We start from the raw sequence: 141,802 nt of genomic DNA, 5'->3' as shown, positions 1-141,802 counted from the left end.
GTAAGCTGGGGGTGCCACCTTGATATCAACCTTACAGATTTTTATCACAGTTTATCCTCAGCCACTGCTTCCCTAATCCCGAAATCACAGTCCCTGGGCGGAATTGGGTGCAGAGGCATACACCACACAAACACCAGCCCTTGGGGCCGGCGCTGTGGGCATAGCTGATAAGCCACCGCCTGCAGTGCCGGCATCCCATATGGGCACTGGTTTGAGTCCCGGCTGCTGCACTTCCGCACTTCTCTGCTATGGCCTGGGATAGCAGTAGAAGATGGCCCAAGTCCTTGGGCCCCTGCAGATGCGTGGGAGATCCGGAGGAGGCTCCTGGCTCCTAGCTTCCTATCGGCTCAGATCCAGCCATTGCTGCCAACTGGGGAGTGAACCAGCAAATGGAAGACCTCTCTCTCTCTCTCTCTCTTTCTTTCTGTGTAACTCTGACTTTCAAATAAATAAATAAATCTTTAAAAAAAAAAAAAAACGAAAGAAAGAACAATACCCAGAACAAATGGCTCCCTTGCCTGTGTGGAGCGGGAACCATTGTGGAAATTCTGTAGACCTCAGTACCACTTTAGTTGGTAATATTCTATGTATGCATTTATCCACACCCTAGCTAAGCCAGAGGTAGGTAAACATTTTCTATGGAAGGCTAGATAAAAATAAAAATGCTTTAAGCTCTGCCAGCCACTTCATATGTTTGCCCTGGGTTTTTTGTTTTGTTTTGTTTGTTTTGTTTTCTGTTTGTTGGTTTCATTCACAATGGTTTAAAAAACCATTCTTGGGACCAGTGCTGTGGCGCAGTAGGTTAATCCTCCACCTGTGGCGCCAGCATCCCATATGGGTGCCGGTTCTAGTCCCAGCTGCTCCTCTTCTGATCCAGCTCTCTGCTATGGCCTGGGAAAGCAGCAAAGAGTGGCCCAAGTGCTTGGGCCTCTGCACCCACGTGGGAGACCAGGAAGAAGCGCCTGGCTCCTGGCTTCAGATAGGCACAGCTCTGGCTATTGTGGCCATCTGGGGAGTGAACCACAGGATGGAAGACCTTTCTCTCTGTCTCTCCCTCTCACTGTCTGTAGCCCTACCTCTCAAATAAATAAATAACATCTTTAAAAAAAAAAACAAAAACCTTTTTTGGGGTCAGCACTGTGGCACAGCAGGTAAAGAGATAAAGCTGCAGCCTGCAGTGCCAGCATCCCATACAGGCGCCAGTTTGAGTCCCGGCTACTCCACTTCCAAACCGGCTTCCCTGCTGATGTACCTGGGAAAGCAAGGGAGGATGATCCAAGTCCTTGGGCCCCTACACCTAATGTGGGAGACCCTGAAGAAGCTCCTGGCTCCTGACTTTGGATCAGCTCAGCTCCGGCTGTTGTGGCCATCTGGGGAGTGAACAAACAGATGGAACATCTCCTCTCTATCTCTCCTTCCCATGTGCACTCTCTCTCTCTCTCTCTCTCTCTGCAACGCTATCTTTCAAATAAATAAAATAAATCCTTTAAAAAAAAACACCATTCTTCACCATAAGCTATAAAATAAATAAGACCCAGGAACTACCGTTTGCCAAGAATTTAACAGCCTCACCAGGTAATGAGGGAAGGACACCAGTTTTGAAAAACAGAGCACTAGGCCAAACCCCACCCGACTGGATCAGAATCTTTGGGGTAAATCCTTTACGTGCCAGATGGTGACAATGGGCAGACCACAAAGGACCGTCTGGAAGACCTGCCACGTTCCTTCCTCTGCAGCCTCTGCCTCTCCATTTTCATTCCCCAAGCATGATTCCCGTACCTGCTTTCATGTGATTGTTGAGCAATTTCCACCACGCCATAACCTCGGCTCTCCATGCAAATTCTTGTGCATCTGCCAACAAGTTAATCACGTGTGCTTTGTTTTTTTTAAAATAATCTTTAGCAATTTTATTAATAGCTTTTTCCCTATACTGCTTGCTGGAAAGAGTAGTGTTCCCCCCTCCTCTATCCCCCATTAAAAGAAAAACTTTAGAAAAATTAACTGCAGTGGAGTTGGGGCAGGCATTTAGGATAGCAGTTAAGACCTGCTTGAGACGTTCACACCCATATTGGAGTGTTTAGGTTTGAATCCTGGCTTCCCTCCCAATCCCAGCTTCCTGCTCATGTGCATTGTGGGAGGTAGCAGGTGATGGCTCAAGTCATTGGTCCCTGCCACCCATCTGGGAGACCTGGTTGGAGTTCCAGCTATGGTGGGCTTTAGGAGAGTGAACCAGCAGATGGGAGCTCTCTGTCTCTCTTTTACCTCCAACTTTCAAATAAATAGAAAGCTTAAACAGCATAAAATTAAAACATCAAAGTTAAAAATAAATATAAGTGAATGGAGCAGAGTTTATTTGAGCAAGGAATAACCAATGAATTGGGCAGCACTCTGATTGGTAAAGTCTCTAGTTAGAGGTTATTTGGTGGTTTCTCGGGGTACAGGCTTGTTGGCAATTTCTGTCTGGTAAATTCCATTTTACTGTTCACAGTGGGTATCCATGGTGCCAGTGCCATCTTTCTCCAATGGCCTCCTGTTGTTCCCACCCCATTACTGCCCCATCTTGGCTGACACCATAATTCCTCTTCAACCCCAACCTTCAGGCCAAGCACGCTCTAGCTTCTTCCACAGTCACGGTCACCGGTTAGCGGCTCTCAAACCTTCAGAAGGGAGAACTTCCTGTTCTTCAGGAGTTTTTCCATGGCTTCACTAATAGGTTTCTGGCTCCTCGAGGTTGTATTATATACCCGGGCGATGTATCCACAAGAGCCAAAGTTAAACCTTTGGAATTTTAAGCACATAACAAAAGCAAAGCCAAAAATGAAGAGAATTGGGAAGGAAAGCCAACATTTCTTGGGCTTATGTAGTCAGCACAGGATTTTGAAAGATATCGACATCCCTAGATGCGAACCGGATCCAAATGATGCTGAAGTCACTCAGGCTTAACTCATAATCTTAACGCAGGTGCAGGAGGATGGGAGGTTTTCATGTAACTATCGTCGCTTTCAGCTTCTCTACAGTTTTGCACTGGGACTAATACAACAGTCAGCTCAACGGCTGTCATTTCCAGACTTTGCCAATATTTTTAGACAAAGTTGCCTTGATTTTTGACAAAGAAGTGTTGGCCAAAATCACTCAAAAGCCAGCTCCATCTCAGTTTATATCTGACTCTGACGAGAGAGAAGGTGTGAGTGAGGTTAGGGTGGGAAGGGGTGTGGGTGGCAGACACAGTAATATTGAAAGCTGAGGCCACTCAAGAGAAGGTACACAGATATGAGTAAAGCAATCATTGAAATAAGCCCCGGCCCATTGGCCTGGGCCTCTCAGAATCTTCCAGAAGACTTAATTAGAGTGAAATGCTCTCTCTTTACATCTGTGATGTTTCAGGAAAGCGCAGGATATGAGAACCAGCTGCCAAAGTCAGAGGTGTCACAAGATTGAAGAGAGAGGACAAATCCAAGGTTATACAGAGTATAATTTATTGGGGGGACTTGTGGACAGTAGCGTGGTCTCAGCAACCCCAAGACCTGCGGATCTCCACATTGTACGGTGGCAGAAAGAGTTTTATGGACAAAGGGCCCACAGAGAAGCTAAGTGCATCTGGACTTGCTGAAGAAATATTAATCGGGGGGAGTGAGTGGTGCGGCAGCTACCGCGCTCTTCGGCTTGTTCTCATCCCGTGTCAGAGTGCCCGGGTGTGCGTCCAGGCTGTGCTCCCAATTCCAGCTCCCTGCTAAAGTGCATCCTGGGAGGCAGCAGGTGGGGGCTCAAGTGGTTGGGGTCCTGCCACCCATGTGGGAGACCTGGATGGAGTTCCTGGCTTCTGGCTGTAGCCTGGCCCCGTCCTAGATGTTGCAAGCCTTTGGTGAGTGAACCAGCAGATGAGATCTTTCTCTCTCTCTCTCTCTCTCTCTCTCTCTCTCTGTGTCTCATTCTCTCTTTGCATTCCAAATAAAGTGAAAATAGATTAATTTTTAAAAATAAATATTAACATTCCAGGTACTAGATAAGAGATATTCTAGAGTCTGGACTGGCAAGACAAGCCCGGCAGGTTATCTTAATGACATTGTTTATCCCACAAGGCTTGGCATGACCGTCAGAGTTACCTAGAGGACAAGATGGCCGGATGACCAAGATGGCTGTGGCCATGTCAAGTTGAGTCCCTACAATTGTGATAACAATTTACAGTGGCTGGGAGTTGTGACATAATCTGTGCTTTTTACCTGAATGAGACAGGAGATTAAAGAAGAGGTGAGAAGTGAGGACCTTGGGAAAAGTGAATAGGGAGTTTCAGAAGTGGTAGAAAGCTTTTAAATTGTACTAACCAAAAATAAATCAACTGCATTGACCAAATGGGAAACTATAAAACTCCTAAAATATAACAAAGGAGAAAATCCAGTTGACCTCGGGCTTAGCAATGACTTTTAAATATAACACCAAAGACACAACCCATGAAAGAATGGATAAGCTACACTTCATAAAAATTAAAAGCTTCTGCTCATTAGCTGGTGGTGTGGCACAGAGGGCTAAGCCACCACCTGTGACACCAGTATCCCAAACTGGGACCCCAGTTCAAGTCCCGGCTGCTCCAATTCCAATCCAGCTCCCCGCTAACGAGTCTGGAAAAGCAGCAGATGTCCAACTATTTGGGCCCCTGCCACCCACATGGGAGACCTGGATGGAGTTCCTGGCTCCTGGATTTGACCTGGCCCAGCTCCAGCCACTGTGGTGATTTGGGGAGTGAACCAGCAGATGGAAAAATCTTTATCTTTCTGTCTCTCCTCTGTACCATTCTGCCTTTATTTGAAAAACAGAGTTACAGAGAGAGGCAGAGCCAGAGAGAGAGAGGGGTCTTCCATCCGCTGGTTCACTCCCCAGATGAACACAATGGCCAGAGCTGAGCTGACCAAAGCCAGGAGCCAGGAGCTTCTTCCGGGTCTCCCACGTGTGTGCAGGGCCCAAGGACTTGGGCCATCTTCTACTGCTTTCCCAGGCCACAGCAGAGAGCTGGATCAGAAGAGGAGCAGCCAGAACTCAAACCGGTGCCCATATGGGATGCTGACGCTGCAGACCATGGCTTTAACCCACTGCACCACATCGCTGGCCCCAGTTAAATAAATCTTTAAAAAAGAAAAACAACTCTACAAAAGAAAGAGAAGACAGGGCCAGCGCTATGGTGCTAAGCAGTAGACTAAACCTCTGCCTGCAGCGCCAGCATCCCATATGGGCGCCAGTTTGAGCCCTAGTTGCACCTCTTCTGATCCAGCTCTCTGCTATGGCCTGAGAAATCAGTGGAAGATGGCCCAAGTCCTTGGGACCCTGCACTTACATGGGAGATCCGGAAGAAGCTCCTGGCTCCTGACTTCAGATCAGCCCAGCTCTGGCCATTATGGCCATTTGGGGAGTGAAGCAGTGGGTGGAAGACTTCTCTCTCTGTCTCTCCCTCTCTCTGTCTATAACTCTACCTTTCAAATAAATAAGAAAATCATCTTTTAAAAAAAAGAAGAAAAAGAAAAGACTGGGAGAAAATATTTCTAAAAGATATATCTGTTACCCCACATATATAAAGAAGTCTTACATCTCAACAATAAGAAATTACACAACCCAACTAAAAATGGGCAAAAGAGCCAAATAGCCATCTCACCAAAGAATGTATATAAATGTCAAATAAATATATAAGAAGATGCTTAATGTTGTATCAAAGAATTGCAAATTAAGAGTGAGATACTGCTGCACACCGTTAGCAGTGGTGGGAAACTGGGAACCCTGACAATGTTAAATGCTATCAAGGTGTGAAACAAAAGACTCTTATTTGGTGCTGGCAGGAACGTCAAATGGTACAGCTGCCTTGGAAGGAAGTTGGCAGTTTCTTTAAAAAATTAACATGGTTTTACCATACAATCCAGCAGTCACAATGCTTGGGATTTACCCCCACCGAGTTGAAAATTTAGACCCAAACAGAAACCTGCACAAGATGTTTATAGCAACTGTGTTGCCAAAACTTGGAGGCAACCAACACGTCTTTCAGTATTCACACAGATACTCTATCTGAGGTCCATTCAGACAATGGAAGATTATTCAGCACTAAAATAAATGAGCAATCAAGCCATGAAAAGACACAGAGGAACCTCATTGCCAAGTGCAAGAAGCCAGTCTGGAAAGGGTACACACAGTACGATCCCAACTCTATGACATTCTGGAAAAAACAAAACTATGGAGACAGTGAAAAGATCAGCGGCTTCCAAGCTTACAGGGAGGAAGAGACGAGGGAGGGAGGAGTGGACAAAGCTAAAAGGACTTCTAAGGGAGTAAAATTTAATGATGTCAGTGGTACTCTATGGTGGGGACGCATCATTACACATTTGTCCAAAGCCATCAAATGCACAAACCCAAGACTGAACCCCAGTTGGCCATGAACTTCGGGTGATAGGATGAATCGGTGCAGGCCCTTCAACTGTAAGAAATGGGTCCCTCTGGTGAGGAACGCCATGCTTGTGTGAGGACCAGAAATACACAGAAAATGTCTGTAACCACTTGTCAATTTTTCTATGAACCTAAAATTGCCCTGAAACATAAAAGTCTCTTTAAAAAGGACTGTCCACCAAATCAGATATTTTTTTTAAACTCAGAATGAGTTCAGGTTTCAATGCAATAAAAGAGGCAAAAATTCTAAAACAGCAGCTAGAACCATGCCAGTACCAGAAGCTCTATGAATGCCTGTAAAAGGAATAAATCATTCACCGTGAGTCTGCCACCAGTCCACTCTTGTCTGGACCTATGGCAAATGTTGTCCACCAGCGTGCAGGTGTGCGTCATTCCAGACGTGAGGCTTAGGCTCATTTGAGGGCCTTCCTTGTTCAGCAACTTGTCTCTAGTCATAAAAACTCAACTTACACACACACCTTTTGCAAAGGCCAACGATCTAGAGTCACCCCTAAATCCCCGACTTCTGTCATTCCTCAGAGCAAGCCATGGGTGCATACCGTCAGCTCCATCTTCCAGAAAGATCCAGAATCCGACCACTCCTTCCCTGTCATCCACTACCACCCCAACACCTGTTCCCACCTCAACCGTGACAATGGCTTTTGTCTGTGCTCCACTCAGAAGCTCACACGTCTCCCAGAATAGAATCCCATGTGCTTATGTGCCATGGCTGCAAGAAGCTATAAACCAGTCTCTGGTTCCCTCTAGGTTCTCCTCTGCCCCTCCTGACCCCATCCCAGCCCACCAGCCTCCTCCGTTCTCCAAGCACCTGGCCAACCTGTCTCCTCTGGCTCTTACTGCTCCCTACGTCTGCAACTCCTCCACTGGAGAGTTTACCATGTCATTCGGGTCTCTACTTGAACAACTCTAACACTTAAAACACTGCTCCTTGCATCTTGTCCAACAAGAGCCTCCCCTGTACACCACAGACACAGCCTTAGCGTCCCTCCTGCACTTCCCCTTACAGTGTGGGCTGCCGGCTGGAACAGTGTGTACATCTTCATTTTGTCTCCCACCAACATATAAGCTTCACCAGAGCTTGGCTGTGGGTTTACGGCTCGTCTCCAGGGCTAGCACACAGTGCATGGCACACAGGTAAGCATTCAATTAGCATGAGGAAGGAGAGAGGGCTGGAGGTGGTCTGGCTGGTTTTCCTCTCTGGAGTCCGTATTTGCCCACTGCCATTTGCCACCCCCTGTGAGACTGTGAATAATACCAGAATAATAATAAAAATAATCCAATGTGCTCTCTGCTCCCTAGAAACCTCACATTCTCACGAGGAGTGAGAAAACACACTGGAAACCACTAGTGAGTAATAGAAACAATTCGGCATGCTGAATCATATCATGTGCTAGCTGTATTCAAAAACAGACAAGTGTTGTGGGAACCAACAAGGAGAGAGAGCTGCATGGAAACCGGAGATGGCTGCCCAGGCTCAGCGGGGCCGATTCCTCCGGTCCTGCAGAGCGGTCCCTCCGCGAGGAGCTAACACACACTGTATCATGTTCTCCGGATTGGTTCGGCGGAAATTTGCCCAAATCTTTCTGAAATACACATTATCCACAGCTTCAGGGGTGTCCAATGACCTAAAAATCCCTGAGCTCCTCTCTCATTCTTGCTGTTGTTTCTTCCATGGACCTACAAATCCAATCTCCCTGTGAAACGCTCGCCCATCTTCCTCCTGCTTCTGGGTGGGGCGGGAAGCCTGCCTCACCCCTCAGACTCTGTCTCTCCTCTCCCCTCCCCCCATCTCAGCACCCCTTGGTTCTTCTCTTCACCTATTTCCAGGATTTTCTGTCTTGTTGTCCTGACTTTTTCCTCCAGGATTTGCCTATGGTGGTTTGCATGTATAGCTCACCTCGTTGCCCTGTTTTTAATAACTGGGAAGTGTCTTGCCAAAAGCATCCTGTTACAGAAGAAAAGTGCTTAGCCTCGTCCTGGTGCACTACCCGTTCAAGGTGAAGGCAACACCTAGCAAATCATTTCTGCACATTCTCCGGTGGCCAGCTGTACTTTCTGCGGGCCTGCTCTCGGCTCAGCCAGCTGCCAGCGCTCCTGCCCATCAGCCTCCAGGCTCCAGGAAGGATTTAGCTCAGTGCCACTCCTCGAGAAAATGCCACAGGAGATAGATGCCCTAACGGAATGGCGTGTGAGAAGACACGTTCTCCCCACGGCCAAGGCAACGTGCCCAGGTGGGACCTGGGCTGGGAGTTGTGTGCAGCAGTCGGAGGAGCCGGCTCTCAGCGCAGGCTCAAAGCCAGTAAGACTACACTTCTCAGGAGGGTATCCACCATGTGTGAGCAGGGGGGAGGTCCCACGTCTGCCCTTGCCCAGCAAAAAGTGCCGACAGGTGCCACAAACGAGGGAGCCTAGGCTTCGGTGAATCCAGGATCAAGGGCTGAAGGGCTGTTGTGCAACACAACGAGGGTGAACTAGGAAGAGCCAAAGCACGGGAAACCCCTGTCCCGTTAGTCTGCCTATGAGGCTTTCGATGGGAAAAGTCGTACACTGGTTGCAGAGGCAGCTGGTTTTCATTACAGCCAAAAGGAGTTTTAAAAATACCTCCAGCCCCCTGATACCCACCCCAAATCCAGCGCACATTCAATGCAAGCAAAACGGACACCCAGATTCAAAAGTCAAACCATCTGAAAGCCACACCACGGAGAATCCTTGCTATCGTTGCCGCGCTCCAGTGGTTTATTCCTTTGGAGGTCACGGACTAAAACAATGACACCTTTCATGCCAAGTCCCGGGCAAGCAAGGATAGACAATAAGGAGAGAGCTTTTATTATTATTATTATTATTATTATTCCAAATACATACAAATGAATTCGTGTTGAAGGGCTGAAGGGAACCGGAACAAATTAGGGCTGAGGGCTTCCCCCAGCCCGCCTACCCCCTCTGAACAGCCTCCTGGGTGCATTCTCTGAGCACAGTGCAGGAGTGCTTTGCACTGGAGGACAACTATGGAAGAAAAGACGCAGGCCCACCCAGAAGACATGGGAGTCTGCTATGGGGATTATAAACACTGGCGCATAGCCAAGAACTGCGTCGCTTCCCCCTGCCACGGAGCGGGGGCAAGGTGGCCAAGGCGGACCTCGTGAACCAGTTCCTCCGCAGTTGAGAACGGTTTTGCATGCCAGAAGAATGCCTGGCATTGTGCCCTCCCCCCCCTCCCCCTGAACCGTAGGTTGCTCACCGCATTTTAAACTCATTTCATTTTCAAGCCTACCCTCCATTAGCATATCAGATCATCTCAATCAGTTAGAGCATTGCCTGGCTGTGTGATGTACCGTAAATATTTGTCGTTAGAATTAATTAATGTGCCACAGAGGCTCCCCCCACCCTGGCCCTATGCAGACACACACACACACACACACACCCAGGCCAGGGATCATCATAGCACAAGCCTTTTGGTTTCCCACAGAGAAAAAGGAAAAGTTTGTGCCTAAACCGCAGTCCTCACTCACCTCCACCCCAACCCAGAGTCTGAAAAAGTCCCACGCGCGTTCTGGAGAGACAGGTGGGAAAGCAGGTGGTGCAAGCAAACACGAGCATCTTCAGAGGGCGCACACCTTCCAGAGCCGTCTGTAAGGAAGCAGCCACTGGCAATCCGCGGTGCTCAGTGACTGTCCTAGACTGCACAGGCACGTGGGATGATCCATGAAGTCCCCTTAGGTGGTTCAATTACGAAAATCACAGTCACAGTTGAAAGCCTCAGGACTCAGTGGCCAACAGCTGGAACCGAATGTGCACCTCAGCTTCCGCTTTGTGGAATCCCACTGCTTTCCTGGAAATCTCCTCCCTGTGCCTGACCCGGGATCGTTCAGGAAACCCCGCTCTCCTCCTACAAACAGAGCCACTGAGCAAAGAGAAGGAGGCCAGCTGTGGGGTGGGGGGAGCCAGCCCGCAGTTCATGGCGGTGGGGTCTGCACTGCCTGCCTGCAGCAGGTGCGCCCTATGGGGATGACAGAATGAGCCAGGGCAGGAGTTAGTGATGGAATGGACAGATGGCTAACTTGTGCCAGCAAATGTGCTTCTGAGGGTTATCACCTGCCCCTCTGAACAGACCCCTGAGACACCTTTCCTGGGGATACACAAGAGCTCCCTCTAGCCTGGTACAGGGCCTGTGTCTGACCTGACTTCTCGGTTTTCTTTCCATTGGTGCACTCTCCCTTTCTCACAGTGCGCTTCCCCATAGACAGGTGCCCATCATCTGATGACCCTCAACAGCGCGGCCAGTCTGCCCCCTGTGCTTCTTAAGGGCTACAGCTAAGCTCCTTGATTAGAAATGCAACTTGGGGGCCGGTGCTGTGGTGTAGCGGGTAAAGCCACTGCCTGCAGTACCAGCATCACATATGGGCGCCAGTTCGAGTCCTGACTGTTCCACTTCCAATCCAGCTCTCTGCTGTGGCCTGGGAAAGCAGTAGAAGGTGGTCCAAGTCCTTGGGCCCCTGCACCCATGTGGGAGACCCGGAAGAAGCTTCTGGCTCCTGGCTTCAGATTGGCGCACCTCTAACCATTGTGGCCGTCTGGGGAGTGAACCAGCAGTTGGAAGACCTCCCTCTCTCTGCCTCTCTATAATTCTGACTTTCAAGGAAACAAATAAAATCTTAAAAAAAAAAAAAAGAGAGAGAAAGAAGTGCAGCTTCACGGTCTCTCTAAAACACTCTTCCATGCCGTCTGTATAGAGTTGTTCCACCCTGCCAAAGCACAGAAGCCACCCTGGAGGAAGTGAGATGTTGGGACTCCACTGACACGTCACCTTGCACATACAAACCTATTTTGTCCAGAGCAATGGTTTCCATCCTGTGTCTCCTGACGTCCTAAAGTTGCCTGAAAGTATCTCCGAAGACTGAGGAAAGCCCAGCTCACAGAGCCTTGAACCCCTCTACTCTTTCTTCAACCTGACCTATTCTGGCTGGGACAATTTTCTGTATTTTATTAGTCATAAATATGTTATTGTATAGAACATATGTATTATATTATACATGATATATGTATAAGTGCATTTAACACCACAAGGAAGTTATAAAGAAAAATAATTTCATTGATAAATAAAAACCATGACATAAAATAAAGTCTACATGCATCAGTGACTATGGTTTGTAAAAATTCTACCAGACAGTTGTAACATGAACAGCCAGTCACAGAGGAGCAGCTCCAATTTGAGGCAAGGATGGTGGCACCCAAAGACTCACTTAACCCCACTCCCTTTCCCTTGCCTCTCTCTTTCTCTCCTCATTCATGTGTTTGCATTCTCTCTCTCTCTCTGACTCTCTCTCTAAGAGGTGACAAGGCCACAAGGGCTCTAACCTCATGAATGGACTAATTCTGTTACCTTGGGCAAGAGGGTTCCTTTTTTTTTTAAGAATTATTTTATTTATTTGAAAGTCAGAGTTACTGAGAGAGGTAGAGCCAGAGAGAGAGAGAGAGAGAGAGAGAGGTCTTCTATCCGCTGGTTCACCCCCACTGCGCCACAGTGCTGGCTCCAAGAGTGGGTTCCTTATAAAAGGGTGAGCCTGGGGCCAGCAATGTGGCACAGCAGGTTAGGCCACAGCCTGTGACTCCAGCATCCCATAGGAGCACCAGTTCAAGCCCCAGCTGCTCCACCTCTGATCCAGCTCCCAGCTAATGCACCCAGGAAAGCAGTAGAAGATGGCCCAAGTCCTTGCTTGCCTGCCACCCATATAGGAGCCCTGGAGTTCCATGTTTCTGGCTTTGACCTTGCCAAACCCCAGCCATTTTGGCTATTTGGGGAGTGAACCAGCAGGTGGAAGATCTCGATCTCTCTCTTGTCACTCCTTCTCTGTGTGTAACTCTGACTTTCAAATAAATAAATAAATCTTTCTTTTGTAAATAAAAGTGGGGGGAGGGTGAATGTCCTCTGCTCTGTCTTGCCACTCTCGCCCTGTCTTTGCCCTTCTGCCATGTGGCACCTCCACTGTGTTATGGCCCAAAAAGGCCCTCATCGGGTGCTGCCTTTTGATCTTGGATTTCCCAGCCTCCAGAACCGTGAGCCAATGCACTTGTGTTCCTGATAAATTACCCGGTCTGTGGTATTCTGGGATAGCAGGACAAATGGCCTAAGACGGAATTGGAGGAAAGCAGAATAGACAGGTGGAAGATGAATGGAATGGTGATTTTGCACTCCAAGAGATCTACAATTTAAAGGATACTTTTTAAAAAAAAAAAGATTTATTTATTTTTTACTTGAAAGTCAGAGTTACACAGAGAAAGGAGAGGCAGAGAGAGAGAGAGAGAGAGAGAGAGAGGTCTTCCATCCAATGGTTCACTCCCTAATTTGGCCTGGACTTTGCAGATCCAAAGCCAGGAGCCAGGAGTTTCTTCCAGGTCTCCCATGTGGGTGCAGGGGCCCAAGGACTTGGGCCATCTTCTACTGCTTTCCCAGGCTATAGCAGGGAGCTGGATCGGAAGTGGAGCAGCCGGGACTAGAACCAGCGCCCATATAGGATGCTGGCACTTCAGGCCAGAGCGTTAACCCACTGCACACCAGCGCCGGCCCCTAAAGGATTCTGAATGATTGTTTCAAGCCGTCTCTGAGCAAGGGACTATTTGGGCCAATCTAAGATGCTTGGTAAATGTGTTCACGGAATAGTGGCACAAATGAGCTTCAAGTTGGATTTTCTGACTTTGATTTTGTTTTAATTATGGCTCTCCAGGCCTTTGGAGGCCAACTAAGATCTGTCAGCTTAGCATTGGAGCAAGCAAAGAATTTTCAACAGAAGAGTACCAATGGTGGAAACACACACCGAATTCTTCTTTCACACATTTTTCCAACACCTGTGTCTAACCTGGAGGAAGTCTAATCAGCAGCTGTCACACTGATATCATGTCCCGTCACTGTGTCACCCGCCACGTGGCGCTCATATACAGTGACATTAATCTTCCCCCATCTTTTCAGAAGTGCTCTTATTAAAAACTTCAGAAGGTTCCCTCCAAGGTTATGGAAAGCGTTTCCAATTCTTGTCTTGATAAATGTCACTTAAACATGAAAGTATGGGGGCTTTGTTTGATGTGGACTTTTTAAGTATTGGATTATTACTGTCAGATGAGTGGAGTTCATGGCTGAAGGCATTTGCTTTCCTTTCCCTCCCTTGCCTAGCTCTTTTTACTCACCTATTAAATGTGGAAGGAGGGGCCGGCACTGTGGTGCAGTGGGTTGAAGCCCCAGTCTGCAGTGCTGGCATCCCATCTGGGCGCCGGTTCAAGTCCCTGCTATTCTACTTCTGATACAGCTTTCTGCTGTGGCCTGAGAAAGAAGGGAAAGATGGCCCAAGTTCTTGGTTCCCTGCATCCATGTGGAATACCTGGAAGAACTCCTGGCTCCTGGCTTTGGATCAGCACAGCTCTAGCTGTTGCTGATATTTGGAGAGTGAACCAGCGGATGGAAGACCTCTCTCTCTCTCTCTCTCTCTCTGCCTCTACTCTCGCTCTCTGTGTAACTCTGACTTTCAAATAAATAAAGTAAACCTTTAAAAAGAAAATGTGGAAGGTGCAGGAAATACACCAGAGGGGTCCCTGACTTGCAGTCACTATAATTGAAGTGCAGAACTTCCGAGGGGGCTCCCCCCTGGCCATGCTTGAGACCCCTGAATGCAAGTGTTCTTTAGGGATCCCTCTAGCTCTAAAGGTTTTCGATTCAACTGCTCACTGGGTGGCTAAAATTGGGTAAGAAAAAGAAATAAGGATTCAAAGAATCAAACGAGAACTCAAACAGCCACATTCGTTACGGGTTTGTTAAAGCCCCGGTACAAGCGGCTTCCTCGCCCAGTAACTCAGGGTCTGCAAACTGCAGGACACATGAGGACAAACGGGGATCTGGTTGGCAAAGGTGCTGCTGAGACTGTGTCAGTCATGCTGTTCCATCCCTCACACAGTGCCAGCCACACCAACGCCAAAGCAGTGGGCAGAGTGACCCTCACACAGTCAAAGGACCATAAGGCATGATGTCGGTCGAGGCAGGGTGACTTGGGGACAGAAGACAGGAAGGGACAGTATGCAGGAATCCTGGGATTAGGTAGGCAGAAGTAACAGGATGGTGCAACCTGTCCTCACAAGCCTCAGATGTGCCAACTCCATCAGACACAATTAAAAAGGAAGAAAATGGAAAAAAAAAATAGATGAAGAAAAGAGCAGCTTCTCCAAATGAGTGGGCAGGGGCAGAGGCAGGCCACTGGGGAGCGAGGTCCCAGCACCAGCCCACACCGCTCTCCATAGCCGGCCTCCCCACAGAGCCTGCTGTGCGTCCCGCACCTTGAACCCATTTAAGGAGTTGTTTTGTTGTTGTTGTAATAGAGGAAATTTGGAAAAAATGTTATATAAAAAGAATAAGAAAAAAGAGAAGGGGAAAAATAAAATTATTTCTTCAGCATTAAAACATTTTGTTTTCATCCTTTTCATTTAGCCTGACAATGAATTGTCAAACTTCATTCAGCCATAAAAAAGCAGCTCTCCTGCCACCCACATCCCCAAGACCTCCCCCAGGCCCGCTGAAGCCACTGCACCCCCCAGTCCCTCCCTACCCACCCTTCCACCAGCCTCAAACTCAAGTGTCCACCTGGAACAACCATAGGAACACAACAAATGCACACTTAGGTGCCCTCACGCACATCTGTGTGTGTGTCCACATACAGTTGGCTCTACCGCTTACTAAACTTTCTCACATCTAACAGGGATGCCAGCCATATTACCCATTTTACCCAACACCCTCTTCCAGTAAAACCACTCTGCACCCAACCACTGTTCAGGGGGTGGCGATAGGTGACCATTATGCTGCCTGGTAGAGCCCCCATCAGAGCCACAGCCAGTTGGGCTGTAAGAAATGACCCTGAATGTGCCTCAGTGAGAGGTCAGCTGGACATAGTCCTTTATCTCTTAGAAATCACGGGTGACACTCAGCCTTCATCTCTCCCTCCTGCTAGCTAGTCTCTGGGGCAGGCTGGGAGTCTCCATTCCACTGACTCCGTCTCCCGCACACCAGGATTGCTGTGTTTGTCCTCCTGCCTCTCTCTCTTTCTCTCTCTCTCGGGAAGAGCAAGCATCAGAAGATAAACTCTGGAACCAGTCCGATTCCATCTGAGAGCCACGTTGCCACCAGCCGGGTGAGCTTTCACACAGCCCAGCGTCCTGTGTGGGGGCCTTGCAGGCTAGGGAAGGAGTGTGATAATGAAGGAATGTGATTCTGGGTCGCTGTGCCCCAGGAGGAGGAGAGGAAGAGAAAGGAGGAACACTGGACTTAGGGATTATGAATAATTACTCAGTGATGCCATCTGCTTGAACATGCAGGCCACATGTGGCCGTAGGCCTTGGACCATTGGCTCTACAGAACCCACCAAGCCTTGGCCTGAAGTTTAGCTACAGTTTGGTTTTCAGTGTCCTGTAGTGTGATATCCTAGTGATCAAGGAACTTAAGCCATGCTGCCCAAATTCTTTTTTTTTTTATTAAACTTTTATTTAATGAATATAAATTTCCAAAGTACAGCTTATGGGTTACAATGGCTTCCCCCCTCCCAAAACTTCCCTCCCACCCACAACCCTCCCCTTTCCCGCTCCCTCTCCCCTTCCAATCACATCATGATTCATTTTCAATTCTCTTTATATACAGAAGATTAGTTTAGTATATATTAGGTAACGATTTCAACAGTTTGCCCCCATATAGCAACACAAAGTGAAAAAAAATACTGTTGGAGTACTAGTTATAGCATTAAATAAGAGTGTACAGCACATTAAAGACAGAGATCCTACATAATATTTTTTTTTAAATTAATTAATTTTCTATGCCATTTCCAATTTAACACTAGGTTTTTTTTTTTTTTCATTTCCAATTATCTTTATATACAAAATTCTACTCCGCCAGATGGACTCACCCCAGGAAAGGGATTTGCAAAAGTGCTACCCCTCCCTCCTCTTCCAACCCCTATGAGGTACATGGACTCCATGAAGATCCTGGGAGTCAGAGTCTTCACTTTGACTTTTGGAGAAATTTGGCCCACCTGAGGAATGGCCTCCTGTCTGGTTTTGGAAGTCATAGGTTCTGTTGAAGAAGCCTCCGGTCTATGGGGTTTCCTGGAGATCCCAAGCTCATGCAGGCTTTGCCAAGGTTCCTAAATCTCAAAAAAGCATCACACGGAGAAGAAGAAAAAAATAGCTTTTTTAAAAAGATTTATTTATTTATTTGAAAGTCAGAGTTACACAGAGAGAGAAGGAGAGGCAGAGACAGAGAGAGGTCTTCCACCTGATGGTTCACTCCCCAGTTGGCCGCAATGGCCAGAGCTGTGCCAATCCGAAGCCAGGAAGCCAGGAGCTTCTTCCAGGTCTCCCACATGGGTGCAGGGGCCCAAAGACTTGGGACATCTTCCACTGCTTTCTCAGGCCATAGCAGAGAGCTGGATTGGAAGTGGAGAAGCCAGGACTTGAGCCAGTGCTCATATAGGATGCCTGCACTGCAGGCAGTGACTTTACCCAGTATTTCACAGCACCGGCCCCTCATTTTGTCTTGACTTGCCACATCTTCAGCCACACCCATGAAAACTTTTCCTGGAGAACTCGGAAAGATGGAAAGGCAGTGGAAGGACTCTTGCTCCCTCTTCCTTCTCTTACCCTCCAGTGGCAGGATTAGGAAGCAATGCACAGGCCAAAGATCCAAGAGCAAGAATGAGAAGCAATCAAAGCAAATGGGGTGAGCCATCCCTTCCTTGGACCCTCGAGTGCTTTAATCCCAAACTTGTCCTTTCCTTAGCCTGAATCGGGGCCAGAGCCACATTTTCTTCTTCCATCCATACAAGCATTGATTGAATCCCAAAGAGGCTCAAAACCTATCCAGCTTCACCACCCAGGGCCCCAGTCATCCACTCCGACTCTCTAGGGTAGCTGCATACACAGGCATCCATAGGCACTGAAGGACCAAGAAAAGAATGACCTATTTTTAATTTGCAATCCTACTTCTTGATCTAGAGCCAAAAGAAGAGAAAAGAGGATCTTGAAAAGATAACTGCTCTACCATGCTCACTGCAGCACTACTAAGAATAGCAACTCAAATGTCCATCAGCAGATGAATGGATAAAAAAAGGTGGTGCGTATATAGATACATACGTATGTACATATGAAATTTTAGATATTTCCTTTTAAAAAGGAAATCCTACCATTTGCAACCACACGGATGAACCTGGGGGACAGTATGCAAGTGAAATAAGATGAGTATTTCTGGGGCCAGTGCTGTGGCACAGCAGGTTAAGCTGCCCTCTGCAGTACCGGCATCCAGTATGGGCAACCGGTTCAAGTCCCGGCTGCTCCACTTCCAATCCAGCTCCATGCTAATGTGCCTGGGAGGGCAAAAGAGGATGGCTCGAGTGCTTGGCCCCTGCACTCAAGTGGGAGACCCAGATGAAGCTCCTGGTTACTAGCTTTGGCCTGCCCCAGCCCTGGTCATTTTGGTCATTCGGGGAGTAAACCAGCAGATGGATGCTCTCTCTCTCTCTCTCTCTCTCTCTGTGTGTGTGTGTGTGTGTCTCCCTCAGTCTCTGTAATTCTGACTTTGAAAAAAAAAAAAAAGATGAATACATCTTCATTCTACTTATACCAGGGATCAAAAATCATCAAACTTTTAGAAGCAAAGAATAGTGGTGGTCACTAGGGCCCAAGGAGGAATCAGACATGCCACCCTAGTGAACATAAAGTTACAGTTATACAAGGTTAATTAGTTCTAGAGGTCTGCTGGATAGCACAGCACTCATAGTCGACAATATTGTATTATGCTCTTAACATTTTGTTATGAGTGGGAGTGAGCATTGTGGCACAGTGAGTTGAGCTGGCCACTTGAGATACCTGCAATCCATATTAGAGTGCCACTTAGAGTCCTAGCTCCTCCGCGGTCAATCCTACTTCCCATTACTGCACTTGGGAGGCATCAAACGATGGCTCAAGTTGGTCCCCTGACACCCATGTGGGAGACTCGATGGAGTTCCATGCTCCTGTCTTCAGCCGGACAAGCCCTGGCTGTTCAGGGGAGTGAATCAGCAGATGAAAGATCGTTCACTCTTTCTCTCTCTTTGCATGAGTATGTGTAAGTGTGTTGTCTGTGTCTTCCTCTCTCACACACAGGAAGTCCTTTTAATTTTAATTTAAATTTTTTTAAAATTTTTAAAAAACAATTTTAAAAAATTTGTTTAAAGGGCAGATCTCATGCTAAGTGTTGTTACTCACTAAGGGGGGGGGGGCGAGAGGGGTAAGAGGGGAGGACACAAGAAAACTTTGTGAGGTGATGGATACATCTATTACCATGACTGTGGTAATGGCAGAAACACAAGCTCATCAAGTTGTACCCATTCAGTATGTGCAATTTATCATATGCACATCAATTTGTCTTAGTGTGTTTTCTGTTGCTATCACAGAATATCTGAGGTGGAAACTTTATGAAGAAAAGACATTTGGCTCATTGATTTGGAGGCTGACAGTCCAAGATCGGGTGGCCACACCTGCTCAGCCAACAATGGATGGCGTCACAAGGGCAGGAGTTATGTCTGGAAGAGATCACGTAGTGAGACAGGAAGCCAGAGAGAAATTTGGAGGCCAGGATCACTCTTTTTCCAACATCTCATCCTTGTGAGAACCAAGCAGGATCCTGTGAGAACTATATTAATCCCTTCCAAAGACACGCCCTCCAGATAACCTGACAACCTGCCCTAGGCTCCGCCTCTTAAAGGCTCCACTGCTTCTCGCACCACCACACTGGGGCCCAGACTCCCAGCACATGAACGTTTAAAGGGAAATGCACTCAAACCATACCCGAACCACAGCACAGTCCACTTCCATAAAACTATTTCTAAGGTGCACATTAAAAGGAGAAAAGAGGAAAGAGTGGTCTAAATGGCCATGAGTGTTTGAACTTAACCTTACCCATGAAAGAATAGGACTAATTCCTTTTGAAAGCAAGTGGGATGCTGGACAAGAGGTAGACAACGGGCCATTGTCCCTCCTGCCCACGTCACTGCATCTGATGTGCACAACACAGGACAAGAAGAGGCTGATGGCAGAAACCCCTCAGAGGAAGTGCGGACTCTGTTTACAGATAAACAGTTCTATCTCTTTTCACTCAAAAAGAAATGCTACTGGTTTTCAGGAAAGGAGGTGGAAGATACTGAAAAAGAGGCTAGAAGATGGCTGCTCCTTTATCTCTTAGGTCTCAGAATTGCTACAAAACCAAAGATGAGCAGCTTTGAGGAGCAGATGTCTTTGAGAACTGAGACTGGAAGATCAATCCACGTGGTAGTCATTGGCCATTGGAGGCCACTCAGTCTTTCAACTCTCTTATGCTGGGGGAGGAAACCCCGAATAGGTGGGAGGCAGGCTCCCTTTCTTAGGGAAACCAAAGGAAACACATTGGTTCTCTTCTCTCCTTCCTTGGCAGCCAGAGTAGGGGACAGGACCTAGTGTGCCACATCCCAGGCTCCCACAGCAAAGCCAGGGCTCAGGCAGAGGCATCCCCAGGCCACCCCCAGGAGTACATGTTTCTAAGGGCAGGAACCTCTAAGAAGCAACATCTCAAGTCTGCAATGCCATGGGTAGGATCTGGGCTGAGCCTTCTCTTCCTTGGTTTCTACCCAAGCCTGGGGCACTCATCTTCTATAGTCTGCAAGAGCTCCCAAAGACTTTTTCCAGTAATTTCCTGCTGAAGTTAATCAAGCTGGTTTCTTTTATTTATAAACAATAACTGGAAATGCATCAGAAAAAACTCTGCCTGCTGTGATGTGACCATGTAACCCCTGAAGTGCCAAGAACCCCTTTCCTCGGGACTTGCCGTGTGCTCTCGGGGCAGTGACTGGGAAAACGATGACATTTGCATTGACCGCACAGGCCCCAGGGGACTCTGCTCATGTCAGCATCCTGTCCTCTGGGAGATGACACACACTCAGGGATGACCTAGTTCTGCTCCGTGTCCTGCTTCCTGACTGCCTTCATCCTAATACTTTTTCAGCAAATGTTCACAGCTGTGTGGGAGATGCAAGGGCTCTCTTATACCCCCACAGGGCAGGAGCTGAAAAAGGCAGGAGCTTCCAACGCTTCCTTGCAGTCTCCACTCCCCCATCCATTCCCTGTGCCCCAGATATGAGGATACTTCCAAAAGCTCATGGAAAATGGAATTAAATAAATTTATGTTCCTGCAAAAAAATGTAATACTTGCATCCAAGAAACCTTCAAAAAGTTTAGGGAAAGTACATATTATGAGATTTCATTCTACCAATTAATTTTTCCTGCTTTTTTTTTTTTTTAATTATCTGAAAGGCAGAGCAACAGAGATACACACACATGACAGGGTTGGGGGTTGACATCCATCTGCTTGCTCACTCTTCAATGACCACAACAGCCAGGTCTGGGCCAGGCCACCACCAGGAGCCTGGAACTCCACCTTGGTTTCCCACATGGGTGGTAGGTGTCCGAGTACGTGGACCATCTTCTGCTGCCTTCTCAGGTGCATGATCAGGAAGCTGGATCAGAAGCAGAGCACAAGACTCCAACCAGCTTGGCCGGCGCCGTGGCTCACTAGGCTAATCCTCCGCCTTGCGGCGCCGGCACACCGGGTTCTAGACCCAGTCGGGGCACCAATCCTGTCCCGGTTGCCCCTCTTCCAGGCCAGCTCTCTGCTGTGGCCAGGGAGTGCAGTGGAGGATGGCCCAAGTCTTTGGGCCCTGCACCCCATGGGAGACCAGGAAAAGCACCTGGCTCCTGCCATCGGATCAGCGCGGTGCGCCGGCCGCAGCACGCTACCGCGGCGGCCATTGGAGGGTGAACCAACGGCAAAAGGAAGACCTTTCTCTCTGTCTCTCTCTCACTGTCCACTCTGCCTGTCAAAAATAAAAATAAAATAAAATAAAAAAAAAACTCCAACCAGCACCCTGATATGGGATGTGGGTGTCGCAACCAGTGGCTTAACCAGTTGCGCCACACCAGCCCTAATGTTTCTTGCTTGTTCTAAACTCTGGATCTACTGCTATGGAATCTAAGTGCAGGAGTTAGAAGTTGCTTAGTTCTCTGAATACACCATGTGGTTTGTCACAAATAGCTGAGCTATCCACCACGGCTCCATACCCAACAAGCTCCACTTCTTCACCTCTTTTAGCATAGCTCAAGCACCACCAATTTCAGGAAGCACTCAATGACCCTTTAAGAGCATATCAGAGGTTCCTGCTCTACACCTCCAATGCCCCGTGCGTCCTTCTCTGATTGCACCTGCTCTCAAGACAGTGTGACACTGTCTCCCCGAACAGATCACAAGCTCTGTAACGGTGCGCTCTGTGTCCTTCTCATCTTCATATACCAACACTTGATGTAATATTACTTTGCACATAGTAAGCACTCACCACAGCTCTGCAAAACCAATAGATCCGTTGGTGCTAGGATCTACTCCCAGATCTGAACTTCCCGCACCTCTGGCCTCTTCCTCCAAAAGAGGAAATGGAGAACACTGGTTATAAAGGTCCCTTTCAGCTTTAAGATTTCGTGAATCCTTTATGTTATGAAGTCCACTTTGCAACAATGGTCACAGCTAACACTTGCTAAACAGGTCAGCAAGCCAGACGCTCTGCTGAGCTCTGCACAAGAATTATCTCATTCAACCCCTTCGAACACTTACCAGCATGTGCAGGAGGGACTTGTGCAGTAGCCAAGTGCCCAGTCTCCTAGGGGACTGGTTGGGAATTTGAATTATTTGGAAAAGAGGCAACCATTAATGGGAGAAGAAAGGGGTCAACTGGATGAGGTTTTCCCACCAGAGGAGACTCAAGGAAGAAGCACAGGGAAGACAGGCTACAGTGGTTGAAGGCTCACCCACCCGTGCGTCCTCACAACACTTGAAGAGCCTACTAGGTGTGGGATTCCAGACCACCGGGAGGGAAGCTAAGGCTCAGAGTAGGTAGGAAAACACTCTGAGGATCTACCAGTGGGGGCAGTGTTCAGAAACCCAGGTCTGTTTGATTCCCGAGCCCAGCTCATCCCCACCCCAAGCATAGTAAAGGAGCAGTTCCCCAGGCCCCCCCGCCCCTGACCGCAGAATTGTGTCCAACAGCTTCAAGTCTTTTCTCCTATGGGAAGTAAGCCATAGAATCACAGAATCAGTTCAACCTCAGCCTGCCCTGTCTGAGTGGACTTGTTAAGCTGGACCAACCTAGCGCAATTGTGAATCCAACACGGTGAGGGGTTGGGAGTAACTCTTCATTGGAAAGTCATTCGACAAACAACAGAGATGGTCCTCAGGGGTGAGCTGCGAATCCCGGCCTTCACGCACAGTCAGATATAGGACCGGCCCACGCGTGGATCCCCTTAAGCACATCCACACTTTCAGGAAGGTCAGCATGTCTCAACCGAGCCTGCCACAACCTCTTCCAGACTTGCTGCTCTGTTTATTTGTCCTAAGCATCTGTTTGGCTGGAGAAGCAAGAGCAGATCTGCAAGACCATCATCCCTCTGCCTGCACACCGCCCACGAGCCGCAGAGATGGACAGAGAGCGGGGCTCACAGGAGGAGGACGCTAAATAAGCCAGAGGGAGCCGCTGACCCAGGCCCCAAACCCCACGTGCCGGAGGTTAAGCAATATCGCAGGCACTCCCCGCTCTCCCCTCTCCATGGCTGTGCTGACCCTGCTGGCAGACAGCTTGACCGCTGGGACCGTATCACTGCTGGGAAGTAGACTGGCTCCCATCCCCTGCCCTCTCCCACTCCGCCCTGCCTCCCGCCCTCCCTCCCCCCACTCACTGGATTCCGTGCTACTGTCATCAGGAGTGCCTGGAGCCTGGACTGCCCGTGTCGGGGCCTTGACACCTCCCTTGTGTTGTGGGATGGGAAGGATGAGGTCGCCCAGCAGGCGCTACAGCTTCTGCCACCTGCTCTGAGCTAAGCTCAAATGAGGTGTCTTGTGCTCCTTGACATCGGTGCCCTGGGTGGTTCCAACTCCTCACTTGGGACAGCTGCCACCCCACCCAGACGCAGCCCACACTCTGTGAGGCTGCTGCTTCTGACTCCTTGGCACAGGGCTAACTATTCATATACTTCTAGTCTCCTCTTGCACCATGTAGCTACCTCTACCGAGAGGGTGCATGGTGGGGTATTTAAGAGAGGCTCTGGAGGAAGCTGCCTGGGTTCCAGTCCACTGATGCTCTTTCCTGAAAGCGAGTTAGTACAAGGATGAGCTGAGTCAGCAGAGGTTAAGTATTGTGGCAAAGTACCTGGAGAGGAACAGAGATAGGTGGAAATATTGTGCTATTGTGGAATTTCAAAGGTATTTATGTGTTATTATCTATCTCCAAGTAGTCTCTGCTTACATATAGTTATAGTATATGAATAATGTTTTTCAGCATGAATAACATCACATCACTTCTGTTTATTTATCTGTATTCACCACTAGGCTGAGAGCCCCTCTATTTCCCATATCCTGGCTTACCCAGGATTGGGGACACAACAGGCACTCGATAACTAACTAGTGAACAAATACCTAAGTGCCACGTTGCCCAACCCAGCACCTACAAGGGTAGTTCAACAAGTTCATGGAAAAATGGAATTGAAAGTTAAGTCTATTTTGCCACACCCACACATAAAACATGAGATCTATGCACACAGAGAGTCCTCTGTCAACTGAGGCAGAGAAGTGCGACTCACCACCCACGCCCACCAGTCTTTTCAATTTCCCAGCAGACTCCCAAGTGGAACGTTCCAGGAGAGGCCTGGCTTTAATTTTCAGAGATAACGAGAGCCAAGTGCTGGAGACATGCCTTATCCCAGTGTTCAAACCCTCCTCCCGGCTCCCCCAAGACTCCCAAGTCCGCCTGCCTCCCTGGCCCCTCCCAGGCTACACCCCTGGCGGCCTTCCTTTCCCACACAGCCCACTGTCCACTCCCAGGCCAGGCAGGCTGGTGCCATTCCCACAGCCGTCACCTGCACCAGCTCGGCTGGAAGCTGCCAAGAGCTGAGTGACTCTAAACCCGAGCCTGCTGTGGACTGCAAGGCCAGAGAGACCACACAGAAAAGCAATGGGCACAGCCCCCACCCAGGCCCCCACACAGCCATACCTCACGGACCCCGAACACACAACAGCCCCTCTCGGGGTATCCTGCTGCCTCTTCCATGTGTGGACAAAACCAATGCAACTAAGTACCCAGCAGTACTTAACACAGTCGCTTCCCCTGTGTGCAGAACCTCCAAGCTGCCAGGCAGCTTTGTGCTACAGTAGAGGAGAGAGAATGAGCCAAAAGCCAGAATTATGGCCTTGGGGTTACATAACCACATAGAAAGATGCAAAATTCCACCTGCACCAAGTGCCAGGTCCCGTGCAAGGTAGGTACTTTCTTCTAGAGCCGGGGGTTGGTGGAGAGGACAAAACTACTACTTCTCTTTGTTGGTCAAGGAATATGGGGTATGAGCTACTAGGACATGATGGGGTTTCCATGGGCCTCTCCTCTCCCAACCTCCAGTTCACCCAAACAAGCTCCACTTTGGTTTATTATTTTTATACAAACTTGCAAGTAAACTTTAGTTGGAAGGAGAAGAATGTCAGAGCTGGAAATGAATGTTCCCCCAGCTCCACTTCCATTAAAAAACCAAACTTAAGTGGGTGAAGTTTGGGCCCCACTTGCTTCCACACCACCCCCACCCCTCTCCACACACTCACACTCATGCACCCCCTCACAAAGGCTGTTCCTCCCAGGTCGTGGCTTGCTGTTCCTGGCTGGAAAGAAGCCCCCAGGCCAAGGTGAAAGGCAGACGTGGTCAGGGCGGCCTGCCGGTCTTTGCTCTGGGGCAAACGTTGTGTCTGGCATGGTTGTCGGCACGTGCAGCGTCCAGTTCCTAAACGCTGCCTTGCAGATGTCTTCTGTCCCCTCAGACCCTGGGGTCACTTTCTCCTTTTGGGTTTTCAGCAACCCCAGAACTCCACGTTGAGAAATGAGGGTGGAGGGTAGGACAGACGCAATCTTGCGTAGATTGTTGGGAAATCGAGGGAAGCTGTGGAATAAACACTCGGCTGCCCCCAGGCTTCCCGCAAAAGCTCTGTGCTAAGGCAGAGGCTGCGTGTGACATTCTGCCAGATGCCACTGGACGTCACCGCATGCGCGACCCACCCTACCGGGGACCAGAAGGGCTTGGAAAGAAAAGCTGTCCACGAGCTTCTGCCATGTGCCCTCAGGAAAGCCCAGGGTTAATCCTGATCAGGGAAGAAAGGAGAACAAACTCTCTGGAGTCATGGTGGGGAACTAGGACTCCAACAGGACCCGAAAGTGTTGGGACAGGACGGCCTGAGGACAAGAGGCGTGGCAGGGGACAGAGCGCTACCTAGAGCAGACCCGACCTGCAAACGAGCAAGAAATGCTCACTGGATGCCAAGGAACAGCAGTGTGTGGCTGGGAACAGAGGCCAGCACAGCCACTGAATGATTGACGTCAGGCACCTCGCCCGCTGATTTATTTCAACAGTGCCTCAAAGCATGCTGGGAGGCAGGCAGTGTCAGCCCAGTGACACAGAGGAGGAAGGGGGGGCTCAGAGAGCTCCACTCACCCGCCTAAGGCTCTGTCCCCACCTCCATCCCCAAACACAGCCTTGCATTCCCCTTAACCCCGGGCTTTTATGTGGGCCCAACCTTTGTCGTTTCTATAGGACGAGTAACGACATTCACCTTGATGGTTTCCCCAATGGCATATAGCACTTTTAACAATGCCTCTTCCTTCACTCATTCATGTTCAGAAAGAAAGCAATGTTAAAAGTCTTGACTTTGCGGCTGGTGCTGTGTCATAGCAGGTAAAGCCACCGCCTCATCGCCTGCAGTGCCAGCATCCCATGTGGGCGCCGGTTCGAGACCTGGTTGCTCCACTTCCGATCCAGCTTTCTGCTATGGCCTGGGAAAGCAGTGGAGGATGGCCCAAGTGCTTGGGCCCCTGCACCTGCATGGAGACCTGGAAGAAGCTCCTGGCTTCTGGCTTTGGATCAGCACAGCTTGGCCATTGCAGCCATCTGGGGAGTGAACCAGCAGATGGAAGACCTCTCTCTCTCTCTCTCTCTCTCTCTCTCTGCCTCTCCTTTCTCTGTGTATCTGTGACTTTCTAGTAAAATAAAATAAATCTTAAAAAAAAAGTCTTGACTTTTAATTAACCACTGACTCCCACAGACCATGGTTCTCCAAGAAAATGTTGGGTGACACTCCGCCCGGCTGCTAAGCCAAAGCTGAGTTAAGCAATGGCCTTGAGCTGCAAGGAGGCGAGGGTAAGTGAGCCGTGTGTACAGCTGTCTGCAGGGAGTTAGCTAACTTCCGCCTCGAGTCAGTCTGCAGGGTGATTATGAGGCCCATTTTATGCAGAGGAGCCGCGCCTGTCTCCGGGAAGCCACAACGGGGTGATCTCAAGTCACACAGCTGGGGAAAGGAGGCCAGAGCTCAGCCTGGGGGCCACAACCCCTGCAGAAGGAGGTCCACCACGGAAAGCCCGCGTGGAAAAGAGGCACTGTCCACCGAGAAGCCACCATTCTCCAACACTTAGCTCATCCCCCTCCAGATCAGCCGGTGGCCTTGCCCGGCCCCTCACCCCCCACCCCCAAGAAGAGCCAACTGACATCTCTGCACCCTGCGGGACTGGGGCATTGCAGAGGACTCAGAGGGTGGCCTCCTGCTGGAAGGAGTTTAACCCACTGTAGACTGGGATTCCTTGAGACACCACGCCCCACCCCGGCCCCTTCTCCCCGCCCCCACTGCAATACACTGCGAAATGGACTGGAGGAGCCCTCAGCCTGTAAGCCGTGGGGAAATTGAGCTGCTGGCAGGCTCTGAGCCACGTGAGCCACAGCCAGCACCTCCCTCAGCAGATCAGACAGCAAACCTGAGCACCAGGGGACCTTGGAAGGACACACACAGGACAGGCATCCTCCTGAAATTCCTGGGAGGCTAAGGCGCACCAGGAGAGCAGAAGTGATTCTGCTTCTCTCCCCACTCTGGGCTTGATCACCTCATGCCCGCAGTAGTCCCTGGTGTGACAGCAGCAGGGTGGGGGCGGGGCTGCAGTTCCTCTGCCCTCGGCTCTGCCACCCTCATCGGCCCTCAAGTGCAAGCCCAAGGTTGAGCTGAAGCTCAAGTGGCTGTGTGACCTTGATCATCCAAATCAGCAAACTCCTAAGAAGGAGGCAAGTGAGTACCTGTGTTTGGGCAGCAGACACGAGCTGGAGCTGGCAGCCAAGGGCTCAGGGCAAAGTCTTTGCAGGGCTACACATGAGGGCCTTTTATTGGGGATGGAGGGGGCAGAGAGAGAGAACGTCCACCTACTGGTTCACTCCCCAAATGCCCACAACAGCCAGGGCGCTGCAGCTGGGAGCCAGGAACTCAAGGCCTGTCTCCCATGTGGCAGGCAGGAACCCAATGACTTGAGCTAACAATTGCTTCCTCCCACGGTCTGCACTGCGGGACGCTGGAATTAGGGAGCCAGGAATTGAACCCAGGTACTGCAACGAGGGACAGAGTTCTTAACTAGTGTCCCGGCTGCTGGGCTAAATGGCCGCTCTAAGACCTTGCCTTTTAAGGGAAAATCAGCTGATTTCAGTTATAGGTAGAGAAATTCTCCCAGAGATTTTTTTTCTTTTTAGGAGCCCCAGGGAGTTCCTTTCTTTCTCTTCCCTGGTGTAACCATAGCCAATGAAGGCAGGGAGGAGAGAACTGCAAACGCTGGCTACTAACCTAGCAATGAAAAGCTTGTTACAGTTGTCCTACTGACAGCTTGGCTACACGCCAAGTCTCCCAGAGTCCCCTTCCCTGCGTAGTTCCGGGTTAGAGTTGGCCGGAAGTCAGACTTGCAAGCTTCGGAAGAGGAAGTGGAGCTGAGGCTCCACCAAGATCGGAGATTCTATGCAGTCACTGGCAGATCCAGAGGTGCCCAGCGGATCCCAGCCGGTCCTCTTCCTCCTCACCTCTACCTCCACCCTGTTAGGAGGAAAAATCCTTACAAACTTGGTAGGGTTTATTTGAGCAAAAACAAAGATGGTTCTCGAGTCGGGCAGCATCTAGAGTGACAGGAGGTTCTGAGAGCTCCAACCAACAATGCCATCTGACAGAAAACCACTTAATTACCTACAGCTTAGTCAACCAACCAGTCAATTACTTACAGCTTAACTGGTTAACTGTTTGAAGCTTCATTCCCTAACTGGCTCCAGAACCTTCTGCAACTGTTACTGTCATTAAATCCTATATTGGTTTGGTCTGTTGGGCTCGGAGCAGGTACCCACCCAAATCCATAAGCTCACAGACTTTGTTTAACAAGCTCTTCTCTGGAATGCTGGCCTGCCCTCCAGCAGGGACCCCAGATTCTTGGCAGGCATCACCTGTTCCCTTCTACCAGTTTCCCCTTCGTGGGACCACTTCAGGGACTGAATTTCTCCACTTGAATACTCACCCCCATGCCCAATTTTCCGCACAGTGCATAAGAATTCATTCTTACCCCTATCATGCATAGTTAAATCTGGACCTGCACGTGTGTAGAGGGCTGATTCTAAACATCTGGACAGGTGCAGGCAAATTGTATACAAAGGCACAATGGGGCCGGCGCCATGGCTCACTAGGCTAATCCTCCACCTGCAGCACCGGCACCCCAGGTTCTAGTCCCGATCGGGGCACCGGATTCTGTCCCCGTTGCCCCTCTTCCAGGCTAGCTCTCAGCTGTGGCCCGAGAGTGTAGTGGAGGATGGCCCAGGTCCTCGGGCCCTGCACCCACGTGGGAGACCATTAGGAAGCACCTGGCTCCTGGCTTCGGATCAGTGCGGTGTGCCAGCTGCAACGCACTGGCCGTAGCGGCCATTTGCGGGGTGAACCAACGGAAAAGGAAGACCTTTCTCTCTGTGTTTCTCTCTCTCACTGTCTAACTCTGCCTGTCAAAAAAAAAAAAAAAAAAGGCACAGTGGTCCTCCTGAAACCCTGCACATTTTGCTAACTCTAAGGCAGCTCAGAGGAGGAGATTCTGTGAGGCAGCAGAGATAATGGAGTCTACACCCCAGAGCCAGAGGTTCCTGGAATCGAATCCCAGTCCTGCCAGCTAGCAGCTGCCTGGGCAAGTGGAGAGCTTTGCTGAGCCATGGATTTCTCCTCTGTCATTTCTTTTGCTCTGTAATACCCAAAGGCAACTACACAGAACTGGACTTTGTCCATTTCCCTGCCCTCCACCCACAAAAAAAAAAAAAAAAAAAAAAAAAAAAAACTCATGAACCTCCATGCTGGCCATAAATGCCACATCCTGGGAGTGGCAGCTGGGGAAAGAAAAGTTATCAGAGCTCTACCAGCAAGGGCTGGGTGAGGAGAGACCACATCGGGAGAGCAGGGAAGGTGGGCAGAGAGGCGTCCTCATGCAGCCTCCCCAGGCTGCTTTGCAGGGGTGCTTTCCAGGATGGGTTTCTGGGCACAGTGTCACTTTGCAAGATGGCCATCTTTCTCAGGACGGCCTTCCAGGTGCTGTGAGATTTCAATGAGCTGGCTCACTGTCTGCCAGCCAGACGGTGTACCCTTCTCTTCCCACTCTGTTGAAAGATGAGCAACCCAGTGGCCTGGATTCCATCTCCTCTCATTCGCACGAACACTGGTGCTTCTAACCACTGCCTCACCTGTTCAGCTCCGAGCCTGCGCTGCACCCTGCACTTGGCTAAACAGGTACAAAGATCACGTCGGCCCCTGGGAGCCCAAGATCTGAACGAGACCCACAGGTAGCAGACTCAGCCACCCTGTCAAGCCCCAGGTCCTGTTTAGAAGCATGCAAGATTGGATTTGGAGCAGGTGTTCTGAGCCTGGTCCCTCTTCATGGTGGTGAGAATCAGTGCCTTCGTTCATTCTGAGGCCTGGCGGTGATGGAGGAAGATGGAGAAGAGGTGTCCAAAGGCCGGGGGGGAGCCTCCAGCAGTGGCCTTGAGGAGCTGATGGTGGGGTCCCCCAGCCCCTCCAGAAAACAGCCTTCCCAACAGATGGCTCCACACCTGCAATGTGGACTTTTCTCTGGAAACCTCCTGAGCACATCACACTCACCCACAGAGACCCAGAGAAAAGAACAGGCCAGCCTGGCCATTGGCCCCAAACCAAGGTCAGCAGGCTCTCCACCCAGACTCTGGCTGCGCGGGTTCTGGGATGGATCAGGGGCGGATTCGCAGTTAAGTCAGCCATGCAGTTGGCCTGAAGCCCACTCTGAGAGCTCTATGCCCTAGAAGAACTTGCAGATTGAATCCCTGCAAACTGCTCTGAAATCAGCAGCTCAACTCTTTCTCACCCGAGTCTGTCATCGGCCTGGCCTGGGTTGATTGAAACCAGTGGATCCTCCAGGTCAGCCCTGGGGCTGCTCCAGCCTCCCCAGCAAGGTGCCCAGTTCCAAGACTGGTCAAGACCAGTGGTTCTTGAAGAGGCTTCCAGACCAACAGCATCAGCATCACCTGAGAACTTGTTAAAAATGCTACTTATTGGCCCTACCAGAGACCTAATGAGTCAGAAATCCTGGGGTTGGGGCCCAGCAATCTGTGTTTCACCAGCCTGGTGGTGCCAGGTTGGTCCAGATGTAGGGTTCCCTCCACCCTCCATCAGTACAGAATAGCAGGGCAGGTGCTGGAAGCTCCAAGACCCGGCTACACTGCAGGATGATGGCTGGAGGCAAGGAGAAGGTCTCTCTGCTCTCTGATGAGACAGAAGGAAGCCTGGCTTTCCCAGGCAGCAGAAGTCCAGGCACATGCCCCTCGGTGAGCCTGATCTGTCCCCAGAAGAGCCTCACCATATGTCCTTGCAAGCATCACAGCTTGCCCTACCACAGAGCCAAAGCTCCTGGGAGCGGAGCTGTTTAATAGAGTTAATGGGAAGCCATAAATCACCAGCTAGAGCCATGCGGAGGCTACAAGAGAGCTGAGGCCACTTGGCCTGAGCCCCAGCGTGAGAACTAGGTGTGTGCTCCAACCAAGCCAGCACACGGGCATCCGCCCAGACGAGGAAGGACAGGCAGGGCTCCTCCTGGGCCAGCTCAGAGCTTTGGCTGCAGCCAAATTTCATGACCAGAGACATCCTGAGCTAGAACAGAAGGGGAGCAGTCAAGGCCCCAGCCAACTGCTTCAGAGTCCGGAAAAGAGAACGATGCCCATTCCATGTTGTCCCCTCCCTTCACCCACCATGCCACAGCGCCGTCCCCCTCAATGCTTTGTTTTCCAAAGGGAAATAAGACTATGTGTGTTTCCTTTTCTAGGGTCCTTGGTGATTGAAAGATACCAACCATGGTGTCAAAGGATCTACAGAAGGGAGCATGGTGGGAATCTCTGGAGAACCCACCAGAGCAACCAAGGAACCGTAAAGTCACTAAAGCCTTCCTTTTGTCCTCTCCCCTCGATGCCTGCTCTCATTTTGCTGATCACATCTCTCCCTCTGCCAGCTCCGGGGACATCCTACTTATGGCTCCACCCGGGCCAAGGTGCGGGGGTGGGTGGTAGAGGATTTAACATTAAATCTAGTGCAGAACTAGGATTAATATTTTTCAAGATTTATTTATTTATTTATTTGAAAGGCAGAGTGACAGAGAGGGGAAGACAGAGAAAGAGAAGGTCTTCCATCCACTGATTCATTCTCCCAAATCCAGGCCATGCCAAAGCCAGGAGCCAAGAACTCCATCCCTGACTCCCACATGAGTGGCAGGAGCCCAGGCACTTGGGCCATCACTGTGGCTTTCCCAGGCACATTAGTAGGGCGCTAGATTGGAAATGGAGCAGCCAGGACTGAACTGTCATTCCAACATGGGGTGCAGGTGTTGCAAGCAGCTGCTTAACCCACTGCGCCACAATGCTAGCACCAAGTGATTAGTATCTTTAACAAGACATTGCAGTTTCAAAAGTGAGGCGCTGTGGTGCAGCGGGTTAAAGCCCTGGCCTGAAGTGCCAGCATCCCATATGAGTGCTGGTTCGAGTCCCTGCTGCTCCTCTTCTGATCCAGCTCTCTGTTATGGCCTGGGAAAGCGGTAGAAGATGGTCCAAGTCCTTGGGTCCCTGCACCCATGTGGGAGACCCAGAAGAAGCTCCTAGCTCCTGGCTTCAGATCAGCCCAACTCTGGACATTGCAGCCAACTGTGGAGTGAATCAGTAGATGCAAGACCTCTCTCTCTGTCTCTACCTCTCTCTGTAACTCTGTCTTTCAAATAAATAAAATAAATCTTCAAATAAAAAAGTGAGGCTGTTAAGTACCTAACGTGTCGGTAAGATGTGCATGATAAATTTCTTCCTAGAGAAGGCAACATTGCCCTCACTGAATAAAGGGGCAAAGAGATAATGCAAAAAATATTAAGTGGCATTTCAATCATGCACTGAACTATATGCAGTCGAAGTACAAAATACAGAGGCTGTGAGGGGTCATTTTATGTGTCAGCTTGCCTGGGCTAAGAGATGCCCAGATAGCTGGTAAGACATTGTTTCTGGGTGTGTCTATGAGGGTGTTTCCAGAAGAGATTAGCTTTGCAGGTGGTAGACTAAGAAGATCCAACCTCAACGTGAGCATCATCCAATCCGTGATGGTCCCCAGTGGAACAAAAAAGGCAGAGGCAGCGCAAACTTGCTCTCTATCTTCCTGAGCTACAGCCTCCATCTTCTGTCCTTGAACTTGAACTTCATCTTCACGGTTTCTCGGGCCTTTTGGGCTCAGCCTGAATTACACCTCCAGCTTTCTTGGTTCTCCAGATTGCAGACAGCTGGCTGTAGGACTCCTTGGTCTCTATAGTTGCATGGGGCAATTTTCATAATATACCTCATCATATGTAGATGATAGGTAGGTAGGCAGATGGATCCTAGCTAGCCAGCTAGATAGACCATAGACCAACACTATTGGCTCTGTTTTTCTAAAAGGGATCTTGAAGTGCTTACTGTGTACCAGGCGTTTCATCATTCTCAGAACAACAACCCTGAGAACCAAGTGTTGTTAAGGAAGCCGAACCTTCCAGATGACACATAATTGCAAGCGGAGAAGCCGAGGTTGGAGGTTGGAGCATGTCTCTAATTCCAGAGCGCTTGCTCTACATCGTCCCAAGTTCAACACCATCCTTTCGGACTATGGGTTCACCACAGATTCCAAAACGTGGGTGTGGGAATCAGGGGGCACGCCTGTGTTTGTTTGCGTTTGGCTAAATTTCTTGACGACGTAGACATTCTGAACTCTGTGGCTGGGGTGCAAGAACAGGCCCAAGGTACGGTCCAGGAGAAGAGTTGGGCCCTCGTCCCCCCAGAGCCAAGACACCAACCCAGACAGGGCATTCCCCACCCAGGCAACACGGGGACCGGGAGCTCTCAGCTCCAGCCAGGGACAGCATTGTGGACCACGAAGGGTGTTCCTTATATTTTTCTTTACCACATACTTTGCAGTCGCAACTGTACTTTCAAGACAGTGTCAGATTGGTGGAGTTGGTCAGGGGCCAAGACAAATGTTTGATGTTTGTTTTTAAACCAGGCCTCCTGGGCTAAGAACTCAGCAAGGGAAAAACCCTCCTCCACAGACACTCATGGGCCCAGCTAGAGAGCTCCTGGGATGGAGTGAGACTCTGGGCTGCAAACAAGTCGGGCACAAGTTCAGATAAGCTGGTCAGAACTTTCCAGCAAGTCCAAGTTCCATGAGGTGGGCAGATGGGACCGACCCCTTCCAGAGAAAATGGCTGTTTGGGTTTGGAGACTGGAAAAGAGATGGCCCTGAATTCCTCAGCCCAACAGGGCTTTCCTAGCATTGTCCCCTGGCACGCGCCAGACTCAGGTGCATCCTCACAGGCACCAGGATCACAGCAGGTAAGATGAGGGCCAAACCACATACCTACTTCAGTCAACAGCCCACCCACCGGACAGCAGCCTGCCAGGCCTCCCAGACAGCACAGCGCAGTAGTTACAACCTTGGGTTTTGAGTCAGGTGCGAGTCCAGAGCCCAGCCCTGCCCTCACCACCTATACAAACCTTGGAAACCACTCACAGCGTCCCACTCTCCTGATTTGTCAATTCAAGGTAACAGCAGTGCCTATACAAAGGGAGATTGTGGGGGCCGGCACTGTGGCTCAGCGGGTTAACACCCTGGCCTGAAGCACTGGCATCCCATATGGGCACCGGTTCAAGACCTGGCTGTTCCACTTCCGATCCAGCTCTCTGCTATGGCCTGGGAAAGCAGTGGAGGATGGCCCAAGTCCTTGGGCCCCAGCACCCAGATGGGAGACCCAGAGGAAGCTGCTGGCTCCTGGCTCTGGATCACCGCAGCTCCAGCCATTGCGGCCAACTGGGGAGTGAACCATCAGATGGAAGACCTCTCTCTCTCTCTGCCTCTCCCCTCTCTGTGTAACTCTGACTTTCAAATAAATAAATAAATCTTTAAAAAAAAAAGGCGGGGGGGGGGGGGGGGATTGTGACAATTATATGGGATGACACTGGTAAAGCAGCCTGCACAGTTCCTGCTATGAAGTCAGAATGGGGAGTATTAAACACGTGTGCTCCTAATAAAGTATAAAAATTAAATTAACAAACTGCAGAAGTTGATCCTCTCCAGGATCCCAATCCCCGATTTAGACTAGTGGCATCTCTTGTGAGGGTTCAGGAGGAGAGCTGAATTTCTCGCCCCAGGAAGATGGACTAGCTATACGTCCCCTACTCCTCTCACTAAGTATAACCAGAATCCCTGAACAGTGGAAAGAAGGCAGAACATCTAATACTCTGGGGACCCCAGGACAACACAGCAGCACACTCCCTGGAACTGAAAACGACCAACAGACAAAAAGACAGGCAAAGCCCCAGCAAAGACCTGCCCGGTAAGACAGAAAGCTTTAAGACAGGGACTGCCCTCCAGCCAAACGTCACAGAGAAGGCTGTGACCATCCCACCGGTGAGAGCTGCCCTCCACCCTCAGGCTGGCACAGACCCCCATGGCCGCAGGGCTGTTGTAGAAGGCCCAGTGGGGGCTGGGATTTTCATCCTCCTTGGGCAGATACAAACACTCTCCCCGGTGGTGTACATGGTCTTCCCCTGTTGACGTGGTATGAAAAGGAAAAACAGCTAGAACAAAATGGTTAAATATAGAGAGACTTACGATATTCAAAATGTACAGGTTTCTGTTGAAAACTCACCCAGCATTTCAAAAAACAGGAAAATAGCTTGAATGAAAAGAGAAAATCTGTAGACACTAACACCAATGGTGCAGAGATTCTAGAATTATCTGACAGAGGTTGTAAAGTAACCATCATAAAAATGCTTCAATGACCAATTTATGAACATGTTTTCAACAAATGAAAAAAAAATAATCTAAAGAAAGAAGCAGAGAGTCTAAGCAAAGAAAAAGATATAGAGCCGAATGGAAACTTTAAAACTGAAAAATGCAGTAACTCAATGGATGAGCTCAATAGTAGTTAGAGAGGGCACAGAGAAGAGTCAGTGTAGAAGAAGATAAAACAATAGAGAATATGCAGGATTAACAACAGAGAGAAAACATTGAAAAAAAACAGAAGGTCAGGGACTTGTGGGATTGTAGCAACAAGGAAGACTAACATTCCAGCTAGCAAAGTGCTAAAGGGAGAAAGGAGACAGATGGCAGGGCTAGAAAAGAACTGAAGAAATCATGGATGAAAACTTCCCACATTTAGGAAAAGACAGAAACACATAGACTCAAGTGCCTGAGCGAATCGAATAAACACAAAGCTATCCACACCAAGACACATCACAGAAAGATTTCTAAAAACACGGAAGTTTCACTAGGCAGAAACGACACTTTGTGTAAGGGGAAAACAATTTGACAGTGGACTTCTCACTAGATATCATGAAAACCATGAGTAAGCGGCATAACATTTTTCAAGTGCTGAAAGAAAAGAATTATCATCCCAGAATTTTATAGCCAATAAAAATATCCTCTTAAAATGAAGGGAAAATTAAGACATCCTAGGGTGAAAGTCAGAGTTTGTCACCAACAAGCCTATCATAAAATAATGTCTGAAGGAAATTCTCCAAGCAGAAAGGAAATGATAAAGAAATATTGCATCACAATGAAGGGAAAGCAGTAAAAAGAGTAAAAAGTTGAGTAAATACAGTGTAGGATCTTTTCCTGTTGACTTTTGTAGATGTTTGATGGTTGAAGCAAAAATTATAATACTATATAATCCTAAATTTATGTAAGAACATATTCAGCATAATTATATTAAAATGAATGGAGTGGGTTTTTTTTTAAGATTTATTTATTTTACTTGAAAGTCACAGTTACGCAGAGAGAGAAGGAGAGCCAGAGAAAGAGAGAGAGGTCTTCCATGAGCTGTTTCACTCCCCAGATGGCCACAACAGCCATGATCCGAAGCCAGGAGCCAGGAACTTCTTCTGGGTCTCCCATGCAGGTGCAGGGGCCCAAAGCCTTGGGCCATCTTCTACTGCTTTCCCAGGCCATAGCAGAAAGCTTGATAGGAAGTGGAGCAGCCAGGTCTCGAACCAGTGCTCATATGGGATGCCAGCATTGCAGGCAGTGGCTTTACCCGCTACGCCACAGTGCCGGCCCCAATGAATGGAGTGTTAAGGGAGGTAAAGTTTCCATATTTCACTCAACTGGACAAGGAATCACATCAGTACACCAAGTTTGTGTGTATAGTACACAATGCCAGAGCAACCTTTAAGAATGCTGTACTAAGAGTTATACTCCAAAGCGTTATGGTTGAATCAGAATGGAATTCTGAAATATTGTTCAGGTAATCCACAAGAAGGCAGATAAGAGAAAAAGAATTTTTAAAAAATGGCCAATTAAGCTTGACTATATCAATAACTATAGTAAATATAAATTTTTTAAATTTTTTTTAAATTCCTGAGTAGAGGTCAGCTAGTGGTTTTTTTTTTTTTTTTTCTTTTTGACAGGCAGAGTTAGACGGTGAGAGAGAGAGAGAGACAGAAAGAAAGGTCTTCCTTTCCATTGATTCACCCCCCAAATGGCCTACATGGCCGGTGCGCTGCGCCGATCCGAAGCCAGGAGCCAAGTGCTTCTCTTGGTCTCCCATGCAGGTGCAGGGCCCAAGCACTTGGGCCATCCTCCACTGCACTCCTGGGCCACAGCAGAGAGCTGGACTAGAAGAGGGGCAACCGGGACAGAATCCAGCACCCCAACTGGGACTAGAACCCGGGGTGCTGGTGCCGCAGTAAATATAAATTTTTTAACATACTGTGAAAAAAACAGATATTGGCAAAATGGATTTAAAATATGACCCAACTATATCTGTTTGTAATATACTTCAAATACAGGATAGGCAGATTTAAAGTAGAAGGATGGGAAAAGTTACATCCTGCAAACATCAATCAAAAACAAACAAAAGTGGCTATTTTACCATCAGATAAAGTAGACATTTGAGCAAAAAAAACAAAAAGTCTATTATAGAGATTGAGGGACATTATATAAAGAAAGAGAGTTAATCCACCAAGGCATATAGCAATTCTAAATACGAATGCACCAAACAACAGAGCCGCAAAATATGTGAAGAAAAAGCTGGTAGAATGGAAAGAACAAGTATAAAAATTCAAAATTACAGTTGGGGACATCAATACCCCTCTCTCAACAGTTAAAATGACATGGACACTACGATCTAACTGACATTTGTAGAACACTCCGCTCAACCAAAGCAGAATACACAGTCTTTACAATTGTCCACAGAACATATGGCAAGATATCCTGGCAACAAAACAAACCTCGGCAAATTTTTAAACATTGAAATCATGTAGACTGTTTTCTCCAACCATAACAGAATCAAACTAAAGATCAATAATAGAAATATAATAGAAAATGCTCATAAAAATATAATCCTAAACAATCCATAGACCAATGAGGAAGTCTCAAAAGAAAGCAGATAGACATTGAACTGAAGGAAAATAAAAGCACAGTAAATTAAAGCAGTGCTTTGAGGGAAATTTATAAAACTAAATTAGATATTAGAAAAAAGTATGTCTTGGATCAATAAACTAAGTTCCTGTGTCAAGAATCTAGAAAAAGGAGAGCAAAAGAATCCCCAAGGAGAAAAAGAAAGAAAATAATGAAGAACAGATACCAATGAAATTAAAAACTGAAAAATAATAAAGTCAATGAAATGAAAACTGGTTGTTTATAAAGATCAATAAAATCACAATTTTTTGAAAGATTTATTTATTTATTTGAAAGGCAAAATTGCACAGAGAGAGAAGGTGAGGCAGAGAGAAAGAGAGAGGTCTTCCATGCACTGGTTCACCCCCCAGTAGGCCCCAATGGCTGGAGTTTAGCTGATGTGAAGCCAGGAGCCAGGAGCTTCTTCCAGGTCTCCCCATGGGTACCGGGGCCCAAGGCCTTGGGCCATCTTCCACTGCTTTCCCAGGCCATAGCAGAGAGCTGGATTGGAAGTGGAGAAGCCAGGACAAGAATCAGCACCCATATAGGATGCTGGCACCACAGGCGGTGGCTTTACCCACTACTCCACAGCGCCAGCCCCAGTTACAAACTTTTTTAAAAAACGATTGATATATGGGTCTTGCATTGTGGCTCAACCAGTTAAGCTGCCACCTGCAACACCAGCATCCCATATGAGCACTGGTTCAAGTCCCAGCTGTTCCACTTCTGATCTAGCTCCCTAGCTTGGGAAAGCAGCACATGATGGCCCAAGTCTCTGGTCCCGTGCTACCCATATGGGAGACCCTGATGGAGTTTCAGGTTCCTGGTTCAACCTGGTCCAGGCTTGACTATTGCAGACATCTGGGGAGTGAACCAGCAGATGGAAGATCTCCCCCTCTCTCCCTCTGTAACTCTGCCTTTCAAGTAAACAAAACCTTTTTGTAAGAAAGACTGATACAGAAGGAGAAAAGATACAAATTAAGAATAGAAAAAATGAGACAGAAGATTCATTACAGCCTTAACAGATATATAAAAAAAAGAAAATACTATGGAGAAGTTGTTTATATAAATCTAACAACTGAGATGAAATAGGCCAATTCCTTAAAAAAAAAATCACAAAATCGCCACAACTCACTCAATAAAAAAGAAGTAGTTTGAACAATCCTCTAACTATTAAAACTATTAATTGTTGGGTTTTTAAATTCTAAAAAATGAAATCTTCAGGTATAGGTGGTTTTATGGGAGATTTTTACCAAACATCTAAAAAAGAATTAACAGTAATTCTTTTTTTTTTTTTTAAACTTTTTGACAGGCAGAGTGGACAGGAGAGAGAGAGACAGAGAGAAAGGTCTTCCTTTGCCGTTGGTTCACCCTCCAATGGCCGCTGCGGCTGGCGCGCTGCGGCCGGCGCACCGCACTGATCCGAAGGCAGGAGCCAGGTACTTCTCCTGGTCTCCCATGGGGTGCAGGACCCAATCACTTGGGCCATCCTCCACTGCACTCCCTGGCCACAGCAGAGAGCTGGCCTGGAAGAGGGGCAACCGGGACAGAATCCGGCGCCCTGACCGGGACTAGAACCCAGGGTGCCGGCGCCGCTAGGCGGAGGATTAGCCTGTTGAGCCACGGCACCGGCCTAACAGTAATTCTTTTTTTGAATTGTTCCAGCACCATTTTTTTTAAGATTTTATTTATTTATTTATTTATTTATTTATTGGAGAGGTAGAGTTATAGAGAGAAACAGAGACAGAGAGAAAGGTCTTCCAACCGCTGGTTCTCTCCCCAGATGGGCCCATGGCCAGAGCTGGGTTGATCTGAAGCCAGGAGCCAGGAGCTTCTTCCAGGTCTCCCATGTGGTTTCAGGGGCCGAAGCAGTTCGGCCTTCTCCTGCTGCTTTCCCAAGTCATTAGTAGAGAGCTGGATCTGAAGAGGAGCAGCCGGGACTCAAACCAATGCCCATATGGGATGCAGACACTGGAGGCAGAAGCTTAACCCACTGTGCCACAGAGCCACCCCGCCCTACACTAATTCTATATAATCTCTCCCAGAAAAATAGAAAAGTAGAAAATACTTCTCAATTCACTTAATAAAATAACCTTACTTGATATGGAAACCATGAAAATACAGTACAGAAAAAAAAATTCACATGCATATCTCTCATGATATTTATACTGAAATCCTTACAAAATATTCACGAACAGACTTCAGCAATACATCAAATACATACACATGACCAAGTAGGGTTTATTTCAGCTACATAAAGCTGATTAAATTCACAGTCAACCGATGACATCTGCCATGTTAACAGGCTGAAGAATAAAAATTTCTTGGTCGTATCAGTAAATACAGAAGGAAAGGCATTTGGCAAAACTCCATTATACACTCATGATAAAAACTCTCAGAAAATAAGGAAGAGAGATAAACTTCTTCAACTTAACAGAGAACATCTACAAAACGCCTATGGCTAACTCACACATAATGGTGAAGAATTAACCCTACCCACCCTCCCTCCCGCCAAGTCCAGGAGGAAGATAGACGTGCACACTACTCCTTCCCAACACAATATTGAAAATCCTAGCCAATGTGATCCAGCTCTCTGCTGTGGCCTGAGAAAGCAGTAAAAGATGGCTCAAGTGCTTGGGCTCCTGCACCCCTGTGGGAGACCTAGAAGAAGCTCCTGGCTCCTGGCTCCTGGCTCCTGGCTTCTGGCTTCGGATCAGCACAACTCCAGCCGTTGCAGCCACTTGGAGAGTGAACCAGTGGATGGAAGACCTCTCTCTCTCTCTTTCTGCCTCTGCTCTCTGTAACTCTGCCTTTCAAATAAATAAATAAATTGTTTTTAAAAAATACAATATTAAGAAAATGAAAACCCTGATTAAAAAAAAAATAGCCAAAGGCCTGAAAGGACACTTCACCGCTTAAAATATACAGATAGCAAATAAGCATGTGAAAAAGTGCTACACAGCATACATCATCAGAGAAACACAAACTAACACAAGATACCACTATACACCTGTTAGAATGGCAAATGAAACATTGACAACTCCAAATGTCGGCCAGCCTTCACTGGTTCTTCAACCCTTCCTTAAAATAGCAAAGATACTTCAGTGGTTCCCACGAGTTTCTCCATTTGACCTTAAGTTAGCTCAATATAAGTTTTGCCCTTTACAAACAAAAAAGTACCACTCAGGCCCAGTGTTGTGGTATAGCAAAGTTAAGCCACCACCTGCAAGGCTGGCATCCTATATGGGTGCCTGTTTGAGTCCCAGCAGCTCCACTTCCAATCCAGCTCCCTGCTAATGTGCCTAGGAAAGCAGCAAAAGATGCCTCAAGTACTTGGGCCCCTCCCATGTGGGAGATCTGGGGATGGAGTTCCATGCTCCTAGCTTTGGCCTGACCCAGCTCCAACCTTTGTGGCCACTTGGGGAGTGAACCAGGGGATGGAAGATATCTCTCTCTCTCCTCTCTCTCTCTCTGTAATTCTGCCTTTTAAATAAACAAATAAATCTTTAAAAAATAAATAAATAAAGTACCACTCAAATAGCAAGACTTGAGCCCTGGGAGTTTAAATACTGTTAGTTAAGCCATGGTTACCTGAGAAAAAGTGTTACCTGAAAAACACAGAACCATTTTTTTTTAAGATGTACTTATTTATTTGAAAGGCAGAGTTACAGAGAGGCAGAGGCAGGAGAGAAAGAGAGACAGAGGTCTTCCATCCGCCGGTTCACTCCCGAGATGGCTGCAACTGCCAAAGCTGTGCCCATCTGAAGACAGGAGCCAGGAGCTTCATCCAAGTCTTTCCCCATGAGTGCAGGGGCCCAAGGACTTGGGTCATCTCCCACTGCTTTCCCAGACCATAGCAGAGAGCTGGATCGGAAGTGGAGCAGCTGGGACTCGAACCAGCACCCATATGGGGTGCCAGCACTGCAGACAGAGCTCTACCCGCTACGCCACAGCACCTGCCCCAGGACCAACTTTCAACACGTGAGGACAGATGGGGTGATTACATCAGTCAAATCATCTACCCGGTGATTAGAAAATAATTCCTTCCCCTCTGTATTAATTCATCCTCTATAAAATGGGGGTAATAGCTAATACAATATTATATATTATATTATATAATTATTATAATTATATATAATTACATATAATTATATTATATATTAATTATAATTATATAATTAATATATTATAACATATATTATATTATAATATAATATAATAGCAAATATGAGGACAGATGTCTAAGCCTAGTGGATAAGATGCCTTACCGGAGTGCCTGGGAGCAATAAGCCAGCTCGGGTTCCCAGCTCCAGCCTCCTGCTGGTGCACTCTGGGAGGTAAGAGTGATGGTTCAAGTAGTTGTTAGGTGGAAAACTAGACATGAGTGACTGAGGGAGGGCCACAGGACCCTCCTCCAGGGGAAGAACTGAGCACTCTCCACTCAGGCCCACCCAAGTCCACCCATTTAGTGGTGGAGCCTGCAGCCAACATGCCCTGATAAAACAGGAATTCAGCCAAGCCAGAAAAATCCCGTCTGTGGCACATGCACAGTGAGACCCAGCTTGACATCAAGGGGGCCCTGTTTCATTATATGACTGTTACAATATAATTAACATCGGGGTCTTTTTTTTTAAAGATATTTTAATTATTTATTTGAGAGGTAGAGTTACAGACAGCGAGAGGAAGAGACAAAGAGAAAGGACTTCCATCCATTGGTTCACTCCCTAAATGGCCACAATGGTCAGAGCTGTACTGATCTGAAGCCAGGAGCCAGGTGCTTCTTCCCAGTTTCCCATGCGGGTGCAGAGGTCCAAGGACTGGGCCATCTTCTACTACCCTCCAAGGCCACAGCAGAGAGCTGGATTGGAAGAGGCGCAGCTGGAACTAGAACTGGTACCCATTTGGGATGCTGGCACCGCAGGCAGAGGATTAACCTACTGCGCCACAGCGCTGCCCAGACATTGTGGTCTTAACAGTCCCTAACCCCCATCTAACAATGGGGCTTTCCCAGTGCACACTGGGAAGCCGCATGTGTAGAGTCCAAAGGTGTGCAACTCCCAGATGTCAACCAAAGACATCAAGGCTACATCACAAACACAGTGCTGCTCACATTTTAGGGAAAAAAAAAACTCCAACCCTCCAAGGAAAACAGGGCCATAGTCTCTCTGGACTGGCCTGTTCTTTTGGAACGTAATGTAACAAACTTCACTCTGCTGTACTACTTTTTTTAAACAAAAGATTTGTTTATTTACTTGAAAGGCAGAGTTACAGGGTAAGTGGGACAGACAGAGGGGGAAAGACAGAGAGGGAGAGACACAGAGAAAGATCTTCCGTCCGCTGGTTCACTCCCCACATGGCTGTGATGGCCAGGGCTGTGCCGGGCTGAAATCAGGGGTCTTGAACTCCATCTGGGTCTCCCATGTGGGTGGCAGGAGTCAAACCCTTGGGCCATCTTCCATTGTTTTTCCAGGCACATTAAGAGGGTACTGGATCAAAAGTAGAGCAGCCAGGACTTCAATGGGTGCTCATATGGGATACCTGGCAGGTGGCTGAACCAGTGGCGCCACAATGTAGACACACAGACGAAAACCAGTCACTGCTGGTAACAGTTGATCCCAGCTACCCACAGGGCAGACCTACACTGGGTTTCTGGCTTCCATCAGCTGCTGGCCCAGCTGCAGCTGTTGTTGGCATCAGGGGAGGGAACCAATGTGTGGAAGCACTTTTGTGCTGTGTGCACACGTGTGTGTGTGTCTGCCTCTCCATGAATAAATGAATCAATAAAAGTCTATGTTTCTGCGCCTCTCCTTCAAGAATGAGCTTAAGCCATTTACACAACCTGAACTCATACTTCATCTTTAGATAACTTCTTCCTGCTGTCAACTACGATAACCTTTATCTCAAACATTCCCACACTTTTTATCTTAAGTTATAATTGGATGAACATGTCTGATATCCCCTACCCACGTAAAATTTCTAAAGACAAGTGTCTGTTTTATCTTCATTGTGCCACCTATAGTGCCTAGTCTGATAAAAAAAAAAAAATGGGAGAAGTGTGTATTTAAAGAAAGAATAAACCAAGAACAAATTGAGACAAGATATAGGGAAGCCTTTTGAAAGGTATAAACTATAAATTACAAAACACAAATGCCCTGTCCATATGCATGGTCTGATTACCCCTAGCTCTTACTGACTGTCTGATCTTAGCCTAGCCCTTGAATCTCTCTAGGTTTCTCACAAACAAGGCTCCATGGACCACAGGGAAGTTTCAGTTCTCTTCTGCTATCTGTGTCTTTGGCTTCTACCACTCCTGATTTTAATGAAATGAAAATGAAGGTAGAATACAACAAAAACCCTGTGCCTTAGGCATAATAATAAAAAAGAGAGAAATCAGAAATCCCACAGGAGGAAGTGGGGGAGATAAGTTAACTGAAATCACAGTGTAATAGTGACTGTAATTGAGCCCTAAATTGAATGCTAAGCTTCCTGGTAGCCAAGGCAAAAAGTGAAACACAATGGTTCACAGTTCTCATTCTCAGGGAAAAGAGATTAGACCAGTTATCAGGAAAGGCAAACCTTTCCGGGAGCTGCCTTTTGGAAGGCATTATGATGTGTTCCTTTAAGAAGCCTGATGAATAAGGTTGTGGGAAACAGCCTTGTCTGCCCTGTCACCGGATCAGCCAGGCTGCGAAAGAGCACCTCATCCAGGGAACGGCTCCACAAGGGCGTAGCGAGGAGCCAGCCCCCGCCGCCACCCAGCACCCAGCAGCTGCACAAATTACTGGCCACATCATTATTGAATGTTGTCTGATTTAATGGAGGGAAACACCTGGCTGAACCCCTCAATTTCCCTCTGGTTTGAGGTGGCGCCATTCTCTCTGACCAACATTTGCCGCTGGATTAAGATCCTTTATTAAAACCGAGTGTGAGGAGCAAGCCATCATAACAAACGATGATAATAGCATTGGTTTCCTGTTGCATGTGCACGTGCCAGATCCGGCTAGAAACTCATCAGTTGCTTGCAAGTTCAAGAGACGAGTGTTCCACTGAGGCGAGAAGGGGAACCAAGGGCAGCTGAAAGCCGGCGCTTTGTGAACCTGGGTGATGGGTATCAGGGCTTTTCTGTTGTGTCTGCTTTTGTGTGTTTGGAAAAATGCCATACCTATTAGAAATATTTGTAAACATGTATCATGCAAGAGTCTGGCTATGACAATTGAGCTCAATCTTGTAAAGCACCAGCTAGGGGTTGCTGACTACTCAAGCCCCCCACCCCCACCCCCACCCTGTGGCTTTCGCCCTGACACACAGGCCCTGTCCTTGGGTCCTGCCTGATGGTGCCCTGTGAGCCAGTGGACTTTGAATGCTCCTAGAGACTTGTAAAACAATGCTCCCATTGTACCCATCCAGTGGCTAGGCTCAGCTTCCTCAGTGCCTGCGATAAGAAACCTTGAACCTCGGTGGAGGTGGAGAGGGTGGGGCACTGACTCTCCCTGGAATGGGAGAGGGAGAAAGTAGTGCTGGTGCCAGCAACCAAAGGGTCCAGGGTGGGAAGAGGGAAAAAGAAAGAACAGGACCAGAAGAGGATGGATAACATTCTAAGGGAGCCAAGGGCTCAGACCTGCACACAAGGCAGTTGGTCTTGTAGTGGGAGCTGCAGACAAAAGACATTGGAGAGGTTGCCCTCCTGGGAGGGGCCTGGAGCTGCAGAATCAGGAGGGGCTTCAGCAATGCTAGGGATGAAGGGTTGTTAGTAAAATGTTGTTAGTAAAATGGCAGAGTCTTATCCACGGCACAATCTACTCCCTGACACCATCCTAGGCTCTAGCCCCCACTGCCATTGCTGGAAGCCAGGTGGCCACACGGCCCAACCACTGGTGTGTCAACCCCACCCCCATCCTGATGGGATTCACTGCTCCTACTTCCCTGCCCACTGCCTGGCAAAGTTTTAAAAAGACCTGTTCCTGAACATTTGGCGCTCTCTCTCTCTCTCTCTCTCTCTCTCTCTGTCGGTCTCCTAACCTCTGTCTCTTTCTCTCTCTCTCTCTCTTACACTCTCCTCCTTCTCCTTCACCCCTTCCCTCTGGTCTGTTGGGTTTTCTCCAATAAACATTTTCCCTTACTCTGGTGTTTGGTGTGTTTTGTGGTGGCCTTACACTGGTGCCGTGACTCATCCAGGCTCCCCCAGTGACTTTGCTCTCCCTTCAGGGATCTCTGAGCTGCTCTGGGGTCCTAGATTTCTGCCAGTCACAAAACACATCCCCAGAACCCTTTCCATACCACCGAACGCTCCGTGATCTTCATCCACACACCAGTCTTGCAGATCCTGAGGTAAGGTGCAAAACGGGAAGTTCTCACGGCAACTTCTACTTTGAGTTGTGGTTCTACTCTCATCTGCTCATTTGAAAGTCCTAGGACTGGGCGCCAACCACAACTCCCAAGGGCTTTTAGTCTCTACGGACACTGTGTCTGGGCAACAGTGGGTGTGGGTGATGACTCAACCTCCTGTTTCCCTTCTACAGGCTAAGCCCTGGGTTCCAGTGGGCGCTTGGGTGATGACCCCGCCCTCTGCTCCCATAGCCTCTCGTTAGTCAGATGGCTGGGATTGCAAGGACACTTGCTATCCACTGATCTGACTCTACAGGTCACAATGGGAACTTTTCCCGTGTTCCATCCGATTCTCCTCGTTAGCCTCCTAAATAACAGGTCCCTCTCCAATTGGCCCCAGCCCTCAAACACTGATGCGTCATCTTTCTCTGTAATCGAGTGTGGCCCTTGTATGACCTTAAAAGTCAATGACAGTGGTCCCTCCATGGTATGTGTGACCCTGATAGCATGCAAGATCTTTATCACTTTTGTGAGCATTAAGGAACATGGAAGGAGATCCCACATGTTCAAGCCTTTTTCTATCTAAACTTTCTATGTGGACTTCCTGATTTCCCGCCCCGCCCCTATTGGCCTCCAAAGTTTGCACTTCTAGGGCCTGAGCAGAAACCTCTGCCTTCTATGTTTGCAGCCCCAACTTTTCACTATCTCAGCTCACTGTACCTCCCCCTCCCACCCAGGAATTCCAACTTTATCTTTAGAACCAGGCCTGATCCAAAGTCTACTCTCCCTGTCTTATCAATGATCCTCGGACAAGTTTGGGAATGGCTGTCTCCAAGCTTTCACTCTCCAGCCCTTGTCCTCCAACTCTTCTTTGCCCCTCCCCCCCTCTTGTTCCAGTTCTACCATAAGAATAGCAAGGGAGTGGTAACCCCATCCTTTTGAGCTCCCCGCTTATTGAGAAACAAATTGGGTATCCTACCCTTCTGATGGCTCTCTTGTTTTATCATGAGTAAACCAGACAGGAAAATCAGGTCTTCTGACCTCCACCCCAATGGATCTTTTTTTTTTTTTTTTTTTTTTTTGGACAGGCAGAGTGGGCAGTGAGAGAGAGAGAAAGGTCTTCCTTTTTCTGTTGGTTCACCCCCCAGTGGCCGCTGCAGCCGGAGCACTGCGCTGATCCAAAGCCAAGAGCCAGGTGCTTCTCCTGGTCTCCCATGCGGGTGCAGGGCCCAAGCACTTGGGCCATCCTCCACTGCACTCCTGGGCCACAGCAGAGAGCTGGACTGGAAGAGGAGCAACTGGGACAGAATCCGGTGCCCCAACCGGGACTAGAACCCGGTGTGCCAGCGCCACAGGTGGAGGATTAGCCTAGTGAGCCACAGCGCCGCCCCCCCTCCCCCCAAATGAACTTCTTGTCCCTGGTGCTTTGGCTTCTGGTCTGAACTTTTTTTCAGAGGCAGTCCCAATGGCTGGCTATGATGTCATGGGCCTAAGGTGTTCTTAGGAAAAAAAAAAAAAAAAAACAGCAACTGTAACTAGACACTGAATTTGAAGACATTTCTATCTTTGAATCTAGGAAGATCACTACCTTTGAAAATATTGCTTTGTAACTTGCTGAATTTATTTTGCAATTCATTTTAACAGGTTTCTAGGTAATCAGTACTCAATGAAACAGCAATGGGTAACTAGTACTTGCTCTAGATGAATGCAATTTTAATTTTAATTGAATTCAGATAAAGATATAATATCAGCATCTTAAGTCATTTAGGTGTAACTGCTAACTTAAATTGGGTAAAGGCAAATGAGATAAATGCATCTAAATGTAAACGCTGGTACTCAGCATGCTGTAGTCTATAGAAAAACTATTTGGGTTTGTTTTAACACATATGTTTTCATAAACTATCCATAAAAATAGTTCAAAGCTTCTTAAAGTAACTCAGGCTGAAATTTGATATGCTACCTTATTTTAAAATGTTGTCTTAATTGAAAATCTTTAACAGGTCATTTCAAAACATAAATCAAGGAAATCGGCAGATGGAAAACATCCCAAGTACAGAAATGTGCGTTTGGTAAGGAAGGTTAGGAAGGAAAGAACTCTTTTGAATAAAGGAAGGACAAGGTTTGTAAGATCGACTTCATCCTGATGGCTAGTTTACTCTAGACTGGAATGGAAATGATGGAATGTTTCAAGTAAGTTGAAGAGGGTGTGGAAGTCACAGAAGGTTACAAAAGAAAGAAATCTTGGATACAAAAGCTATTAATCTATTTCCCTATGACATAGAATTAGAATCTGATCCTCTGTTAAAGCAATGAGTTAAAGTAATCTATTATGTTCTCTTGATGTCTCTGTTAAATTCTAATTGTTTAAAAACAGCTGAGTTTTCTATTAAAAGCTATGGGTGGCCAGCGCCGCGACTCAATAGGCTAATCCTCCACCTGTGGCGCTGGCACACCGGGTTCTAGTCCCAGTTGGGGCGCCGGATTCTGTCCCAGTTGCTCCTCTTCCAGGCCAGCTCTCTGCTATGGCCCAGGAGTGCAGTGGAGGATGGCCCAAGTGCTGGGGCCCTGCACCCCATGAGAGACCAGGAGAAGCACCTGGCTCCTGGCTTCGGATCAGTGCGGTGCGCTGGCTGTAGCGCGCCTGCCGCGGCGGCCATTGGAGGGTGAACCAACGGCAAAGTAAGACCTTTCTCTCTGTCTCTCTCACTGTCCACTCTGCCTGTCAAAACATAAAAAAAAAAAAAAGCTATGGGTTATTTAATATATGTTTATTCTAAATCATTTGAATAATCACCTTGTAACAATGATCAAATTTAGTCTATTTTATGTCATGATGCTAAGGGATCTTATTTCCACCAGATACTTTAAGCCTTCTTGGCATTCTTGACAGTCATTTAAAAAAATCAAAAATCAAAGTTTCAAAGAGTTTGGACTCTGAAATTTCCAGTAAATTTGGACTTTGGTTTTTCCAATGGGCTCAACTGAAAAAATCAAAGGATATATGTCTCTCATCTTGTAGACACCAACTAATCAGGCTATTTGGATTACATTAGAAGTACTGTCAAGATGTGACGTGGTGCTAAATTTTAAGTTTTTATAATATAAAATGCTACTGATGCAAATGGCTGAAAGTTAAAAAGTCTAATGATCTTGTATTACTAGATGTAATGGCTGTCTTAGTGAGAAAAGCCCAGAGGTCCAAAGGGTTAAATGTTCTGTAAAATCCTACAGGTGCTTTAGAAAATACTGTGTGAGGTAAACAAGTGCCTCTTGTTGGTTAATGAGTTTATAATTTTAAGCTTGGCTATTTAAAGTCTTCTGTAATCCACAGTTTTGTATAGGTTCTGATGGACTTTTTCCAGCCACATCTATTGTATTCAGTACTTTGGGACGACTCTGTAAACAGATGAAGCCAATAATGTATTAACAGTACCAACTGAGAGAAAGTATGGTTAACTGAGGTTACTAAGAGCAGAAAGTAATGCGATTCAATTGGTAATTTACAAAAGGAGTTAAAGCTTTTTAAAAAAGCCATTACTGAAACAGCTTTATTGTTCTATCTTGTATGTTATATGTGTATGCATATTCTATGTCTATACGGGAAGATTCATTAAGAGCTTTGTTTTAATTGGCTTATAGATAAAAGATTGCTCATCAATTTAAATGGCTAAAATTAATCAAAGATATGTTTTGATTCATGTGACCTAATCTCTGTATCAGATGTTTTAAATCTGTTGGTAGAAACTAAAAACGTTTTATATGCTTGTGCTTAAATTTGCTGGTTAAACAAGCTACACTATGTTAGATATTTAAGAGATGTCTCCAAATACATGTATTCTTAAAATTTATAGAAGGCATTGGACCTTCTGGTAAATGTTTTCCTAAGTTGTTATTTAATGGTTGAAACTGTTTGCTGAGTTTTCATTTGCTATTGCTATTGTCAGTCAGCGATCTGGGACTTGCTCCCTCACTTCTCTGTTCTCTTTAAGATGGGAAACTGACTATTCTGAAGGACTCTAAAGATGCACAATTTGATTTTAGATCTTATAAAAGGGATGCCTAACATTTTCTAATAATAGCATAGCCAAGAGCTTAAATTATGATCCCACAGCTAGATTTACTTCACCATGGGCACAGGAAACAGGTAAAATCTCCCTTCCAGACCAAACAAAGGAAGAGAAAGTGTTGAAGCGAAGACATAGCTTTCCTCATGGGCATGTCTACCTCATGAAAAATCACTATTGGAACATACCTGTGACTACAGACTTCTAGTTTAGGCCACAAAGATTAGAGATGGGACTTGAGCACCCCCTTGACTTGCATCTTCTGGTCTGCTTTAACAAAAACCAGGAGGAAAAGAAAGCTAGGCATCAGAAGCAATGTGAAGATAGGGGGCAGGCCTATTTGTGACCGTTCTGTACAGTGATCTGCCCTCAAGGAGACCCAACAGGCCAGTCCACTGCATTGGTTTTCAACGTGGAAATCTAGGGCTTCACCAGAAGTGAGCTTGTGAAGAGCCCTGGCAGCTCTGCCAGCCAAGAGTTGGATCACTGGGAATAGAACTGCCTGGAGTTGAAGGACGCCCAGGTCAGAGCCACAGATCTTGCTGGCTTCAAGCTGAAAAACTCTTCACTTGGCCCGGCTTCCAAGTAACCACTGCCGCGAAGGAGACAGCCAAGTAGGGTCAGCTACACTGCAGGCAGATCTGTACATTTCCTGTTAGAGATGCCACCTGCCTTCCCCTGGCCAGCTCTCCTCCCAGGCAGGTAGGTAATGGAAACCAACAGGGTGCCTTCCCCAAGGAGGTTCCCACCGCCCTTAGGTTGTACCGCAGGTGAAGAGATAAACACACTGCCCTTAGGTCTGGGCCTCACAACCGGCAAGGCCTTAAAACCCACCTGATTGTTATCAGGCCCCTTCTGTCAGTTTCTGTTTGGCTTAGCACCTTTCTTAGGCCCTCCAGTAATGAGTCTGTCCTTTGTTCTAGTCCACTTGGGATCTCATTCCTTTGTAATCATAGCCTCTACTCTTACATCAATGGCTCTACTCCTGACCTGTGTGTACTGCTGGTCCTCTCCCCCACTTAATGTTGTATGATTGTTCAGAATTTCTCTACAGACAAACCCCTCTACCTGCAAACGTTGAGTGGCATTTTCTCCTGGTCTTGGTTGGGATCAGCTTTAAATTACGTCCATCAAATAGTCTTCACAAGGGTCCAGAGGACCCTCCCCCCCCCCATTTCTTCTCCTCTATGAAATCCTCTCATCACCTGGTTAATGCCGCTCTTAGGATCATTGGTTGCTATTCTCACCCTGTCTTTTGTACTACAGTGTCTGTTTAAGTGTTTGCAGCAGGTGATAATGGAACGACCCAAGGCCTTCAGCACCCCATGTCAGCAGGAAGTAGCTCTGAAGACATCATCATCCCTCTATCCCTCCTGGACTTTTGGGACTAATGTAACCCCATACAACTCCTGCTTTATAAAAAACAAAGGGGGGAATGTTAGTAAAATGGCACAGTCTTATCTACGGCACGATCTACACCCTGACACCATCCTAGGCTCTAGCCCCCGCTGCCATTGCTGGAAGCCAGGTGGCCACACGGCCCAACCACTGGTGTCAGCCCCACCCCCATCCTAATGGGATTCGCTGCTCCTACTTCCCTGCCCACCGCCTGGCAAAGTTTTAAAAGGACCTGAACACATGGCGCTTGCTCGCTCTCTCTCTCTCTCTCTCTCTCTCTCTCCATCTCCTGACCTCTGTCTCTTTCTCTCTTACACTCTCCTCTCTCTTTCTCCTTCTTTGCCCCTTCCCTCTGGTCAGTTGGGTTTTTCCAACAAACCCTTTCTTTTACTCCAGTGTTTGCTGTGTTTTGTGGCGGCCTTACAGCTGTAACCTGGGAGAGACGGGGGTGGGGAACCCACGGCGGCTGCTCCCAGAGCCAAGTTCAAAAAAAGACTGCACAATGCAGAACCCCAAATTTGGGTGGGCCCCTGCCATCTCACTCCACAAAGTTTGGCCATAGAAAGGCATATGCCTGGGACCAGGAGAAGTTATGAAGGAGGCTTGGATCTGACCCCTGCACTTGGCAGTCCCCTCACCCCAGGCAGCAGCCAGCATTGCTCTTTCTCGGCCTTTGAAGAAAGCAGAAAGCGAACACACTTTGATTTTCCTAAAACAAACACTGTGTTGAGTAGGAGATAAGCTCCGCCTTGGGTTGGCTCTGGCTTCCCCAGGCAAGGGAAGTCACACTTCATATTTCCGACAGGAGAGCCCAACAGGGGCCAGGCCTTGTCCAGAGAGCTGGAGAGGCTGCCGGCCCTGCTTTCTGCTTTCAGGGGGAGGCCTGCCTGGCAACAGGATGGGAAACGGGGCAGGGGGATTCAAAGACTGCTGTGGTTGAAGCACATTTCCCCATCAGCTGGGCCTGTGAGTCTACAGCCAATGAGCTCCTTCACAGGACAAGCCAGTTTCCCAGGGAAGAGATCATGGTGGTGCCCCCTCCCAACCCTGTGGCCTTGGAGAAGGGACTCTGTCTAGAGAGAGACGTTCTCCACTAAGAATTTGTAACACAGGTGTGGGAACTCAGAAGGGAAAGCAGGAGTGCCCCTCCTCAAACCTTCCTTCCTCCTGTGCACCTGCTCTTACCCACCCGGAACAGCTGGGCACTGTGTTCTGATCACTTCTCTTGGGTTAGCTCATTGCCCTCAGCAAATCTTGGAGACAGGCACAGATAAGGAAAAGAAACACAGTCACTCCCAGCCTTCAGAAAGGGAAGCTAGGGCTTGAGCCCAGATCTTCGGCTCCTGAGCCTGAGCTCAAGTCCCTGTGCCTCTCTCTGCCTTCTCTCTCTGCACTGCTCTCTTCCTGTCTGACTGGCTTCCCCTCTGACGTGATGCCAGCCCACCAGGCTCTCACCCAAGCTTCCCAATGGCTTGTTTCTATGAATGAGAATAGTGGTCCTCCTTGACCTGCAACCATTTCTATTGCTACGGTTCCTGTGACCCCACCATCAACTATGCTCCCAAAATATTAAATGGAAAAGTCCAGAAATACGGAGGTGGCACCTCCTTGAGTAGCAGGCCACCAAGATCCCTTCCTTGGAAAACAGTCTGTTTGTCTTGGAGTTCACTGGCTGTGGACTCGCACCAGCTGTTGAGAAATGTGCCTCAGCCATAGCAGTCTCTGGATCACAGCCTCCCCTGCCCCGGAAGTGAATCATACCTGTGTCAGGTTTGTGTGCTGGGTAACCTGTTAGTTACTCAGGAAGGACATCCTGGTTATCAGATCAACCATCTTGGTGCATCAGTGCTTGCCCTCAGGTAACCTTATTTTACTTAATAATGACCTCCAATGCACAAACTTTCATTACAGCACATTGATATAGTTTTATTTTACTATTGGGTATAGTTTTTTATTTTATTATTTGATATAGTTTTATTATTTGTTGCTGCAGCTAGAGTCTTACTATGACTGATTCATAAATTAAGCTTTATCATGGGTCTGTATATAGGGACAAAACCTAGTATATATAGGGTTGGATGCTCTCCACAGTTTCAGGCACCGACTGGGGAACTTGGAACAGATCCCCTTAGAATAAAGAGGGACTATGAGGTCCTCACCCACAGGGGCGCCTCAGAGCCCCCTTTGCTTCCATTCACTCAACTCCTGGGGCCCCTTCTTGTAACCCACTCACCAGACTTTTTCCAACTCCAGCACCTCTGGCACAAAGCCTATAAACATACATTCCTCGCTCCTCATCTCTCTCACTTAAAAAAAAAAAAAAAAAAAAAAAAAAAAAAAAAAGATAATTCCACATGATGTCCCCAAAGGAAAGAATGGAAAAGAAAAGAAAAAAAAAAAAAGGAAGAAAAAAGACGCGAAGTATTTTGCCATGTCAGGCCTAGCCTTTTATTTCTTGTCCAGATGAGCTTGCTAAGCCAGTCTCTTATAATTAAGCAAAAGAACTACATGCCGGTAGCCTCGCACAGGCCGTGGTGTGCACGTAGTGAGCCGATGTGGTCAGGGCAGACACGCGCCCTGAGCACCAAGATGAAGAATCCAGGCATGTTCGTGAGACCAAGAGAGCAGAGCCCCAGGGGCTAAGCATCACCGTTGCTACAACAGATGATGACCTTGGGGTAGGTGACCAAGGACTGGCTAACAGGGCCCCACAAGGCAAACGGCATTCCCAGACGCAGAGATCAAGGACAGGAATCTGAAGAGACCTTTCAGGAATAGTCCATCTGGCCAGAGGAAGCTCCTAGGTCAGAGTAATGATCTAAGAAGCCATAACTTGTCTCCGTGCCAAAACTTAATTTAGGGGCAGTGTTGTGGCACAGCAGGTTAGACCACAGCCTGTGATGCTGGCATCCCACATCAAAGCAGAGATTCAGGTCCTGGGTGCTGTATTTCCAATCCAGCTCCCTGCTAACGAGCCTGGGAAAGCAGCGGAAGATGACCCAAGTGTTTGGACCCCTGCCACCCACATGGGAGACACGGATAGAGCTCCTGGCTCCTAGTTTCAACTTGGCCCAGCCCCAGCCTGTTTGGGGAATGATCCAATAGATGGAAAATCTCCTTTTCTCTCTGTCTCTGTCACTCTGTCTTTCAAATAAATAAAATAAATAAATCTTAAAAAAATACTATATTTAAAGAAGTTCTTGGTCATCAAAAAAGCATATTGAAGAGGAAATTTGTCAGATAGCCCTCCTGGTGCTCACAGACAACACCCTGGGCAGCTGTCACAGGGACAGTTGGTCCTCCACACCCAGGAGTTCCACGCCCAAGGATTCAATCAACTGTGGATCAAATTCATTTGGAAAAAAAAAAAAATTGGATCTCTACTAAACGTGTATAATTTTTTTCATCATTATTCCCTAAACAAAACAGTGTAGCAATCATTTACTTTGTGGTTGGTTTTGTAAGTAATCTAGAGCTGACTGCAAGTGTCCAGCAGGATCGCATGGGCTGTAAGCAGCTTCTATGTCATTTTTACATAAGGGGCTTGAGCATCTGAAAACCTTGGCATCCAGAGAGGCTCTGAAACAAATCCTCCCTGGAGATGGAAGTCCAAGTGCGTTCCTATCTGCTTCCAGGGATGTCTGGAATGAGCCAGGCTCTCCACGGCTCCCTGACACTTCCCTTAAGGAAGATCTCCAGAATCTACTGCCCGAGCTGCCTGCTAAATTCAATTCTGCTAGGAGATTTTGCTGCAGAAAAAAAAAGAGGCAAAGAGCAACAGCAAGCATCGTTGCCAAAGACTGAATTCTTTGTAGATGCTACCTTATTACATCGCACAACACTCCCTTGGGTCAGGGTTACTTTATGGACAAAGTCGTCTCGCCCATTGGTGAGTTACTTACAGGCAGCTGTAGCTCCCACTCCCTTTGTTCCTCTGCAGATTTCAGCACTGTGAGTTTCATGCATGGTGGACACCCAGCTCTGTGTTCAGTTGAACTGAGTGCAGCAATTTAATTAAGAACATCGAACGTCCGTACCCAGCATTACAAAGGAGAACTTTTCTTCCTTATTAACACAGTAAAAAAAAAGTTTAAAAGGTGTTAATATCCAACAGTCTTATTAACTGCCAAGCGCTGTGGCTAATGAATGACATTCAATGTCTAATCTGACAATCCCAAAAATCTTAGTACTTTTCCCATTACAAATGTGGCTCCAGACATAAGAATTACACCCATGCTCAAATTAAGAATCAAACAATCTGACTCTGAAGTGTGAGCTCTTCATCACTAAGCTAAGAACAAAAATAAAGCCTATTAAAACTAAAATTCAGGGAGCCGACACTGTGGTATAGGGGGCTAAGCCTCCACCTGTGGCACTGGCATCCCATATGGATGCTGGTTTGGGTCCCAGCTGCTCCTCTTCCTATCAACTCTCTGCTAGTGGCCTGGGGAAGCAGTGGAGAATTGCCCACATGCTTGGGCCCCTGCACCCATGTGGGAGACCCAGAAGAAGCTCCTGGCTCCTGGCCCAACTCACTGTTGCAGCCATTTGGGGAGGGAACCAGTGGATGGAAGACCTCTCTCTCTCTCTCTGTCTCTCCCTTTCTCTATCTGTAACTCTGCCTCTCAAATAAATGGATGGATCTTTTAAAAAATGAAATAAAATAAAATTCATATGGTAAACAAATGGGTGGGGGAGATTCCTTCATAGCCCATTCCTACACAGCCACATCCCTATAGTCACAATGTCCACCCCTCCCATAGATTTCCACTGTTAAAAGTTCAGCATGGATCCTTCCAAATGTTTTTGTTCTATGTGTGTGCATGTGCTACCTGCTCATATCTACTGTTTTTGAAATAGTATTACACAGGGCCAGTGCTGTGGTACAGTGGGTTAATGCCCTGGCCTGATCCAGCTCTCTGCTATGGCCTGGGAAAGCAGTGGAGGATGGCCCAAGTCCTTGGGCCCCTAAACCTGTGTGGGAGACCCAGAAGAAGCTCCTGGTTCCTGGCTTCGGATTGGCGCAGCTCCAGCTGTTGCAGCCAATTGGGGAGTGAACCATTGGATAGAAGACCTCTCTCTCTCTCTCTCTCTCTCTCTCAATTTCTCTCCCTCTCCTCTCTCTGTGTAACTCTGACTTTCAAATAAACACATAAATCTTTTTTTAAAAAATACTATCTTGACTTGCAATGGATTTATTCTTCACAATTCTGGGCTCCTTTTCATATGAGTGCATGTAGCTCATTGTGAACTGAATCATGTCCTGAAAATTTGTTGAAGTCCTACCTAACCCCTAACACCTGAGAACGTGACTAATTTTGGAGACAGGGTCTTTAAAGAGGTAATTAAGTTAAAATGCAGTCATTGGAATGGGCTCTAATCCAACATACTGGTGTCTTTTTTTTTTTTTTTTTTTTTTGACAGGCAGAGTTAGACAGTGAGAGAAAGGTCTTCTGTTGGTTCACCCCCTAATTGGCCGCTACAGCTGGCGTGCTGCACTGATCCGAAGTCAGGTGCTTCCTCCTGGTCTCCATGCAGGTTCAGGGCCCAAGCACTTGGGCCATCCTCCACTGCACTCCCAGGCCATAGCAGAGAGCTGGCCTGGAAGAGGAGCAACCAGGACAGAATCCGGCGCCCCGACCAGGACTAGAACCCGGGTACCAGCACAGCAAGCGGAGGATTAGCCTAGTGAGCCGCAGCACCAGCCTATACTGGTGTCTTTAAAGAAGAGATAAGACAGCACACACAGAGGGAAAACCCAGTGAGCACCCAGGGGAAGCCAGGAGAAGACAGGAGAAAGCTACCACCTCTGCTGACACCTGGACTTTGGACTTGTCCAAAACTGTGAGAAAATTGACTTCTGTGAGTGAAGCCCCCCAGACTGTGGGGGACGCACTTGTTACGGCAGCCCTCACACACTCATACACGGCTCTATCACACTGCTTTCTAACCGGCCCCTAGAACCCCGCTTTGTAAAGCTGCCTTAATTGCTTTAAACCATTCCCATTTGGGCAAGTATCAAAGTCCTTTCTTCCTCTCTTTTCTTTCTCTTCTTTCTTCCTTTCTGATTACCAGCAACGCTGTACGGAATGCTCCTACAGGTAGCCTTGTGTGGTTGTGAGTGTCTGTAGGTCAGAGCCAGCGAGGAGGAGCTCTGTGTGCAGAAAGACTGTTTTATAAGTGAGTGTGTGTCGCCTGGGAGTTTGGAGTTCTGCATGAATATGGTTTGTGAAACAATTCATCACACTTCCTACCCTGTTAGAACAGGGAAAGACATCGCCTTCCCGCTCTCCCTTGCCTGTTCGGTCTTTTGGACTGTATTTGACCTTTTTCACAAAAAGGAAGCTGAAAAAAGAAGACAGGATGATTCTTAACTCCAGAGAAATGTCAGAACCCCCAGCTCCACGTGGGGCAGTCAAGCCCTTGCTTTCGGTGGAGGGCTCACGTCTCCCAAGTTCCCCAAGCAACTCTTTACACGTGAAGAGGCCACACTAACGGACCTAGGGGCAATGCCACGCTGACCGTCAGTATGGCTGCCACTGCTAACTAGGTCACTGTCGCCAGGGCTGAGTTCTGCCAGGAATAGCACTGGGCAGGGGCAGGCGGAGGCGAGGCAGGGCTGCAGAGTCCTCCAAAGTTGGTTTCAAATAGTCCAACACATGAACACAGAGCCTCACGTCAGGCACAAAGCACAGAAATCCACATCCCCTCTCCTCTCCTCACTTGCCTTACCTGAACTAATCAGCCCCATGTGATTACAGAATGCTGTTCCCGTGTGTAGAAACCAGAGTCTCCATTGCTCCAGCTCAGTACAAAGCCCCAGCTCTCCAGGCGGTGGTCGAGCCTTCCACTGGCTGCTCTCCCTCTCCTCATTCCCCCACTCCTCCCAGGCTCAGTGCCTCTGCTCCCAGCTCCTTCTTCATCACCCACCAAGAGCCTCAGTCAGCTCTGCCCCGTGGCTTTGACTAGATCCACTAATGTTATCACCATTAGTTTGTAAGCTCTTAGAGAGCAGACCCTATGTCTCATATCCCATAATTAGGGCATAGAGTGAGAGAACAACAAATATTGAAATGGGAAATGGAGGAGAAAAAGAACAGGGAATGGGGCCAGCGTCATGGCGTAGTGGGTAAAGCCGCCACCTGCAATATGACATTCTGCATGGGTGCCGGTTCCCATCCCAGCTGCTCCACTTTCAGTCCAGCTCCTTGCTAATGAATCTGGTAAAGCAGCAGCAGGTGACCCAAGTCCTTGGGCCCCTGCACCCACGTGGGAGACCTAGAAAAAGCTCCTGGCTCCTGGCTCCTGGCTTTGGCCTGGCCCAGCTCCAGCCATTATGGCCATCTGGGGAGTGAGCCAGTGGATGGAATATCTCTCTGTGTGTGTCTTTCTCTCTCTCTCTCTCTTTCTCTCTCTCTCTCTCCCTCTCTCTCTCCTCTCTCTCTCTCTCTCTTTGTAACTCTGCCTTTCAAATAATTAAATAAAATCTTAAAAACAAATAAATAAAGGGGAGGACACAGCCCTATCTCAAGGAGATCACCCCTCCAAGTCCCTCCATCCATGGGTCCTCTTCCCTCTCTCCTCTAGCCTCCATATTCGGCCTCTGCTTTCTTCATCCGTGTCCACTCCTCCTCCTCCATGACACTCCCCAGCCACGCTGTAGTATTCATCTATTTCCTAGGTAGACGTCCAATCCCCTAACCTGGACCACAGGCCAGTTCAGACAAGAGCCATGCTTCAGGCTTCTCTCTTGTCTCCTGTGGCTCCAAGCATGCAATGCACTGAATAGTTTTTTAACTGAACTGAAAGGCCTGCCACCACTAAACCCATTCTTCCCTGATTAAAACCAAAACTTAGCTGTTGGGTGCCTCTTTGTGACCAAAGGCCCAGGAGAAACCGTTCTCACTATTTCCAGCCCTAAATCCTTGCAAGCCAGTTGTCACCCGCCAACTTTTACAAACATCAGTTTTCTGATCTGTGAAATGCGGGTCATAGTAACAAGGGGCTGACTGAGTTGCTATGAGGGTAAACAACAGGTGACGTACGAACCTTATAACCTGAGAACACACAGAACCTGCACAGCAGATGCATACTTAGTGCCTGGATACAGAACGCCTTTCCCAGTCAGCCACAGCATCCTTATTCTCACCCCATCTTCCAAGAGGAGCCTGGATTTCCTGCCCCAAGGCCAACACAAAGAGAATGCAGTGATGGGAGCTACCCACTGGGCGGCAGTGCAGAGTTCAAAATGGGCTTTGTTTGCTAGGTGTGGACACGATAAGCACAAAGAAATAGAAATATTTATGCATTACTCTGCTGGTCACTGACATCTAAAACTACTTTAAAAGTCATGTGAGGGGGATGGGGCCTGTGCTGTGGCGTAGCAGGTAAAGCTGCCGCCTGCAGTACCAACATCCCATATGGGCGCTGGTTCGAGACTCAGCTGCTCCACTTCTGATCCAGCTCTCTGCTATGGCCTGGGAAGGCAGTGGAGAATGGCCCAAGTCCTTGGGCCCCTGTACCCGTGTGGGAGACACAGAAGAAGCTCCTGGCTCCTGGCTTTGGATCAGCACTGCTCCAGCCATTGCGGCCAATTGGGGAGTGAACCAGCAGATGGAAGACCTCTCTCTCTCTCTCTCTCTCTCTCTCTCTCTCTCTGCCTCTCCTTCTCTCTGTGTGTAACTCTTTCAAATAAATAAATAAATCCTTAAAAAAAATGGGTGGCTTTTAAGAAGCAAGAACAAAGTGAATTGCCAAAACATAGTGGCCAGGACCCATAGGCACTAGCAGAGACTTTTTCATTCCACAGATAATTAGCAAACCATCTTGATGGCGATCTGTGCAAGGGGCTTCACAAAGTTCCCAGAGAGGCAGCACAAGCCTCTGGTTAGAAAGCAGCTTTGCATGCCAGAGTACTTGAGTTCAGCTCCTGACTAGCTTCTGACTCTGGATTCCTGACGATGTGGACCCTGGGAGGCAGCAGTGCCGGCTTGAGTAGCTGGATTCCTGCCACCCAGGTAGGAGACCTGGACTGAGCTGCTGGCTCCTGGCTTCAGCCTGCCCCAGGCTAAGCTGTTTCAGATATTTAGGGAGTGAACCACCAAGTGGATGCAACCTCTCTCTCTCTCTCTCTCTCTCTCTCTCTCATACAAAATCAGAAACATTCATGGAAAACACATATTGTAAAAAAACAAAAACAAAAAACTATGCATGGATTTCCAAAAGGTTTTACACCAGAAAAAAAATTTTTCTTTTAATTCCAATTTTCCATGAGCTTTTTAAAGTCCCTGTGTATGAATCCAACTTGCCCAGGATGGTGGGAACCAAAAAGCAGTGACCTAAATTACTGAACTCTAAGTTCAGATGGAGTCTGGACAGTAAGGAGATGGAGCCGGGTTGCTTCAAGGTTTCTGGGTCCAGATGGAACACATAAACCTGCTCATTCAGAAGATCTTCATTTTTCCCAGCCTGACTCCCATCCACTAGGCAATCCAGTCCAAAGTGTGTTATGCATTAAAGCCACAGGATTCCTTATGGGTAACATATGTTGCCAAAACACGTACAGTCATAATATCTCGTAACCCAGTGATATTGTCCCTGGAGTTAATATTACTTTGTGAACATGTGTTTCTGTTATTCCCATCCTCAGATACAAGGGTTGAAATATATTATGCACAATGTATGGTTAATTGAAAGATACAGGGGGTATATTAAAAAATAAATCTGTTTATATGACCTATGCTGAAATGCATCTGAAATACCACACAGTTGCTTTCTCACCCGTGTGTGGGTGATCTCTATTGTTTTCTCTGATCTCTCCATCCTTTCTCCTTTCAATCTCTCCTGTCTTCTTGTATGTTTTCTTGGTGCCAAGCTCACCACAGAAGAGGAAGATTCCAGGCAGGGAGCTGCGATGCCAGGAACTAAGGCAGCGAGCAGGAAGGTGTGGTTGGAAGTGAGCAGTGAACAAAGTAGAACATCAGTGGTGCCATTCCCCTGGATTCTGGAAGCACCATTTTAGGGGCTTTATCCTAAGAGGAAATAGGGCATATCCGCTTTTCCCTTCCCCTTGTTGCTCGGTCACGGTCATGTGTTAAGGAATGGCCTTGACTTGAGACTCCTTCTGCAAAGCAAAGCAATCTTTGAGACGTTTCTCTCACGGGGGAGAGCCTCTTCAGCCCAGCTCACACTGCTCCTCCAGGTTTTTAGGACGTACGCCTTCCTCTCTGACCCACCGACACTGCCCACTCCAGGCGTCTGCGACCTAAAATCTGGTTGGCTTCAGGAGTCCCTTCCTTGGTCCTTCTTATCCCAGCCCAGCCCACCAGAGTGGTGGGTTGATGAAAATCTGATCTGACTTAAAAATCTGATTTAAGGGGCCAGCGCTGTGGCATAGCAGGTAAGCCGCTACCTGCAGTGCCGGCATCCCATATGGACACTGGTTTGAGTCCCAGCTGCTCTGCTTCCAATACAGCTCTCTGCTGTGGCCTGGGAAAGCAGTGGAAGATGGCCCAAGTGCTTGGGCCCCTGCACCCATGTGGGAGTCCCGGAAACAGCTCCTGGCTCCTGGCTTCGGATCGGCGCAGCTCCAGCCATTGCAGCCATTTGGAGAGTGAACCAGCAGATGGAAGACCTCTCTCTCTCTCTCTCTCTCTCTCTCTCTCTGCCCCTGCCTCTCCTTCTCTCTCTTTCTCTGTAGCTCCGACTTTCAAATACATAAATAAATCTTAAAAAATAAAATCTGATTTAAAATCCCTCCATGGCTCTCTGTTGCCCGTTAGCAGCTTGGAGGGAGCCGGGGAAGATGGCTGCACTCAACAAACAGCACCGAACAAAGCAGCAACTCCTCAGTATGGCATAAAGGCTCTTCATGATCAGACATCGGCTCAGCCCAGCCCAGCCCTTGAGCTCACTACTGCCTTAGATGTATTCTGCCCCTCCAAGAATTCCCACTCCTAACCTCTCTTACCATTGCACACACCGGACACACGTCAAGGAATCTCCTTCCTTCTTGAAGGCCCACCTCAAGCACCACTTCCTCAATGCGGTCTCCCCAGCTCCAGTCAAACGGAGCATCTTCCATAAGTCCCTAGATCTATATCCACCCTTCTGTTGTGGCCCATCTCAAGCTTCCATCATCATTGGCTTGTGCCCATCTCCCTAACAAAATGAGGCTCTCTTGAGGAGCAAGACGCGTGACTTCACTGTGCAACTCAGTCCAAGGCTGCCTCTTGCTGGCGTCCTCTTCACTCTTGGTCCCACCCCCGCTTCCCTTTGTGAGCTCTACTTTCTCCTTGGCCTTTCACAAGCTACGCCACAGCGCTGGCCCCATTCACACGGAGCTCAGTCCTGACTGCCATTCATAAGTTAGAGCACATATGGGGTCCCATACGTCTTCGGCCCTCAGCTTCCTCATAGGCAAAAAGAGGCAATGACATAATTTGTAGCACTGTTATCAACAAGCACAATAACACAGGGAAAGCCCCTGACACAATGCTCATATACGGCTAATACTGAGTGGTGCTACTCTACTGCGTGCTGAGTACTTGCTAAAGACAAGGAAAGTTAGGGCCTACCCTCAACATCCTTCATGTGTGAGTGAACAGACAGTGTCAGAGGACACAGAGAGCACCTTGAGAACTCAGGATGGGGCCCCTAGTACCAAGGTTGAAAGTCCTTCCTGGGGGAAAACTTGGAAAGAAGTGGGTCTGGAATCAGGAGTGACAGGTGCAGGCATTGACACGTCCAGGTGGGACAGGATGCCTGCTGCCTGCACAAAGGCGGCCGCAGTGGAAAGGAAAGCAGGGGGTGGAGTTTAAAGATGCTCTGGAGGTGGACCCGAGTCTTGTGAGCCTTTGAGAGGTTGGAGGTCAGCGCCAGGGGAGGCTGGGTGAGCACAGGTGGCCGAGAGGGCTGGGTATAAGCAGATTTCCAGGCCCACATAAACTGACGACATACAAAAGGCCTACCCCAGGAATAGGAACGCACTTATTGTGCCCTAATGGATAAGTAAGGCTACTTAGGATCGAGGAGAGTTCCAGATCTTGAATGCCTTAGGAAATACAAGCCGATGCATTTTGGAGCAATGTGTCAGTACACAACCTCCAAGCTGCTTGATGTCCCCATCAAAGTCTCTCTACGAAAGAGACAAAGCAAATATGATTAATAACTATGATCTCCACGTGGAACATATATGGTTGTCCAGTCCTTTCCAGATTTGTGGTTGGTTGGTTTTCGTGGTGGTGGTGATGCTGTTGGAAAGATAGAGATAGACAGAGCAAGCTCCAAACCCCTAGTTCACTTCCCAAATATCCCCAACAGCCCAGGGCCCAGAACCCAATCTGGGTCTCCCACGTGGGTGGCAGGGACCTAAGCACTTGAGCCATCACCTGCTGCCTCCCAGGGTGAGCATTAGCAGGAAGATGGAATTGGGAGGGTAGCCAAGACTTAAACCCAGGAAATGATGGGGAAAGTGTCAGAACCGCTAAACCAAACACCTGCCCCTCCTTTTGATGTCCAATATTTTTCATAATAAAAATTTAGGAAAAGGAATTTTGTCCTCAGATCCTTGGAAGTTCATCTCCCAAAAACAAGTCAGCAAAATCCAGGAAGTAGGGACATTATCATCTCCTCATGCACTAGGTAAAGGAGAGCAGGCAGAACCCCCAAAAAAATCCCCAAACTGGGGACACCACATTTCTTATTGTAAAGACTGCCAGCCGGCGCCGCTAATCCTCCGCCTTGCGGCACCGGCACACTGGGTTCTAGTCCTGGTCAAGGTGCCAGATTCTGTCCCGGTTGCCCCTCTTCCAGTCCAGCTCTCTGCTGTGGCCCGGGAAGGCAGTGGAGGATGGCCCAAGTGCTTGGGCCCTGCACCCACATGGGAGACCAGGAGAAGCACCTGGCTCCTGGCTTCGGATCAGTGCGGTGCGCTAGCCACAGCGCACCGGCTTCAGCAGCCATTGGAGGGTGAACCAATGGTAAAGGAAGACCTTTCTCTCTGTCTCTCTCTCTCTCACTGTCCACGCTGCCTGTCAAAAATTAAAAAATAAATAAATAAATAGACTGCCAAGAAAGGGTGGGAGATGTGGCACAGCAGGTTATGCCATGGCTTGCAACACAGTATCCAAAATCCGAGTGCCAATCAATTCAAGCCCTGACTGGTTTGTTCCCAACCCAGCTTCCTGCTAATATGCCTGAAAGAGCAGATGATGGCCCAAGTGCTTGGGCCCCTTCCACCCAGGTGGGAGACCCAGATGGAGCTCTGGGCTCCTGGCTTCGGCCTGGCCCAGACTTGGCTATTGCAGCCGTTTGGGGAGTGAACCAACAGCAATAGGAGACCTCTCTCTCTCCCTCTCGTACTTGCTCTACCTTTCAAATAAATAAATAAATCTTGTTTTTGAAAGTCAGGAAAACAAGTCTGAGATGAATAACCTTAGCCCATTTCCATTTCAACACAGATGGGGAAATGACAGCTATGAAAACTCTTTCAGAATTGCTCAGTCCACGTAACTCAACTCCCAGGTAGAATAACTGCGAGCTGGCACTTACTGAGCACTTACTGTGTGCCAGGCTCTGTTAAACACAACAGCCCACTGAATGCACACAACAGCTGTGTGAGGCAAGTACTATTATTGTCCCCTTTTGTAAACAAAACAATCCAAGCTGCAGTTCCCAAGCAAATGTCCCCGCCCACACAGAACTCGCCAAGTCTCTGCTCTCATCCATTTCTCTTCACATTTTTTGGAGACTGGCATAGAAAAACTGAGCCTGGGGCTCTACACAAGCTCCTGGGCTTTCTCCCACCCCCTGCCTACACCTTGGTAAACTGTCCTTTATTCAACTCTCTCCTCAAGTTAGCCTGCATTGAGTATGTCTTGTATTTTCTGCTGGATTCAAAGGATAAGAGAGAGAGAGGGAGGGAAGAAGAGACAGAAAGAGAGAGGGAGAATGAAGTGGAATCTATCCAACAGTAAGGTGGGTCAGGATATGGAAAAGGCAAACCTGGAGGAGAAAAAAAAGGAAAAACAATTGACAACTCGCTGAGCATGGTAAAGCCACTTTAGAGAACAATTTGGGAATAGCCAGTGATAAAGTTGAAGAGGCATACATCCCATGGCCCAGAAATCCCACTCCAACAAACTCTCCTGTAATGCACACAGACCCTGGAAGACAGAGACGGGAATTTTCACAGCAGAATCACTTTGGCAGCAAAATACTAGAAGCAACCTAGAAGCCCATATCATTCATTCCTAAGTCACATATCAGACTGCAAAATGAATAGACTAGAACTGCCTGTGTCCAACACACGACTCCCACAGACACCCTGTGAAGCTGAGAAAGTCATTTGCAGGCGAGCACCTGCCAAGAGCCAAGGAAAGTCACATGACCTAGCGATACAGAGAGGGTTAGGAGGAGACGAGTGGAAGGGCTGGGGTAATAAACAGTGGATCTGGCAGAGTGGGAAGGGTGCAGCCGGGAATGGATCCATGAGGAGCTGTAACTCTATTGGTGATGTGTTAGGGCTGATGCTGGGTGATTAGTGCCTAGGTTTTATTTCCTTATTCATTGTACTTTCTTCCCATCTTAAATATTTCATAGTTATTTTAAAGAAAAGAAAGGAGAGGGGCCGGCACTGTAGTGCAGCGGGTTAAATCCCTGGCCTAAAGTGCCGGCATCCAAAATGGGTGACAGTTCTAGTCTCGGCTACTCCTCTTCCAATCCATCTCTCTACTATGACCTGAGAAAACAGTAGAATATGGCCCTGCATCCACGTGGGAGACCCGGAAGAAGCTCCTGGCTCTTGGGTTTGGATTGGCGCAGCTCCGGCCGTTGCGGCCATCTGGGAAGTGAACCAGCGGATGGATGACCTCTCTCTCTGTCTCTACCTCTCTCTGTAACTCTGTCTTTAAAAAAAGAAAGAGGAGAGGAGAGGAGAGGAGAGGGCAGGGGAGGGGAGGGGAGGGGAGGGGAAAGGGGAGGGGAGGGGAGGGGAGGGGAAAGGGGAGGGGAGGGGAGAGGAGAGGAGAGGAGAGGGGAGGGGAAGAGGGGAGAGGAGAGGAGAGGGGAGGGGAGAGGGGAGGGGAGGGGAGGGGAGAGGGGAGGGGAGGGGAGGGGAGGAGGAAAACACCCATGGAGGTTCCCAGGGAAATTGAAAATGCCCCAGGGTTGCAATTCCATTGGCAGAATTTGACGCCTGTCTCACTCCCAACTATTCAAGGTTTCTGGGACTCCTCTGAACTTGAGGTTCATTTAGTGATTCAAGGGTGATTGCAGGCATCACATCGCAACACTAAAAGCTTCAGAAGAAGCTCAGCTGGGAAGCAGGCCAAGAAACCCATCAAGGGGAGGCTTCCTATTAGGAGAGATTATAAGGCTCTCACACAAGGTTGACTTGTGTCTCCGGGCCCTTCAGAAGTCACAGAATGTTGCCTCAAGAACATGCTTCTAAGTCATCCCAAGAAGCCCTTCAGGGCAAAAGCAGGGGACAGCAGCCTCCCTGTCTCACCCAGGCCTGACGAGGACTCCTGGGGTGCAACAGAGCGCAGCTGGAAGGAGGCAAACTTGCACTTGAATCCTTGCTCAAGTCACTTCACAGTCTGAAATCCAGGGACAGCAAGCCTGGATGGATCAGTGTGACAAGCAGAGGGAATCGCATGTGTGTGCGTAGAGGGAACGGTGCCCCCTCCACCAAGTGTCCCTGTGAGTCCCTAGAAGGCAGACCCCCTCGCCTCTTGGTGTGCTGCGCGATCCCGGAGAAGCCCCCACTCCCAGAAACCCTCGCTGACCTTGGGATTGCGCCCCCAGCCCTGCACTGGAAGGCGGGTTCCTTGGCCTCAGGGCAGACCCAGCTCACAGAGGCAGTGCCTTCCGACCAGGATTCCCTAGGACTCCCAGAGTCCCTTTTCTCAAAATCCTCAACAACAACAAAACCGCACCTGCTTGGCGGCCCATGGCAGCAGTAATGGGTCGCCCCTGCCGAGATCTGGCACAGCAGTGGCCAAGCCCCTGCCTACTGCCTGCGACTGTGGCCAGGATGGGGACGGTGGGAAGGGGAGGTGGGAAGCAGGGGATTATTTGCACAACTTCGGGGCGCTGCTAAGATCTCATCAGCGTGCACTCGGTCACCATGACAGTGTTTCACCATTTTCCCAAACTCAGTCTCGCATGGGGAAGCTCCCTCTGTCTTCATCTCCCTCTGGCTTGCCTCTGCTGCCCAGACTGTTCCCCTCCAGAGACACACAGTTCTGTTCCTTCTCTGGAATGCCTCTTATCTCCTCCTTAACAACGCTCTGGTCTGCTGGAATCATGATTTACGTTACTGACCAGGAGCACAAGGAGAACAGAACAGTGCAAGCGCTGCCCCTGGGCGCGGAGGGTGGGGCGAGCCACCAGGGCTCCGAGTGCCCCCACGGCGGGGGGGGGGGGGGGGGGGTAGGAGAAGCCGGCCTGGGCTCCCTCTCCTTCCAAACCCGGAGCAGCGGGCCTCTCCCAGCAGTCCCCTCACAGCTGCCGCGGGCTGGCGGGTGGCACGGCAGACGTTGGAGGGAGACGCTCTGCTCTGCTGGGATTTGTTGCTGGGGCCGCAGGCTTCAGAGCTGACTCACCCAGCGAGCGCTGGGCACGAGCCAGGGAGCAACGGAAAGACTTTCGGGTCACACACACGGCCCTTGGCAGTGCCAGCTCTGCCTGCCGGGGAGCAGGCCGAGCACGACCCGCCAACCCGCCAGTCAAGATCTTTTTTTTTTTTTTTCATTAGTGGAGGCCTTTTTCTCTACTGGGACAAGAATGCCTTCCCCTCCCGAGGAGGGGCCAGGAGATGGGTTGTTCTTTCTCCAGGAAGCTTATGCACGGGCAGAATTGTGGGCTTCCAGAGGCCTTGGGTGCGACTGTCACCCCCAGCCCCTCACCTGCAGACCCTCAACCCAGCCTACAGAACTTCTCCTTAAACGGGGGGGGGGGGGGGGAGGGCGAGGGGGGCAGCACTGTGGCATAGCAGGTAAAGCCGCCTCCTGCACTGCCAGTATCCCATATGGGCGCTGGTTTGAGTCCCAGCCACTCCCCTTCTGATCCAGCTCTGGCCTGAGAAAGCAGTATTAGATGGCCCAAGCCCTTGGGCCCATGCACTCTCATGGGAGACCAGAAGAAGGTCCTGGATCCTGGCTTCAGATCGGCCCAGCTCTGGCTGTTGTGGCCAATTGGGGAGTGAACCAACGGAAAGAAGACCTCTCTCTCTCTCTCTCTCTCTCTCTCTCTCTCTCTCTCTCTCTCTGCCTCTCCTTCTCTCTCTGTGTAACTCTTTCAAAGAAATAAATAAATCTTAAAAAAAATATTTCCTGGCAGGTGCTACAGTGGAGACCAGAAAGGATGACGAAAATAACAAGCCCAGGAATGTGAGCATGTGTGGGGCAGTTTTACAGCGATCTTACACTGGCTGACTTCCCGCTTAGCCATCGACCCGGACCGTCCCTGCCAGGCCACCAGCCAGCTCAGAGCATCACACGGGCTCTTCTCTGGGTCCTCCTTCTTCCAGGACTTTCCAAGTGCTGCTTTGTCCCATGTGCTTCAAGGCACAGTGCCCCCACGTCCTGAGGAAGTGATTCCTCCTCTGCCAGGAAGTCCAAAGGAGATGCGTTTGTGTCGGAAGCTCCAGCTGAAACCAGAGTCAGCTACCAAAGCCTAACCCATAGCTCTTCCTAGAAGCCTGGACTGCACCCAACGGAAATATATATCTCTTCCGCCTTTCTCCTGCTGCAGACAAGAAAGGCGAGTCCTAGGGAGAGTCTCAGATCTGGGGCCCACCGGTGTTTCCAAATGTTCTTTTAGAATGTGTCTCCCGGCCGGCGCCGTGGCTCACTAAGCTAATCCTCCGCCTGTGGTGCCGGCACTCCAGGTTCTAGTCCCGGTCGGGGCACCGGATTCTGTCCTGGTTGCCCCTCTTCCAGGCCAGCTCTCTGCTATGGCCCAGGGATACAGTGGAAGATGGCCCAAGTGCTTGGGCCCTGCACCCGCATGGGAGACCAGGAGAAGCACCTGGTTCCTGGCTTTGGATCAGCGTGATGCGCCGGCCGCAGCGTGCCGGCCATGGCGGCCATTGGAGGGTGAACCAATGGCAAAAGGAAAACCTTTCTCTCTGTCTCTCTCTCTCTCTCACTGTCCACTCTGCCTGTCAAAAACAAAAAACAAACAAACAAACAAACAAAAACAAAGAATGTGTCTCCCCTCCCCTGGCTGTATATTTGCTAGAATGTTCAAAGCAAGACAGAACTAGCAAGAAGGAAACATTGTCCAGATAGAATGAAAGTTTCCCTAAAAAACCTAAGATCCTGGCCAGCGCCGTGGCTCAACAGGCTAATCCTCCACCTTGCGGCGCCAGCACACTGGGTTCTAGTCCCGGTTGGGGCACTGGATTCTGTCCCGGTTGCCCCTCTTCCAGGCCAGCTCTCTGCTGTGGCCAGGGAGTGCAGTGGAGGATGGCCCAAGTGCTTGGGCCCTGCACCCCATGGGAGACCAGGAGAAGCACCTGGCTCCTGCCTTTGGATCAGCGTGATGCGCCACCGCAGCGTGCCTGCCATGGTGGCCATTGGAGGGTGAACCAACGGCAAAGGAAGACCTTTCTCTCTCTCTCTCTCTCTCACTGTCCACTCTGCCTGTCTAAAAAAAAAAAAAAAAAACACCTAAGATCCTGCCCCCCCCCCCCCCGCGCTCCCCCCAAGAGAGGTGCCTGGGTGCTGGCGGCCTCTCCTATCCCTGTCCCCCTGAGGTGCGGTCTTGAAGTCCTCACCCCCACCTCCCGGGGACAGGGTGCCCCTACCTGCTAGAAGGCTCCTGCCCCCTCTAACCGGGCTGCTCCCATGCCTTTGGTCTCCAGTGAGTTTTCCAGCCCCTGCAGGACAACCCGGACCTCTCTACCACCTGCCCACCGGTAGCCACACTCAGTGTCGCCTCATTTCTCCTGTGCACTCAGCTCATTCTCGCACTCTGTCCTGGGCTTGGTGGATGAGCTCTTCTTCCTCAGCTAACCTGGGAGCCGCTCAGGACTGGAGCCGTGCCAGTCATCATCACCGCTGCCCCCACAGCTCCTTGCCCCATGGTGGCCCAAGGCAGGTGTTCCCTAAATGTGGGGAGTGCGGGCGTGGAGGAGATACAGTCACAGAGGCAGGACGCAGATTTTAAAGACTTATGACTTTATTGGGAGCTGGCCGTTGTCACCACCAGCTCCCCTGTATACACAGTATACACAGCCCAACCAGTACCCAGGTCCTCCCAGCATTCTGCAGTACACAGAATGCAAAAGAACCATGCAAAACAGGGGGCCTCTCTCCGGGCTGGTGCCTAGCGGCTGCTTTGCAACCTAACCCCCTGGCGAGGAGCACTCAGGTCCTACGAGCTGTCCCCAGCACCATCCGGTCTCCCGACTGCAGCATGACAAGGTCTGGAAGCCAGGGTTGGGGTCGGACGCCTCCAAGCAGTGTACGAGATGAGCAAAGGAGGCTCACCAAGCCTGAGCCCGAAGCCATGTTGATTTCCACGCCAATGAAGAAGTTGCCGGAGGCCCCCGGATGTCCCTTTTTTCCCAGGGACTTGAGATTCTACTGCCACTTGTTATTCCATCCACCCCCTCCAAAACAAAACAAAACAAAACAAAAAACCTGTGCTTCAGTCAGGTCTCTCCTCCGCCCTGGAGAGCACGGTTGGATTACCAAAAGGTTCAAAGACAAGACAAACATCCCAAGTTGTCTTGGTCATACTTCTTTCACAAAGGAAAAAGAAAAGAGAAAAAAAAAAACCACGACAAAAAACAGCACTGAGACCTGGCTTGTATCCGCCGCTCCTTGAAATGATCTGTAAGGTGGTTGATGGCAAATGCGCTCCTCCTGGGGAGCAGTCACCCACTGACGGCCCCTCCCTCCCCACCCGCTCCCGCACCCTGCCCATTCTGCACAGCCCAGCAATCCCTCTCCCCACCAAGCACAGGGGAGGGTACCAGGCTCCCTGCCCGCCTGGAGCCTCGGGGTCCGTTTGCCCCAGCAGCCCTACAAGGCTCACTGGAACATGCAGGGGGAATATTTCTCTCTCGCTCTCTCTCTCTCTCTTTCTCTCCCTCCCTCCCCCCCCCCCATCCTGGGTGACTGCAGTTCTATTCCAGAGAGCTGAACACCTTCTACACCTGCTGAGGGTGCCCTGTCCAATGGCTCCAGCCCAGGACCATGCCGAAGCTGGAACATCAGGCCAGATGCTTCACTGGCTGCCTGGCTGTTTTGTGGATTTTGACTATTAGGGGAAACCTAATAGGATGTAAAAGAACTGAACCCCTCTCCCCAGGAAATTCATGTGCTTTGATTCTATCTCAAGGAAGCTCTCGGCCGAGGTCCTGGATGCAGAAGTAGAACAGCCCATGTACACACTGGGGAGGCTGCACTTTCAACAAATACCCTGCTTGGCCAAAGAATCTCCAACCCCAAAATATCTTCCCACTTGGGGCTGTAGGAATCTCCTGGGCATCTACTCCCCTGATAAGTGTGTATAAGATGGACAGGTCTTTAGCCGTCCTCCTGGTGGTTGCCAAGGGCTCCTGGGTCATGGATGCTTGGTGACTCTTGAACCCTGCGCCCAAGGAACCTGCACAAAGAGACCCCCATCTTCATATTTGGAGCCCCAACAGCTGGCCGGGCTGTGGGGGACAGGAAGCTACATATCACGCTCCTCTCCGCAGCTGAGCAGCTCAGGCTAGGGAGGCGACAGTGGGGTGAGTGGGAGCACCAGGTGACCACCATCCCGGGGAAGGGAAGGGGTGGGTTCCCAGAGAGCACAATCTGAGGTAGCAAACAGTGAACCCCATTTCCCAGCTGGAGAAGCAAAGGCCGGGGGGTGCAGGATAACCTGTCCATCTCAGACCGCAGCTACCGCCGGGATGAAGAGTAATAGGCAGGCACCCGCCCTCCTGGGCACGTCCTACCCGCCTCTCCGTGGACACAGGATGTGGCCATGCGTGAGGTCCTTGGAGAAGATGTAGAGCCTGCAGCATATTGACAGCTGCCTCTCGGGAGGAAGAAGCCACTGGCACCAGGGCCGCCGCCTCCTCCTCCTCCTCCTCCCTTCCAGGGCAACACCTGCTGGAGCTCGGAGCTCAGAGCTCAGCAGACACCCACCCAGCCCTAAAGGCAACAGAGTCCTCTAGATAGAGCTCTCCTCCAAGTCCCTGTCTCCACCACAGAAGCCATCGCCCCTCAGATGCATTGGCATCTTTCTGGAGTGTCCGACTCCCTGTGGCCTTTCTCCCTCTTCTTGCCATGCCTCGGGGGCCCCTAAGAAGAAGCCCTCTTGCTAGTCTCCCACCCTGGGAGGCCCAGGGAGGCGAGGCTGGTTCCGCAACAAGGGACAAGAGCAGAAGCTGAGACAGCCGGGACCATTGGCACGCACTCACCTCTTCCCAGATGGAGTGGCCTGGTTCCCAACTCCACCTCACTCCACTGTGCCCCCAGTCTCTGCCCACCTGGCTGCTCAGTCCTCTGTCGATCAGGAAAGGAGCATGAGCTGAGAGCACCATGGAAACCCTGCCTTGTTCAGAGACGGCTCAGAGCCCCTGGGGTCATCTGAGGGGGCCAGGCTGCCGGGCCACGGCTCTGCCAGCAGCCTGGGGCCTCCCTGAAGGGGGACCCAAGTCCCCGAAGTTCTGCCTGGGAGGTGCCCATCCAGAAACGGCCTGGGCACCTCTGCCCAGCCCCTGCACCTCGCAGCCTCTGCCCGCACCTGGGCCCCAGAACAGCGGGGTGTGAGGTAGACTTGCGTAAGTTAGCATCCCCCTGCCCGGTGCAGGGAGGAGGAAGGGACCTCTCACCCCAGCCCCTGGTCCTTGTTCCTGGATGCGGGTGACATTGTGGCGCACTGCCCTCTGCCCACTGCTCCAAGTGGCCTGACCCCAGCACACCAGCGGGGTGGAGAGTGAGGGGGACACAGGAGCAACCCCCGCTCAGCACGGCCTCAAGATGCAAAAGTCCAGTTCCTGGGGCTTGCGACGCAGGTTGCACTGGTCCCGGGCCAGCAGCCGACCTCCGTGGCTCAAACACTTGAGCGGACGCCTCTTAAAGCCGCGGCCACAGCTCTTGGAGCAGGGCGACCAGGCACCCAGCTCCCAGGTCGGGCAGGGCTCTCCGCAGGCTCGCGTCTCCGCTGGCCGATGGGTGGCATCGCAGGCGGAGGCTCCGCGCAGCCCCGGGGGACCCCGGCAGTCCACCGCCCGCTTCTGCAGGCCACTGCCACAGCTCACGGAGCACGGCCCCCAGCTGCCCGCCACCCAGCGTGCTGGGGGCCTGTTGTCCGGGTGCTCCACCTGGTTGGAGAGGCTGAGGACACTGTTGTGCAGCACGGAGGGACCCCGGGGGTCCTTGGGGTGGGGGGACTTGTCCTCTCGCGGCTCTTTGGGCAGATAGAAGGAGTAGCGGACCCGGGGCGGCGTCATCTTCCCCACAGAGAGGACCTCCAAGGTCAGGGGCTCCAGGATGGGCCGGGAAGCCTGCAGGCTCTCCACCGCTGTGCCCGTGCCGCTGTACCGCAGCAGGCTGCCCTTCACCACCAGGTCCCGCTCCACGGCCGACACCACAAAGTGACCATTGAGCAGGTACTTGCCTTGGCTGTTCTTCAGGGCCAGGTAGTTGTCGTCCCCAATCAGCCCCTTGTAGCCACGCTGCCGGATGTCGATGTTCGAGGCGCCTGCGGGGATGGCCACCACGAAATTGTAGCCGTGCCTGGGGGTGGGAAGGGCATCGGGCGTTAGACAGATGCCTGCACAGGAGGACCTCACCGACCTTTTGCAAACCCCACAGTGGGTCCAGAGGATGGCAGCCAAGCTCAGAGACCAACCGGGCTGCCTCAGGACCCTGGACCCGACAGAGACACACTGGCTGCAAGCGGCCACCCAAGCCCGTGGTCAGAGAACCCTAAACAGAATAGGATACACAGCCCCATCCATGACCTCTGGGCTTCAGGAAATTTTTATCTTTGGGAGAATTCTAGCATGGGAGGGAAAGCACAAGTCCTGGAGGCAGACACAGCCTTGCCCATGGCTGAACTGTTGGTCCTGGACAAGTCACGTTGTTTCTCTAGGCCTCAGTTTTCCTCGTCTGTAAAATGGAGCACACAGGCACACTTCCCTCATAGTAAGAAGGATTAAAAGAAGCCAAAGTGCATAAAGCATGTAGCATGGGGCCTGGCACAGGCAGCATTCAACAGATACCAGCCAGGAAGAGGAGGAGGAGGAGGGGAAGGAAAGGAAGTAAGTGTGTGGGCCCCAACTCCAAGGCTGGGAGCTCTGCGCAATGACAGGGATGGAGAGTCAGCTCTGGCTCCAACACCAGCTGCCTGGAGGCTTCACACACAGCTTCTCTGAGTTCCCGTATGTGGGGGTTAAGCCAGATGAATCCCCTCCAGCTCCACTAGTGTGTGAAAGGAGCATTTACCATAGAACCAGTGGAGCAAGCCTGGGGTGTGGTCACCCACAGCAAGGCCAGCCTAGGACAAGGCCCTGACAGCTGGCAGGGCCCCCCAGCTCCTAGAGAAGGGGCGGGGCCACCTCCCTGCATGTCCCCCACCTGGGGACACAGCAGAGGGTGTGACGCTTCCAGGGGCACACACACGAGGCTCCAGCACAGCCACCTGGGCCTTCCCATCAACAGCACCTGTGGGCCTGTGTGCTCCTCACCCCGCACTGGGACCGCAGATGCTCCGCCCGGCCCCGTCTCCTCCAGAACATGGACCAGGACTTTTGAAAAGCGAGCCTACTGCTCTCAGCGAGCCACACCGGGGAGCCCCAGCCTCCGCCCTTGAGGAGAGTCACCCAGAGATGTTTCCTCGGCTGCTCCCGGTGTGTATTTCCCAGGAAGCAAGGTGCCTCAGTCGTGGCCACCCAGCCCAACTCCAGGCCAGACCTCAGGCCCAGGGACAGCGTGGCAGCTCCTCTTTATCAACATGAGCAGCCACAGAGGCTGCCTGTGCGCCAGGGACTATGCTACCCAGCTTAGTTGGATGAAGCCCCCTGCTTCGCCCAAGAGCCCAGGTAAAATTCATTAGCTTTATGCCTGCTGGCCAGGGGCAAGGTCTAGAAGCCTGGCAATGGAGTCATTTGCCCAAAGTCATCCGGAAAATGGGCAACTCGGATTTGAATGCAGATCAGTCCTAGCTGGAGAGCTGGACAGAACCCCGCCAACTCTGCCAGCTCCCTGAACGCCAGCTCCTGCTGAGCAGGGCCTCCTTAGCATTCGTCTTTATCTGCTGAATGAATGAATGAATGAGTGGATGATTGTCAACCCCAGAAGGCTATGGGCGGTCTCCATGGCAAGGGTCTGGCTGGGATCTGGCTTTCGTCCCAATCTAACCCAAGCTTCCCACACCCCCTTGCCCCCTGGCTTCCCCCTCCGGGGCCCAGAACTCACATGGGCTTGGTGAAGAGTCCTGTCACCCTCTTGCAGCTCTTATTGTCGCCCCCACACACCCCACACTTGTCAAACTTCTTCTTGGAGCCCAGCTTCCCGTCGCAGCCAGCCTTGATGCATTTGCCTTGGACGCAGACCGACGTGGAGTCAGGAGTGCACAGCGTCCCGTCCACCACCTGTCGCAGCCGGGGACGGGGGAGAAAGGAAGAAGGGGACAGCTCAGCCCGTGCTCCCCCCGCCCCGCCCCCCAAAGACCTGCTCCGTGCTCTGGTCTCCTGCCCCGGCTCACTCACCTTGGGGGCCAGCACGTAGAAGTAGCCGGTGCCGTTAGCTCGGCAGATGAGTTTGCACTTGTCCCGGGGAGACACGCCTGAGTACTTGGGCACCCAGGCCACCGCCAGGGTGACCCGGTTGGTACTGTGGTTGTAGCCATTGAAAGCCTCGCACTGCTCCTCCCGGAAGCTCTTGCCTGAGGCTGCAGACGAAGAAAGCGCGTATAGGAAGCGGGAGGAAGAGCCATGGGGGTGCAAAGGACAGCATCTTCCCAGGGGGTGGCCAGCCTCCCAGGGCTCTGAATAGCCCCTCCCCTCACCCACCCACAGGTGTGTGATGCCCAACACTGAAGCGAAGCTTCCCCATCACAAAGGACCAAGGCCCCCACGGCTCAGAGGAGAATGCATCCCTAGCAAGGTGCCCTTCTCTAGGTCCAGGGACCTCGCCTCGAACTCCCTCCACAGCTAGTACCACAAACATCTTTTTGTAGTCTCTTGACACTGTTTCAGAAAAATGGCATTCAATGCATAAAAGAAATTCTGTTTATGTGAACGCCAATCACAATGGTATACAACCATCGGTACGTTTTGAAACATATCTGTTGTTCCACGAGAGTCGACTATGAGCCTAACAGTGGGTGATTTTGAAGTAGGCATGGCCCTGAACCCCACTTTGAGAATTCTTCAGCAACTGAAACGTCCCATGAAAATCTCCATGATCTCCACGGGTGACACAGTTGCAGGTTCCTCTCCTACAGTTGTAGTTCACTGCCTAACTGAAAGAAACACTGTATTTTACTCCTGGGGCTGGCTCTGTGGCTAGCGAGTAAAGCCACCGCCTGCAGTGCCGGCATCCCATATGGGCGCAGGTTCGAGACCTGGCTGCTCCACTTCCCATCCAGCTCTCTGCTGTGGCCTGGGAAAGCAGTGGAGGATGGCCTAGGTCCTTGGGCCCCTGCACCCATGTGGGAGACCAGGAAGAAGCTCCTGGTTCCTGGCTTTGGATTGGCACAGCTCCAGCCATTGCGGCCAGTTGGGGAGTGAACCAGCGGTGGAAGACCTCTCTCTCTCTCTCTCTCTCTCTCTCTCTCTCTCTCTCTCTGCCTCTCCTTCTCTGTGTAACTCTGACTTTCAAATAAATAAATAAACACAAAGAGAGATCTAAGTGTTTCTCCACCAAATTCCTAGCCCCTGGATTCCTGCTCATGAAGACGAGCTTGTCCGTACTCAAACAAGAGGATGTCCAGTTCTCACTCCGTCGAGCTACTCCACCTTCCTCTCTAAGACTCCAGAGGAAATGCCTAGTCAGATGTGAGTGCACAGAGGAAGGACCCAGGGGCACCAAGCCCCTCCACTTCCAGGCTTTGACCTGGGGGTGGTAGGATCTGGACTGTAGTCCCTCCACGGCCATGAATGAGCTGGAGTGGATGGCGGGATTGGGGGTGGGGGAGGGGAAGGGAGGACAAGGAGGCCACCTCTCCCCGGGGGCCCAGGCCACTGCCGCCCTCCCTGTCTCACCTGAGCTGGGGCAGGGCTCCAGGTTGCAAGATCGGTATTTCACCCTCACTCCCTCGCAGTATTTGCCCCCATTGGCAGGGGCAGGGTTGCTGCACTGTCTGCGGGCCAGCTGTACACCCCCGCCGCAGGTGCGCGAGCAGGGCCCATAGGGCTCCCATTTGGCCCAGGAGCCGTCCACCTGTGAGGAAGAGCAGGTTAGACTCCTGAGAGAGCCCAGACATTCCACCCAGCCCACTGGGATGAAACCCATCTGGTATCATAAAAAAAATTGGTAATCAAAAAAATCAGTGCGCCCAGGGCCCTCCCTATACTACAACTGATTCATGAGCAGTGTCATCTATTCCCAGTTATAAGGGAGGCTGCTAGGAAGACAGGCCATGGGGAGAGGCAGACAAGTGTGACAATGGCCCCTGGCTTGGGCCAGTAGTGAGACCTCCATAGATGCTTCATTTCCAAAAGTGGGCCAATAACACCCAGGGCTGGGGTGGGATGGATGACAGGAGAGATAGGACAAGCACGAAGATTTTGCAGGGACCGTGCCTGTCCCTGCCGCAGAAGTCCCAGCTCTCCCTGTGTCTGTCATCAGTGCACTCAGAGGAGTCGCTGCACTGAAGGCACGTCCCAGCCTTGCCAGGAAACAGTGTCACCACACATACATACTGGGACACTCTCATTCGTAGGTGTTCTATAACTCAGACTTCTCAGCAAAACAAACTGATCGCAACTTGGATCAGAAGCCACACTGTCGAAAGTCTCACTATAAGCAATTCTGATGTTTGTGTTAAGCAGAAACAAGGGACTTATTAGGCAATCCGAAAAGTCTATGTGGCTTCAGGGTGAATGGCGCAACAGGTATTTGTTGGTGAAGGTGGAGAGAAGATAGAAAATTTGCAGACATCAGTGTGCTCTTCCTAGGGTAATAGAACAGGTTTTTACCCCCTGAATATCTCTCAGTGGGTTCGTGGAGGAAGCAGCACCGTGTGCGGCCCAAGATTATCACTCTGTCCACACAGAGACAAACCCACATGGAGCTAATAGGGAACTGGGCACATGGAATATAAATACAGTAACTTATGTATACATTCAGAACACTTATTCTGTCTGTCCCCCTGCCAGATATGTCTTGTTTTATTGTATCAACATGTCTGTTCCAGTCTGGAAAAAAATCTCTCCATTAACCCTACTTTCTCCTCCAATGAGCGCCCGCCCCCTCTGTCCTCTCTCTTCCAAGAGATTCAGCCTCATGACCTCTTTCCACATCCTCACTCCTCGGTGCCTTGCGCTATGTCCCCATCACACCATGGAAACTGCTCTCGCACAGGTCAGCAGCGGCTGGCTGGGTCTCCTCCTCTCCAGTGCTCTTGCCCGTGGCCTTGGAGACAAGGCCGTCTGCTTCTCACCGGGAATCATTTCTTCCCCCACATGCGTACAAAAGCAATGTTCATGTACCCCTGCCCTGCGTTGCCCACTGATTCATTCATCAAGTATTTGTGGAGTCCCTCCCACATGGCTGGCACCATGTGCAGCAAGTCCTTGGCCTCGAAGCAGTGACACTCTGGTGGTGGCGGGGACAGACATGAAAGTGTTGTGTCAGGTGGGGTTTAAAGCAGGTGGGGGGTGAGGGAGCTGGGGACCATCTTGGTGAGGTGGCCTGTTCCATATGAGGGGACTTCCAAAAGCTCATGGGAAAAGGAATGAAAAGATTGGTTTAATATTGGTGCAACCAGGGCTGGCATTGTGGGTCAGTGGGTTAAGCCACCACTTGTAATATTGGTGCAAAAAAAAAAATTAGGAATCCATACATAGTTTCTCCATAATTGGCATTTTCTATGAATATTTGAAAATGTACAGATTTCAAAATTTTTCACACCAAAATAAACTTACATTTTTTTTCGCGAACAATTTGAAGTACCCTTGTATCATAGGGAATCAGAGAGGCCTCTCACACATGCAGAGGCCTGAGGGTCACATGGAGGTGAGCTGAGCAGAGCAGAGGGTAGGGAGCAAGTGTCCCAAGCAGAGGGAGCAGGTGCAAAGACACTGAGGGGGTTGTGCTTGGAGTGCTTCCGCGTCACTGGAGTGCAGTGAGTGAGATGAGAGACACTGCAGATGAGGGCAGAGTCGGGGTCAGCTCATTCTGAGCCAGGGGTAAAGTTCTGGAAGGGTTCCCGGGGCGGTGGGGGAGGGGGGATGTGGCATAACCTGACCTGGGTTTTTAAAAGGATTCCTCTGGCTGCTGCATGGGGAATAAGCCTTATGAAGCAAGATCAGAAGCAGGGAGACAGGTTGGGGAATGACTGCAGTAGCCCAGGGCAGCCCAAGCCCAGGCTTGGATCTGGGTGAAGTAGTAAGAAATGGTGACATTCCAGATCTGTGCTGGAGATAGTAGCAGCAGGAATTGCTAAGACTTGGGATGTGAAACATGTAGGGAGAAAAAGAGCTTTGTCATGAGCTACCGGGAGACACAGTGGCCAAAGCAACTTCAGGGGCTGTGATCGGGAGCTCGGTTTTAAAGGTGGGAGGCGCATCCAACTGGAGACATCGGGATTCATTAGACCCATGAGTCTATGGTTCAGGAGCAAGGTCAGAAATTCAGGCGTGTTCAAGCCGTAAATGGTATTGACAGCCATGATCTAGAAGAATCAGCTGAGAGGCTGAGTGTGGACAGTGAAGAAGCTAAGGACTGGGGCTTGGGAAACTCCAGCACGGTATTTAGAAAATGAAAAGAGAAAGAGCTGCTCCAGGTGGCTGTGAGCAGGGCAGCCAGTGGGAGGAACTGATGGAGGGACAATAGAGACGCTTGGGTTCCCGGGGGAGACGGGGCTGGGCTGCATCACCACTGCTGGTCTGCCAGTGGCCTGGGACGCCACCAATTGGTGGACTCGTTTTTGGAGGAATGGTTGGCATGAAAGCCTGATTGGAATGGGCCCCAGGGAACAGCGGAAGTCAGGGAGTAGAGCAAGCACAGGTATACAATTCCCTCAAGGAACTTCCTGTGATGGGGTCAGAGAAACAGTCCACGGTGCATGGAGAGGAAACAGGGGGACAAGGAGTTTTTCTTTCGGACTGGAGAGACTAGAGTTAGCCTGATGGGAACCATTCAGCTCGAGAGAAGGGGAAAAGGATACTGCAGGAGAGAGAGGGGCACTGGGTGACCAACAGGGGAGAGAGAGAATCCTAGTGCAATGCTCCACACACAACCTTGGCCGGAGCTCGGACAGTGCAGCCACTGGACAAGGGGGAGGACGGGGTACGTGGTCTCAGAAGCCAGCGGGGAAGTGGATGTGGTGGTGGGAGATAGTAGAAGCTCTCTTCTCATTGCTGCATTCCTTCATTTTTCTTAGTGAAATAGGAAGAAATCAGCAAATGGGGAAATGAAGAAGAGAGTTGGTGATGGGTAGGAGGAGGTGAGAGTGTGAACTAAGGGTTTTGGCAGCTGAGGGAGTGAGTGGACCAAGGAACCAAAGGAGGTGACTCTGGGCCGCACTGTGCACCCCCCTGCATTCCAGGTCATGAGTTTGGAAGACAAAGCAGAGCAGGGGATGGTGGCTAGAGCAGGACTCTGCAGTGAGAGAGTTGAGAGGCTGCAGGTATCTCCAAGATAAGCTTGTGTCGTGACCCTGACTGACTTGGGCCAAGCCCTCTGTGAAGGGCCAGGTTTCAGTTAAAACAGGGAGGTGATGGGACCTTCGGGTTGAGGTTGAGGGAGAGTGGGTTTTGCTGATGACTCCCAGGAGGGTACATGGGGGGTTTGTGCTTCTCACACCACAGAGCCTACATCCAATATCCTGCTGACTGGTCTCTGTCGTCCAGGTTCAGCCCAAGAGAAGGAGCTGGCCACGACTCGCCTGTCCCAGGGAACTAATAGTCTGAGCCCACCAGCCTGGTAGCCATGACCACAGCACTCTGGCCCCACATGACCTTCGCAAAGCTGGGTCCAACAGAGACCTCATCCACCCAAGCCTCTGCTCATCAGTCCGGCTCACGTGGCCCACACATGGAGATCCTGCCCCTCCTACCAGGTGCTTGTCACTGCCCACCTCCTCCTCAAGGCTCTCCAGCCACTGACAGCATCCTTAACCTCTCAGCCATGCTGTCTCTTTCTCACATCTGCTGTGACCCAGAGCCACGCCTCCCTGTGTCTTGGATTCCAGCCTCATTTCCAGCTCCCCTAACCCTACCTAACCACTAGGCTGGGAGCTGTCACAGGCACGGCCCATGTTCACTGTCATTGCTTTTTTCTCACCACCACAGTTCCCTGCATGCAGTGGAAGATTTAGTTAAATATTCTGTCTGAGGACGCAGAACAAGGTTTCAAATAATTCTGTGCCACACCCATCACAGGATGCTGGACGTGCAAAGCTTCGTGAGTTCTGTTTTAGGAAAGTGACTCTCTGCACCTGAGCCCTGTAGCAAGTCTTTTCCCCAGCTGGGGATGGGAGAGAAGAGGGGCAGCCACCTCCAAGTTCAAAGAGGAGGGTGGGCTCCGTCCTCCTGCCTGGAAATCCAAATCCCTCTTCTACCCCCAAAACAAGTGCCAGAGAATAAGAAGTTTTCATCACACCTAGGGAGTCTCTGGGGTTGTGAATTTGTTCTGGTTTCATTTCTAATCCTGTTTATCAGGGAGAAAAACTTCCATTCAAGTAGATTTCGGGTTAAAAAAAAAAAATCACACAGGAGGAAGTGAGCTGGGCTCAGAATGCAGCAGATGACGGAAGCTTGCCCAGGGCTTTGCTTTATTTCAGGGCTGAGCCTTGCTCCCCTGTGCCGTCTTGGCTTCCCCAGTGGGGAAGAGAGACACTCAGCAACAGTGGGAGAGGGGAGAGGGCAGGAGCCAGTGAGCTAGCCTGCCCTACCATCAGGTGCTCAGCTCTGGGTCCCGAGGACACAGGGCTGGGACCTCATCTCTTGCTCCAGGCTTTTTCCCATGTGTCTCTGACCCACCATAGCTTCTCTCTCTACGCTCAGAGTCATACAGGGGACAGCGTCACAGACAGCAGAATGGAGGCACAGGACAACGATGCAATACAGACATGGCTCACAGCCAGTCTGGGATGGGACAGCCTCCAGGTGGACACTAAAGGAGTGGAGACCTCAGGTCCCCCCACCTCCGGCCGGCATTCCCGGGGACACAGGCTCCAGCACTCACCCTGTACTTGTTGAGGTTGTGTCTCTCCACGCAAGCACCCTTGAGGCAGAACTTGCCCTCGCCACAGCTGGTGCCATCGGCCCAGGGGAAGTGGCGGGTCTGGCACACCATCTGGCCCTTGGCTTTGCCGGTGCACCATAGCTTGGTGCAGTATTGCATGTAAGGACAGGGCTTAGAGCCCACACCAAAGGCCAGCTCGCACTGCTGGCTCAGGGTGTAGCTGGTACCCGGCAGGTCCTCGGGCAGGGAGATGGGGTTGCTGGGCTGGTCCAGGAGGCAGTCGCCTGCAGAGAGCCGAGAGCGTTCGTTAAGATGAGCTGAGAAGGCAAGGCACAGCCAGCCTAGAATCTAAGCAGTAGGGAGAGAGAATGAACCAAGGCACAGCTGGAACAGACCCAAGTGAGAGCCCAGCTCCTAGGGTTATCACAGCTCAGGGAGAGAAGACAGTCCCGAGCGGCAGTGGGCTCCAGCCCCATGACAGCAGCCGCGCCCCACCAACAGGCCCCTCTCCCCTCTGCCACCCTGGCTCACCGTGCCCACTGTCCAAGAAGTCAGTGATGATGGCCGCGCTGCAGGCTGACCACGGGTTGGCACGGTCGATCTGGATGAGGGTCGGGGACATCATGTGGTTGGCTCGGAGCTTCCCAAACACCTCCTCGCACACTTTCACATTGTCATGGGGCATGTTGAACACGTGGCCTGTGGAGTCAGCCAAGAGGACTCAGGGGTCAGGAGGCCGGGGCCTTGCGAGAAAGGCTCGGAGGGTTGAGGGAGGAGCAGGGGCCACGGCGGAGCTTAGAAGCTATGTCAACCATCTTCAGGCTGGTCGTGATCACTTTGCAAACGTCCCCTCCCTCCACCCTCTGCATCAGGCAGGGGACACCGGACAGCAGCGTGTCTCCACATCTTTAACATCTTCCCCTGGCAGTGTCCAAGTGATGAGCCACTCTGCAGAGGGACTCAGAACACAGCACTGGCCAACTGGGCAGAGGCAATCAGGAAAAAGGCCACCTAGGGGTGGCCTAGGGGAGGACCCCCAAGTCTTCAAAACATCAGGGAGGAAAGACAAATGTCTCTCCACCCCCACCCCCAGAGCACCCCTACAAACCCAGAACCACCCCGCGGCGAGCCTGCTCCCTTACCCAGCTCGTGGGCCGTGGTGAAGGCTGACGGCAGCCCATCATCCTCAATGACAGAGCAGCTTCTCTTGGGATCACACATGGTGCCCACGTCGGCCATGCCCAGTGTGTCACAGGTGGTGGCGCCACACAGGTCCTGCAGGGGAGAGACGGGGAGGATGGAGAAGCAGAGCCGGCCCAGAGACAGTGACAGAAGGAGCAGAAAGGGTATCACAGCCCAGCCCCAAGCCAGCCCTCATCGCTGGCTCAGCACCCCCTAGCCAGACCCCTTCTCCTAAGTGCCTCCAAGGCTATTCTGAGGCTAAGGAAGGGAGGAGCCTCCTGGGGGCCACCAAGAAATGTCTGGGCACACCCCCACAGAGGGGAGGTCCCACGGGAGGTCCCACGGGAGGAACTTAGAAGGTGCAAATCAAACCACAAGAACCACTGCTTTACAGAGAGTGGTTCTTTCTGGTCCGGGGCCATGGCAACAGGTGGGGATGGGGGGCAAGCCACGTCCCCCATCCAGGGCCAGCGCTGAGCAAAGGATAAGACCCCTGAACACGTTCTGCTCCTCTCAAGAAGCCCTGCATTGAATCAGCGATGCTGGCATCCTCTTCCACTCATCACAGGCAGTCTACAATTTGCAAGAAACCACGACACACACTGTTTAGCCCATCACGGCCATCTCAGCAAGCAGATACCTCCTTATTATTAGAACTCTTTGTCAAAATCATGACCATAGCCGGTTGCACCCATGATCTATCGAACGCTGACACCGGGCACGCCTGCTGCATGTACGACCTTATAGCACCCTCACAACACCCCTCTGGCATCCTGACTGTGTAATCACCCACCAAAGGCCACAGAGGCTCAGGCCATGGATCAGAAACCAGCAGCGAGGGTCTGTAGGACAAGGAGACTCGGGGTTCTGCCCACCGCGTCAATTGCCAGGCAACCTTGAGTTAATGCTCAGGAGCATGAGCTGTGTCATTGTCCCCAGGGAGCCCAGGGGTTCACATAAACACACACAGAGCTGTTGTCAGCCTCCCTGAGGGAGGACACTGTGTGTGTGTGTGTGTGCAGCAGCAGAGTTAGTGGAGCCAGGGGCATGCGAGGGAGAGTGGACATAGTGCATAAAATCAGCAAAAGTTAATCCAAAGCCCTCAGAAGTTAACCACCTGAGCAGTCAAACTTGGCTTCTCACGGTCAGGTGAGAGTCACACCTCCTAATGAGTTAACAGTTACTCTGGCCAGAGGACCATGGCAGTGACCAGACTGAACCCAGGGCACATGGCGGGGTCAGCTGCCTGTGTGTGCACAGCATGCTTCTGGGGGGCACCTCAAATTCCCTTCCCTGCCCAGCCCCCTTCCGCCTTCAAAGGCTTACCCTCCCACACGGTGCTCCTTCCCTGGAGCTTTGAATCCTAGCAAACAACCACTGTCAACATCAGAAGGAGAGGTCACCCGACCAGCAGTTGGGAGAAACAGCACCTGTTTGTGAATGGAAGGGAAAAGGGGGCCAAACAAGGAAGGGGGGGTGCATAGTGAAGGAGGGCGTGGGCCAGGGCCCACGTGTCCCTAGACAGCGGTGCACAGGATTCTGGCAAACGTGGTCACCCTGGAAATCCTGGCCTGATGGTTGCAACCCACAGGGGAGCCCAGGCAAGCGCTGCATTGGCCCCCGAGCACCTTGCACTTGGAGTGACCTTCATTCAGAAGAGGAAGAATCCTACGGAGCTTCTTGTCTACCGACCCCCATGGTGGAACTGGCAGCACTCACTGATGGCCATGGTGCAGACCACCCTGAGAGCACGCAGAGTGCTAGCCCCCCAGCCCGCTCCTCAGAGTCAGCCAGACCCCGGGTGAGACGCAGCCTAGGACCTCGGCTGCCCAGCGGCCCGCTTCTGCGGCTGGGAGAGCCTCAAAGCCAAAGCCGCCTCGCTGGCCAGGAGAAGCAAAGACCTGCAGCTGCAGGGCCTCCTTGGCCAGGCACAACCTATTCTTTCCGTCAAACTTCCCTGGATCAGACAAGAGGACGAGGGAGCAGCCGGCAAATTGCTCGCGCAGTGGCCGCTGGGAAAGCACAGCTGTGTGGGGGTCAGCGGCTCTGCCTGGCCCCCTGCTCACAGTCAGGGAAGCAAGTGAGGGCCTTGGTGCTTTGAACACCCACAAGCACTTGTGCAGGGGCCCCCACCGAGCCTCGTGTGTGGCTGAACGTCTCCCGCTTTCTGGAATGAGCTCAAGAGGCACTCGCATTGCCTTAACCTCTGCAGCCCAGGCACTGTCTCCACAAAGCAGAGGCCATTCCGGTTCCCTCCACCTGCCGGTTCCCGACCCCGCCTCTCTATTGCTGGAATTTGCCATTCCTCATGGTAAGCGGTAACTGCTTTGCCAGCGGTGGCCCCAAGAACCACCTTAGCCAAGCATCCAACACCCCCAGACCACTCTTTTCTAAGTGTCTCTCCTTACAAAAATAACTTCAGGATGGACCCACCAGTTAAATAAATAAATGAAAGATAACACAACAGCTCAACCCACAGTTCCCAGTTTGGCTCCCTTCATGCCCCTGCCCCAGCAGCCACCTTCCCCACTGACCACGGCCCACCTCCATGGGTTTCCCATGCATGTACATACTGAGATGCTCAATGCTGTTTGGCTGTGGGGAGAGACAGAGGCCCCTAGAACCCAGGCAACATTGATTCATTTTAATGTTGCAGAAGATACATGTGGTGTTGTACAACTGACTTCCTGCCTCCGCTAAAGTGCCCAGCATGAGTCAGGGCTCATCGTCAGGGTCCCAGCTCAGCATCCAAGGAACACAGTCACAGAACTGCAGAGCCAATTTTCAGACGGGGAAACTAAGGCTCCGTGAGTAAAGATTACACACCCAAGGCCATGTGGCTCCTCCTTGGTGAAGCATGGGATTGCAAATCCACATCTTTTGGCACAACGAGGTTCAGCGAGTTCTTTGGTCGAAATCACTCCACACCAGTTAGGATACCAAAATGACTGGGGCAAAGCACCTGCACTAGTGATAATACTGCCTGTTTAGCTTTGATTCCCTGTTGGAATCTCAGCCATATATCACCGTATGTCCTTCTCTAGCAAAACCTGCTTCTGTTTGTCATGCCCAAGGGTAGGAGGACCTTGCTTAGCTGCAAGAAATAAAGTCTAGGCATTCAGGGGCCAGCGCTGCGGCATAGCAGGTAAAGCCACCACTTGGCATCCCATATGGGCACCGGTTCGAGTCCCGGCTGCTCCACTTCAGATCCAGCTCCCTGCTGTGGCGTGGGAAAGCAGTGGAGGATGTCCCAGGTCCTTGGGCCCCTGCACCCAAGTGGGAGACCCAGAAGAAGCTCCTGGCTCCTGGCTTCAGATCAACACAGCTCCAGCCATTGTGGCCATCTGGGGAGTGAACCAGCGGATAGAAGATCTCTCTCTCTCTCTCTCTCTTTCTCTCTCTCTCTCTCTCTCTCTCTGCCTCTCCTTCCCTCTCTTTGTAACTCTGACTTTCAAATAAATAAATCAATCTTTTAAAAAAAAAAAAAGTCTAGAAATTCAGAATGCAGGCAATGTGACCAAGGCTGTATGGTGAAGCTAAAGGAGAAAGCACTCCCTGGCAGGTTCATTACTTGTATTAGCAGACTTAGTTTCCCTGGCGTTAAATCCCTCCAGAAATACAACATGGCATTATCACAAGAGGCTGGGGGTAAGCAAACGACAAGAATTACCTCAGTGAGGAGGAAGACAAACAGAAAGTTTGCAGGGGCCGGCGCCGTGGCTCAACAGGCTAATCCTCCGCCTTGCGGCGCCGGCACACCGGGTTCTAGTCCCGGTCGGGGCACCGATCCTGTCCCGGTTGCCCCTCTTCCAGGCCAGCTCTCTGCTGTGGCCAGGGAGTGCAGTGGAGGATAGCCCAAGTGTTTGGGCTCTGCACCCCATGGGAGACCAGGATAAGCACCTGGCTCCTGCCATCGGAACAGCGCGGTGCGCTGGCCGCAGCGCGCTACCGCGGCGGCCATTGGAGGGTGAACCAACGGCAAAAGGAAGACCTTTCTCTCTGTCTCTCTCTCTCACTGTCCACTCTGCCTGTCAAAAATAAAAAAAAAAAAAAAAGAAAGTTTGCAGGAGGACTACCTCTTCTCTAGAAATTGTCAATTCAGGAGCTGGCATTATGGCCTAGTGGGTAAAGCCACCATCTGCAGCGCCGGCATCCTATGGGTGCCAGTTCGAGTCCCGGCTGCTCTACTTCCAATCCAGCTCCCTGCTAATGCACCTGGGAAAGCAGCGGAAGATGACCCAAGTGCTTGAGTCCTGCCACCCTCATGGGAGACCTGAATGAAGCTCCTGGCTTTAATCTAATCCAATCCTGGCCATTGCAGCCATTTGGGGAGTGGCACAGCAGATGGAAGATGTCTGTCTGTCTGTCTGTCTGTCTCTCTCTCTCTCCCTTTCTCTCTGTAATTCTGCCTTTCAAATAAATAAAATAAATGTCTTTTAAAAAAAAAAAGAAATCATCACTTCAAGAGAAGGTACTTACGAAATATAATGGCAATGACAAACAATTGCTGTGTGGTTACAAAGTGTCAGAAACTGCTCCAACAACTCTACCTACATCAGCTCAGTTATTCCTCGCATGAGCGGAGTGGGGGGATACCATTTTTATGTGTCCCCCGCCCTTACAGAAGAGACCCAGGAGTGGTAACTAGCCTGGGCCACCAGGGTCACACAGCCCCAGAGAGGAGACCCCCAGAGTGAGGCATGAACCCCCCGTGGTGCAGCCTCAGGGCTGAGCTCTTCCCGGGACTCCCTACTGCTTCTGGAACAAGCCCACCCCAAGAATGAAAGGGCTGAGGCATCTCCGGAGGGAAGGATTGCCCACCCCGTCCTGCCCCTCCGTGGGGCTCAGCGAGGCCTGGTGCACGCGGAGTGGGGAGAGGGCAACAACCGCTCTAAGTGCTGAGAACATTCTCAGAGCAGAGCAACCGTTCTCGCTGGCTGAGCAAACGCCTGGCTCCTTGCCTCACACCTGCGCTGACACACTGACCCCCGTCCCTGCTGCGCACCCTGTCTGCTGACTCCAGAGGGGATTAAACACGCTCCTCTCTGGGGCCTCTCCTTTCTCCAGGGCAAAACCTGGTGGCAAGGAGCCAAGATGAAATGCCAGAAGAGCCCAAGATGCCTTCTCCCAGCCCTGCAGCCTGGAAGCCTCAGAGTCGGATTCAGGATCCTAGGGAGGTGAGCCACCCAGCCCTGGGCGTGCCTTCCTTCCACGAGCACCTACTGAAGGGTGACACCCGGGAGCCCACAGAAGGGCTACAAAGACACAGAGAGGTACTTGGCAGTCCCTGATGGGCAGGACTGGCCACGGCTGGCATCAGGTTTCCACGTAAACACTGGAAGATGGCATCAGACCAGTGCTAGGTATCCCTGCAAGGGCCATGGAATGGACTGGTTCCAATCAGCACAATCCCAAATTTAAATTCTGGCAATGGAATCTGTAGACAACTGGTACACAACAAGAAACAGATCACAACCGAACGCTAAGGTGGAGATCATACAGGGGCCGTCACAGGGCGCGGGGGGGGGGGGGGGGGTGCCTGTGCTACAAGAAATCCTGAACGGCACTGAAGTTAGGTGTCAAGTCACCGTTACCTTCAGTGTCTAGCCCACAAGTGAGGAAAGTGAATTTCACACGGCTGGTTCACTCCATGTCCGTTGCTAGGAAGTTGAAGTGCTCGGATTCAAACTCAGCTCTGTCCCACTCCAAGCCTGGGTTCTTTGTGTTGCCTCGTGAGGCTGAGGCAAGGTGTCAAGGTGGGAATAAGGAGGGTGACAACTACAGAAAAGTTCAGAGGAAGAGGAGGAGCAAGACCCATGGAAGGAGAAGACCCCGTTGCCCCTCCCCCTCCCCGGACTATGTCAGTGGGGGGAGAAAAGCATGCCCTCCAACTTCCTCCCCCATCTTCTGCCATGAAGACAGGGCTCATTGCTTTGGTGTAAGTAAGAAGGAGGTGGGGCAGGCACTTGGCATAGTAGTTAAATTGAAGGTTGAAATGCCTGCAGCCCGTATTGGCTGGGTTCAAATCCTGACTCCAGCACCGGACTCTGCTGATGCACGCCCTGGGGGGCAGCAGGTGAAGGCGCTAGGATTTGGGTTCCCAGGCCTCTTATAGGAGGCCTGGATTGAGTTCCTGCCTCTTGGCTTCTGCTTGGACCAGCCCAAGCCATTGTGGGCATTTAGGGAGTAAACCAAATGGGTAGGGAATCTATCTCTCTCTCTCTCTCTCTCTCTCTCTCTCTCTCTCAGTGTGTGCATATGCACACATACATAAAAATATATTTTTTAAAAAGAAAGGAGCAGAGACCAGTGCTGTGGTGCAGCAGGTACAGTCACCGCCTGCAGTGCCAGTATCCCATATGGGCTCTGGTTCAAGTCCCAGCTGCTCCACTTCCAATAATGCTCTCTGTTATGGCCTGGGAAAGCAGTAGAAGATGGCCCAAGTCCTTGGGCCCCTGCACCCATGTGGGAGACCCAGAAGAAGCTCCTGGCTCCTGGCTTTGGATTGGCCCAGCTCTGGCCATTGCAGCCAATTGGGGAGTGAACCAGTGGATAGAAGACCTCTCTCTGCCTCTCCTTCTCTGTGTGTGTAACTCTTTCAAATAAGTAAATAAATCAAGAAAGAAAGAAAGAAAGAAAGGCGCAACAATACCCTACAAGAAGGGAATGGTCATGTCTCACTGGTTCCCCATCTCCCTCTCCTACCTCCAAACAGTGTTGCATTTCCATTTAGCCACCAGAACACTGAGAAAGACAAACTGTTAAATGCAGTGTCTACAGATGGCCCTTCTCCCCCCGTATCTTCCAAGGCCTGACTTCAAAACAGGTCCTGAAAAATTATGCTGCTTTTTCTATCATATAGGGAGATACTCCTAAAATGCATAGTATAGTTTTATCACACACATTTTTCTTTTCTACCTGAACACAAAGTTTGACTGCCTGTGCTAAGAGCTCTATTGTAGAGAAAGCTGGCATGTTTGACATGAGATTCCAGAATGCTGTTCCGCCATGCATAGTGCACTAAAACAGGGCACTACTGAAGGTCCACCCAAGAAGACAAGCACCAAGGTTGGCGTTGTGCGAGGAGAAGGTCAGAGTGGGAATGCAGACAATAGGCGGGCAGAGAAAGGAGAGGAGAGAACTGTGAGGAAAAGCCTGCCTAGAGGGCCAGTGCCATTGGCATAGAGGGTAAGGCTGCCACCTGCAACATGGTATCCCAAGTGGACGCCGGTTCGAGTCCTGGCAGCTCCACTTCTGCCTGCACCTGGGAAAGCAGTGGAGGATGGCCCAAATACCTGGACCCCTGCCACCCAAATGGGAGACCTAGAAGAAGCTCCTGACTCCTGGCTTCAGCCTGGCCCAGCATCAGCCATTACGGCCATTTGGGGAGTGAAGTAGCAGATGGAAGACCTCTCTCTCTCTCTTTCTCTCTCTGTAACTCTGCTTTTCAAATAAATTTTTTTTAAAAGGCTGTCTGGATAATCCCCAAAAAGAAAGAAAAAGAAAGAGAAGGGAATGGTAAATGACACAGAGTGATACGAAACACAACAGAAAACATAAAATAAATGAAGAAACAAAGCAAGTGAAAAAAACCGCAAAACTACAAAAATCCTAAGAAACAAAGCCACCACGCTCCAAAGCAGGAAATGCCACAAACAGCAAAATGGACAGAGAAGGAGGTGCCCGGCAATGCAGAAAACAAGCTTCCCCTCCCCCACCGCTATGGCCACCGGCTCCCCAGCCCTGAGGCCTCTCCCACCCTGGCCCTCGGCTCCTGCTACCCACAGAGATGGCCCCATGGCTCTGTGTGGCACTGAGCTCCCAGCACTGGAGCAGGCTGCTGTCCTGTGGGCTCTCTGGCACACGGTGAATCCCTGGAGGCCAGGGACCACGTCTGATTAATATTTGTAGCTCCCTAGCCAGAGATAGTATGTAGAAACAGCAGATTATCAATAAGTACTAAGAATGTACAGCAGCCAGCACTGTGGCATAGTAGGTTAAGCCTCTGCCTGCAGTGCCGGCATCCCGTAGGGGCACCAGTTTGAGTCTTGGCGGCTTCATTCTGATCCAGCCTCCTGCTAATGGGATGGGAAAGCAGCGGAAGATGGCCCAAGTGTGGGCCCCTGATCCCACGTGGGAGACCCAGAAGAAGCTCCTGGCTCCTGGGTTCAGATCGACCCAGATCCCACCATTGCGGCCATCTGGGAAGTGAACCAGCACAAGGAAGATCTCTTTTTTGTCTCTCCCTCTCGCAGTCTGTAACTCTGCCTCTCAAATAAATAAATGAGAGAGAGAGAGAGAGAGAGAGAGAGAGAGAGGAGAATGTATGAATACTTAAGGGGAAGCCATTCTACCATGAAGAGTTACCCAAACAGCAGAGGCATAGGACCTGGAGGCAGAGCAGTCTCAGCATTGCATCCCTGGCTCCTGCTGCCCTGTGCAACAAGAAGCCATGGAAATGTCTCTGGTCGCAGAAAAAAATGGCAGAGGCTCTGGCTCGAATTCCCTGCAGGCAGATCCTGGTTCCAATTCTGTGCTGACCTCCCCCTGCCACTATGAGCCCGGAGCCTGAGCAGCCTGCAAAATCAGACCGTGAACTTGTTCTGGATCTTCGCACCGACCGAGTCATCAGATTGTCAAAGCGCCTGCTGTATGAGCAACGCGTTCTGCTTTCTGGACAGCCGAGCTCCCTGGAGAGCACAACTGCCTTTAGAAAGAGCAGCTGCTCACTTATGTTCTCATCCAGTGCTGTACCTTCCCCCGGAAGAGTTCAGAAATCAGAAGGTCCGAAGATTCTGAGCAGGCAGCAGGCTCTGGAGTCAGTGCTGGCGAAGGGGCGGAGGGAGAGATGTTTACACTAACGCGTAACGCACATACCTCCATGGCGGACCTGCCAACACGGCCTCCCCACCCTGTGGCTTTGCCCTCGCGTCGCCTCGCGAGAAGCAGCTTCTGAAAGTCCCATCTTGCCCATGGCTGCTTCGGCCCAAGCGGTCATGCATCTTGTACCCATTATGCAAGGACAACACAGCCCCCCGCCCCTGCTGAGAAACAGAAGCCGACCTGCTGTTTAATTGCTGCTTCTTCAAAAGATGGGAATCTTCCGGTGCCACGGCCCCTATTCCCAGCCCTCTTCACAGGGCTGGTTCCAAAGTCGGCCTTAACCATCAGGCCGTGGAGACGGTTTCATTCGATTCAGCTGAGTGGCCGCCACAGGGGCCTCCTGGGTAGCGGATGCGACAACAGCTGCTTTGCCCATTACGATGTCCTGTTCTTGGCCTTTGCTTCGCTTTTCTCCCTCCCCGGCCATCTGATAGCCAGGCTGGTCCATGCACAGAGGTGGACGCCACCTCCTCTACAGCTCCCCCAATGACTCAGGCCGCGCTTGTAGGGGCTGGGCCGAGGCAGCTCCACAGTCCTCAGTTGGACGAATGAGTGCAAGGAAACAAGACTCAGGCCAAAGACCTCCCTAGAGAAACCAGGTGGTGGGAGGAGAAGGCGGCTGGGAAAGAAGACAGTGTGGCTCCGGGGAGGGACTAGCCGTGCCAAATGGGTTACTGCGGAGGACGCCAGCTCCAGCCGGCGTGCACCAATCCAGTCTCGGAGTGGCCATTTGGAAACAGCGGGGAGCACGAGCCCAGAGGTAACCACCCCCAGAAAGCTGTGGCTCCGTGATAATGACAAAACAGGAGCGCGGTATGGATGGAGTCCCAGCCCCAACATGAGAGGAAGCGGTTCGCTTGGATGGTTCTTTTCCCCCCAACCTCCTGTATCTGAGAAATTTCAAGAGTCCTTAAACCTTCGCAGCGCCTACTCACTCCAACACATTGCAAATCTCAGTGTTCTGAGTGTTCAGCTCATTTGAGATAGAATATCAGGTAGAGACCTGCAAGCGACAGATACGTGTCCCCTGGTCTGGAGCCACCGCTCCAATCCCCATAGGCAGTATTCTTCCAGCTCTGCAGCTGGAGTCTCCCGCTGCTCCCCCACGGAGCTCCCACCACTTCCAGCCCAGCAAGGATAGAAGCCACAGCCTTGCCGCTTGGTGGGGTCAGAGGCGCTTTAGTGAGGCCGGAGCACGAGCAACCTGGCCTGGCGCTCCATAGCATCCATCTGGGCAAACAGGTCACCCTCTGCTAACAAAAACACACCAGAACGCTGGAAAAGTTCCAAGCCAAACTCCACTTGAAACTCCCTGTGGAACTTCGCCGCCGCGAACAGGTGCCGAACCTCAACTGCCTTGCACTGAGTGGTCTGGGAGCCCCTGAACAAGGCCCAGAAGAGACGGGTGTGGGAAGAGAGGCAGTAAGAAAGGAAGAATGCTCCCCATCCTCAAGTCTGGCCTTTCCCTGCAACCCACCAAAAAGAAAAAAGAAACCCAAGGACCCCCTCCACTCCCTTCCAGCCTTTCCAAACCCAAGACAGAGAAAGGACAACGGACGGGTTACCAGGGAGAAATGTAACGGGCGCGGGCCTTGGGTCGCCTTCCAGTTCTCCAGCCAGAGAATGGAATACTCAGAGGGAGTGTCTGGAAGGACTCAGACGCCCCCCCTCCCCCGCCCGCCCCCATACAGCCAGGGCGGACCAGTCGGCCCTCTCCAACGCTATCCTCACAGCGCCTCCTATCGGCCTGGATCGCGAACTGCGGCTCCGGGGCGGCGACTTCCTGGGCTCCTGCCCCTTGGCGCCAGATCCAGGAGGCGCTGATTGGCCGCGCCAGGCCAACACCTTCGGAAGGAGCCGGCTCTCGTCCAACCACCCAGATGCACGTGAGCTGGAGCTCCCGCTGAGCCTAAGAGAGGGCTCTCCCTGGACTCTCCAAAGTCGGCAGGGAAATGTAAACTCGGGGCAAGGAGTGGCACCAAGGGAATACAGAACGCCACGAGCAGCGACAGTTAGGACAATGGGGCTGTCTGGGTGCGAAGAGCTGACAGGTCAACTCACCTGCCTGGTGAAGAGGATGGCGGTGTCCCAGTACTCGGGGTGCTTGTCACTCACTTTGTTCAGCTTCTTCTGCCAGGCGCAGAAGTTGCGCAGCGTCAGGGCGGCGTTGCCCGTGACCTTGGGCCCGCTGTCCCGGTCCCCGAGGAGCAGCACCTTGACCACAACGATGTTGATGGGGTTGAGGATGCTGGGGTGACGGTAGAGTCGCGCCGCCGTGGCCAGCAGCGTCAGCAGATAGTGCTCCAAGTCCGCGCCGTGGAACTTGACCATGGACTCGTCCGCCACCACCAGCGTCTCCACGTACCGTGGGATGGACACGAAGCGCTTGGCGCGCCCGGACCTGCGCCCGCTGCGACTGCCCCCCGAGCCCGTCCTCCGCGGCTTGTACGGGTCCAGGGCCCGCAGGATGGCGGGATTCCAGCCGGAGCCCACCCCACAGCGCGAGGTGCGGTCCCCGGGAGGCCCGCCCGGGGCGCCCCGGCGCTGGAGGAGGTGTGCGCCCTGGCTGTTGCGCTGCGCGGCGGGCGCGCTGGCGTTGGGCAGCGGGCTGATGACATACTCGGCGCCTCGGTAGCCGAAGGCTCCGCGAAGCCCCCCGCACAGGCTCACGGCGGCGAACGAGTCTGGCTCGGCGTTCACGTCCCCGGAGTACAAACAGCGCCGCAAGTCCGCAGAGTTCGCGGTGAGCTCCCGGAGCGGGGCGCCCAGGTGCTCGGTGGTGAAGGTGGGTGCCAGGAACTGAGCATCCGGCGTCAGGTGTAGGTAAAAGTCCTCCTGAAACGCGGTGATCTGAAAAATAAGTCCCCGGTCCCCGGGGTCCTCGGGCCCCCGACGGTAGTAGTGGCGGCCGTTGATGTCCGGGTCCAGTCGGATGGGGACGACCACCTCCCGCTCTGGCTGGGAGCCGCCAGCGGCTCGCCCCGCCAGAGCCAGGGTCAGGATGCCCAGCAGCAGCATGGCGCCGGGCAGCACTCGCCGCGCTCTCTGGGAAGGAGCTCGCTCGGCTCCCCGGCCGCAGGCACGGTCTCCGCGCAGCCCGCACGCCGGAACCCACAACGCCCCGGGACTGGCGGCAGCTCCCAGAAAGGAGAGCCAAGGAGGAAGACTCCTCCCCGAGCAGCGAGCGTGCACCGGGCAGCCCGCGCCTCCTACCTGTGCCTTTCCAAGCTAAAGCGCGCTCGGCTCGGGGAGCGTTAAGTGCGATCGCTGTCAAGTGCAAAGACGGAAATTTGCAGCCGCGAGAGCTAGCGGGAGGTGCCGGGCGTCCTCTCGAAACCGCAGCCACTCGCAGCGCAGCAAACCGGGCGTTTGGCGAGCCTATTAAAGGCCCCCTCCTCTTTGGACTGCCCAGACCGCGCCCCTCCCCTCGCTCCCCTCCCAGCCTCCCAGAGCTCTCGGCCTGGAGCCTCCTGGGGCCACCGGAGAGCTCGGTCCCGCCTCCCGAGCCCAGAAACACTTGGCGGGGAGGGAGTGGCGTTAGCTGAGGCGGGAGGCGTGGGCTGGCCGGAGAAGCGGCTGCTGGAGTCTTGGTTTAAGTTTTGCCCTGGGCTATGCCCCCAGTGCCCCGGGGACATCGCTGACTTCTCCCCGGGCCTGTATCTGGGCGCTCCTTGGTGCTTGCGTAGGCTTTATCTTGAAGCAGCTGGGCCTGGAGTTAGGAATGGAGCCCACAACTGACCCCTCTCCCAGGCCCACCTCATCCTCGCAGTTGCAACATTCCTGCTGTTTCTCAATCCCCGTCCCCTAAAAGACCTCAGCAAGAACTGCCCTCCCCCGTAGGAATCAGTGCCCTATCACCCCAAGAGCCACTTCCCAGGAAGTGGTGAGCAGCTCTCGAACCCAGGGCCACCCAGGCCCACCGACTACCCCTAGGTAGGATGGCCGTGTTCTGAAGGCCTGGTACATTTTCAGGAATTTTATCAGCCAGCTGCCAAACACAGCCATTATTTTCAAATACGTTGTAGAAACTTACAATTAAGCAAATTAGATTTTATAACAAAGGCAATCAAAATCCTTCGCTTCCTAATTATTGGACTATTTCCTATGGTCTTGAGTCGCTGGAACCACAAACCTTCTGGGTCAGCCCGCAGAACTCCCAGCTACTCTGCATAGGGACATTACAAGGGTGCTTTGTTAAAGTAGGTCCCTGGTGGAAGTAATCCCACCGCCTAACAGTCAACTGCTACCCACGGGAGCTTGGGGAGGGGAGATGAGCCCTTGTTCAATATTGGCCAGCACCCCAGGGATGCGGCGAGCAGGTGCGCTAGGGAAAAGGGTTGTCTTCCTGCCAAGGGAGAGCGGAGGATTGTGGACAGTAGAAAAATCAAGCAGCGCCCCCTCCTTGAGATGGTCTCCTTTGATCCCTGACCAGAGTACTGGACAGGTCGCTGGAGAAGAGGGCGAGTGTGGATCAGGGAGATAAGACACAGCGGAAGCCTTCAGACCCTATGGAATTCCTGTCTCTGGCTCTGGATCTCAAGACCCTTCTGTCTCCATAGACAAGGAGGAAAGGCAGAGAGGGGAAGGCAGCTTTTTCAGACCCTCCTGACGCCCAGCAAATCTAGAACCCAAGGGCTCCACGTTGCGTTTGCAAGAAGAGAGGACAGGGGAGGGAAGTGTGCAACGATTTGAAGCACAAAAGAGGGCGGTGTGGAAGAATTCTAGAATCTTCTTAGGGAAGTGGCTGCTCCAAGAAACCACACTATTGTCGAAGGAGAGAGAAGCTAAGACTGGCCCATTAGTGACAAGCACTTTTCCTCATTCTCCCCATAAAGGACACACTCTTAAAAAAAAATTTATTTTATTTATTGGAAAGACAGAGCTACAAGAGGGAGATAGAGACAGAGAGAGGAGAGGTCTTCCATCCGCTGGTTCACTCCCCAGATGGCCACAACAGCCAGAGCTGTGCCAATCTGAAGCCAGGAGCCAGGAGCTCCTTCCAGGTCTCCCACACGGATGCAGGGGCTCAGGTACTTGGGCTATCTTCTACTGCTTTGCCAGGCCATAGCAGAGAGCTGGATTGGAAGTGGAGCAACCGGGACTAGAACCGGCACCTTATAGGATGACAGCGCTTCAGGCCAGGGCATTAACCCACTGTGCCACAGCGCCAGCCCCTAAAGGACCCACTCTTAGAAGAGACCCCCAAGAGTCTTGGAACAGGAACTCAGTGCAGATGTTCATACTCTCCTGGGGTCTCTCCTTAATGGAGATGCAAGGAGCTGAAATTCATTATGCTAATGAGGAGGAGATAAAAGGATACAAAGGAAAGGGGGCGTTTGCATTTGGGAGGAGCAGTCCCAGTTCACAAAGACCTCATGTGTTGGAGTGTTCAAACATCCAGAGCAAAGACAAGTCACTTACTTAGGGCAAGCAATCGCTTTCCTACCCCTGGCAGCCATAATGGTGGCTTACAAGGTGTCCAGCGACATTTTGCTCCTCTTCCCATCGATGGGTTTTGGCAAGGACATCAGTCACAACAGCAGGCCCGGGGATCGGAAACCTCTACCCTGTACATGCTCCTTGCTTGCTGGCCCTCACTCACAGCCCCACCACTCTCAACCCTGAGCACAGAAACCGGCCCTGTGCACTGCGCCAAGGGTTTTGTTTGCACCATCCTCTGTAATGCTTGTCTCTCCTCTCTTGGGAACTTGCCACTCCATCCAATCACTTTTGCCAGGGCTTCCTAACTCAGATTGACTCGGGATCCACACTCCATTTCCATCTCTGATCTCCTTCTTGGCCTCTGAATTTCTTTATCTGCAAAAGAGACAGGATTATCCTAGGTCAGAGGCCTGTACCAGGAATCTCTGCTCTATATAACATCTAAGATCAGTTCCAGATCAAATATCACATGACCGGGGCCAGCATTGTGGCCTAGTGGGTAAAGCCTAGCCTGTGATGCTGGCTTCCCACGTGGGCCCTGGTTCATGTCCTGGCTGCTCCACTTCCAATCCAGCTCCCTGCTAATGCACCTGGAAAAAACAACAGAAGATGGCCCAAGTGCTTGGACCCCTGCTACCCACATGGGAGCCCTGGAAGAAGATCCTGGCTCCTGGCTTCTGTCTGGCCCAGTCCTGGCTGTTGTGGCCATCTGGGGAGTGAACCAGCAGATAGAAGACCTCTCTCTCTCTCTCTCTCTCTCTCTCTCTGTAACTCTGACTTTCAAGTAAAATGAATCAATGTTTAAAAAAAAAATTTTACATGACTATTTGAGCCTACAGAAGATAGCATGGTTTGAGGATTAAAAGCCCAGGCTCACAGAGGCATCTGTATAAGTAAAAAAAAAAAAAAAAAAAAAATTTTTTTTTTACTATAGCAAACATCCGGGAGAAGCTTAGGAAAGAGGAAGTGTATTTCAGCCAACGTTTTTGGAGATTCACAGTCCAAGATTGAGTGAGCCCATAGGTCTGGAAGCTGGTGCAGGCCATAGCTGACAGAATGCATGTGCTGTGCAATCAGGATCACGCAGTGAGCCAGAAAGCAGAGAGAGCCTGGGGGGCATGCTCATCCACACAGCCTGTCCTTGCAAACCCCGCATGATTGGATCCTGGGGCTCCACCCTAGAAGCCTAGCCCAGTCTGACCACTTCCCCAAGGCCCTGCCTGGAGACACAGTGACTGGATCAAGCCTCTGCCCTCTTTAGCACCATCAGTCCATGACCCGGGGGCTTAAGCATCAGCCTGAGTTGGAGAGCCAAACCATGTCCAACCTCTAGCCACATCCGTCCACCAGCTCTGAGCTGTGTTATCTTGGGTAAGATACTAACCTTCCTTAAGCCTCCGTTTCCTGATTTTTAACTAGGCATTTGGCCTAGTGGCCAAGATGCCAATTAGGATGCCTGCAACCCATATCACAGGGCCTGGTTTGGATCCCAGATCTGGCTGTCAATTCCAGATTCCTGCGCTGGGAGGCACGGGTGATGGCTCAAGTACTCGGGTCCCTGCCACCCACATGGGAGACCTGGATTGAATTCCTGGTTCCTAGATTTGACCTATGCCAACACTGCCTGCTGCAGACATTCAGAGAGTGAGCGAGTTAATGAGCGCGCGCTCTCTCTCTCTCTTTCCTCTCCCTTGCTCAATTAACTTTTTAAAAATAAATTTAATACATTAATTAAATGAGGTTAATAATACTACCCACCTCTTACAGACATTGTGAGGATCAAATGAGTTAATGCTTCCAAAGTGCTAATATGTACGAAGTTTCCTAAAAGTTATCTAACAGTACTGTTATGTTTTTATTAGCTGTTACGTTATTCCTACTCTGAGACCTAACCAGCAGGCCCTCCGACATGAATGCCACCATCACCATCCCAAGCTTTCTGGTGTCCCTAACAGGACAAGGAGGAAAGCTGATGGGGGTCCCCTCCCAGCTCCGCTCAGGGACCTCCACCATGCTCATAACCCCACTTCCACGCAAAGGCTCCACACCTGTCGCAATCCTACTTCTCTCTGTCCTCCAGGATCTGAAGACTCTTGGGAAAGAAAAAGCAACAGCCTGGACCATTCTGTCACCTCTGGACAGCTCAGCTGGGCCTTGTGCCCTTCACCAACCAGGCTGGCCTCCTCACCTGCTTCAGGCCTCAGCCCACAGGTGGCCTCCTTGGGATGGACCACCCAGTCCCAAGCTACAGTCCGCATGTTTCATCTTGCCCATAGCACTTTCCTCTCTCTAAACCTACGTATGCTTGGATCGTGGCTTTTTTATCGACTTATGTCGCTGCCCGCACTGGGATGAGAGCAGGACCTGGTCTGTACTTCGGCCTCCTCCGTAGGAGCGACACTCCAGGACCCCTGGCGGATGCCTGAGACTGTAGGTAGGTCCAAACCCTTGCTATACTGGTTTTTCCTGTACAGGCATACCTAAGATAAAATTTACTTTATAAATTAGGCACAGCAAGAGATTAACAACCATTAGTGACAATAAAACAGAACCAATTATAACAATACACTGCAATAAAAGGTATTTAAAACTCAGGATTTGGGGTGTGCATTTGTCCTAGCAACGAAGATGCTAGTTGGGATGACTCCAGCTCCAGCTCAGGAGTCCAGCTTCCTGCCAGTGCAGAGTCTGTGCGGCTCAAGTGGTTGGGTCCCTACCACTCTTGGGGAGACGTCGATTGAGTTCCCAGCTCCCAGCTTTGGCTCTACCCAGCCCCGGCCAGAAACCATGGAATGACCCTGGGTGTCTCAAACCACACAGACAGTGAAACCATGGATAAGAGGCGCCTACTGTGTGCACTGCAGGCCTGATACAGTGCTGGGCACCCAGAGGCTCCCCATAGATACTGAACAAACGAATCAATCCTATTCTAATCTCAGCTTGATTACTCAAAAGCTTTGCACAAAATACTTCACATCTAAAAGAGAAATGAGGCCATCTCAGACTCGTGGAGCCCAGCGCCAACATCGCCTTCACCTCCAACAGAAACCTTCACCCACAGCCCAGCCACCCAGCCCACTGCCCCCATTTCAGAGTTGAGGCGGCTGAGAACCAGAGAGAGAAAGTGATTTGCTTAAGGCTGCCTGGCCAGAAGTGTACACCTCTCCCTTTCCTTTTTCTCTAAAAGCCGACTCTGGCTACTCGAATTAGCTTGGCTGCCTCTGCTCCGAAGCCAGTGTTTCTGCAGGTGTAAGTCACTTCCCCACGGGGGTGCCTGGCAACTCAGCGGTCCTCGTGTCCAGACCTTGCTTACTCACCATCACCAGGGCCGAAGACAGCTTCCGCCTCTCTGTAAAACCAAGCACCTTGAAGGGTCTCTCCCACAATGCGGGCAAAGAATTAGAGAGAAAAACAGGAGGAGAGGGTGAACAAGCCCTATGGGCTAGGCAAGATTTTAACGAGGAGGGATCCGCTGAAAGAAGTCGCCCAACTCCTCAGAGCGGATCTTCTAAGTTGTTGGCTCACCACATTGGGATTTAAATCGGGTTTTGCCCAGCATCACCAAAACAGCGTTATCATTTTTACGCCTTTATCGTGTCTTTATCATTTTTATGCCTTTATCGTGCTTTGTCAAAGATCCTTCAAATCCAAATGTGTTTAATCTGCTCCAAGCACGACCTGCGCCACAGAAGTGAGCAAAGCAGAGACCTTGGAGGCTGAGGGAGCATTAAGTGCTGAGCTGCCACCATTCAGTCACTGAAGGTCATGGTCAGTCTTCTCTCAGCTCTGGAGGCGGCGCAGGCACCAAAGTCCCATGGCTACAGCTCTGAGCCCAGGTCCATCCTTCACTGCTGAGAAGAAATGCTTGCCTCTGTTTCTTGCCTCCCAGCCACCCGCTGATTTTTCTCTGGGGCTAAGAATTTCTGTAGCAGTCCCTTCGCACTGGGCTCCTGGACCTGGTCTCTTGCACGCTGGGAGGTTGGGACAAAGATTCCAATCCAGCTTGAGCAAGCACAAAACAGATGATTCCACGCTGTCTCCTTCTTCCACCATCCTAATATCAGCCACCACCTTATCTCAGGCTCCCTCACTGCACCATGTACGTTATGGATTTACATGCACACACCCACTGTGAGATGCCTGGTACTCCAGGCTACTTCACGGTGAACACCTACAATGGAGATGAAGTTAGTATTAAATCTTCAACGCTTGTCTAGAGATTTAAAAAGCAAGTTTTTTCTCCTACCACACAATCTTCCACCTCCTCTGCTCCTCCGAGCGTGCCCCTTCCCTGGTTCGCACCAACATCCACAATAGTAGCTTCAAGGGTGAGCTTGAACCTGCACCCTGCAGGGGCGAGGGCCCGCCTCCAAACTCCTGCTTCATAGGGTCAGACCAGGCTCCAAGATAAAACTCGTGACTCCTCCCGAGTGCCACAGTTTCTCCTGGCAGCCCATTCTGCAGCCTGATAAAATGCTTGACACACACAAGCGATCATATGCTTTATAAATAAGCTCAGATACACACACACACATATAATCTTGCGGTATCATCACCAAAACCCTCGGGGTGGGGAGAGAGGCGGGACAAAAATTGCTAGCATCTCCACTCCGGGTAGGAACTGAGGCTTAAAGAGCTTGAGTGACTGACAAGAGTTGCTTAGTGAGCAGTGGACGTTAAGACCAGAGCTTTCACCCCGGGTTAGGTTCCAGCCCCAGGGACTCTTGTGACCTCCTGGAAGACCATCCCATTCCCACTTCCATTTGCTCATTCTCCTTCACATCAAGGCTACACCCCATCGTGTCCTGTTATACAGTCCCCATCACAAAAGGCTCTCTCCCATTTCCCTTCCATCTATGCACCCCTCACTCTCCTTGAACATGTTCTCTTGAGATCATTCAAATAAAAACCCAGTGATGGTCCTTAAGCTGAGCCTGCTCTGGGTCAACAGTTCACTCAATAGCCCTAAAATGACTTGGCCTGTGGTCTTTGGAACTTCTACAGGAAGCCGCAGGAAACATGCACAGCGGGTATTGCTTAATTTATCTTTAATTAAAAGAGCAGGTCTTGCACTGTCCTTTTTTTTTTTTTTTTTTTTTTTTTTACAGGCAGAGTGGACAGTGAGAGAGAGAGAGACAGAGAGAAAGGTCTTCCTTTTGCAGTTGGTTCACCCTCCAATGGCCACCGCGGCTGGCGCGCTGCGGCCGGCGCACCGCGCTGATCCAAAGGCAGGAGCCAGGTGCTTATCCTGGTCTCTCATGGGGTGCAGGGCCCAAGCACTTGGGCCATCCTCCACTGAACTCCCTGGCCACAGCTGAGAGCTGGCCTGGAAGAGGGGCAACCGGGACAGAATCCGGAGCCCCGACCGGGACTAGAACCCGGTGTGCCGGCGCCGCAAGGTGGAGGATTAGCCTATTGAGCCACGTCGCCGGCTCTTGCATTGTCTTTATTTTTACTTCCCTCCCTCTGGGGCTATGACACTAAAGGTACTCAGCTCATTGGAGGTTGGCATAGTCCATAAGGAGACCTTGGAGATGCCATAAACACTGCAGAACCTCCTTCCTAAAAAACACCCAGGCTCATGCATGCAGGGAGTCTTCCCCATATCTGGGAGACCAGTAACCCTGCAGAACCCCGTTCTTCAGCTCTTAAAGGTTTAGCAAGGAGTTGCCAAAATATATGAAAATCAGTAAGGACTGTGCCAGACCCCAAACCTACAGCATCAGCCGTGCTGTGGCCAAGAAGTCAGGAGCAAGGAGCCATCTCACTCACCACCCAACCCGGACTGGCGAGCCAGGGCCCAGCCCAGCTCTGCTTGAGGCCGGATTGTACGGGGGTGCCAGCCCAATGACCCAGCCTGCTGGAATTTGGACTTCCTGACTTAGGAAGAAGGAAGGATGTCCTTGTGATTATTAGGAACGACACGTTGAGTCCGCAGAGGGAATAGCAGGACTCGGGACTCCTGTAATTAGAAAGAATGACACAGTGCTCACTTCAGCAGTTTGCAATGCATTTGATTTGCTCTGCCAAGAAAAACCAAGGTGAGCTGCAGATGTTTGCTGTCTTCATTGAGGTGAGATTAGGGGGTAGGCATCCAGCTGGTGGGAGCCCAGAGGCGCAAGCCCTCCCTGCCTGCACCCCGCTCCTCCCCACCTGCTCACCGCACTGCCATCTGCTGCTCTCGACTGACTCCTCAAGAATCCTCAGTGTCCTCTCTGAAAGCCAGCTGCCAGCATCTTTATTTGCACTCAGATGGAAAAAAAAAAATTGACGATAGCTTTAACATGTTTCCCATTGGTCTATACTTACACTTACAAGGATCAGCATCTGCTGGATCGAATCCTAGTGGCTCCACTTTCTGCTCACGTGCCTAGGAAGGCAGCAGAAGATAGCCTGAGTGCCTGGACCCCTGCTACCCCTGTGGGAGACCCAGATGGAGTTCCTGGCCCAGACCTGGTTGTTGCGGCCATTTGGGGAGTAAAGCAATAGACAGAATATTCTCATTCTCTCTCCCTCCCTCCCTCCCTCCCTCTCTCTCTCTTTCCCTCTCTGTCACTCTGCCTTTAAAATAAACAAATAAATCTAAAAAAAAGAGAGAGAGAGAGAGAGGGGAGGAGGGAGAAAGAAGGAGGCAAGCAAAAGACCTTTCCAGGAAGGGTTGCTTTTAACAGTTGCACAGGTTGTGCACAATACAACCCTGGGGGAGCAACCTCATCAACAAGGACAACCACGCCCCCCCCCCAAGAGCACAGGCACAGCAACTGAGTCCACCTGTTTGCCCTGCTGTTCTCCATAAGGCTTCTTCCTGAACCCCATAAGACCCATGGGGTGAGCTACGCCTCAAATTCTTAGGCTGGCATCTCACTTACAGATGGTTCACAGAACGCCAGCCTCCCTCACCCTCTCCTTTATTAATCCAATCCATGCTCGTGGCCGACCTGCGGGCTTCCTGCCCCTCTGCTTCACCCTGGAGGTGAGGAAGTGAGTGGGCCACCAGGGTGAGCCTTGTGCATGGGCCGAAAATGGCAACCAAACGTATGCATCTGTAACCCAGGATGCGTGTGGCTTCAGACCATGGCTGACTGGTCTTTAAGGACATGGGAAATGCAAGACAACTATGCTGCTGGAGTGCCGAGAAGCACAAACTCCTCATGGGTGTGGCTCCCGCTGCAGGAGCCAGGCTGCTCTGGCTGCCCTGGCTGCAGCCCACCCCACCTGTGCAGCCCCCAAGGCGCCCGGCATGCCTTGCGCTTCTTACTTAGGCTCCCATGCCATCTCCTTCGCAGAGGTTTTACATTCTGTCTTCCCCCACTTCCCGCTCCTGTGCCTCTGCGCTGTCTCCCTTGTCACTGCCAACAGCCACGAGGTGACAGTAGTATTAGTAATGTCCCTCCCTAAGCCAACCCGGCAGGAGCAGCCCAGCAACTTGTCCAAGGCTTTCAATTTCTCCAAAAGCCAAGTCACTCCAAGGAAAGACCCCTTCCTGCCTCCCCCTTTTTCTCTCTGAGCCAGCCAGGAATCTTTGCCTTCACAACAGTGCATCCCACCTGGACACCGTGGCTCAGCCGACCGACACTGGAAGATACGGTAGAGCACAGGCCACACAGGGGCAGGAGTCAGTGCAGGAAAACCCTGGGTGTTCACAGCTTCTGGAAAGGCCCCCAAGTGCCAGGAAGAAAGCAACAGGAAAAATGATGATGTTTGGCAGGTTCACCTGTGCTTTGGAAAGGTGCAGAAAGAGAAAAGCAGGGTTATGGAGAGAGCTGAAAAGATGGGTAGAATTCTAACAGGAAATGAAGGGGAGCCCTAACTTCACAGCCGTCGCTAGAGTAGAATGCAATTGTACTTTAACGTCAACGATCCCGTATCAGTATTTTGTCCCCAAATTCACATTTCCAGCGTCACCATAGCCCAGCTCCGTACACGTGCACACCTCCACCAGGGTGTCCACCCGACACCAAACTCTGCACTCCCCCAGGCGCACATGCAGAGCCGCGCGCAGGTACACAGGCACTGGCTTCCGCCAGCCACCTCGCCTCGCCCCCAGGGCCCCACTTCCATCACCAGGTCGCCAGAGTGCTAACTCACAGCGCCCGCCACGTCCTAAGCACAGGTTCACGTCATCTCCCCGAGTCAAGTCCCAACAGCTCTCAGGGCTCCAACCCTTCCCTAATGCAATCCTCACTCTGTGTAATTGCTAGCATGGCCTTTCTAAAAGACAAATATGATCTTGTCAATTTCCTGCTTAAACGTCTTTTGTGGGTCTGCCTTGCCCTCTGGAGAAGGCTCCCAATCCCGGCCGGTCTCGCAGAGCCTTTGTGTACCACCCAGCTGACTGCCTTCGGCTTCCTGGCCCACTGCTCCTCGAAAGCCCCCTACACTGCAGACCCGCAAACTCACCGAACTCCTTCCCCTTCTCAAATAGCCAGACTCATTAATGTCTTCATGTGAGCGCATCTCCACCTCTCTACAATGGGTTTTCTCCCTCTGGTGCCAGGTGAACTCCTCCTCATTCATTAAATTCCAACAGAAACATCACTCCAATGGAATCCTCCCCGGCCCACTGCCTGCCCATCAAAACACACCCATCACTGCTTTCCCTGGTCTCTCACAGCTTGTGCATGATGTCCACCAACCCTCGTTTACTGAACTCTACACTGTGTGGCCGGCTTTTTGCAGGTACATGTTCAGCATCTCTAACCCGAAAATCCCAAATCCCAAATCCAAAACTTTTGTGAGCACTGGCTTGATGCCACATTGGGAAAAGGCCCTACGCCTGACCTCATGGGACAGGTTGCAGTCAAACTACAGGCACACGAAATGCATTGTATAGAACGATACCCGGGCTATGTGATGAGATGGACATGGAACAGAAATGAATTTTGTGTTTTAGACTTGAATCCCATTCTCAAGATCTCTCATTATGTACATGCAAATGTTCTGCAATTGGAAATCCCAAACACTGTAAGCATTTTTTTTTTTAAAGATTTAATTGGTATTTATTTGAAAGTCAGAGTTACAGAGAGAGAGGAGAGGCAGAAAGAGAGAGAGAGAGAGGTCCTCCATCTGCTGGTTCACTCCCCAATTGGCCAAAACAGCAGGAGCTGCACCGATCTGAAGCCAGGAGCCAGGTCTTCCGGGTCTCCTATGTGGGTGCAGGGGCCCAAGGACTTGGGCCATCTTGTACTGGTTTCCTAGGCCATAGCAGAGAGCTGGATCAGAAAAGGAGCAGCTGAGACTCAAACCGGCGCCCATATGCAATGCCAGCACTGGTGGAGGTAGCTTTACCCGCTACACCACAGCACCGGCCCACACTGTAAGCATTTTCAAGAAGGGATGCTCAACCTGCAGCTTTGTTCTTGCAGTTGCAATGTTCTCTTTTAACTATTTGCCTTTGTAACCTTTCTCTTTGGCCAGACCTGGAACTGGCTTGATGAAATGGGCAATGAGAGCACGGGGATTGCCTTTTGCATTTCTTTGCCGCTGGTGTCCAGGACGGCTTCCAGCACACAGTAGGTTTATGGAATTATTTATTGGAGTGAAGATCCAGAAAATGGGGGGAGGGGTGAGGGCGGTTGAGGAAAGAAGAAAATTCAGAAAGAGAAGAAATGGAGTCAGGTCGAAGGAGATGAGCAAAGCCTGGGTTGGGAGCCACAGAGGTGGAAGCAAGTGAAGACAATTAAGAAAGAGGAGATGGGGCTGGCGCTGTGGCACAGTGGGTTAACGCCCTGACCTGAAGTGCCAGCATCCCATATGGGCACTGGTTCGAGACCTGGCTGCTCCATTTGGGCCCTTGCACCCGTGTGGGAGACCCGGAAGGAACTCCTGGCTCCTGGCTTCAGATCAACACAGCTCTGACCTTTGCAGTCATTCGGGGAGTGAACCAGCGGATGGAAGACCTCTCTCTCTCTCTCTCTGCCTCTCCTTCTCTCTGTGTGTAACTCTGACTTTCAAATAAGTAAATAAATCTTAAAAAGAGAGAGAGAGAGAGAGAGAAAGAAAAGAAAGAGGAGATGAAGAGAATGGCAGGACTCCCACCACCAGCAAGATGTGTTTTAGCTGGGGAGAGCGACTCCAGGTGTGAGGGGAGCACATGTATGCCTGTAAGGCAACATCTTGGGGCAAGCAAGCCTTCCACACTGAAGCTTCAGGAATAACTCAAATGCCTCCCATTTGAGTACAACCGGCCATGATGGTCGCCGCCACTCTCCCCACCCTCTCCTACCACCCAGCTGCTCTAAATCCCACTCTCTGCCTGAGTTCTTTTCTCTCCATCACCTTGGAAGCAATCAGAAGGTACCTCCATGTTCGTAGATAGTTTCATCCAGGGCAAAACAGTCCTTGGCGCATTACTAAACAGGCTACACCCTAAAGCCTGTGGATTCCTCCACAATGCGTGGTTCATTTCCCGAAGAAGAGCAAACACACAAAGGGGAGGGAACCGACTGGGGACGGCGCGCTCCCTGGTTTCTCGGAGGATGCTGCGGTTCATCGGCACATCCCGCTGCAGGCGTGGACTCGGGTGCTACTGTCAGCTCTGCCTCCAACAGCTCCTAGTCATGTCCTGCTCAGCGCCTGCTCTGCAGGAGACAGTGGGATTCGACAGCTCCAGAGAGAACCCACGTGCCAGCCCAAATCTGCCAACCACTCTGACTCTGGCCAGGTGTCATCCTCCAGGGTCGTATGAAATGAAGGATTAATTAAAAAGGATCTCTTAGGTACCCCCTGCGTTCTTTCGGTGTCTACGTTCTTTAAGTTTCATTCATGCCAAGGAGCAAGATAAGACGCCAGGCAGAGTGCGCTTCCAGGTAGTTTCTGGAAAAAGAAAAGAAAGAACTCCCATACCCTCGGGAACTGATACCAACGGGCAGCTGCATCTTTTGCATTAGGCACAGGCATCTAGAAGCCAAAATGGGAAACTGGGCTTCTTATCTAGAGGACTGAAAGGAATCCTCCACTACTCAGGAATACCTGGAAATTAGAAAGATGTGCCTTTAAAGAGTTCACAAGGTCATCTCCTGCCCAATCCAACCATCTTCCTTTTTTTTTTTTTTAAGATTTATTTATTTATTTGAAAGTCAGAGTTACACAGAGAGAGAGGAGAGGCAAAGAGAGAGAGAAAGAGGTCTTCCATCCTCTGGTTCACTCCCCAAACGACTGCAAAGGTCGGAGTTGAGCTGATCTGAAGCCAGGAGCCAGGAGTTTCTTCCGGGATTCCCACGCAGGTGCAGGGCCCAAGGACTTGGGCCATTTTCTGCTTTCCCAGGCCATAGCAGAGAGCGGGATCAGAAGTGGAGCAGCCAGGACTTGAACCAGCACCCATGTGGGATGCCAGCACTGCAGGCAGTGGCTTTACTCACTACGCCACAGTGCCAGCGCCAACTTTTAACAGCCCTGCAGAAGTCCCTATCATTGCTGCACACTTGTGATGGCAGGAAGCGCTAGCTAGGCAAGGTTTTGCAGAGGTCAACCAAGAACGGGTAGCACAGTTAATTAGGGATCCTGTCATATAGACCCAAATATCTCCCTTGTGCTAAAGCCACAGTATCTGAAATTCTACTGCTTGTTGTTTATTTCTTCTGGCTCCCCTTCCTCGGGACTCTTTAGATGCAAGCATCCCTAGTAGTATCTGCTATCCTACCAAAGTATTCGAGACTTTTTGGATTCTCTTCCATTCAGGAATACAAGGTCAGACAAGATTCTGGGCAGGTCTGAAAGAAAGGAAACCCTGAGGATGTAGGGAAAGTGGCAACACAACTCCAGATACTTTACAACTGTTGTACGCATCAGGGAGAAGTGTTTACCATGATGACGGCGCTGGTGGTGATGATGGTGTTGGTGATGATGACAGTGACGATGGCCATAGTGGTGGTGATGATGGTGTTGGTAACAATGACAGAAAACAACAAAAGCTTATAAAATGCCTGCTATGTGCCAAGTGCTCTTCTTAGTACTTCACATTCTAACCCGTTTTAAGTACATTTCTAAAACTGGACAGTTTGGGACCAGTGTTGTGGCATAGTAGGTAAAACCACCGCCTGGGACATCAGCATCCTACATGAGCACCATCTCAACTCCCAGTTGCTCTTCTTCCGATCCAGCTCTGTGCTAATGCACCTGGTGACCCAATGCACAGAGGATGGCTCAAGTGCTTGGACCCCTGCACCCACATGGGAGACCCAGAAGAAGCTCCTGGCTCCTGGCTTCAGTCTGGCCCAGCCCTAGCAGCCATCTGGGGAGTGAGCCAACAGATAGAAGATCTGTGTGTGTGTGTATGAGTGTGTGTGTGTGTATGTGAGCATGTGCGCATGTGTCTCCCTCCCTCTGTACCTCTGGCTTTCAAATAAATAAAAATATATTTAAAAAAGAGAAAAAGCTGGACAGTTTGATCATTGTTACATCAAGTCCCTTGATGACCTTGATAAGCATCTTATGTGCTCTGAACAAACTCTCTCCACCTTGAAGACCTGGCTCTTTTCCTTCACCTCTCTTCTCTTCCCTTCTACAACAAATAAATAGGCACCACTTTGCAGGTTGGTTTTTACTTATAACACATGCAAGGTATCGTAAACTCAGAAGTAGTTAACTGGTTAAGGAGACTCACTGTTCAAGGAGATTTCAGACCTTCTTCTCAGATCAACTATAGAAAGTAAATGTGATGAGACTCCCATCTGGTGGCTGGACTCAACAGTGATTATTTGGAGGAAACGCATTTCTCGCATTCATAATTAACCCGCGGGTGCAGACCAGTCCTCATGATTCAGGTAATCCCATACCATGGAGACCTCAGCCAGCTCGCCCAGACTGCCTGATAATGTGTATTGAGAGACATCGGTCTAATGGAGGCCAGAAATCAAGGTGGATAAAGGGTAGTGGATAGGAGAGAAGCGCAAGTTGTATTAACAAGACAACCGCACAATACCTCCTGCACCCTGCCCCAGTGATCAGCTGTGAGGAATCTGATGAACACTCAGCTTTTTTATGTGCACGTCTTTGGTGGACTGCTGTCTTAGACTTGCACGACATGACACCGTTTTTCTAATTTTGAGAAAGTTGCTTTGAAAATAAGAGAGAAATACCAAGCTCCAACAGTGCCACCTTCTGGCCGAAATATGGTAAGGCAAGCATGACGTAAGGCTCTTCGCATTGGGATCGCAGTTACAATTCAGCGGCTGTAATCCTGGATGCATTCATTCCACATGGGACCCTGAGCAACCCTTTACGTGTGCCTTTGCCTGCACACTCCAGCGTTAGACGGTACCTTGGAAGGGCAGAGACCATCAGAGCAACTTTGGATGCCTAACATTTGGCAGGTAGAGACTTGAAATACGAACAGCAGGAGCAAAAGGAGCTGGCTGTTGGGTTCTCACTGTGTTCAAAGCTCAATCTCGTAAACGAGTAGATTGATGTCAGTATCACAGAGACACATTTAGGAGATGTGTGTCTGAACACTGGAGCTGAGAGACAAAGGCAGAAAAAATAGCTACAGTGGCTAGCTCCTTACAGTGGCCCAGGAATAGGAATTCATGGTTCCCAAATACTGAGTGGAGCTCCCCAGATTCCACAAAATAGAATCTTTTTTTTTAAAGATTTATTTGAAAGGCAGGGTTACAGAGAGGTAGAAGCAAAGAAGAGAGAGAGGTCTTCTATCCACTGGTTTACTTCTCAGATGGCCGCAACAGCCAGAGCTATACTGATCCGAAGCCATGGGTGCAGGGGTCCAAAGATTTGGGCCATCTTCCACTGCTTTCCCAGGCCACAGCAGAGAGCTAGATCAGAATTGGAGTAGCCGGAATTTGAACCGGCACCCATATGGGATGCCACACTGCAGTAGGCGGCTTTACCTGCTACGTCACAGCGCCGGCCCCAGATAGAATCTTGAAGACTAAGACAGAATCAAGCAGATGTAGACACAGGAACGCTTGCCTAGACACAAAACCTGCACGGCACAGGGAACACTGCAAATTAAAAGGATGCCAGAAACCCAGCCTGGCCCACCTGGGGAGCGTGTGTGGAAACAGGAAAGATGAAAACCAGGGAATCCCTTCTGTGTCTTAGGCCACGTGTGGTCCCGGCCACTGCACAAGGGCCAAAACTAGAGAAAAATGGACGTGAGTCGTGGTCCCAAGGAAAGGACATTAGTTTGTTGATGAACAAAGAGCTGTGTCTGTATTTTAGTGCTGGAACGGACTTTTGAGAGAATCTGCTTATTCTCTTGTTTGAAGTCTTTATAGAAAGGCCATGTCCTTTGGAGAAGAGACTGGCCTGACGACCTCCCGCCGTCCCTTCAGCTTTGTGTCACCAACGTGTGATCTTGGATGCTACTCAACGCGACACTGAGTGTGGGGCACTGTTACCAGAAAAATGTCATATTTGATGAGCAGCTTAGGAATTCAAGCTTGGTAGAGAAGCCTGCCTCTACCACGTATTAGCTAGGTGATCCGAGTGAGTTACCTAACCTCCTTCTGCTTCCTCGCCTTCTAATTCCCTTAGATAAGTTTGCCTGCTGGTCAGCTGGCACTGAAGATGGAAGCTACCATTACAGAGGATTAGGTGAAAATTAAATTTAAAAGATGAAGGCTTAGAAGAGTGCCCAGCCCATAGTAAAGCACTCGGTTGTCACCAAATAAATAAAAGTAGGAGTTACAAAGGACATTCTAAAGCAAGACCATTTGATCACCACGTAGGGGGTTCCCCGTGGTAGTTTGGGAGAACAATCCACGGCTAGTCGGGCTTGACTTCGCAGAAGGCATTGAAACATCCACCCTTCTGCTGCTTCCCTGAAAAATGTCAGTGGAATTCAGCGAGATGACCACCTGCGTTTCTTCCAAAGAGGATGAAATCCTAGAGGATGTCAGAACTTCGTATATACCAAAAGCCTATAAACTATATAAAGCTCCATAAACTAGCAGGTCACTAAGAATGTGATTTAATTACAAACTTAAAATTCACAATAGAATTCACAATAGAGTCTTGTGATTATTAAAGACAAAACAAAGATACATAACTTTTACATCATTTCCCTATAATATTCAGAGCAATAAAATAATTATTAATCCTCTTATTATTAATAATTATTAATCCTCTTATTTCATTGGAATCACATACAGGTCAGCGCTGGGGTGCAGAAGGTTAAGCTACTACCAACATCCTATAAGAACACCAGTTCAAGTCCTGGCTGCTCCAGTTCTAATCCAGCTCCTTGCTAATGCACCTGGAAAAACAGTGAAAGATGACCCCAGAGCCTGGGACCCTGTCATGTACATGGGACATTCAGATGGAGTCGCAGGCTCCTGGCTTCAGCCTGGCCCAGCCCGAGTGGTTGCAGCCATCTGGGAAATGAACCAATGAACCAGAATATGGAAGATATCTCTCTCTCTCTCTCTCTCTCTCTCTCTCTCCTCCACTTCTCTGTCTCTCTCTCTGTGTAACTCTTCCAAATAAATAAAATAAATCTTCTTTTTTAAAAAAAAATCCACAAATGATATTCAAAAAGTTCGTGGAAAATGCAAATTGTGAAAGAGAATGATACAAGGACTTCAAAATTTGTTGCACCAAAGGAAACCGCTTTTACCATCTATCCACAAACTTTGTGAGGTGCCCTCATGTACTCGTACTGATTGTAAATCCCACATCCCAAATAGGAGGACTCTAATCCAATGCTGCTTTACGTTCAAGAGTCTGCAACCTTTTTTTTTTTTTTTTTTTTTTTGCACAGAGCCAGGGAGTAAATATTTTAGGCTCACCCAGCCCTGCCCTTGCAGCTCAGAAGCAGCCACTGAGGAACCAGTGGCTGGGGCTGCATTCCCAGTGCATTTTACTGATAGACACTGAAATGCGAATTCCACATTGTTTCCAACTGTCTTGAAGTATTCATCGTCTCCATCATTTTTTAATTTTAAAAGATGTAAAAAAAAAAAAACCCCAAGCATGAAGATTGTACAAAAACAGGCAGGCTGTGTGCAGGATTTAGTCCTTGGGCCATAATTTGCCAACCCTTGCTGTAATTATCTACTTGGGGAAAGAAAGTGGTCATGTAGGAAATCTGGGATTGGCAGAACGCCTTTGTGGGATTTGGTTGGTTTGCTGGTGTTTGTTTTGCCTTACTGTTTTCATTTGCCATTCCCCTGAGGGCTCCCATTTGCACACAGGCCACTCTCTCTTGCTCAGCCCCTGTGGCAGAGACTAGGATGGGGAGCCCCCAGGTATCAGCAAAGCTAAGGTAAGCCTGACACCTTGTGGCCGCATTGCAAATGGCAGGCACCACGCGGCAAGTAACCAGCAAGATAACTTGCAAGCAAGGATGAAACCCAGAGACAGAGGCGCCTGTGCCAGCTTGTGGGACAGTCAACCAGCCGGCAGCTTGCTGGTACTGTCATTGTCATCGTCATTGTCATTATTGAAAGGAGACAGGATGGAGTCCAGGGTTCCTGATCTGTCTTCAAAAGGCAACTGCCCAAAGGCTGTCATGGCCCGAGGTGTGTGTGTGTGTGTGTGCGTGTGTGTAGCATTCTAATTTTTAAAAACAAAAGCAGCAACTTCCATAGCCTCTCCCAATTGAGGGCTCTGCAGACATTCGAGACTTGGGCTAAATCTCCCACTTCCAGCCATTGATATACACCCCAGAGCAGAAGAACGGAGCTGAGCGTGCATCGCAATGCCACAGCTCTCAGGAGCTTCCAGAAGGGAAGGAAAGAAACCCTGGAGCACCTAACCCCTGATGAAGAGCAGGAGTCAGCCCCGAACATGGCAAAAGGGGGGCTTCCAGAAGGCAGAGAGCCGTGACGAGGACATCACAACATCTCTGAGGCCAGCTGGGAGTACGCACTGCCTGCCCAGGTCAGCCCGTCCCTGTGCTCAGACGAAGGGCTTTGCTCATTTTTGGAGAAGAGTTGGCGAGGTGATTCCTCCCACTCCCCTGCCTCCAGAAGTACTTCCTCCGAGCATCTGCTCTCCTGCAAGTTGGGCAGGAAAGGAGAAGGCTGGCTGTGCTGGGCTGGGAGGTCATCATCTAACCCACAGCCGTGCCTCCATGAGAAGAAAGATGAGACGCCAGGAGGGAACCCGGGGCTTCCCAGTTCCCATGGAGGGAACAAGCCCTGAGTGCTAAACCTCCATCGCGGCAGAGAGGGGCCAGGTGAGCCAGAAAGAAGCAGGGATGACCTTCCCTCTGCCAGTTCCCACAGCTCCAGCAGAGAGTTGGCAACAGGCTGAGCATCCCAGTGGCTCCCCTTAGACTGACAGCTCAGAGAAGAGGCTGAGGGAGGCAGGTCTAGAGACCGTCCTCTAGGGAACAGGACCCCCTTCATCCAGCCCAGACCACAGTGGGATGCAAATGCTTGAGGCCTAGACACTCAGACATGCCTCACTTCCTGGGGGAAAGGTGGTGGCCTCGGGGAAGAAGGGACAAGCCGGGTGTGTACGTGGATCCCTGCAGCTGTGGCACTGAGTGCAAAGGGGACTTCCATGGGGGCCCTCGGGCAACTAAGCAATATCTGCAGGGGAAGAGAGAGCTTTCAGGGGCTGATGACGTGCTGGCCGCTGGGGCAAAGGCTGCCTCTCCCCCCGGGGAGAATCCACCTGCCACCAGCCCTTCACGCAGGAGTAGCACCACTGCTGGGGCTCCAGGCCACCTCCTCCCTTGGGGGTCTTAACCACATGGCATTACTTTTTGTTTTTTGTTTGCTTTTCCTGATCCCCAATTTGCAATGAGCAGCCGCTCAGAGCGCAGATTCAGTACTTTTTTCTCACCTCCCTTTTTGCACTTTTCAATAGAAGCTATGGAACCTTTTCCTGAGCCCGCTCTTCCCGGGGAGACTGCGGGGGGTCCCACTAGTGCCGCTGAGGCCACCACGGAGGAGCTCCTAGGATGGATGTGGCTTTGCGCCCTGGGGCCCCCCGAGGAGGCAGCGACCGGGGTCTCCCCAAGGGCCCCGGGGGCAGGGCCGGTCCAGCACCGCATGAGTTAACGTGGGTCTGTTGAAAGGAAAGGAGAAAGCTAAGTTGACACTTAACCGGGGCGGGTCTCGCCGGCTCCTGATTGGTTTTACATTTCATCCAAATTTTTTTTTTTCCCCTCCTCCGTCTCTCCCTCTTTTCAGCTTCTCTCTGATCCCAGGGGAGGGGAAACGGGAATAGTGAGAGATCAAAAATAAACCTCTTATGTCAAAGCCGGGAAGGAAGTATAAATACGAAGGGCTCGGCAGCCCACTCGGTGCTTCCCAGGGCGGGGGAGGAGGCAGGAGGCTGCTTCGCGGGGCCGGCGCGACCCGGGGCGGAGGACCGGCGCACGAGGGCCGGGGCGCCAGCTGCTCGCACTCGGCGGGGCGGGCGGAGCGGGTGCGCGAGCGAGAGGGGCCGCCAGGGGACCGCCGCCGCCGCGCGCTGCGGCCGCCTCCCGCGCGGGGCCCCGCCGCCGAGTCGGCCTTGCAGCCTGCAGAGAGCGGCCGCGCCGCCAGCACCTGCCCGCGCCCGGCCGGCTTCTTCCCTCTCCCGCGCGCCGCAGCCGCAGCCCCCATGCTCCCCGCCCCCGCCGCCGCCCCCCGGTGGCCGCCGCTCCTGCTGCTGCTGCTGCTGCCGCCGCTGCTGCCGCCGCCGCTCGCCCGGGGCGTCCCGGCCCGGCTCGGGGCCGGGGGTCAGGCCTCGGAGCTGGTGGTGCCCACGCGGTTGCCCGGCAGCGCGGGCGAGCTCGCGCTCCACCTGTCCGCCTTCGGCAAGGGCTTCGTGCTGCGCCTGGCGCCCGACGCCAGCTTCCTGGCGCCGGCGTTCAAGATCGAGCGCCTCGGGGGCTCCGGCGGGGTGGCCGGGGACGAGCCCGAGCTGCGCGGCTGCTTCTTCTCCGGCACGGTGAATGGGGAGCCCGAGTCGCTGGCGGCCGTCAGCCTGTGCCGCGGGCTGAGCGGTTCTTTCCTGCTGGACGGCGAGGAGTTCACCATCCAGCCGCAGGGCGCGGGGAGCTCGCTGGGCCAGCCGCACCGCCTGCAGCGCTGGGGGCCCGGGGCGCACCGCGGGGACCCCGGGCTCGCCGCGACCGCGGAAGCCCGCCCGCTCCCTCGAGAGCCCGAGTGGGAGGTGGACACCCGAGAGGGCCCGGGACAGCGAAGGGAAGAGGAGGACGAGGAGGAGGAGGAGGAGGGGGCCAACGAAGAAGAGGCAGAAGGCGCCAGCGAGCTGCCGCCAACCCTGGGCGCCACGAGTAGGACCAAGCGGTTTGTGTCGGAGGCTCGCTTCGTGGAAACGCTGCTGGTGGCCGACGCATCCATGGCCGCCTTCTATGGGGCCGACCTGCAGGTAGGACTCCGTGAGCGCTCCCCCCGGCACCTCCCCTGGAGGTCCCCACATGCCTCTCTTGTCTAAGTTCTTCTTTTCCCAACCCCTCTTTAAAAAAAAAAAAAAAAAGAAAGAAAGAAAGAAAGAAAGAAAGAAAGAAAGAAAGAAAGAAAGAAAGAAAGAAAGAAACTTTTCACTTCCAAGCCGGACCCCAAACAAGATCCCCTCGCAGGGGCTTGGCTTGTCTTAGTAGAAGACCTTGGCTTGCGACTGGCCCAACCCCCATGTGGCTTCCCATTCAGAGAGGAGGTGCTGCTGCGGCTCCCCTCTGCTCCTCCCCATGGCCCTCTCTTCCTGAATCCCTTGTAGCACTGGGCGCATGGAGCTGCAAGGCGGGACTGAACATGTGCCCCAGGCACCTACCTCTCCCAAGAGGAAACTGAACATGTTGGAAGAGCACCCACCCCGCTTCCCCAGCCTTTTGCTGCTCCAAACCCTCGAGGTCCCCCCCAGGGAAGGCAGCTGGGATGGAAAGAAGTGGCTGCGGGTCCAGAACTGAGGTTGCCATTAGTAGGAGACATTGTTCCCAGGGAGCTGAACCTGGAAAGGGGCTGCCCAACGCCTGTGTTCCCAGCTGGTTCTGATCAAGGGGCAGGGGCTACCTTGCCAACCTGGCACTCAGCCCCGGCAGAACTTGGCAGTGCCAGCATCCAGCACAGGCAGGGAGGGGAACAGGATTTCTGCGTGGGAGCAGTGGAAAAGGAGAGAGCAGGGCAGTGGGATGAGCTCTCTCCATTCCCGTCTCTAGAGGAGCCAGAGCTCTACTGTCCTTGGTCCAGCAGCTGTTCACAGTTCTCAGCCCAGCTGGTACAGAGAAACAGCATCCGGGGATACCTGCCCTAGCCGGCCCGTTTCTGACGAGATGCAGAGAGGATGCTGAGACGGCCAGGAGAGAGCTGACGTGCCCATCTCCCAGGGGACAGAGAACCCGGGATGCTGTGCTGCTTAGAACAAGAATGGTCAAGGTTTCCTGAAACAGCGCAGTAGCAGGTCTGTTAACACTTTGATGGCATCTCTGGTCCAGGATTCCATTCCCGGGCTCAGCCTGTGGCCAGCTGCTGGGAGCACCAGGGGGAACATGCTCACCTGTCTAGACCATTCCAGTTCTCTCCTACTCGCTAGCCTACCAAAGTGCAGGGTGGAAAAGATGGGAAGGTTTTGCCGATGAGGGGGTCCGTGTGGAAGCTCTGGGTCCCCTGGCAGGGTGTCAGAGGCCAGAAGCTTCCCCCTGCATAGCCTTGTGGATGTGCTTGTCCCTGGGCACTGAGAGGCAGCTTGGAGCCATTGGAGCCGTGTGCCATGTGGGTTTTGGATCCATGCTGGAGACCCTGAGAGCAGGGAGAGGTGCTGGCTGACTGCTCGGCCTCCTTTCCCTCCAAGAAGTACTTGAGAAGGTGGCAGGAAACAGGTGAGGAGAGGGCTTCTCCTGTTTCCTTAGGCCCTCGGGACCACCATGCATGGCTCCTAGGGTACTCGACAAAAAGAGGCTGAGATCACGTTGGTTGCATACCCGGAGCCTGGATGCTGTGTACCACCCCCAGTTTCTAACGTCTACCTAGGAAGCAGGACCAGGAAAGGCAGCCAGGGCAAGGGGGAGGCAGCAGGAAAAGTTAGCGTCTCAGCCTCCGGAGCCAAACTGTCACCCCTAATGCTTTGCCATCGTCTCATTCCCTAAACTCATCACTTTGACCTGGAGAGGGCTGAGCCTCAAGGACACACTCAGCATCTCCAGAACTCAGGGCTGTGCAGAGGCACACATCCACGGTGCCAGCCTCCAGGGCCCTGGGACACTGAAGGTGGGAGCCCGAGCTGGGTGTTGTAGCGAGGTTTCATTCGCTGCAGTTTGAGATCCAGGTCTGGCTGCCCCCAACAAGTTGGCAGAGCCACTTGGAGGACTTCCATCCTCATGGGACTCCTGGCTGGACCACCTGGCTCATGCTTGCCCCGTCCCCACCCAACCCGCACACATACACGTGTCTGGATCTGTCACAAGCACACAGGCTCCCTGGATACCCAACCAGCCAACTTGAAGGGTTCATCAGAACAGGTGCTGGGCACCTGTGAGGGCTGAGTTCCTCCCTCGGGAGGGGCAGGGGGTCTACTTCTAAGTCTTCTCTCGGCTGGACCAGCCCTGCCACCTGTAAGTCTGCTGCCACCTGCTGGGGTAGGGGAGGGACTGATCCCACCCCCACCCCCACCCCTACGGAGCAAGGTGCTGCAGGAAAGGCTTGAACTTAGTTCAATGCCCTGGGCTTCCTAAAGCAGGTTCCTGAGCTCAGCCAAGAGAATGAAAATCAAGTGCTGATGTCTGAGATCTGACCTGCCCCGACCCGTCCCCTGCCGCCTCCCAGAGAGAAGCCAGTTCTCCCCAGCCTGTGACTTGAGACTCAGTTCTCACAGGTGGAAAGTGCTTGGGGTGTCAGCGATCGGCCCGGGTGGGGGAGTGTGACCGTAATGAACAGAGCCCTGCAAGGTTTAGATTTCTTCATGTCTAAAGCAGGATGCCTGCACCAGGTAACTCTTTCTACTCTTAAGTGTCTGGAAGGCTGCTTGAGGGCGAGCTAGTCTTCCGGAAGGCGCAGCCTCCCTCTGAGTGTGTTCAACTTACAGAGTGGCTCTGCAGGCAGCCCCTCAAAGGAAGCAGAGATGGGGGGGGCAAAGGAGGAGCACACAGCTCACCGAGGACACCCCAGGGTCACAAAGCTAGTAAGAGGCAGGGCTGGATCTGCACCGGCCCGAGTCCAAGGCCCTCTGCTAATGCACCATGCTGCCCTCTTCACGCACTGAGGGTCCGTGACTCTGTTTACCCACAGGCACTTGCCCATGCTGTGGGGCGAATCTTTACATCTGGCGATCCCAAGACATCTGGCCAAAGTGTGAGGTCCTAAGGCCCTACCCCAAAGTAGAAACCGCCTTCCAGGCTGAGAGAAAGAGTTAGCTGTGCCAGAGGCTGGTCTCACTGCTGGGCAACAGTGAAGTGTTCCAGAAATCTGTTTAACAGTTCGCTTAATCCCTTGACAAAAGGGACCCTTGCCGCCCACCTTCTTATCTGTTTTCAGAGTTAAGGAGCTCAGACAAAAGGGGCTTCCGGAAAGGAGGGACCACCTTGGAAGAATCCATTATGTCTGAGTACATCCACCTGTTCCTGATTGTCCCCTGGGTGGAACTAGAGAGCCAGAGTTAAGTGTCCCACTGAGCAGTGCCCCACACTTGGGCTGGGGAGCCCCGCCGCACCAGCGCCTCAGCCGCGAGCAGAGCTCCCAACGTGTCTTAGCAGAGAGGAGGCGTGGAGCAGTGCTCTTCCTCCCCAGAGCAGATGGGAGTATTGCTAGGATGTCAGCTCCTAGGGGCTGGTGTCCTAGCCATCTCCCTCTTACCCGGGTCCCCTGGGAAAGACGTCTCCCACAAGATACTAGAGTGACCCGATAGCCTAGTTTGCCCCACACGGTCCCAGTTGATACGTGCTCTGGCGTAAGTAGGAGCATACCATCTTTCACGGGCAAGAATATCCCGATTTAGAAGCTAATAGAAACAGACACTTGCCCACCAGCCCTGTTGCTTCCCAAGTCTTCATGGGTGAAAGATGTGTGCTCTATGGGGATGCCTCCAGAAGTTAATGAGAAGATGGGATTAAAAGCTAAGTTCATTTTGGTGCAAAAACATTTGAGATCCATGCATAGTTTGTTTTAAATATGCATTTATCCATCAACTTTTGAAAGACCCCCCTCAAAATGCATGGATTGTATTCTTCCCACTGGCTAAAGACTAAGTCTTCCCCATCCCTTCTACTAGCTGCAGTCAAAATGCTCAAAGATAAGGAGAGGGGTATTTCTGTAAGAAAAAGGCCTTGGCCGGTGCCGCGGCTCACTGGGCTAATCCTCCGCCTGCAGCGCCGGTACCCCGGGTTCAAGTCCTAGTTGGGGCACCGGATTCTGTCCTGGTTGTTCCTCTTCCAATCCAGCTCTCTGCTGTGGCCCCGGGAAGGCAGTGGAGGATGGCCCAAGTGCTTGGGCCCTGCACCGGCATGGGAGACCAGGAAGAAGCACGCTGGCCGTAGAGGCCATTTGAGGGGTGAACCAACGGAAAAGGAAGACCTTTCTCTCTGTCTCTCTCTCACTGTCTAACTCTGCCTGTCCAAAAAAAAAAAAAAAAAACCCAGAGAAGAGAAAGGTCTTAATACCCAAAAGTTGCCACTTCCCTCTCCCCCTCCCCCTCCCCCTCCCCCAAGGTGGGCTGTGGGGTGGGCTGTGCCCAGGTGGTGACTGGGACCAGCTTGCTTGTTTGCATGCTTGGAGCTCCTTTGGGCCAGGCTGTAATTTCCTTATAGGCAGCCCAGATGGTAGTCAGGTAGTGAGCAAGAGCGTAGGCTTTGGAAGAAACTAGAAATGACTGTGTTATAGATCAAGTGAATCTGTTTCTCTGTACCTCGATTCCTTCACCAGCAAAGTGGGAGCAGTGCTAGCCTCGAGGATGTAACAAAATACGGAAAGCACCTGTGTCGGTGCCCAGAACATAGTAGGTGCTCAGCAAAGCATAGCTCTCACTAGAGTTGCCGCCAGTGATGGAAACCATTTGGCAGTGTGGGGAGGACGGTGTGGTCACCGGCCCTGCTTTGAGTATTCGAACCCATAAGTGTGTGCTTTGGTGAGCTGACATTGCTCTTTGCTGTTTGGAGAACAAGGAGAGATGAGGGTAGCTACGCAGGTCCGTCTCTTCTGCTCTTGCTTCTTTCCTCTTCCCTGGCCTCTCCTTCGCCTCCTCCCCAGGACAGTCTTGGCCCTGGAGAGGTGCCAGCAGGGAAGAGCAGTGGTGCCAGGCGCTGGGGTTGCAGTGTTTCCCGTCGCCACCCCTCCTTTGGCCTCCCTGGGCACGGCACAGGGGAAAGCTGTAAGACCTGCCAGGTGCTGTGGCTGCAGGTGAGCAAAATATAACGGGTGGCCTGCTGGAAGAAGCTGCTGGAAGTGCACGTGGCCCAGGCCCAGCCCCCTTACACGCCCACCACAGCTGGCTCTGGCTGCCACAGGAGCTCTGGGGGAGGAATCTCCTTGTCTGTGTCTGAGAATTACGAGGGCTATGCCCCCAGCTAGCTGGCCTGGGCATCCAGACCACAGGGGGCAGGATCTCATTCAGGTTCTTCAGTGGATGCCTGCACTATAAATAGACACCAGGTGCTAGGACAAGCCATGTGACCTGTTCCTTGACCAGCTCCGTGCGGGACTGGAAGGCAGACCTGCCCTGGGGGCCTTGGGGATCTGCAGGGAGTCAGAGATGCCCAGGCCCAGGGGTCCTTCCCCGCTAGGGAGCTGCGATGCGTTGTTTCTCAGCAGAGATAACTGAGAGGGGGAGACCACGGAGGAGGCAGCGCTTCTTAGGGACATGAGAGACGAGGGAAGTCAACACAGCCCGAATTTGAGGTTTGGAAGGGCACACTGGACCATGGAACCATGCCGACCCGGTCGCAATGCAGGTTATCTCCTGTGATGGTCAGCGGCCAGGAAGAGCGCTCTGGAGCCAGCTCAGCCTGACAGCTAGGCAGGGCCTGGAAGAGGTGCTCACCGTGCACCCCACAAGCAGCGATCCCTGGAAACCTTAGTGCCGGAAGCTCCTCCTGCTGTGCCCGCCCCCGCCCCCGGCCTCCAAGCGGTTTTTCCCGGCAGTCATGCCCATGACATCACGCGTCACTCAGCTGCAGCTTGACCTGAGCAGCCCGTGCATAGAGACCGTTGTCAATGTCAAGTCTTCAGCTCCTTGGGCGGAGCTGCCTTTATCCAGCTTAGCTTAGCTCCTGGCATCTCTTGGCTTTCGCACCTTTTTGTACAACTTCATCATGCCTGATTTTCAGACTCAACAGGAAGCAGTCTAGTGAGGATGGTTACAGATTGCCACAGAAAAAATTCCAGGGCTGGTCCTGAACCCGTCAGACACTGGCCCTTCTTAAAGAGACTGAGAGACTCCATCTGCCCCCCTCCATCCCTCCCTCCGGCGGCCAGGAGTTAGCCCCGGCAAGCTACCATTCCTCGGCACACACTCCCAGTTGCGTAATGATATGATTACTCCCCCCCTACCCCCCCCCCAGGAATCCAACTCCAGAAGCAGGTGCCAAGTTTCAGCTCTGCTGATAAGGTGTTTACATCAGCCTAAACATAGCTGGAGTGCTTGACACGCTAAGTAACCTGTGCCTAGTAACCTGCCAACCCGTTTGTAGGACTAGCAAAATACCTGGCGTGCTGCCTGCGAGGTGAACAGACAGATCCCATTCACAAATAATGGGCTTCCTCCCCCGAAGGAATGTCCCGCTCTAGCCTTCCCTCTCCTTCCACACCCACCTTCCAGATCACAGGAGAGAAAGAGAGGCTTAGCGGAAGGGACCACGCTTGTCTGCCTCTGTCGCTTTGTGGCCCCTGCCACAAAATGAGGCGAGGGGGCCACTTCTAGAGGCCGCTGGGGCAGGAGAGCCAGCTCCTGTCTGGCTTCCTTTCAAAGCCTTGGGATCCAGCAGGGGAGCCATGAGCAGGCCAAGGACAGACCAGAGGCCAAGCCCTGATGTCCGCTCCTCCTGCTACAAGCAAGTGGGCTCCTAGGCACATGGGCTGGCTGTGTTGGGCTCGCTGGATTCTCCCCAGCCCCAGGCAGAAGGGAATCAACTCTTTAGGGGCTGGGAGGGCAGAAACCAGGGAGCCAAGCCCTGGGAAACGTTATCGAGAGAGCAGGGTGGACTTCGGAGAGACAGATGCACAGGGACTGGCATCTTGCCTTTAGGTTCTAGAACATGTGTGACCCTCCAATTCTTCATTGGTGAAACAGGGCTTGCCAAACCCACCCTGTAGAGCTGTTATGAAATTGTAAGGAGGAAACCTGTGGCCAGTGTGCCCCAGGGGCTGGTGCAGTGTGGCTAACCAGAGCACTTGAAAAAGTTGATGGGAAAAAAAAATTGGAATTACAAGGTAAGTTTATTTTGGTGCCTAAAAAAAAAAAAAAGATGTAAGTCCATGCATAGTTTATTCATGATATGCATTTTCCATGAACTTTTTGAAGGGCCCTTGTATCATTTGGCATGTTTAAAAGAGCTATATTTTTTGGGGGGGTAACAGTTCCCACGGTGAAGAGCAGAGGTTGCTCCCAACAGACATGGGGAACTCCTCGGCTAGATTCCAAGGTGGTGGTTGGGGCAGGATTTCTACAAACAATTATCTGACACGTGCACTCAGATAATTGTTTCTGGCAGAGGCCAGGGAGGGTAGGGGGTAAGTAGTTGTCCAGGCCGAGGTGGAAAAAGCCATGCAGCCCACTACAACTTTCTGTGACTCCAATGCAGTTGCCACAAGCCACAGAGACACTTGAAATGCGCCCAGCGCAACTGAGTTACTGTCATTCTAATTCTGTTGAGTTTTCAGTCATTTGGATTTAGAGAGCCACACGGGCACAAGCTTTGGAGCCAGGCAGTGCGGGTGTCAGCGTGGCCCTGTACCCATTGGCTTTGGGACCTTGGGTCAATCAATCACTGATGTCAAATCAAGGGGAAATCACACCGAAAACTTGCGAGTCTCAGCCAGCTGCCGTACTCCACGTGAGCACCCTGCACGGCTCGGCACACCGGCCACGGCCCGTAACGAGCTGGGCCGCAGTGGATCGGGGCCAAGAGGTTGAACCCTTTGCTCTGCCCTCTGTTCCCTCCCTCCCGACAGAACCACATCCTGACGCTGATGTCGGTGGCCGCCCGCATCTACAAGCACCCGAGCATCAGGAACTCCATCAACCTGATGGTGGTCAAGGTGCTGATCGTGGAGGACGAGAAATGGGGGCCGGAGGTCTCGGACAACGGCGGCCTCACCCTGCGCAATTTCTGCAGCTGGCAGCGCCGTTTCAACCACCCCAGCGATCGCCACCCAGAGCATTTCGACACGGCCATCCTGCTCACCAGACAGGTCAGCGGGCGGGCGCGGAAGTCCTGGGAGGCGGGCTGGGCGGATCAAAGCGGGGACCACTGGGCCTGGCCAAAAATGGGAACGGTCTGGTCTCCCTGCTGGCCCCAGCTGGACACCAGAAGCCTCTTGCCGGGAGTGACGGGGAGGGGTCATGAGGACAAGTGTGCGAGCCATGTGCAAGGGAAGAAGAAGAATCTGGCGGGGGCTGCTCTGGGAAAGTTTGTTACCAGCTGTCTGCCGAGGTCGTAACCAGAGGAAATGGATTGACCTCTCCAGGCAGAGGGCTGGAGTGGAATCAAGAAAGGAGCTGTGTTTTTGGCGGATGTTAAACGGGGCAGGTAACGGGGTGGGGAGGGGTACCTTGGGGGTCTTCCCACAGCAGCAGGGCTGCCCCCACCCCCACCCGGCTTCCTGGCATGATCCACATGGATAGATTCCTGAAATGTGCCAGGCCCTGGTCCATGCCTTCGGTCCTCCCCACAGCACCACCAGGCGAGTACTGGTGTCAGCCCCATTTTACAGCTGGGGAAGTTGAGGCACAGAGAGGTCGCGCAGCAGCAGCGTCCCCAGCCAAGGCCAGGCAGTCTTGCTGCCTTCCCAAAACAAGTGTCAGAAGTCTGGACACTGCCAGTCCCGAGAGAGGAGCAGGTGTTTTTCTCCACTAACCCAGGGGACACTCAGGCCTACAGGGGGTGTCTCACAGACTGCTCAGTGGTCACAATGCCCTGTGCATGCTGGCACCTCCCGCCATGCCCACAGCCTGCGCCCTGCTGACACGCACTTGCTTCTCTCTCTCTCTCTCTCTCTGCCGAGTAGAACTTCTGTGGAAAGGAAGGGCTGTGTGACACCCTGGGCGTGGCGGACATCGGCACTATCTGTGACCCTAACAAGAGCTGCTCTGTGATTGAGGACGAGGGCCTGCAGGCAGCCTACACGCTGGCCCATGAGCTGGGTAAGATGGACTCCGCCAGTGCCTCCTTCACTGTGTCGAGGGAACCGCCTCTTCCGGGTTCCCGGGGAGCCCAGATCCTACGGGACAGGCAGCCCTTACTCTTAGCCGTGACCTCCTCATAATGTTGACAGAGCCGTTCTTCGAAGGGCGTGCAGAAAGCTCATGGAAAATGTGTCTTATGAAAATTTCAAAAAAGTTTTTGCACCAAAATAATCTTTTAATTCCATTTTCTGTGAACTTTTCAAGTCCCCTCATATGCAGATACCACATTTGATGATGTGTGCAGTTCCATTCCTACACTTTATCGAAGGCCCAAACACTATGACAGTGGCCTGGACCATCAGCGGAGAAAGGCCAGCACGTGACACAAGCTCACGTACGAATCGTGGCGCTGCACACGAGCTGAGCAGTAGGGATGTGAAGGAAACGGAGTTGTAAAGAGAGTGTCGAGGGAGAGAGCGAGGAACAGGTGAATGTGAGTTTAGGACAGAAATAACGCAGTCTCAGTGTTTCTCAGTCACCTGTGAGAACTCCCCAGGAGAGGAAAGCCAGGGCGAGCCCTAGATGTGAGGGTTGCATCCCCACTGCTGGCCACTTGGGGAGCCCTCGCGGGACAGGGCAGGCTGGGGATGGGATGGTGGGCGTCAGGAGGAGTGACCAGGCTCTCCCTCCTCCCCAGGACACGTGCTCAGCATGCCACACGACGACTCGAAGCCCTGCACACGGCTCTTTGGGCCCGTGGGCAAACACCACATGATGGCGCCACTGTTCGTCCACCTGAACAAGACACTGCCCTGGTCCCCCTGCAGCGCCATGTACCTCACCGAGCTCCTGGACAGCGGCCACGGTAGGCACCGCGTGGCCTCCTCCTTCTCCCATCCAGCTGCCGTGGAGGCCACCTTCCACGGCTGTGGGCACCTGTGCTGGCTCATGGAGCCCTCAGCCAGGGGCGAGACAAGAGGGCCATCACACCATCCTCCAAGCCCGTCCGCTCTGCCTTGCCTGTCCCCCTGCAGCCGGAGCGCTGTGCTAATAACTTAGCCTTGTTAGTGACACAGCCAGTGGAATTAGTCTGGAAGGGTTGTCTGGAGGAGATGGGTTTGAGCGGAGCTGGAAGGAACGGAAGAAGGTAGTCCAGGCGAGAGAAGACAGCGTTCCCGGCTGGAGCAATGGATCCTATGATAGTTCAGAAATGGCAAAGAGGCGGTGACCGTATCATATGGGACATATGGGACAGTCATAGGGAATGAAGTAGGGGGCAGGAGATGGGAGTGTCTGGTCAAAACTGAACCAGTGAGTAGAACAGTGATGCAATGCATTCAAGACACTTCTCGCTGAAAAGGCAAAAACAGTAGAGCACACAGACCTCGGTAGCGTGATTTACTCACTACCGGATGTGTTTCTTAAGAGCGCATTGCCATTCCCAGTGCCGCTGGGATGTGGCTCAGTACCGCAGCCAACTGGCATCTACTAAGTACACACAGAATGCCAGAGACGCATCCTAGGTGTCCTGGATAGGCAGAGAAAGTGGGTCCTAGGGAAACAACCTTCACAGCTGAGCGTCACCGATCAGATCAGCTCTGTGCAACGGTGTGACAGCTCCTGCATCCGGGGGCAAGGACACCGGTGATGCCCCGACCTCACACCCTGTGGCTCAGAATCCGAGGGGCCCGTGGGGGGCCACGGAGACCTAGGAGGCAGCTCCTGCCCCGTGTGCTTGTTCCAGCCCCTCTGCTTCCTCCCTTTCTCAGGAGACTGTCTCCTGGATGCCCCCACCTCGGCCCTGCCCCTCCCCACGGACCTCCCGGGCCGCAAGGCCCTCTATGAACTGGACCAGCAGTGCAAGCAGATATTTGGACCGGGCTTCCGCCACTGCCCCAACACTTCCGCACAGGACGTCTGCGCCCAGCTGTGGTGCCACACCGACAGTGCCGAACCCCTCTGCCACACGAAGAACGGCAGCCTGCCCTGGGCCGACGGCACACCCTGCGGGCCGGGGCGGCTCTGCTGGGATGGCAGCTGTCTGCCCCAGGAGGATGTGGAGCGGCCCAAGGTGAGGGACGGCCACTGGGGAGGAGGTGGGGAAGGGAGGACAGAGGGGCTGGGGAAAGCTGTTCGGGTCAGGCTGCAGCCTAGGCCTCCCATGTAATATCACCGGGCTCTTGGCAAACAGGCTTGAGCGTGTTGCTCCCCCAGGAGGGGGGCCGTTGGAGGCTGCACTCAAAGCCAGTGGAAGGACACCCCGTGGCTGCAGGTGTAGGGGAGACCTCCCCTCCCCCCACCACGGGGTCCTTGGAGCTGCATTGGCGCTTTGACTTGAGACCCCTGCTGATTGGCGAGGGGTGACACGGCCAAGAAGTGGGTGGGCACTTGCCAAACAGGAGCCATTCTCAATGCACTGTGAACCAAGTGGCGTGAAGGAGGAATATTCTGTCAAGACTGAGCCGGGTGGGGGTGGGGGCGGGGGCTCACAGCCTACCTACCCTGTGTTTGAGCTGATTCATAACTAGAGGTCGGGGAATAATGAGGGGAGACAGAATCAGAGCTGCCTCCGACCGGGCAGACACAACTTGGCCCAGTGCAGAGGAAACTTGCACGAACAACCAAGGCAGTGCCAGTGAGGGTTTTTAAATGATTCACTTCTCTGCGCTGCTCTTAATACATCCAGACTGCGAGGCCGATCGCATTTCTCTGACTGCGAGTCTCCGAGCCATTGCTTTGAAACAGCATCCGCTGTGTTTCACAGCCTGGTCCCAGCCCAGTGCCCAATCGCCAGGGTGGCCCCAGAGCACTCCTAGGGGGCTGTCCTCATGGTGCATCTTTGGCACTAAGCCCCGGGAGCCTGCACGGGCCAGGCCGGGTCAACCACACACTCTTGTTCCAAGCCTGAGCTAACACAGGATTCCCGTATTCGTCCTCACTCACCTCCCATTCTCCTCCCACGCTTGGGTTAAGTCTTTGCTGCAGGGCCTGTGCATTGTTGGGAGCTTAGCTGCATTCCTGGTATCTACCCAGTAGCTGCCAGTAACTCCCCTGCTCCCAGGTGTGACAACCACCAGGTCTGTCAACACTGCCAGTTGCCTCCTGAAGAACAACTGGGTTAGATCCAGCCTTGTTCCCATCAAAGAGTCTCATCCATGTGTCCTATCAAGCACCTGCATGAGGTCAAGGCCCTGTGTTAGACCGCAGGGTGCCCAGGGTAGCCTCTGTCTTCCCAAAGCCACTCAATGATGGAGGCAGTTCTTGGAGCTCCACGCACCTAGATGAGAAGAACCCGATAAGGAAGTCGGGGCCACAGCCCTCTGGTTACACCGATGGCAGAAGCCCTATCCCCTGTGCCCTGAGCAGCGTGGTGCTGTGTGTTGCAGGCTGTGGTGGACGGAGGCTGGGCCCCGTGGGGACCCTGGGGAGAGTGTTCCCGCACCTGCGGAGGAGGAGTGCAGTTTTCCCACCGTGAGTGCAAGGATCCCGAGCCTCAGAACGGAGGAAGATACTGCCTGGGCCGGAGAGCCAAGTACCAGTCGTGCCACACGGAGGAGTGCCCCCCTGACGGTGAGCGCCACTTCGGCTGCCCCCTCCCCGAGGAGGCGTGGCGCAGTCTCCCTGGGTGCAGAGTTCCAGTCTTGAGTGGGCTGTGCACTCAGCCAGCTCTGGGGCAGCCCTCGGTTTTCCCAGGGCAGCTCTCGCTGCGTGGGGAGAGCTGCCAAGGTCAAGGAGAGAAATTGCCCTGGTCCTCCAGGATGTGGAGACAGAGAGTGTTGCTCCTGGCTTCCTGGTGTCGGGGGGGGGGGTGCCTTTGCACAGCGCTGGCGGCAAGGAAACTAGTCCTGGAGGCAGCCGAAGCCCTGTCTTGTGCAGAAAAAAAAAAAAGCTTTTCCAAAGCACGTCTCAGAGCCAGACCTCCAAGGTCTTTCCAGCCAGCGTTCGCCTAGGGAGGGGGCGGGCTTCTGAATCTGATTCCTGTGCACATTCATCTTCCCTTGGGGGCCATGGCGTAGGCCTGATGGAACCTTCCCAGGAAGCAACACTACCTCTGCCTCACCTTGCATAATCCGATCCCCTAGTACGTGCTAGGAAGCATACCAGGAGACGGTCAGGGGCAGCAGCAAACGTGTGAGAGGGAGGCCTTAGGAGTTTTTTCCCCACTTCCCATCCAGCTCCGCTTTGTGCAGCTCCGGGAAGCACTGGCAGGCATGCAAAGAGACTCATCCAAGGGCAAAGGCACACTGGCCCGGGGCTGATGTCTAACGGGGGAATCTGTGGGCACTGCAGCTTTGCAGGCTGGGAAGAATCAGCCGTGGCATCAGGGTCTAGAAGCTACGTGAGAGTTTGCCTGGCGTACGGAGTGACACGTTGCCAGGAAGGGGTAGCAGACGGGATATAAGGCGCCAGGCAGGTGTGGACGATAGGTGGCGTCTCGATTTCAGATGCACCGATGTCAGCCATTTCAATCAAGTGCCGTGTGTCTAGAACCCTAACAGATGATATCAACAACATGTAAAGTGCCCAAGGCGTGGCCCCAAGGAGCTCGAAGTCTAATTAGAGACTCAAACTCCTATACGCGGCAATTAAGACTTAACCCAGGAGACACAGGGCACAGGTGTGTGTGGAGTTCAGAGCAGGGAGGGCCTGGGACGGAGATGGTGGCAAGGTGTGAGTGGCCGAGCCAGGACTGGCACCGGCAGGAGAGGGGGGCACTCCTCGGCTTGGCTGTGGTCAAGCAGAACACAGCAGCACCAAGGCCAGACCTCAAAGGGCCTTGATGGCTGAAACCGCATCTGGGGTTGTCTGTGCCCACCGTCCCGCCGGGACCCCTGGGAGCTTCTGCAAAGCAGACTCCCTCGGGGGCCGACTGGGAGGGCCAGGTGTGCAGCCAGACGGCCATGCGTGAGAACGTCCCCACAGGCCTTGCAGCGCACGGTGAGGGCAGAGAACAGGTTGAATTGCAGGATTGTCAGGGGGCGGGGTGTAAACACCCACCTCTTGTTTCAGACGGAATGACCTGGAAGCAGCGTGCAGCCAGTGGGGGGAGGAGGCAGGTGCATATAGGAGGCTGTGTGCTAGGTCCCCCGGGAAGTCAAGTAACCTGGGTCTGGGATGGAGAGAGTGGGATGCAGGCATTTTAAGTCTTAAATGGGGGACAATTGCAACTGTACTGAACACGTTCCAGCTATTCTTCTCATTATCATTCCCTATGCAATCCAGGATAGCAACTCTGTACATGGTGTTGGGCACTGAAGGAAAGCATACAGGAGAATGTGCATAGGATATATACAAATACTACACCATTCTCCAGAAGGGACTTGAGCCTCTGTGGATTTGGTATCAGCAGGGATTCCGGAACCAATCCTGTGGATCCCAGAGGCTGACTCTAGCGTATGATCTTGTGACGGATTGGAAACAAGGAAGCTCAAACACCCAGGAGGCACCAGACGCCAAGCTCACACAGGTGTCCAGCAGTGCCACCAAGTGAAAATCAAGGCAGTTAGTGGACGGACATACGAGGTTGGGCCTGCTGAGTTGGAGGTTGTCACAGGATATACAGTGGAGCCCCCCAGTGGTCAGCCAGAATTACAGAAGGTGGGGTACAAGGTCAAGATCAAGATCCAGCTAGAAATGTAGTTGGGGAGCTTTGGGGAAATGTCCCGTGTCACCGAGGATGTCAAGATAGGGTGTGGCCAGCAGAGACCCTGAAATACGGTTCCGTGCACGCACTGTGCCTTCCAAGCTGGCTGAGTGGTGCCAAGTTCCTCCCTAAGATTGTTCATCTGTCACAGGGAATCAGCCTGGCGCGAGACTGGATGGCTCCTTTCCTTGCCCCTTTGAGGAAGGGTTAGAGTGTGTCAGCCCAGGTGACACTGCACCTTGCCCTTGGCTTGAGTTGAAAGCCAACAAGAAGAAAGGTGCGTGAATGCAGGCATGTTCCTCCATGAACCTCCGCCCCGTTCCTTACTTTGTAGGGAAAAGCTTCCGGGAGCAGCAGTGTGAGAAATACAACGCCTACAATTACACCGACCTGGAAGGGAACCTGCTGCAGTGGGTCCCCAAGTACGCAGGGGTGTCCCCCCGGGATCGCTGCAAGTTGTTCTGCCGAGCCCGGGGGAGAAGCGAGTTCAAAGTGTTCGAGGCCAAGGTGAGAATCCGGAGCCAGCGACGGGGAGGAAGGTCACCCGTCCCTACCCGACCTGCGGGCTATGTCCGTGCTCAACACAACCCCTCTTACCTTTCCTTGCTGCAGGTGATCGACGGCACCCTCTGTGGGCCAGAGACGCTGGCCATCTGCGTGCGTGGCCAGTGCGTCAAAGCTGGCTGTGACCACGTGGTGGACTCACCCAGGAAGCTGGACAAATGTGGGGTGTGTGGGGGCAAAGGCAACTCGTGCAGGAAGGTCTCCGGCTCCTTCACCCCCTCCAGGTGAGGCTCCCAGGAACTTGGGTCCCTGGGTATAAAGAGTGAGCATGACGGGCTTCAGACAGTGGTAGGCTCGGGTTTGAATGGTGGCCACTGCTCTGTGGCGGTGGCGACGGAGCAGCTCTCTTGCACGCTAGGAGCTGCAGTGCTGTTATCTGATGGCAACAGTCACATCTGTCTCAGAGCCGCTATGACGTGGGACGTGTGTGGCACTCGGCACAGCATGCATGCAGCCCTCCTTAGAGGATGGAACCCAGGGCAGAGGCCGCCTGCTGAGGGTGTCTGAGACAATCGCCCGGCGGGCCCTGTCCACTTCCGCAGATGGATCTGCACAGCAGGGGGCAGGCCTTGGCCACTCACTCAGTGCTTTCATGGCTCCAGGCACTTTCCTGGCGTCCTAATTCCCCATATTCATAAAGTTCCTCAGATTTTCCAAACGGCCTGCACTTCCCCGCTCTCATTCAATTCCTGGATCAGGCTATGAAGTGGGCAAGACAGATACTGTTATTCTGGCTGCCACGGTTGAAGAAGCTAAGACACAACGAAGTCGGCTCTGTAGAGGTGACAGCGGCAGTTCATGAGAGCCGCAAAGGGAACCCAGGTCTCTCATGTCCTGGGCCAGCTTTCTTTCCATGCACTTCCTGGGGAGGAAGGGCAAGGGTTTCATACGCTCCACTCCCACGCCTCCACCACTGTGCCGTCTGTGCAGGTATCTCCCCTTCTAGAAGCCACCCGGGTGTCCACCACCTCTCTCACCCTCAGCTCCTCGGAGTTTTTGAAAAGTGTTCCCTCTGTAGCATTCCACGTGGTGCAGTGTGCCCCACCCCGCCTCTCTCTCTTGCTCTTCATTCTCTCACTCCTTCTCTATCTCTGTCTCATCCCACCAGCCTCAGAGAACACAATCACCTCTAAGCCGACAACGCGGCAGGCTTTTCAGATTTAAACCCAAAGCACACAGGAAAAAGAAGCATGGATGGTTCAGATGTGGGATCCCTTAGCTGTTTTCTCCAAGGCCCTAAATACGTGAGCCTTGGGATGCTTTTGTAGCCCTAGCCCAAGTGGCTAGGCCAGCTGGAGGTACAGCAAGAATAGGAAAGGAGCCAGCTGGCTTTCTCATTCAATACACTTGACTTTCTCCCCTGCCTTTGTAACCCCGCTGACCAGAAGAGAACAAAGAGCCAAGCTTTCTCCATTCCGTGTGGAGCCCCACACCTATAATGGACTTGAAGCATTTCCCCCAACAGCACCCGGTCCCTGTAGAAGCAGGGTGCTCATGGTGTCTGGCTCTGAAGAAGCTCAGTTTACCCCGCCCCACCCCCGCCCCCATCCTGCCCTTAGCCAAATACTAAGAGCTCAAGACTCAAAGAGGTAACGCAAGACTTCTACCTTGGATGGGTTCTGGACAGGCTGTGTAGACCAGATTTTTTCCCATGTGAGTTTGAGCTCTGGCTATAGAGGTGACCACACATGTTGGATCTTTTTTTAAAAAATGATTCATTTATTTCTTTGAGAGGCAGAGAAACAGAGACTGACAGAAAGCGAGATGTCTCAACTGCTGATTCCCTTCCCAAATGCCTGCGATGGCCAGGACTAGGCTGGGGACAAAGCCAGGAGCCAGGCTCCCATGTGGGTGATAAGAACCCAGTTCTTTGAGCCGTCACCACTGCTTCCCAGGGTCTGCAGCCGCAGGAAGCTACAATCAGGAGCTGGGGGTGGATATCAAACCCAGGCACTCAAATACGGGACGCAGGTGTCTCCACCGGCATCCTGACCATTCGGCCAAACACACAGCCCAACGCACCGTGTTATATCAGTGCAAGGAAGGAAGTGTACTGAGATCTCATTTGAGCCGGGAGGTGCCAGGTTTGACTGCACCAATGCAGCTTTCCAAACCCCTCGGGCTCTCCTCCTCTCTCTGCAATTGTCAAAACCCACATATCCGAACTCCCCAGCCCAAACATTTGAAATAAAGTTGGCAGATGAAGCTCCAACCCTTGAAAATTCCGACATACAAGACATTCCTCTCAGCCTGAACAGCTGGGTTTAGAATGTAGAGCAGCGGCTTCATTCTTTACAAGTTGCTTCCATCTGCTCTCCCCCAGTCACCGGGGATGCTAGCTTCAATCTCTGAGCCACGGCCGCCCCCAGGGACCTCCCGGCAGCATTGCCGCTGGTCCTAAGGGCATCTTTCTCTCTTCCTATCATAGTTATGGCTACAATGACATCGTCACCATCCCAGCTGGGGCCACAAACATTGATGTGAAACAGAGGAGCCACCCAGGGGTCCAGAATGACGGCAACTACCTGGCCCTGAAGACGGCTGACGGGCGGTACCTGCTCAATGGCAACCTGGCCATCTCCGCCATTGAGCAGGACATCTTGGTGAAGGGGACCATTCTCAAGTACAGCGGCTCCATCGCCACCCTCGAGCGGCTGCAGAGCTTCCGGCCCCTCCCTGAGCCCCTCACCGTGCAGCTCCTGACAGTCCCTGGTGAGGTCTTCCCCCCCAAGGTCAAATACACCTTCTTTGTTCCCAACGACGTGGACTTCAGCATGCAGAACGGCAAAGAGAGAGCAACCACCAACGTCATCCAGCCGCTGCTGCACGCGCAGTGGGTCCTGGGGGACTGGTCCGAGTGCTCTGCCACCTGTGGAGCTGGCTGGCAGCGGCGGACGGTGGAGTGCAGGGACCCCTCCGGCCAGGCCTCCACCACCTGCAACAAGGCTCTGAAACCTGAGGATGCCAAGCCCTGCGGAAGCCAGCCGTGCCCCCTGTGACCTGCCCGGGGGCCCAGTCTTGTGCTCCAGGCAGGGGTGGCTGGGATGCTGATGAGAGTCCCTGCCATGGGGACCTTGGTGTCGAGGTGGCATGGCCTGCTCAGGCCTCCCATTGCGGCAGCGCCTCGGGCACTGCCTCAATCCACAAGGGGGAGGAGAAGAGGGAATTGGAGCGATATAACCCAAAGTCAGCTGTCTAGTGGACTGGACCCTGCTCAGGTTCAAGTAGCGGGCATAGGTTAAAAGAAAAAAGGGCACTTAACTGACCCAAACAGGAGACTCAGGGTCAGCCTGTTTGCAAAGGACTTGCTAAGTTAAATGACAAGACAAAAAAAAAGGTTTCTATTTTGGTTTCCCCGATAAATAATCTACCTCAGAGGGGAACAAATATTAGTACAAGAGAGTGTGGGGCCGGGAATCAGTGGCAGTGGTCAAAGCAGGTGCCACAGCCATACCCAGAACTGTTTTCGAAAATGCCCAGGACTGTCTTCAGTGTTAAAGCGCACCGCCTGAGGGCCCAGCGTCAGCGCTGTGGAGAGCCACGTGCTCTCAGGCTGCCCCGGCAGGGGGGGGTCCATTTCAAGTATTTATGCCAATGTGTCTCTGAACTAAAGTGTGATCTTGTGCCAATGCAGTGGTCTGGTCTAGTTCATTAGATGACAAAGACTGGAGGCCCAGAGTCCGAGGACAGAGGCTAACGCGCTGTCTGCTCCCCCTGAGTGCAGGCATGGGGCAGCCGATCTCATGAGTTTCCCGGCCTCTCCTTGAGTCAATGAGGCAGCTACATCGGGTTCTAACAAGCCTGGAGGCTCCACTCACTCGGCAGCAGCCTCTTGTTTGCATGATCTGGGCCTCTGGCTCTGGAGCTCTTAGGGGCATCAGAGGCATCTAGAGGCAAACCCAGATTGCTGAACCCAAGGCCCTAGAGGTCTGAGCATATGTGGTTCTAGCAAGTTCCTGGGGTCGGGTACAGAAGCTGCTGGTGGGGGCAGGGAGGGGAATCACACTTGGAGAACTCCTATGCTAAAAGAAATTTCCAACTCGGAGGTCACCGTGGTTATTTGGTGTCTTCCGGGCTTGTTATTCTTGAGAAAGAATACCCCATTGCACTCTGGGAGCTGCTCCATCATGGCCCTTGCGTGCTGGCCTACCTTGTTTCATTGTAGCTGGAGGCGCAAGATTCTCCTAAGATCTGAAGAAATCTAAACCCGGATCTAAGTGACATCATCCCATGAGCTCAGCACCTGCTCTCCACCCAGCCCACAACAGATTTCACCCACACTTGACAATGCTTTTGGCCCAGGCAGCTTCAGCTGTCACAATGAGCCCTTTTCCCCAGCATGACCTCCCCCCGCCAGGCACCTGCGGGTCTACCTGAGACCCTCCAAAATCCCTGCTTCCACCCCATAGTTCCTCCTCTCTCCCATGGCTCGGAGGAACTCTCCGGCTCTGTCTTCTGTTTGGCCTGGTGGAAACGCAGCTTAGTTTTTGGTCACAAATGGCATGAGAAGGAATGAATGACATCAAGACGTGACAGTGTGGCCCTGGTGTCAACGAGAACTCAGACCCTTGGGGCACAGAGCAAGGCCAATGGGATTTCAGCCCAGACAGTGCCCCGCAGCTACCTCTTCACTGGCGCTGGACATAGAGTTGACCACGTTTTCTGTCTGCTCACTCTTTGCAGTGAGTGGGAGGCCAGGTTTACCCAAGCACAAACAAGCACACACACACAGGCAATGTTGTGGACTGGTAAAACCAGATTTTCCCTTGCTGTGCACTGGTTCTCTTGGGGCTGATGTATATTTCTGCAACTTTTTCTCTCTGTGTGTTTCTCATTCTCCCACTCTCCCCCCACCCACACACTCACCCCCCACCCCAAATAATCAAGGACAAATGTGTCCCCCTCTTAACTGGCCAGGCCTGGCCAGCTGTGCCATCCCCAGCGCTTGCATCGTGAGCAGGCACAGCTCCTGTCCTGGAGTTCAGCTGGCAGCAGTGCTGCCGATGTGCAAAGCAGAATGGAATCCAGCTTGGCTCTCCCTTGCTGTGTGGGCTCGGCAAGGCTCACAGAATACATACTTGTTTGTGTCTGGAAATTCAACAGCTGCAGCTCAGGGACTCAGAAAACAGATCTGCAGAGGGAGACCACACCATTCTTTGTCCCAGACAACCATGACCACCCTTTTAGCCCAAAGAAGCAAAGACTGTTTCCTCCCCCCTGAGAGTTCACATTTGTCAGCTGGTGTTCTGATGCACACTGGTACTGGTGTCTTCGGATGGGAGCCCCTGGAGCCCTGACTCAGCAGATAATGTGGTCATGAATCCGGATCCTCTGAGCACCTGCCAGCAGTATTGCAAAGGTGGTTCATTAGTGTCAAAGCTCATTGCCAAGCGTTCATCCTTAAGATAAGTGAACCTTTGTCTGGGGTTTATCCTCTGCCCTGTATTCCCCTTTAGTTGACCAGAGGTTTTTATGACTTTGGGGAGGGAGCTCCCCACGTCAGAGCAGCATCTTCCAGCCAGCATCTGCCACCCCGGCTCCATCCCTGATTAAACCATCAGCTGCTGCTCTCAGGCCCTGAGCAGGCACTGCCCCGGGTGCTAAGACAGAAAACGGAGGCAGAGGCACAACCACATTCCTGCCCTTGAGAAAGAGAAGCAGGGGGCTGCTGTCCTTTTTGGTGGCCTGTGACCGAGGACAGTGCGTCTTTACAAGGAACATGCTCTTCTAGCCAGCGTGTGGTCCTGCAGTCCTCGGGCTGGGCTTGCAGCACCAAGAAAGCTACATGCGGAATGTGAAAGGGAGAGACGGCACCCATCTTGGCTGACATTTTTTGCTGGCCTAGAGTAGGCGATTGTTAAGGGGACAAATACAAGGGGACTTAGAAAGTATGCAGGGAAAATGGAATTAAAAGAGAAATAGGAGTCCCCTGTGAATCTTTGAAGCATCCTGGTGCAGTGGTCGCCTCAACCCTGCATGTGAAAACACAAGGTAACACCATGAGAAGTCAAAGTTGTAGTGCCAAGGGAGTAGAGTGGTTGGGGTGCAACTCCCTTGCTTTGCCTGCAGCGCAACTGCCCCCTCGCAGGCCCCTGGGTGCTTTCCAGATCAACCCCTCAGAACAAAATAGTGTACCGCTTCATAACATGTGCCATGTTTCCCTGGTCCACTCTTCTTCAGTCATGGAGCTTCTCTGACATCCCCCTAGGAAACGGCTGGCCTTGCTTAAAATTGACTGCCAGCCAACCCACCCCATCCCAGCCAAAAAAAGAAAAAAGAAAAGGGGGCTTGACACAGCCACAGCACAAGGGCTGGGAAGAGAGAGGACACCCGATGCACCAGTACCTTTCGAGCTGTGATGTTAAGGCAAGGAGAGAGAAAGCCACCTGTCTCTTTCAGAACATTCTTCCCCTCAGGCCTTGGGCTCAGCGAAGAGAGGCAGGAACGTTCTGGCTAGTTTTCCCCATGAGCTGCCCAGCCCACCCTTGGCAGGTGCACCATTGCCCCAGGAAAGGATAAGTGGAGAAGCCTTCCCCAGCCCTCACCAGCCCTCCTTCCAAACAACTTGTAAGTCCCAGGGGCACGGAAAGAGTCTGTTCTCCGCCAAATACAACTTCCTGTTTCTAAGAAAGAGAAGAAAAAAATAGTTGAAAGGGTTTTGGACACTGGCGATCTCAAGTTTCTGTAAATGCGGATGAATCAGACACATGTGGAAGAAATCTCTCCGGAAGTAAGAAGACAGACGGAGTTGCTTCTACTGGACAGAATGTGGGAAAGGGAGCTGGAAGAGGGGACCCATTAGATGCTGAAAGGAGACAGAAAGGCCACGTGAACACCATTCAGAGAGGGTCCCAGGGATGACAAGGGCCAATGACGTCCCTCCCGAGGTCACATCCTGACTTCTGATTACTCAGAACTTCTCCACCTCTGAAATCATAAATTCAAATATCCTACTCCCGGACACGGCATTGAGGCATAGCCCGTACAACTGCTGGCATCCATATGGGTGCTGGTTCAAGTCCCAGCTGTTCCACTTCCAATCCAACTCCTTGCTAATGTGCCCGGGAAAGCAGCAGAAGATGGCCCAGGTGGGAGACTGGGAGCAAGCTCCTAGCTCCTGACTTTGGCTTGGCCCAGCCCTGGCTGTTGCAGCCATCTGGAGAATGAACCAGTGGATAAAAGATCTCTCTCTCTCTCTCTCTCTCGGTATGTATCTCCCTATCTCTCTCTCTCTCTCTCTCTCTCTAGGTGTGTATCTCCCTATCCCTCGCTCTATAACTCTGACTTTCAAATAAATAAAATAAATCTTTAAAGAAAAGTTTAAAGAATGTCTTACTAAAAAAAAAAAAAAATTCCTACTCGCCAATCACAACTTCCCATGCTTCTAGAATGCTCATCAGTCCCCACTAAACTTATCCTTGTTCATCATGGAGCCCCCAGCCCTGACTATCCCCATTTAAATGTACTTTCCCCAACTGTCTTTACTTCTGCCTCTACTCCTAGCCCCGTGCTGCTGGGACTCCAAGCTCCAGCACCTCAGCCTTGATCTTGCCCACATTCCTTGTCCCACCACCCATCTGTGATGTGCAAAGCTTCACTCCAGACCTATTCAGCTCTCCCCTCGCACCCACCACCTTTGTGCCAACAAGCAGCAGCCACGCCACTGGAGAACCACTGCACTCTACAGTTATGGTGTCCCGTGGGAACTCTGTTCAGTGACCCCAGCAAGCCCCCCCACTCAGCCCCATCTCCAGTCCTCCACAGAAACTACCTTCCACTCTGCAGTATCCTCAGCCTCACCACACTGCCACATTCCACTGAACGCAGGTGCCACTCGGTGGAACCCGACAGTGTATCTCACCCATAAGGAGCAGAGGGGACACCCTGTCACTGTCAGCGTGCACAAAGAATAAAAATCCAAACCTCCTAACAAGGTCCCACCTGAAGGTTGCCTGCAGGCTCCCAACCATCTCAATATGACTTCAATGTCACACACATGTCAAAGGGGATTAGCATGTATATTCAAAGAGCATCAGATAGAGAGTTAGATGTTCTGGTTCAAGTTCTGTCTCTGCTCTTTATCAAGTATCTACAGGTGGCCCTGGGTAAGCCACAGTCCCTGTGAATTTCAGTGTCTTCTAGAAAATGCCTTATTGACTTCAAATGGGAGAACGTTATAAGTAGGTGCTTTGCAAATGACAGTGGGTAGGAATGCAACACCTTATGTCCTTAGGCAATTGGGGACATCACTTACTGAAACAGCATTTTGTTTACAACCAAATCTCTGGGTCAGAGATGGGTGTAGGTAAAGAAGGAGAGAGAAAAGCAAAAAATTACTTAACTCAGTGAACACCAGAATGGGTGGTATAAGTTCTGTGCATGCCGGCAAATAGGA

General features: G+C 51.6%; 2 protein-coding genes across 2 annotated transcripts; one reads left to right on the top strand and one right to left on the bottom strand.

Annotated features, from left to right (window-relative positions):
• Positions 1 to 72,243: 72,243 nt before the first annotated feature.
• On the bottom strand, positions 72,244 to 96,910 carry ADAMTS15 (ADAM metallopeptidase with thrombospondin type 1 motif 15). Its single transcript, XM_062197366.1, has 8 exons — positions 95,631 to 96,910; positions 84,647 to 84,779; positions 84,036 to 84,203; positions 83,505 to 83,788; positions 78,356 to 78,533; positions 76,859 to 77,040; positions 76,566 to 76,741; positions 72,244 to 74,882 (listed from the first exon to the last, which is right to left on the bottom strand). The coding sequence occupies exons 1-8, from the start codon at positions 96,585 to 96,587 to the stop codon at positions 74,108 to 74,110; spliced, it is 2,853 nt and encodes a 950-aa protein (XP_062053350.1). The 5' UTR covers positions 96,588 to 96,910; the 3' UTR covers positions 72,244 to 74,107.
• Positions 96,911 to 117,527: 20,617 nt separating this feature from the next.
• Positions 117,528 to 137,026, top strand: ADAMTS8 (ADAM metallopeptidase with thrombospondin type 1 motif 8). Its single transcript, XM_062198468.1, has 9 exons — positions 117,528 to 118,301; positions 126,026 to 126,265; positions 127,082 to 127,217; positions 127,897 to 128,064; positions 128,969 to 129,270; positions 130,586 to 130,769; positions 133,178 to 133,350; positions 133,456 to 133,631; positions 135,836 to 137,026. The coding sequence occupies exons 1-9, from the start codon at positions 117,528 to 117,530 to the stop codon at positions 136,404 to 136,406; spliced, it is 2,724 nt and encodes a 907-aa protein (XP_062054452.1). The 3' UTR covers positions 136,407 to 137,026.
• Positions 137,027 to 141,802: the final 4,776 nt, after the last annotated feature.

Source organism: Lepus europaeus, chromosome 7 (genome assembly GCF_033115175.1).
Source record: "Lepus europaeus isolate LE1 chromosome 7, mLepTim1.pri, whole genome shotgun sequence".
Lineage (NCBI taxonomy): Eukaryota > Metazoa > Chordata > Mammalia > Lagomorpha > Leporidae > Lepus > Lepus europaeus.
This window is presented reverse-complemented; position numbering and strand designations above follow the sequence as displayed.

Excerpts from the sequence above, each read along its gene's own strand:
- ADAMTS15 (XM_062197366.1), bottom strand. The coding sequence starts at position 96,587 with ATGCTGCTGCTGGGCATCCTGACCCTGGCTCTGGCGGGGCGAGCCGCT. Across the intron at positions 84,780-95,630 it reads CCATCCTCTTCACCAGGCAG|GACCTGTGTGGCGCCACCAC; the intron begins GTGAGTTGACCT and ends TCTCCCCTGCAG. Across the intron at positions 74,883-76,565 it reads GGACTCTTCACCAAGCCCAT|GCACGGCTACAATTTCGTGG; the intron begins GTGAGTTCTGGG and ends TCCCACCCCCAG.
- ADAMTS8 (XM_062198468.1), top strand. The coding sequence starts at position 117,528 with ATGCTCCCCGCCCCCGCCGCCGCCCCCCGGTGGCCGCCGCTCCTGCTG. Across the intron at positions 126,266-127,081 it reads CCATCCTGCTCACCAGACAG|AACTTCTGTGGAAAGGAAGG; the intron begins GTCAGCGGGCGG and ends TCTGCCGAGTAG. Across the intron at positions 129,271-130,585 it reads AGGATGTGGAGCGGCCCAAG|GCTGTGGTGGACGGAGGCTG; the intron begins GTGAGGGACGGC and ends TGTGTGTTGCAG.